The following is a 144,179-nucleotide window of genomic DNA, read 5'->3' as shown; positions in this document are numbered from 1 at the left end:
TAAAAAGCTTTTGCTTTGCAATTCAATTTTAAAGCAACTATATATAAAAAAAATGTTGACATGAAATTAAACACAAGCTTTGTTAGCCCAGCAACAGCCAGTAATAGGTATTTCTGTTGCTAAAGCAAGTTCCTTGTCTTCCTGTGGCCCCAAGAAGATGCATACACAGTGCAAAATGTTTTGTGGTGCATCAGCAATCAGAAACCTATACAGATGCTTCCCAGACTCATTAGCACTTTTGCTTAGTAATGTTAATCATGACAATTAAATTTAATTGTGCATTGGTATATTGTAAAAAGACTATTCAAAATGTTGTTATAAAGGCTGTTGATTGTTTAACAAAGCTTCCTACAAATAGCTTTCTGGCACTTTTCGTAAACACATAGATTCCAAAACTTCAGTATGATGCTCATAGGCCCCCAGAGCATAGCTAAAATGACAACCAATTAGCAAGTACCATCAATGCATCGCCCAAATTTCAATTAGGGACATTTTCATCCCGACTCTAAAAATCATTTCCAAGCTGAGATCAAGTTTAACAAGTGATATTATACAGATTATTTATATGTCATACATTTAAAACAGTAAATAAAGACTTTCAAGAAGAAAAAAAGAAAGGAATAATTGCTATTAGTAGTTCACTCAGACCACGTGTTTCTAGAAAACACACACACTAGCTGCACTGAGATGTTACATCTCTAATATTTCCAGCTATGTGATGGAGGCTGTTAAACAATCAATGAGCTCAGGTACTCCCTTCTTCTCTTTTCTTTTACCTAAACAGTAACTTCCTAGTTTGCTCCAACAGCAGTTCTCTGTGACATCCAAACTAGGAAACCATTGTTTGAGCAATGTCTCCAAGTGAGGATTGCCAATAACTATTTGTAATTTATTTTTCTTCTTACATTTATAACCTATCTTTCTTCAAGTTCTGAGATGGTTTCCATCAAGGAACTACCATTACCCAGAGTTGCTTAACTGCAACATGGTGGTGGGTCTCATGTTCCTTCAGGTTATACCCTGGGGTCCTTTTGATCTTGGTCTTTGCGAACAACTAGGACATACACACTAAAGCTAGTTCCCGTTATCAACCTGGGCACCATATTGTGAATGGGCTGATGTTCTCAAAAGCAGCCCCACATAAAATGTATTGCAGCAGTCAGGCATGGGTATTATTAATGCACAGGTAACTGCAGATAAGGGATGCGGGTGGCGCTGTGGTCTAAACCACTGAGCCTCTTGGGCTTGCCAATCAGAAGGTCAGCGGTTCAAATTCCCGCAATGGGGTGAGCTCCCATTGCTTGGTCCCAGCTCCTGCCAACCTAGCAGTTCGAAAGCACGCCAAAAATGCAAGTACATAAATAGGTACCGCTCCGGAGGGAAGGTAAGCGGCGTTTCCATGCGCTGCTCTGGTTTCGCCAGAAGTGGCTCAGTCATGCTGGCCTCTTGACCCAGGAAAACTGTCTGCGGACAAACGCCAGCTCCCTCGGCCTGTAAAGTGAGATGAGCGCTGCAACCCCAAAGTCATCTGCGACTGGACTTAACTGTTGGGGTCCTTTACCTTTACCCTTTTAAACTGCAGATAAACCTTTCCCAGGGAAGGTTGCAGCTGGCTCACCAAATGAGTTGGTGAAGAACACTTCACCCAGGGTTCACCTGGATAAGATTAAAATAGAAGACGAATAGAGTGTCATGCACCTATCAATGACAACCCACCCCAAATATCTAGGCCACCTAGAGAGTTTTACATGGATTTTTAATACTACTCACTCTATGAGAGCTACCGCATAAGGTTTCATACACCCTAGAAGCCTGTGCAATTGGGTTTTCAGAATGTGTGCTACCTTATGCACTTAAGAGGTCTATGTACATAGGCTTGCCTGCTTCAGACATCTATGCGCAATGTGTGGGTACCACGGTTAGGCTAGGGAAAGCTGCACAACGTTTAAGGTGGGGCCAGTAGCACCGTTCAAAATTCACCAGGCGCTAGGAGCATTTTGTACCTGGCTACTGGCCACTTGCGACCAAGTGATTAAGAATTTAAAATATGTTTCCAGTCCATTCCACAAGACTTTTGTGGATATTCTAAATAATAAATTTATTTATTTATTTATTGGGGGAATTTTAGAAACAGAGATCTAAAAACCTCTTAATGTGCCACAAAATATCCGTAGAGACTCCCCACGCTGGCTCCAGCTGTGGTCAGGAAAGCACAGAGCTATGTTCATGGATATGGCTATTTGTTAGGAGAGGCGATCACTCTCCACATTCATCATTGCCATTCTCGTTTGCATGTCAGCACCCTATGTTGTCTTCTGGGTCATTAGCATTGCAGACAGATGAATTCTGTTAACCCTACCAGAGGTCTTGTGTGCTGAATCTTTCTTCCTTCTGCACTTACTGGTTTTAAGAAGCCCCATGACAGCAAAGCGGTTTCCCCCTGTGTGAGCTGGATATTATTTTTCCTCTTCGTTTTCTAAATGCTCCACTAAGTAGAACCAGATGAAATAAGAACTGAAAGTGGATTCCAGATTTCTCACTGAGTATTTGAATTAATACTTTTGTTAAATAAAGGGCCAAACCAACGTATGCATTTATATATGTATAACTACCTATCTAAACATGTTCAGCTGTAGAAGTAGAGGAATTAACCTTTTTGTGGCCTCTGTACTTATCATTTTTTTTAAAAAAAGAAGCCTGAAGCCTGAGCCAAATCAGGTAAATTGAAGGATTTGGGCATTGGAAAGGTCAGCGCAATCTATGGCTGACGGGGGGCAGGAAGCAGAGGCAGGCAGGGAGGGAAACCATGCAGAAAGTCTGAGAACCGCTTGACTAGTGACTGTGTCTTCCTGGAAGAAAATAAGCCCAATGCTATGGCTCTCTTTTATGCCTGACTGCAGAATCAACACTGAAAAGTGGCATTGATTCTGTGGGGTGCAGACACTGTTTCGCAAGTGGCTTTCTTGCAGGCAAGCCGCTCGCAAAGGAGCACCACACAGGATCGGATCCTCCGCTTACCAGCTGGTAAGCAAGAGGATCCAATCCTGTGTGGTGCCAGTCACTGCATAACCACAATCTGTCTCCCACATTTGGGTGACAGCATCCAGGCAAAAGAAAATAAAAAAATGCTTATGCTTGTTTTTGTTATTCTACATAGGGAACCTTCAACTCAGAATTTATCTTTTCCAGAATTATCTACTGTTAAGACTTCACATGCACGTTATGAATTGCTAAGCACTAGAATCACAGGAAATCAGCCCTGAGTGTTCACTGGAAGGACAGATCGTGAAGCTGAGGCTCCAATACTTTGGCCACCTCATGAGAAGAGAAGACTCCCTGGAAAAGACCCTGATGTTGGGAAAGATGGAGGGCACAAGGAGAAGGGGACGACAGAGGATGAGATGGTTGGATGGTGTTCTTGAAGCTACCAGCATGAGTTTGATCAAACTGCGGGAGGCAGTGGAGGACAGAAGTGCCTGGCGTGCTCTGGTCCATGGGGTCACGAAGAGTCGGACACGACTAAACGACTAAACAACAAAGAATCACAGTCAAAATGGAACACCAGGATCCTCGCATGCAACCCATTCCCCTAAAAAGGAAACCCCACTCCAAAACTTGGGAATAAACTGAGGAGGGACCACAGCTCAGTGGCAGAGAAGATACTTCATATGCAGAAAGCTCCAAGTGTAAGCTGGTACCTCAGTTTCTATGTTTAACCATGAGAATGTTCACAGAAAAACTAAAAAAACTAAATAAATATTACATTGAATAAGTTTTTGAAATTACGAAGGGGATCTCCTCCCTCCCCCCGCCTGCAAATAAATGCGTAGCAAATTCACCTTTCTTTCATTTTACACACATTCTCAACCTCAGACGATATTACTATGAGTATCGTAAAGAGATTTTTTACAGCCAAGTCCTGCGCCTCCTTACACCTAAGTAAATCTTACTGTGTTCAGTTACATGTGCCCAGGATTGTGGACTGGACTTTGTCAAACTGGTGCTTTCCCACCGTTTATACATGGGCCATCTCACCTCCAAATTTACTGTTCAAATACGAATAGTATAAATTAAGTAATCTTGTACATAAGTTCATATAGACATCGATGTGTTGGTAGAATTTATGCTCCGAGGAGCAGAACAGTATGAAATTGAAATAGACCAGTGTTTAATTTATACCTTCTCCCAACAGCACAATTCAATTCATGCTGCAGTACATCTTTGGAAATGTGATACGACACTGTGCTCAGCAGGAAGCTTCATTCAACATCCAGTAATTTCTGTGGCTGTCATTGTGCCAAATTGAAAACTTGAATTTTCTCTCTCATCTCGGCTCAGAGACCATAGCACTACTTGCTGCCAAAGTGGGAGCCTTGCCAGAATTAATGGCGAGAGTCTCTGAGAGTATTGGTATCCTGGCATAATCATCTCATTCACTTTACTTTGATCTCCAACCAGCCAGCTTTCACTTCACTGAGCTCATTTTTAATGAACATTTATTCGACATAACCGAAGCATGATAGTGAGTTTGAATATGAGTTATATTAAGTCCAAGGGTGATTCATGATGGAGAGAAATGTTTAAGCTCACAAAGTCTGACCTCTTAAGCACACTTACTTCCTAAGAGTAAGTTCTATTCAATTAAGTTTACTCTATAGCAAGCCCCAGTTTAATAAAATTGTCTGTGTAAGCGTGTTAGGAGCTCAGGACATCAATTTTTCAGCTGGCCTCTCCAGCTGTATCTCTAACAACAGTGTGATATTAGCTGCTGATTTGCCTGTCTTTAGCTGTAAAAATCACCTTGCCGACAAAGGTCCGTATAGTAAAAGCTATGGTTTTCCCAGTAGTGATGTATGGAAGTGAGAGCTGGACCATAAAGAAGGCTGATCGCTGAAGAATGGATGCTTTTGAGTTATGGTGCTGGAGGAGACTCTTGAGAGTCCCATGGACTGCAAGAAGATCAAACCTATCCATTCTGAAGGAAATCAGCCCTGAGTGCTCACTGGAAGGACAGATCCTGAAGCTGAGGCTCCAGTACTTTGGCCACCTCATGAGAAGAGAAGACTCCCTGGAAAAGACCCTGATGTTGGGAAAGATGGAGGGCACAAGGAGAAGGGGACGACAGAGGACGAGATGGTTGGACAGTGTTCTTGAAGCTACCAGCATGAGTTTGACTAAACTGCGGGAGGCAGTGGAAGACAGGAGTGCCTGGCGTGCTCTGGTCCATGGGGTTACGAAGAGTCGGACAAGACTTAACGACTAAACAACAACAAGCTGTAAATAAATAAATAAATAAATCTGCTGACTACTGTATTGCACTAAGCATACTTGGGATTAGGGTGATATTTTGGTTGGGCCATATTCTGTTAGGTATAGCTGATGCGGGAGCTATAGCTAATGCAAAAAACTGCATCTTGAGGGGTCAGTGGGCACATATCACACCAGTGCTAATTTATTTTATACTTGTACGCAGCTTAGAAGCCATTTTGACATGTAAGAGGTATATTATTAATAATAAAGCATACTTATGCAAAGTTTTGTGTTACTAAAAAAAAAAAAAAAAAAAGAATCCAAAGTCATACCCCAAGGTAGAAAACAGTCAAATGAAAAATACTATCTTCAGCAGTGTTGCAGTTCTTCAGGGCCAACTACAGTGGTACCTCGGGTTAAGTACTTAATTCGTTCCAGAGGTCCATACTTAACCTGAAACTGTTCTTAACCTGAAGCACCACTTTAGCTAATGGGGCCTCCTGCTGCTGCTGCGCCGCTGGAGCACGATTTCTGTTCTCACCCTGAAGCAAAGTTCTTAACCTGAAGCACTATTTCTGGGATAGCGGAGTCTGTAACCTGAAGCGTATGTAACCTGAAGCGTATGTAACCCGAAGTACCACTGTACTTCTGACGCCATGTTGATAGTAACAAGAAGCAAAGCAATATTCTGCTGTGGCAGCCCTCTAGAAAGGAAACTCACCCTGTCAAGTTTTTATAAAGGCAGGGCAGTTCATTTTATTCCACAGGGCTTCTAGAGGTGTTCTGATGCAAGAACATAAGACAAGAAGAGCCGTGCTGGATCAAGCCAAAGTCCAGAATCATGTTCTCATGATGATCAACCAATGGGCAGTCTGCAAGCAAGACCTGAGTGCAATTTCCTCACATGAGATTGCTAGTAACTGGTACTCAAAGGCATATTGCGTCCGACAACAGAGGCACAACACAGCCATTTTGACTAGTAGCCACTGCTAGTCTTATAATCCATGAATTTCATCTGGATGCTCTTGATGCTGTGATGTTGTTGTTGTTGTTTTTATTTGCATCTTTTCTTAGTGTAAAGGTACCCCTGCCCGTACGGGCCAGTCGTGTCCGACTCTAGGGTTGTGCGCCCATCTCACTTAAGAGGCCGGGGGCCAGCGCTATCCGGAGACACTTCCGGGTCACGTGGCCAGCGTGACGAAGCTGCTCTGGCGAGCCAGCACTAGCGCCGCACACGGAAACGCCGTTTACCTTCCCGCTATAAAGCGGTACCTATTTATCTACTTGCACTTAGGGGTGCTTTTGAACTGCTAGGTGGGCAGGAGCTGGGACTGAACGATGGGAGCTCACCCCGCCGCGGGGATTCGAACCGCCGACCATGCGATCGGCAAGCCCTAGGCGCTGAGGTTTACCCACAGCACCACCCGCGTCCCTTTCTTAGTGTAGAGCTGGTTTAATATTTTGTTTGTCTTACATTTATATTGTGAAGTACCTTGAGACTCTTTAAAGTGATAAAAGATATATAAACAAAGATAGCACCAACTGCTATTAGAAGTAATATAAAGAATTTATCATTCTTCCTCCTCCTTCCAATATTGTTTGCCTATAAAACTTTCAGAAGAAAGCACCAGAAAAAAGGGAGAATATGTTGTAAAGGAAAGGAAGAAAAATATTGTCCAGGCTTGAAAAAGTGGCTATCTTGTTAAACTTATAGGTTTAATGTACCTAAAATGCTGTGTTTGAATGCATTTTATTTAAAATCCTGTACAGCCATACCTCAGGTTACAGGCGCTTCAGGTTGTGCGTTTTCGGGATACGGACACGCCGAAACCTGGAAGTACCGGAAGAGGTTACTTCCAGGTTTCAGCGCTCGAACATGCACAGAAGTGCTAAATCGTGCTTTGCGCATGCGCAGAAGCGCTGAATCGCAACCCGCGCGTGCGCGGATGCATCGCTATGCATTGTGAACGTGCCTCCCGCACAGATCGTGGTTGCAACTCGAGCGTCCACTGTAATGGGAAGTTGGGGGGGGGGAGGTTTCACTCTGGCAAAAGCGTCAGGGGAGGCTGGTATTCTTCCATTAGAGAGAGATAAGCTACCTGATGACTCATCTCAGGAAACACAAGCTGCAGAGCTCTCACAGCAGGAAGATGAAACTTGAGGAGCCTCTGTGTGTATTTGGAGATTACTAGTAGCAGCGGCAGGTTGCAGAATAGTTCTGCAATGAGTAACAAGCTTAGGATCTCCCTCTGGGACAAGAGAGAGGAAAGTTTATCGAACTGCATAAAGGACTGTAACTCATTGCTTACTTCCAATGTGTTACTTTGTTCATTTGTAACATTTATCTTAGTATTTAAGACTGTCCTGCAGTAAAGCTTTGAAGTGGAGAGAATTACCGTATTTTTCGCTCTATAACACGCACCCGACCATAACACGCACATAGTTTTTAGAGGAAGAAAATCCGTAGGCATGCCACCCGTAGGCATTTCCTCCATAACACGCACAGACATTTCCCCTTACTTTCTAGGAGGAAAAAAGTGAGTGTTATGGTGCAAAAAATATGGTAATTTCGACACAAGCTCCAGATCAGGGATTCCACTGAACAACTCTAATGTATATTTCAGTTAGAGGCTGGAAAGATTTAGATCTTACACCTGAGGAGAATATAAGTAAGCCCACTCCTGTTTCTACTGCATGTGGTGAACAGGCTGTGGAGAGTGAACGTTCGACTAAATAGGCTCTTCATATTATGGGTTGAATGTGGTTTTATCAATGAAAATTCTATGAAATGTCATTCTATTTAAGACCATCCCCTACTTACTTAGTGCTTTGAAACGCCACCATTGTATATCCCTTTTAAATATCAATGCACTTCTACTATATAAGATTCTGAACTCTTGTCATAAATATACACCTTGCAAGGGTATAAGATAAGATCTTTCCCTTGTTTACGCTTGGCAATTCCCCAAATTACCAGTTGCTGATACACATTCTGCAGGTGATTTACAGCCCACTTTTGCAAGAGGATTCACTAGAGGCTTACTTCAGTTTTATGTGGCAAAACTGGGAAGGGAGAATGCGCAGAGAACAATGAACCAAAACATTTCAAACATTCAAGATCAACATCAGTAGCAGGCCAGATGGCATGTGCAATAAAAAGCCAACCTGCAGGCAGTAGTAAGAGTTATTTTTCACAGATGGCAGCACAGTAACCGAATTCTCTGCTGACAATCAAGAGGGAGATCTAAATTTGGGGACTGCCATTGAATTTATGATTTTATTAGCTATGAATATTGAGGAAGTGGTTACGCAGTTTTCTTAACTACTAAATCTGGGAATCTCATGCTACCTTTTGCAATGGTAATTTTACAATTGGAATTTTACACTACCATCTTGAAATTTTGCCCAAAAGTAGAAGAGCAATAACAGTTATTAATCCCTTCACACTTTGGTGGTTCCAGTGGGAAAGTTTCATGTTGAGAAGATGTAGGGAGATTAGTAAAAGAATGCTACTTTCTGTAAATAGTTCAGTCTATTTGTCCATCAAGTCTACAGACTCTCATTCATATATATATATATATATATATATATATATATATATATATATATCTGTTTTTCAGTTATATACATTTGAATAGTTTTACAGTCATTTTAACATTTCGAAACTTGACTTCCTCCCTCCTCCTTTCTACGGTTCCTTAAATTTGTTTTTATCCTTTCCTACATATTCTAAATTAACTCAACATTCTTTTATTCACCTACTTTAATTATTTACTCTTATGAAACTGCAGGTTATTACAATAATCCTGCCAGTGTCCTCATCTGCTTACAATTTATTTGTACATATTCAATACACCATAAAGGTTTGTTATCTTGATTTCTTATTTTTCCGGTAATTTTCACTCTTCTGACTGTCAGCAACTGTCTAGGAGAGGTCTTGCACACCACCTCCTATTTTATGATATAACCAAAGATGCCAAGCGATTGAACTTTGAACCTTCTGCATGCAAAGCTCAGAGCTACAATTTCTGTATATTCCAGTAGAGCGGCCAATGATGTCCAAGACATTATTAAGCTGTGCTCGCTGCTCGTTATATCCATAATTCTACCCAAGCCCCTGCCCCAAAAGATACGTTAGCTCCATTAGACAGGAACAAAGAAGAAAAGAGTGAAAGAAAAGAGCAAGCAGAAAGCAAATGGCTTTACTTAACTACAGTGTCATCTCATTATGGCCAAAATACAGAAATGATAGGGAATGAATGTCCAGCTCAGTCTCAAGCTAGCACCACTGACATTTCTCCCTTTCCAAAAATCCTACAAAAACTACCTCCAACTGGAACACTAGCTGTACTTAAGATGTTACAATCTCATGAGGTTGCTAGATTGCAAGCCAGAAATCTGGTCTCTCTTCCACAGTTCGGCAACCGTAAAAAAACACACCAATGGAGCTGCAGATTTTTACTAGAGTACACTGCTCTAAATCATCTATTTTATGAAATGTTTTCCATTCCTCTAAATCTAGTTCTGAGGAACAAGAATGTAATAAAATCTCTAGCTTAACATATCTCAGCTACGTCAACCAACACTTTTTTTTTTTGCATTTCTGCATTTTTGTTATGAACCCTGTGACACAACAATTTCCATACCAATAAAGTCTAGCCAATAAACTGTTACCAATGTTCTCTGTGTGCAATAATTTTCACAAAGTTTCTACGAAGACAATAGTGATTTGGAACGAAATGGTATCTGTCACCACTTGCCAAGTAATCTCATTTTTTATTTATAACATCACATTAAACATGACAAATTCCAGGTATAAGCAGGTTCCACAGGGATGATCATGTTAAGACTCTTGCAGCAATAGTCTTTGTTGTACTTTATACATTTTTTAAATCATTGTGGCTAGGTGTGGGGGAGATATTTGACTCAGTTCTAACTTCATTGCCTAATTTGCACTTGCCAGAACAATGCACAAACTGAAACATAAATTTTGTCATGCAATTCCCCAGCCAAATGTGTGCAAGAATGCCTGTTCCCGCCACGCCCTCACTGGGAGTGGCCACTGTGGTTCCAGTATGGCCATGGCGGGACGAGGTTCCCTGCTTTGGCTTTGGTATGACGGGAGAAGGCAGTTCTGCCTTCCTTTGTGACACCAACAGCCCAGGATGCTCCTGAATGACCCTCTGGCCAATCGTGGGTGTGCAAGGGATGGGGCTTGGGAGCGGACCTGAGGGAGAACCTCTTCCCTCTGGTCCGTTCCCTGGCCATATAAAACTGGCCACACCAGGACCTCAGCAGTTAGCCTGCGCTAGATTTTTTGGGACCTTTCCAAAAAATAAAATAAAACACAAACTGACGGAGAACTATGAAGAACTGAATTAGAAAAGATTAGACAAATGAGAAACTGGGGTAGGAGAATGACAGCTTTATCCATTCCTAATTGTGGCAAATAACTTTGCGTGTAATAAAACATTGAGGATAATGTAAGTGAAGCGTGAAGGCTTTACGAAGTGTAATCATCTCAGCGCTCAGGGTTCAACGTCAAGTGCACGGCGTTTTAGGGAAACCTGAATAAAATTGCATTGGTATACCATAAAATATTAACGTTAGCTTGAAAATTCATATTAGTGAGCTTGGTAACATGTGAGACTGGAACATAGCTGCTCCAGCAAAGTAGCACTAGGGCCCCTGTAAGTTCTTGTATTTAATTATTCAAGAGCTACACTGTGGGCAGATCACAAGAGACCAAGAAGCAATGCCACACAAAACGGAAAATGAATCTTTTATTAAAAAATATAAATATTCTGTTTTATGTCATGCTTCATTCGCTAAATAATATGCACCAGCCAACTGCAAAACAAGCAAATGGGGGCGGGGACGCAACTCTTTGGAAGCCCAGAAATGAGGTTAACAAGGAAAAAGTGCAAGGGAAGATGCTGTTTAAAAATGAACCACCGCCCCCAGTGGAACCACCGCCAATGGCAAATGTTGACAGGTCTTCTTACACACCTGATTAGGAACTTACAACTCAGTTTTAGATCTGCTATGTCAGCACACAAGTAAGTTCTTGGTGTCACTCCAAAAGATAGCAATGGATAGATGTACGCTGTTCACAACTTGGGTCCAGTGGTGCCAATAATCATCATCATTATCATCCCTCACAATGAACAGGGAAGAGCCTTGCATTTAGCACCAAGCGGCACTCACTCTGTTGCTTATGAGGATCTGCACACCTACATATCAGACTGTCAAAGCTGTCAGGAGCTGACTATCTTGTAAAGCAGTGGTGGGGAACGTGGAACCCTCCAGATGTTGCTGGGATGCCACTCCCATAATCGCCAATCACTGGTCATGCTGGCTGGGGCTGCTGGCGGTTGAGCCCTGCAGAATTTGGAGAGCATGGCATTCCTTACCGCTGCCATAAAGGGACCCACACAGACCCATTTCACCATGGGCTACCATGCAGCCTAGGAACAATTTTTAACTGTTTAGCATTATTTTGCCTGCACAGGTGCTGAGCTGCAGGTCAATCAACACACTGACGCCTGCAAAGTGTGCAGAGATGAATTCTTGGTGGAATGAGAAAACTGGATCCCTGATACATGGTACTAATGAGATCCTAAGCAACAACATGGCTGCAGTGGACTCAGTACCACAGTGCTATTTCGTGCAGCTGAGTCCTTATGGGCACTGATGTTCACTATTATCTCCTATTTGCAGTTTGTAAGAGTGCTAATCTCATTTCTGCTTTTTATTAGCGAGAGAAAATTAGCACTTCACATGAACAGCTGAAAATTAATGCCGTTATCCTTCCTAAAGGGGTCAGGTATATATATATTTGTGCCCTGCAGATTAATGTTTTATGGAAACAAAAATGAGCCTTCCACATACTCGGAGTCATATAATGTCCTTATGATGTGAAAATAAATCATAACTGTGAAACAGTCGCTCTCTTTTATTCCCTTCCAGGTAACAGTACAGACAGGAAATATGCTCTAGCTTTCACACTGCCAAAGACTGGTCTCTTTCATGTTATGTTGAAGAGGACCAAAGACTTGTGTTACCTGCCTGGGAGGGATCTGTATGAGTTTCAGCCCATCTGAAAGTAGCAGGGTAGGAGGAAGCTGTCCAGACAAGGGAGTTCTTAGTGGTTAACCTTCTGGAACACATTAACTGCTCCAAACTCCCAAATGCCCAGACTAAACAACCCTGCAAAGTCTTGATTTTATTCATGGACCGGAAATTGTTTGGTTAAAATACTGGAAAGATAGCTATGAGAAGCCACTTAAAGACACTCGCTTGACTGTACTTTACTGTAAAATCATCCATGCCTAAAAATTCCACAGCTGTGTAGTGATTTTCCTTTCTTTCCTCCTTCTTTTTTTCTTTTTGCAAATTCTAATAGCACATCACCACTGCTATATATGCTGATGAGGAAAGACTGGAATTATGAGCATGCGAATTCTGTGCATATGCCGTGGCAGCAGAAATGTTCAATGCTAATTCCAGAACATGAAAGGAGTACTTGGGCAGATCAGATAGCTCTGTGGCAGATAGTTCTGTGGCAACAGAGCACACAGTATTTCTTCATGATTACTGGTTTCATGCACAGAAGTCAGAATTTTTAAATCATCATTTTTTAAACTAGTGAAAGTCATTTTGGAGCCCCTGAAAGATATTGACAATGATAATTCCTTTTGTACTGTTCCGTTTTATTGTTAAGTGAATTATGATATTAAAGAGGACAATAAGTAAGTCAAGTTAAAATATTTTTTCTTACCTTGTTACAGGTCTTGCCTTTAACTAGATGTTTAGTAGTCAATGCTGACACACACCTGACCTTTATGCCACAATAAAAGCACCTGAAACTATCAGCAGCTTTCTACATGGTGCCTGTCTTTGGCCAACATACATTTCTCATCCAGATTTGTGTGGAGGGCTGATACATCAAATTAATCATTCTTAAATGTGCTTTTTCTCCAACGAGCTCAAGACACTGCACATTGTTCTCACCTCCATGTTTCATGTTCACAACAACTCTGTAAGGTAGGCTAGGTTGAGATGGCAACTGGTCCAGTGAGCTTCATGGCTGAGTGGGGATTTGAACCCAGAACTCCCCAACCCTACTCTAACACTTAAACTACCACCACACCAGCTCACCGCTCTGTTCATCATATGAGCAGAGCATGTTCAGTGCAATCTACACAGGTGAAGAGAACTTGATGTCAATATGGTAAACTGTGCCCTGGTTTGCATGTCAGATTAAGCCATAGTTTAAAACAAATTATGGTTTAATGTGAAGGAACAGGAGGCTGCTCTATGCTGTGCAAAGAAATCCCACAGTGGTCCTTCCCTGGTCCTGCTGTGCCGCAGACAAAATAAGCCTAGGTGTGGCTTGCCCTGTCAAATGAACTGGGGCTCATGGTTTGTTTCATTCCAAACAAACCATAAGTGGGAACCAAGTTATTAAGGGAAAACAAACCATGATGAGCCCATGTTTGAACGACACAAAAAGTCAGAGTTTGGCTTGTTTCACGTGTGGCACAACAGTAGCAGAGGCAGGGGAGAAGTACATGGGAACTTTTTAATAGCACAATATTCATCTATCCACACCGAGCCACAGTTTGTTTAAAATTATGATTTAGTGTGATGTGAGAACTGGGCCTGTATGTCACAATTTTCCTTCTGTTTTCTGGGATTGACTGAACCTCTTGTTTACCTCTGAAGTGCCAGAAGTATAGGAAGCTCTTGTGGAGAAATACCCTAACTTTCATCCAGCATTTTCCACCTGGTAAGGACAGAACTACATGTTACAATGCATTGTACCTGTATCTTTTCACTAGAAAAAAACTAAAGACTGCTTGGGATTGTCTCCATTCTGCAGACACTGCATGTACATTCAACAGAAAGATGTAATGTATTAATATTGGTCAGCAAATAGCTAATAACAAAGGAGAAATAAGGCAAATTTGAGACAGGCTTCGCCTATCCAATGCAAAGTAAACTTTGAAGCTGAGCATCTGATTGGCAAACAACTGCTGACATGAAAAACAAACTTGTATTCTTTATAGCAATGACAGTCATATCTTACCAACATCTCATGAATATTCTAGAAAGGAATCAATTCACAATTAAACCATGAAACTATTATACATGCTGCTCTCCGCCTCTTTATGCTTGTTCCATGCTTGGTGACAACAGAACAGTAAACCTGAAATTTACCAAGAGTGTTGGAGGAAGACAGGGCACAAGACAGAGCAAAATTTTCCGTACTGAGGAAAATTCCCATAACGGCAGTTATTTGGATGGACAAAGGAGCAAAGTTTGAACTCGCATATTGGATCAATATTGAAAGTATGATGTAAATGAAGAAAAGCTTTGCCCATCAGAATTTCTCCACTAGTGTACTTCTCTTTTTATTTATTGCTCTGTATGGAATTAAGGTTGTATCAGGACTCTTCTTACAGCAGAATCCTATGTATATCTAATCAGAGGTCATTCTCACTGAGTTCAATGGGGCTTGCTCCTAGGTAACTGTGTGCAAAATTGATGATATTGTTGCTCATTTTTTCTCCTCAGTTCCTCTGTTTAACAAACACTGTTCTTGTTTTGCTAGTCACATATATATATTATAGATGCCTCACTCACCCCTGACCACTGAAAATCTTACTCAGCAAGTTCTCTAGCTGCTTCAGCAGGCATGATCCACGTACGCAGCTATACGTGCTTAAAAATCTACTGTTTTTCAATGAAATCTCAGGCAGCTGAATTCAGTGTGGGCACACCCTGCAGTTTATCTGTGCTCCTGTGAAATTTCAGCATACAGACACAGCCCAGAATATGAGGCTGCCCCACATTCAAACTGTGCTTCTTCCACTGCACAGGATATAAGAATGTCCTTGGTTACATACTTCATGATATGAAAAAGACCCCCCTCGCCTCTTATGCTTAATACTTCGATCAATTCAAAGTGTTAGGTTAGCTTTCTTAAGAATAGAACTACTAAGAAACATATTTTTAACGAATTAGTGATATGCGTGAATGTGCAATTTTAGCGAGCGCTTTTGGAAACTGATAACAGGGTGACTTTGTGCTCCCATGCAGAACACTTAAGAAGAAAGGCTGAGACAAGAGGAGGCATATCTTTACCAAATATAGTCTATTTTCATTGCACAATAGGAGCCCTCGGGTAGAGCTGTAATCAAGATTCACAATAGGTCTGCTAATCTGATTTCGAAAATGAGCTTTCATTGTGTTATCTCTGCACTGTGAACAAACAAAAATCAAGCCATGCTTAGCCTCAAAAAATGCCTACAGACAGTCTTGTTCTTGCTTCTATGCTCTTTTACGGCCTGGTGTCACTGTTTCAAGAAAATTCTTAGTGTAAGAGAAACAAGAATTATAAAACTATAGATAGGAAAAGCAGAGGCGAACCATATGTGAGCCCATAAGCTGCTCTGCGTGCTCTGCTTCTAAACGAAGCTCAGCTTTCTGACCTTTTTGTTGTTTGTGTTTTCTTCCCTACAATACCAATTCAGGAATGACTGTTATCTTTGCTGAAGCCTGACAAATTCAATGAAAGACTATCTCACCTATTGAATTACTCCACTCCAGACCCTTATCAAGCCAAAGTTACAATTATACCCAACCACAAGTCCAACTGGCTTCAAAGCAAATTTTCAGGAGAAATGTCCCCCCCGCTCCCCCAAAATAAAGGGAAGCACAGAAGAGGACCATATTAAAATTACATCTGTGATTTTCCAATCCAATATTATTGAATAGCTAAATGTGTGAACCACTTTTGAAAAAAAATGTTTGAGTTTACATCAGATGATACCCTTTCTTTGGTAATTAACCTGTGGTGTTCCTTTACATATCCTAGTAAACACTTGATGCTACAGCCAAGGATAAGCAAGCAGATGTAAACTCTTGCAACAAATATGTAGAATAAAAGAAACAATGGAGACAAAATTAAACTCCCAACACAATCCTACACACGCTTGTTTGGAAGGAAGTCCCACTGTATTCAATGGGTCTTCCTCTCAAGTAAGTGTACATAGGGTTGCAAGTTTACAGTGCGATCCTAACTCCATCTATTCAGAAGTAAATCCTACTGTGTCCAAGTGGACTTATGCAATTACAGTTTGAATAATTTAATTTAGCACTTTTCTACAATTCAGATTGCTGATATAAGACTTTAATTTGTATACAGAACTCCTAAATTGAACTTATTATATGACACCCATTTATACCACCTGATATATGAATTCATATATATTGGAATGCTAATCAGCCTCCGATGCGGCCTTTAAAAACATTCTCAACTGTTAAGTACTGCTATGCAACTACAATTCATTTAAATGAAGCACATATAGGAGTCTCAAGGAAACCCAAATACAATGAACAGACAGATGCTGTGCAGTGGATTGTTCTGTCAAGTAGGAAAGCCGGGTTATAAATATCACCTGCTGTAATTCACATTTGCTGGGGTCTGAAGCAGTACCTATTGAGAAAGATAAGGAAAAGTGAAAGACAAATGGGCAGGGAACAAGCAAACAGTATGGCAGAATTTAGAGCGGATATAAATTCAGGGAAGGTCAGGACAGAGCAAGAAGCAGTTTTGGTAAGGAACAACCAGAGCACTCTGAAAAGGAGATATGACAATCTTGCCAGCAATCTCTTCCTGCTTTCATTTACCAGGGGCTGCTTAGAGACTTGATGCCAAATGGAGCAGAGAGCTCAGTCTTGCCTACCAAGACTGAGGGGTTCAGGAGCAATTCCTGACATGCCTGCACTGAATGTTAGTGCTGTACTGAATTTGCCAGCCTTTACACTGGAATTCTGGGGCAAGCCGGTGGTAGCGAAAGATGTCTATTTATTGCCTTTAGAGGTTTATGTTTGTGTTTTATGCTTCTACCTTTTAAACAAATGTGTTCTTCTTAAACAAGGGGGGAACGTATGTCAACAATTGCTCAGAATTATAAATATTTAGCTGATCAAAACTTAGTGTGGAGAAGAAATCTGGAACATATGCTATTTTGACTTGGCAGGCAGTTCCTCCTTATGCTTCCTGCCCAAAACAATGTGGGCCAGAATCCATGGCAAAAGTGGACAAACCAGGCGGGTGTGGGTGGGGAAAATGAAAATAGTTTATTGTAATTTTTGTGGCAAATTGATAAAGTAAAATACCATAGTTAGTGGAGACTGGTTCATAAGAGTCCACCCACCATCCTCAATTTGCCCTCAGACAACCCCCATCTGCCTGTCTCCCTACTTACAAAACTAGAATTATTTGACTAATTTGTCATTAGATAAAAGGTAAAAAGGTAAAGGACCCCTGGACGGTTAAGTCCAATCAAAGGCGACTATGGCGTACGGTGCTCATCTCGCTTTCAGGCTGAGGGAGCTGGAGTTTGTCCACAGAAAGCTTTCTGGGTCCTGTGGCCAGCATGACTAAACCACTTTTGGTGCAATGGAACACTGTGGGGGAAGCCAGAGCACACAGAAACGCCATTTACTTTCCCGCCACAGCGGTACCTATTTGTCTACTTGCACTTTGACGTGCTTTCGAACTGCTAGGTTAGCAGGAGCAGGGACCAAGCAACGGGGGCTTACCCCGTCGCAGGGATTCGAACCGCCGACCTTCCGATCTGCAAGTCCTAGGCTCTGTGGTTTAACCCACAGCGCCACCCAAGTACTCAGAACTAATTCTTATGAATGTGGCAGCTGGAACATGTGCTGAAACAACAGTGGAAACTATGGGAACTGGAGCTGTAACCTAGCTGGAGCTAGGTTAGCAGGAGCTGGGACTGAACAACGGGAGCTCACTCCGTCACGAGGATTCGAACCGCCAACCTTCCAATGGTCAATCCCAAGAGGCTCAGTGGTCTAGACCACAGCACCACGCGCTCCCCTCTGTCATTGGCCATGGCTGAACCTGCTGTTGTTCTCCCTGCATTCTGCCCCACCCAATGGACAGCAGCCACCAAAGCTAGCCATGTTTTGTATGAAACTATATTTATAAGGCAATCATAAACTCGCTAACATTTCAGTGCTGTACGGTGGCAGGAAGTCCCACCGAAGTCAAGAAAACTTATTTCTGTGTAGACATGCAGAGGGTTGTATTGTACATCATTCACAGTTTAATTTTACCCAGAAACACCTTAACTGTTTTTGGTGTATCACTTTATCCCCTTCTATATATTTACAGATAGCACAGTAAATGGAACAAAGTTTTTTACCCATCTTTCATGAACAAAGCTGTTCAGTCCTTAACAGCGTTACAACACAATCCACAATGCAACAAAGCTGTAATAAACTGACTTCTATGAAGTCAAATCCTTCTCAAACCTAAGTTTAACAAGCTGCAGACCTGGCCCGGTTCTATTTTATAGCAGCAAATGTTTACGTTTTACCCAGCAAACTCGTGTCAGATAATTTTATAGAATTAAATATAAATAAGGAAAAGCATTCAACCAGGATGAAAGGGTTGACCTAGTGTATATTAGTGAAACCTATATAGATGAAGCAATGGGTCTTATGTTTGGCACAGGTGATGCCCATCGGGCCCTCAGTGCTGTATCTGCATATGGCTCCACAAAGGGCTCGCAAAAAACAAATGACTCAGGTTTGTAATCCACCTTCAGATTGAGAAATGGAGTCCTAATGTTAAAAAGAAATGCAATTTATATTCTTAATGCACTCCTTATGGATGATTTGACAGCAGAACTAATAATAATAATAATAATAATAATAATAATAATAATATTTTAATATACTGCCTTTCAGTCAAAAATCACAGGAAGTTGATGATATAAATTCCTCCAACACATTTAAAAGGCCATAGATTGTTTAATTAGCTGAAGACTTGGTTGAAAAGAAACATTTCCACCTGCCGCCTAAATATATGTAATGAAGGCAGCAGGCGAGCACTTATTCAATCTTACATCTCAATCTTATCTCAGTTTTGAAGCTATACAGCAGGGGGGAAATGAATATTATAAAGATCAGATTCATTCAACTAACTAGGAAGAGAGATGGGGGTGGGATGGGAGGACAAAACAAAGCAGGTATTCTCCCTCTTCCTACTCCCTCCCCACAAAATAGATTAATTTTGGGATAACAAGAAAATCCTGGCAAAATTGAACATTTTAAAGAATATATTCCATTGATTCCAGAAGAAGATAATAAAGCATGCTAAATCACATAAACCTCTGGTTAAATGTGCTAAATTGTGGAGTTGCCAATGTGTTTTGGAATTCATATGGATTTCACACTGCAGTTGCAAATGGCTAAGAAACCATTAATAACACACACACACACACACACACACACACACACCTATCTATCCCAGAAGACAGGCTTAAAGTGCTGAGAAGTTCTGGTCCTCTAAGTTGCCTAGAAGAGAGACCACCTTAGAACAATATTTGCTTTATTTTCACATAAAGAGACAATTTTTCAATATAAGTATTTCCAAAGCAGATTATATACTAAAATCACTGGGGGGAGGGGCACCTATAAAGCATTTTGAGCAACCTGAATGGAGAGGGGGGGTGTAAATGCTGATGTATATATCAACAATACACCCAGAAGCGACTTTCCCTTCCAAAGTCTCATCAATGCTGCCCTACATTTTTTATCCTGCTGCTGTCATACTTGCAAAGCATTTAAGCAGGTTGACAGTGGCACCAAAATTCAAGCTTCACCTCATGATCATTTTCTTGTCTTCAAGCTACTTTGCTTACAACTGCTATAGAATATAGCTTAAGGGCATTTTTGTGCTACACTTTCCTAGACACAAGAAAGAATTCTTGAATTCTATTACTAGAAACCTTTATGTATCTTTGACCGCACAGATTCAATGTTGGTAGCTAATGCTGAAACAGAAGATGCCTTTTGTCTTTATTAAGTGAACTTGGTTCTGGAATCCAGAAGAATTGCACTATTCACCTGTGGGTTAATCCTAATGTAGTGAATGTCAATAATGATCCATCTTTGCAGTCTGTTATTAATTGGTGCATTACCTCAAAAAGATTGGGCAGCAACCTATGTCAAAAGAAGCTGAGGGGTTATATCCAACCATAATCTTATTGTGCAATTTATTCTGTTTGTATCAACTTTCATTGGTCTGTGGCTATAATAAAATATTCACTCATAACTAAATATACCTCCATGTAAATATACCAGCAAAGCTATTAAAATAAGGCTCAGTTCAGATGGTCCTCCAAACCACATGAAGACTGGGAACAGTAGCAGAAAGATTGGACTCATCTTCTTTTCCTGCGCATCAGGAAAGGAGATTAGAAGCTTCTATTTCTGCCATTTCATCCCAATGCTACAAACTACAGTTTAGTTTACACAAACCATAGAGTGTGCCCAATCCAGGATTCCAAGCTAAAATATGGTTTGCTGCTTTCTGGAAGTGGAAGCTTCTAATCTCTTCCTTCACACATTAAGGAAGCTGAGGAGGGATGGGACACATGAGCCCAAGGCTCATTGTTGCTTATTCCTGATTCTCCAGACCATATTTTACAGAATCATCTGACTGTAGCGGGCCTCCCCCTATTTTCATCCTAAATCAGCATGACAGATTGGCAGAGATTCTGGAGCTATAGTCTAGCAATAGCTGAAGAACTACATGTTAGCCACCCCTGAGCTATACAATCTCCCCATCAAAATTAGCAGAACAGAAGTTTGTTGGCTAGTCAGTTTAAGAGATCATTTTGTCTGATATTTTAGTGACTTTGCAGAAAATGGTTTCTACAAACAAACAAATTAACATACCATATTATTCTGCAGTTGGCTTATGTGTTTTTCCTCCCAATTCACATTACTGAGATACATATTATTATTATTATTGCACTTTTATCTGCATGTTCCAATCAGCAGGGGGAAGGCCAGCAGTTAAGAGTTTCAACTATAATAAAGAACAAGCAGATAGGCAGAGAAATGTGTTTATGAAAACAAAATATTTGGCTACTTATTATGTAGATCCAGATCGTAACCAACAGGAATAGCTTTAGACAAATTGCTGAGAATATTATCACATCAAACCTCCCCCATTCAAACAACAACAACCTTGATCCCAAACTGATCTCTACCAACCCAGCTTCCTCCTGATTATCAACAACCTCTCCACTATAAACCTAAACACAGAATAGTGTTGCCTAAGGCTGCCACCATTGTTCTTTCTACATAATGATGCAGAAGTATTTTCCAGCTAGTTGCTTCTTGTCCATTTCATAGCCCATAATTTTCTTCACATGAGGTAGAGCATGAGCAAAGCCATATCAGCTATCTACAGAGGGGAGGGAAATGATCGTGATAATTTATTGCCAGCATTGGCTTGTAAATCTTCTAAACCACTTTGGCAACTGCAGACCCATTCCCAGTCAAACTTGGAAAAGTCACCAATTCTGGAGATAATCCTTGCTCCATGCCATGCTCCCTTTGGAACCAATTGCTCCTGCTACAGCTGCTTCTGCTGCTGCAGTTGCTCCCAGCTTCTTCTGGAAACCTTATCATATTTCAGCAGAGAGAAGGGAAAGCAATAGCTTCTCTTCCGAGGGTTAGCGTTGTTGAGGTCCATGATGACAAATGTGTTACAGGGCCAAAATACAGAAAATGTAAAAAGGCAGTCATAGCTGTGTAGGAATGTGCACTGTCTTTCCAATCAGCAACCATTATTGTTATTATATTATTAAATTTCTTTATGGCTAAATGGCAAACAGACCTCTAAGTACGGTAGTTTACAGAAAATAAAAATCGAATGCACGAATTTATTACAACACACAGTTTTAAAAATCCCATTAAAACATTTAAATATAAGCAGGAGAATCTATTGGGGGAGGGGTGTAGCTAGCCAAGGAGCTAAATGGCAGCATAAGTATGCACAGTCGTACCTTGGAAGTCAAACGGAATTCATTTCGGAAGTCCATTTGACTTCCAAAACGTTCACAAACCAAAGTGTGTCTTCCGATTGGCTGCAGGAAGCGCCTGCAGCCAATCAGAAGCCGCAGAAGCCCCATCGGACGTTTGGGTTCCAAAGAATGTTCGCAAACCAAAACACTCACTTCCAGGTTTGTGGCGTTCAGCAGCCAAAATGTTCAACTTGCAAGGCGTTCGGGATCCAAGGTACAACTGTATCTCCAATTAGCATGGGATAATTAACACTTCAAGTGGTTTCAAAAAGACAATTCAACGTCCCACAAATTACACCTTTGGGGAGTACATGGTCCAAAAAGCAAACTTACAAAACGGACATGGTATTCCAGGAACTCCTTCGGAAATCCCTACAATACTATTTTAAAAAGAATGATAGTACCAGACAACCCCCCCCCCATGTTATGGGATGCCATGAAGGCAGTCCTAAGGGGCTACTGTATGCGTGAGAAGGAAGAGATTATATGAGCAAAAATATCACCTAATCAGTAATGGAATTTTAAAAAACGGAAGTGGCACAACAGAAGTAATTAGATTATAATATTGTGGTTATAATTTGACCGATAGAAGATAGGGTGCAGCAGCAGGAGAGAAACAATTACTTAATGGAAAGGGGTGGGTGGGAAGTCAACAAAGATAAGATAAAAGATGAAATTGTGTTTTGATTGTAGAGGTTTAAAATGTTAACCACTCTCTAAGGTGCTGCAAATGTAAAATTATTGAACCCCTTTCTTCCTATTGTTATTCTGCAGAGTACAGTATACATTTATGGTGTAAACAAACAATGAGTAATAATTATATCAGTCTCACCTAAAAACAAATCAGCTGCAACCTCAGTTGGGAGCTGAAGACTCATAGTCTGCCAGGAATCCCTGGATAACATGTACCAGATAACGTTAAAATGAACTTAAAAAAATATTAACGACTAAATAAATAGAGAGACTCCCCCAAAAGCAGCCTTCTACTCCTCTTGTGCCTTGATCTAAACAGCACACAGAATCATCACATAGGTTTCTCTATTCTGACTGAAATTGACAGTCCTGATCAATGGACTAAATGGATTGTGGGATAAGTCTCACAAGATTTACCAGAGCCTCTTAGATTCATCTCACCTGCACACTCTCGGAACTCTTCCATTACAACTCAAAACATCTTGTCTAGCATGATCTGTTGGAAACTCAGCCAACAGTCAGAGCAACTCCAGAAATTACCTGTTAAATCACGATAAAGAGGAGAAATGAAAAGTTTGCCCTGTGGGACTGCACTTGAATCTGGTATTACTGAACACTATTTCAATCTGCCCACAAGCATGTAGAGAACATGTAGTAAGTTGGTATTCCTAAATATTAGCACCCTGGCACCAAAAGAAGTAAAATATGCAGGCTTGCTATCACATCCTCTTGAATTTGTGGCCAACTAAGTTGAAACCTCTCGTCACTTACATATAGCTCACCATACATTCTGATCACTTTTCTATTCTTGTGATATGCGTGGTTTTGATCACTTTTCTGTTCTTGTGATTACAAAAAAAGGAGAGGGGCTATCAAACAGGTGGCAGGTCATACTGCATATCTGCCAGGTTCCATTTTGTTTCGTGGGTCGCCATATTGTTTTGGGAGAAGGAGAAACAGACCTGTTCATACTAGTCCTCTCAATGATCTATGTAAGAGTCTTACAGGTAGGTCAGTCCCATACTGCAGATGGGAAACTGAGCCTGAGAGATATTGACTTGCCTAAGGCCATTTTGTGAGTTCATGGCTGAAGTGAGATGAAAGTTGAAATAAGAATAAATGCTGGGCTTCAAAGAATTGCAAAAACAACACATAGGAATAGCAGCACGCACCTTTGCACGGCACTGCAGGTATATGATGAAGGAAGTCTTTCATCTCCCACACAAAGATCAAAGAAATATCAGTAAAGTAGAGCAATATGGCGGGGAGGAGGGGTGCAAGACTCAATGGACAGAAAGTTAGCAATGTAAGAATGCTCTTCTTGCAGATCTAACAACTTAATGTGTTACACATCTTCCAAGCACACGTCTCCATTTCCCAGTGAACCCTTTAATGAAAATAAATAATAAAAGTGCAAATAAAAGTCCAGGGCTGCTGCTGCTTCTTTTAACGTATTTCATCAGATGAATGCTAAACAAGTCCACCAAACATTTCAAGGTGAAGGAAGGGACGGTTTAGCTCTGTAGCAATATAGATTGCCTGAGCAAGCTTTGGCTTTAGATTCCAATAAAGATTGCTTAAGCAGGTTTGGCTTGTGACACTGGTCAAGTAAAGAATAAGAGGAGCCACGTAGGCTCAAAAGACAGGGAAATGGGTAAGGAACGTGCTTAACGTGATTATCCTCCTAAGGTGTGCCTATAGGTTGGCAATTGGTGATTGGTGGAAGGAAGGTGTACCTATAGGTTGGCAATTGGTGATTGGTGGAAGGGAGGTGTACCTATAGGTTGGCAATTGGTGATTGGTGGAAGGGAGGTGTACCTATAGGTTGGCAATTGGTGATTGGTGGAGAAATGTGTACCTACAGTATAAGAATGCCTGCCAAATGCCATGTATTTACAGCCAGTCTTTCAGAATTTATTCTGCTGGTTGTCTCTGTGCACAGATAATAAACTGCTTTTCTCCAAAGAAGATTTTGCTTTCCTGGTACTTTTGTTCCCTCCAAGGTCCGGGGATGGCGTGGCTGATGGATCCCTAGGTAAATAAGGCTTCATTTCTTTGGGGGCTCGTCCGGGATAAGCCCCCTCCCCAAATACGGACCGGAGGGCCAGGCTCAACCAAGGTGAACAGCTCAGCAGCGTTTGCAGGCTTCAGCGCGCACCCCGCCTGTTTCGTGGGGGAAGCCGGCCACACTGTCCTGTAGTGGAGACATCTTGTTGAGGGAGAAAAACAAAGAGGACGGCGCCGAGGGGACAGGTCCGCAGCGGAAAACGGTAAGCCCAAGGGAAAAGGGCGTGGGCCCAAGGGAAAAGGGCGAGGCCTGATCAGCCTCAACTGGTTGTGCAGTAGAGTGCCGCCAGTAAGGTTTGGTAAAAAGGGAAACAGGGGGAAATTATTTTGGTGTATTTAGTGTGTTACATGTTGAAATTATATTGGTGTGTTTTGTATGTTGTATGTTGCATGTCAGATACTCTAGTGACTGAATTGTCAAGTGTGGGCCAGGGCTTAGTGTCCCCTTTGGCCGAGCGATTGTAGGGCTGTAGTGTGTGGAGTGTGAAAGAATTTACAACCTGTTAGGAGCAGAGTATCTGGAAAAAAAAAAAAAAAATGGGGTCTGGGGCAAGCCAATGTAGTCCTCTGGAATGTTTTTTAAACAACTGGAAAGCAGCCACAAAGCATGATGATTGGGGAATCAAATTGAGAAGACAGAGGATGAGGACATTGTGTGAAGTTGATTGGCCCCAACAAACTAATTGGCCATCGGAGGGCAGTCTTAATTTGCAACTAATCAGCCCACTATATCAAAATAGCTTGAATGTCCACCCAGACCAGATCCCTTATATTTCTACTTGGAAAACCAATGTAGAAAAGAACCCACCGTGGTTGAAAGCCTGCCGAGGCGACGCCCCACAAAGTACAGTTTGTGCAGTTCGACCGGCAGGGAAGTTAGAAAGGCCCCCAGTGATACCAGACCCAGAAGATGAGGAGGGAGGAATTATTAAACCACCTCCACCCTATGCTCCACCAACTGCCCCTCAGGCAATTCCACCAGGCCCAGGTCCCCAGGCACTGGGAGGAGCTGGCCCCCAGCCCAAACCCAAGACTGATGAGTCAGAAGGAGAAGAGGATGATGAGGATGAAGAGTTTGTAGAAAGATTAGTCAAGCTGACAAATAATAACAAGACATGGACAGAGGAGCAGGCAGAACGTTTAAGGAAGTATGTGGAACCTTATGCAAAAGAAGTGGATGTCAGCCACTATTTGTTAAAGGCAGCGGAATGTACAGGGCAACATAAAAGGAAGTGGCAGAGAGAGTGGGGAAGGGCGGCGAAAAGAGTGACCCTCCATAGGGCACATAAAGCACAGAAAAAGGGCGCGGCCAGAGTGATGCCTCTGCGTAGAGTGTATGACCCTCCGGCCCCTGCGGGACCTAACGGGGTGGTGCCCAATAGAACTTATACAGTTCAACATGTCCCCTTCTCTAGTGCAGATGTTTGTAATTGGAGGAACCAAAACCCTTCATTTGAGGAAAACCCAGCAAAAATAATAAAGCTGTTTGAGGGAATTTTCAAAACCTACAATCCGACTTTTGATGATGTGCAATATTTGATGGATGCCCTGCTAACTACAGAAGAGGCTAGGCGAATTCATGCTGAAGCCCGAGCACACATGAGAGCGCAGGGGGCAGGAGATCAAGCTGTTGCAACAGGATATCCTGAAAATACACCGAATTGGGATTATCAGACCACTGAGGGGCAAAACGCCCTCACCACTTATCGCCAGAATGTCTTAAATGGCATGAGAAGGGCAGCCAGGAAGCCTACTAATTTTGCCAAGATCAGGGAGATAATGCAAGGGAGTGAGGAGCCCCCAGGCGCCTATCTGGAAAGACTGAAGGAAGCCTACCGCCAGTATACCCCTGTGGACCCAGATGAGGCTGTCAATGCCCCTATCATAAAAACTGCCTTTGTAGCTCAGGCAGCACCCGATGTCCGCCGAAAAATCCAGAAACACGAGGCTTTCATGGGCCACACCCTTGAGTGGATGCTAGAATTGGCTCAAACCACTTATAATCAGAGGGAGGAAGAGGCACAAAAGAAGAAAGAGAAATATCAAGCAAAAAAGTTGATGGCATTACAGGCTACCACACCCACCCCTCATAAAAGAGGAAGCACCCAGGGAGGAGGACAAGGCCGTCTGGGGAGGAACCAGTGCGCCATCTGCTGGCAGGAAGGGCACTGGAAAAGAGAATGCCCACAGGCTCACTTAGATGGAAGAGGACGAGGAGAACGAGTCCCAGGGCCAAACCCCGTGGGATCTGGACAGGAACTGAGACCCTGGACATTGGCGAATGTTGGCAGGGGTAGAGGACAAGGACAGGGACCCCCCTGGCACCCCCCAACCCAAAGACAGCCCGGCGCAATGAGCCTGAGAGAGAAAGAAGAAGAATATTAGGACAGACCGGGCCCAGCTGATTTAGGTTCCCGTGAGCCCATGGTCAAAATACAAACAGGGAGCCGAACCATCCCCTTCATGGTTGACACCGGAGCCGCCCACTCTGTTTTGCCAGTACCAGTATCCAAGCCCACCAAGCAAACAATTAATATAATAGGAGCTACAGGCAAATCACAAAGAGCCCCATTCCTGCAATCTGTTGCTTGTAGCTTGGGCGGTCAAGTGGTCCAACACAAGTTTTTGTATATACCGGAGTGTCCCATCCCATTATTGGGCCGAGACCTGCTATCAAAATTACAAGCCCAGATTTCTTTCCAACCAACGGGAGAAGTAACAATGACCACAGGGCCAGCAGGGGAATTCTCCTTAGAGGTACCCTTAAGGGAACATTGGCGCTTAATGATGGTAAAAGAAGAGGAGGGGATTATTTCAGAGGACCTCCTGCAAGAAGTTACCCCTGATGTGTGGGCAGAAAGCAACCCGCCCGGAATGGCAAAGAACATCCCACCTATAATAGTCAAGCCCAAGCCATTCGCCAACCCTGTGGCTGTGAACCAATATCCTATCCCCCGAAGAGCTGCGGAGGGAGTATGGGTACATTTGGAACGGTTACTTCGCCATGGCATCCTGAGACAGTGTCAATCTCAGTGGAACACCCCACTCTTGCCGGTGAAGAAGGAAGATGGCACGTACCGTCCAGTCCAAGACCTTCGATTGGTCAACCAGGCCGTGGAAACCCTCCACCCCAATGTGCCCAATCCTTACACGCTGCTGAGTCTAATACCTCCTACTGCATGTTGTTTCACAGTATTGGACTTGAAGGATGCATTTTTCTGCTGCCGCCTGGCAGAGGAAAGTCAGCCCCTGTTTGCATTTCAATGGACAGATCCAGGAACAGGCACCAGGGTGCAATACACGTGGACAAGGCTTCCACAAGGCTTCAAGAATTCTCCAACCCTTTTTGGGGTAGCATTGGCATCGGACTTGTCTAGCTTCCCCACCAGCCCACGCAGAGTCTTGTTGCAGTACGTGGATGATCTTCTTTTGGCTTGTTCAGACAAAGACACGTGTATGGAAGCCACCAAGGACTTGCTGAACCATCTGGGTGAAGCGGGATACCGAGTATCTAAGAAAAAAGCCCAAATATGCCAACCTACCGTGAAATATCTTGGATTTGATATATCTTATCAGCAACGGACCCTAAGGGAAGAGAGGAAGCAAGCCATTACCCAGATTCCAAAACCAAAAAATCGCAGAGAACTTCGTGGCTTTCTGGGATCGGCAGGATTCTGTAGAATATGGATACCAGACTACAGCACAATTGCCAAGCCTCTGCACGAATCAACCAGAGGGACGGAAAAGGACCCCTTTGTGTGGGGAGAAGAGCAGCAACAGGCCTTCCAGGATTTGAAAAGGGCATTGCAACAAGCACCAGCGCTGGGTATCCCAAATCCAGAAAAGCCTTTCTCCCTGTTTGTGGATGAAGACCAGGGAACAGCAAAGGGAGTGCTATGCCAAAAACTGGGAAGCTGGCAACAGCCTGTGGCATACCTATCTGAGCGCCTGACACCTACAGAACAAGGTTTACCGCCATGTATGAGAGCAGTTGTGGCAGTAGCTACCCTACTGAATAAGGCAGACAAATTTACTTTTGGCCAAGACACTGTTTGTGTGACCCCGCATGCAGTCCCAGCTCTGCTCGACATGAAGGGTACCTATTTCCTCTCCCAAGCAAGGATGAGAAAGTGCCAGATGCTGTTGTTGCACCCGCGTTTGAAGTTCCAGGTTACTACCGCCCTCAACCCAGCTACCCTGTTACCGGTAGGAGAAGGTGAGGAGCAGACGCACGATTGCATTGAAGTGATGGATGAAGTATATTCCAGCAGACCTGACCTAAAAGATGAGGCAAACCCCCACTGGCCTTCATGGTTTGTAGATGGAAGCAGCTTTGTTGAGACTGGACAGCGGAAAGCAGGCTATGCAGTGGTAGCCCTGGAAGACCAGGTGATCGAAGCAAAATCACTCCCGCCTGGAACATCGGCCCAGCTGGCAGAGCTAATTGCGCTTACCAGAGCCCTGAACCTGGCAAAGGGACAGGAGATAAACATTTATACAGATTCTAAGTATGCATTCCTGACTTTACATGCCCATGGAGCCTTATGGAAAGAAAGAGGTTTGCTTACCTCCAGAGGAAACCAGGTGGCCCACCCACAAGCTCTATTGAACCTTCTGGATGCTGTATGGGAGCCCGAGGCAGTGGCAGTTATCCATTGCTATGGCCACAAGACTGGACCAGGGGAAGTGGCCAGAGGAAACCGATTGGCAGACAGAGTAGCCAAGGAAGCAGCCCAAGAACTGGCCCCCGCCTCGGTTATTGGAGCACTGGTCCCAGAAGAGATTTTAAGCACCGCTGACAAGCCAGCTTACACAAAGCAGGAAAAGGACACTGCAGACGCCCAGGAACTGACATTGTCCAAAGAAGGATGGTACCTTACCCATGATGACAGGATATGGATTCCAGAGTCTCTTTCTCGGCAGATAATTCAGAGATATCATGGTTCAACCCACATAGGACCCGATGCTACAACCAAGCAGCTGGGGAAGTGCTTCTATATAGCCCACCTCTACCAACTGGCAGCCCAGATCTCCAGGAAATGCCTGCTATGCCAAAAGAATAATCCCAGAGCCGGACCACTGGCTCCCCCAGGGAGTCAGCATAGTGGAACTGCACCTATGGAAGATCTTGTCGTGGACTTTACTGAATTACCCCGTTGTGGACTACACCGCTACCTGCTGGTGGCAGTGTGCACTTACACCGGATGGGTCGAAGCATGGCCAACAAAGACTGAAAAGGCATTTGAAGTAACCAGGTGCCTGCTTAGGGAAATCATCCCTCGCTATGGATTGCCAAGGTCCATAGGATCTGATAATGGACCAGCATTTGTTCACGCAGTCCTACAGGGACTGGTAAAGGCGCTCCAGATCAACTGGAAGCTGCATACTGCTTATAGACCCCAGAGTTCTGGAAAGGTAGAGAGAATGAACAGAACTCTAAAGAATCAGCTGTCCAAGCTGACGCAGGAGACCGGGTCTAATTGGGTGGCCATGTTGCCCTTGGCATTGCTCAGGGTCCGCAGCCTCCCGTCAAAGCGGACCCATTTGTCACCATTTGAGGTTTTGTTTGGGAGACCAGTCCCCTATGTTAGAATGTTAACTCCATATGCTAGCCAAGATATGCAATTGAATAACTATGTACAGTCACTCTCCCAAGTTCTCTCCTGTTTCAACAGGTGGACCCAGGCTCGCACCCCATGTGTGTTAACTGAACCGTTCCATCAGTTCGAGCCAGGTGATGAAGTGTGGGTGAAAGACTGGCAGCGAGCCCCCCTACAGCCTTGCTGGAAGGGACCATACACTGTGCTACTTTCTACACCTACTGCTGTGAAGGTTGCTGGCATCACCCCGTGGGTCCACCATACTCGAGTGAAGAAAGCTATTTCAGACTGGACAGTTACACCAGATCCAGAGAACTCCCTCCGGCTGACTATCGCCAGACGCCTGGCAGACGACCGCTCTGCTGATATCACACCGGAAGCTGATATCTCTACGCACAGCTGAAGAATTGGATGGGAGGGGCGCCCACCGGGAGCGCCTCCAACGTTCCAGCCTTGCAGCCTTTGTCCCCTGATAACGTCCAGAACCCTGAACGAACTTTAGTATGCATTATATGGTATGAGGAGGAAGCAGTGGGGATTTTGACACCAAGCATTTGCAGTTTACAGGCGGCTACCTATTCGTGTGGGTGTGTAGTGGCCCATCCACCGTGGGTACCCTCTCCTTGGGGGGCAAGGTTATCCTCCACCCATCAGGGGTACCATCATCCCCCGGGGATTGAGGAGTTTTATCTCCACACCATAGGGTTTGACGCTTGGAGGTATCCCCGACCTTGTTTCCCTAACCAACTTGAGCGTCCGGATAACCCCAACCCCCTTTTCCAGACCCATACCATGACTGATCTGTGGTGGGGAGAGCCCTGGCATTCTTGGGGTTGGTGGGTGGGAGTTATCTCAACTGCCCTTGTCACGTGGATGTGTCTCTTTTTTTTGCTGGCACGAGCGCCATAGAATTTGCGGGAAGAAGCGTCCCTCCTCCATCCCACTGACAGTTCTCCTTCTCTTCCTAGTTGGGGAACCTGCCTGCGCTCTGGCCCAGGGGGAAGTAGGGTCCTGGATCTCCCAGGTAAACATTACCCGTATCATGGTCACGCGGGGCATCCACAACCCTTACAACCGCTGGCTGCAAACGGCAGAAATGGTAGCTAAGGAGGAGAATAGGACCCGTTGCCTTGTTTGTGCCTTGGGACCTCTGGATGCGGCTGGGGGCATGCCCCTGCTTCCGTTGCCTCTTAATCGGACCCGAATCCAGTATACTGGAAGTAAATTCCAGTGGGGCCCATACTGGAATCATCCCTATCCCCTCCGTGTTTATCGGATTCCCGGATGGTTCTGTGTCAACCAGACCAAAAATGCCACCCTTGGACACAATATAACTTTTACTGGGCGCTCCTCATGCAAGTGTACGTGTAACCCCACTGATACCACTGAGTGTGGCGGAGCCTGCACCAATTTAAATCTTTTAGCTTTTAGTTCTATGGGTGACCATATGGCCACCCAGAACAAGGATCCTGTATATTGGATTTGTGGGACAAAGGCTTTCCACCACCTCCCCAACGGTTGGTGGGGCAATTGTTATCCAGCCTTCCTTTTACCCCCCATGTGGCTGCTCCCTACCACCTTATTTCCCCATCGCAATCACAGATCTGTTGATATCACGAATATAGCCTCAGGGAGCAAGCAGACGTGGGGAAAGGATGAATGGCCACCTGAGCGAATAATTGCCCACTATGATCCGGCCTCCTGGAACCCTGGTGAGTTAGTAGCAGGTGCCAGAGAGCCCATGTACAATCTAAATCGCATAATCCGACTCCAGGCAGTAGTAGAGATTGTGGCCAATGCAACGGCCACCGCCCTTCGCCTTGTTGCTACCCAGCTGGATGAGACCCGCACTGCTGTCCTCCAGCTGCGTTTGGGAATGGACTTTATTCTGGCCAAACAAGGAGGATTTTGTGCTGCCCTCAACCTGACTGGTGGAGCATGCTGCTTCAATATTTCAGATCATGGTGAAGCCATCCGTAATCTAGCCGCAAGTATTGAGAAGGTGGCACACGTCCCTGTACAAGTGTGGGAAGGATGGAATATGTCTTGGCTAGATAAGCTTTTGCCAAATGGGTGGCTCAGAGGAATGTTTTTTATGCTCTTAGGACCAATTTTATTTTTATTGCTTCTTTGCTTCTGTATTCCCTGCTTGGTGCAATGCTTGCAAAATATGGTGCACAAAACAATGTCGCGCATGATGGGTCCCCGAGTGATAGCTTTGATGCGTGAATACCAGCCTATTGCCTTGGACGAGCCAGAAGGCTGTCCAAAAGAAGAGGAGGGAATGAAGGAAGGGACGGTTTAGCTCTGTAGCAATATAGATTGCCTGAGCAAGCTTTGGCTTTAGATTCCAATAAAGATTGCTTAAGCAGGTTTGGCTTGTGACACTGGTCAAGTAAAGAATAAGAGGAGCCACGTAGGCTCAAAAGACAGGGAAATGGGTAAGGAACGTGCTTAACGTGATTATCCTCCTAAGGTGTGCCTATAGGTTGGCAATTGGTGATTGGTGGAAGGAAGGTGTACCTATAGGTTGGCAATTGGTGATTGGTGGAAGGGAGGTGTACCTATAGGTTGGCAATTGGTGATTGGTGGAAGGGAGGTGTACCTATAGGTTGGCAATTGGTGATTGGTGGAGAAATGTGTACCTACAGTATAAGAATGCCTGCCAAATGCCATGTATTTACAGCCAGTCTTTCAGAATTTATTCTGCTGGTTGTCTCTGTGCACAGATAATAAACTGCTTTTCTCCAAAGAAGATTTTGCTTTCCTGGTACTTTTGTTCCCTCCAAGGTCCGGGGATGGCGTGGCTGATGGATCCCTAGGTAAATAAGGCTTCAAAGGTACTTAGAAAAATTTGAAGCTAATACACACATTATCAGGTAGAAAGGAAGGCCTGTTATTGTGGTCTTGGCTAAGTATGCAAAGTTATTGCTTCAGCAAGTACAAAGTAAAAGATTAAAAAGAATGTTTGAATGTTTTGAATTTTTTAAAAACCTACAATATTAGTAGCCCAAGCAAAACAGCAAATTGTTAAGAAACACAAAACCATTTTTATACATCAACTGCAAATCTCAGTGATAAGAATCCGGATTTTCTTAACTACATCAATGATAAATATATGATTCTGCTCTCTGTAAGCTCTAAGACGAACAAAGAAAGAATGAATGAATGACAGACGTGGATGAGCCCAACCCCCAATCTGAAAGAAGCAAAATGCAAAAACAAAACAAAACAAAACAAAAACCAACCCACAAAAAAAACCCCTTTTCTATAGCTGTCATCTGTACAGCAGATGGCTGGCAAATATTCCCAATATTCACAGTAATGCACTGTGCTAGTTTAGAAAGTTTGTCTTGTAGTTAGGAGTCATTTCCTTGCTTTTCATAGATGCATGAAAGTACAGGGCACCATGAAGGGCATTTAGTACAGCTTCCTGCTCTGAGACTCCCAATTTAAACATCCATAACAAATGCTGATTGGATGTGATATAAAACCCTCCAGTGGCTAACTGCCTTCTTCTCCCCTTTTTAACTGTTTCTACACCCAAATACTCCTAAAGACAGGTGGGAATGGTAGGAATTCAAAGGTCAACAAATGGCAAAGAAGGTAAAGGGTCAAAACCATTTGACCTTGGACTTCAATTAAGTGTCATAGTGCAACACCTACAACTCCTATTCATTTTTCCTGTCAAATAAGTGAATGAGCTTTCTTAACTCCATCTTTAAGAAGTGCAATCATTATTTATTTTCTGCAAATTATAAAGAAGAGTGGGGGGGGGGGACTATTTTGAAATACTGGCCAAGATAAAGGCTATGAATTGGCATACATACAGAGATGCTCCATCTAGTTTTCAGAAAAGGTTGCTAACCAGCTGTATTAAAGCAGCTGTAAGGAAGATTACTATCGCCTGCTGATTTCTCCTTTAAAAACACACACCAGATTAGTTCAGATTTCTTTCAGTGTAATGAACCTTGTAAGGATTGAGAACTGCATCAATTTCAAAGATAAAGCTGTGAGGTCATTCCAAAGGCTAAACAAACAGTTCCATGGAACCTTTTGTGTTCATGCACTCATTATCCCAAGCAAGGGAATTAAAATGCAACCATCAATCATGGCAGCCAAGCAGTGACTTTAAAAGCCAGGCAAGATGTTCCATCAAACAAAGCATGGGTTGGTCAGGCAATGATGTATGCACAGCATCACAAAGAGCTTTCTGCAAAACTTTCATTATTATTATTATTATTTTATAAAGCTCTTTACAATATTATTTTAACAATGTGACCGATAAAAAACAGCTCATATGTATATAATATATACACACACAAGATAGAAAACAAACTTCTTCGAAATGTGCACTTTTAGCCAGTATGTCCAAGTATTCCTTCAGTAGCAGCTCTTTTCATCCACCCATGTATATCCAATACCCTTCATCTTTCGATTTGCAGTGATTGTCGCTGCATTCTACAGCCAGGGCAGTCCCACACAAAGTGATTTGGTTATGTCTGTGCGAGTTAATATGGAACCCTACTCAGTGAAGGAAGGAAATTAAGTCTACCTGTGAGAAGTCTGGCACGTGATGTCGCAGTTGTATTGTTGCTTCACAGCAACGTAGGAAGCTGCACACTAGACTATTTGTCTATCCCACCCAGTACTGTCTACTCTGACTGGCAGAGTTCTCCAGGGTCTCGGACAGAAAAAAGGCTTCCCCTGTGTGTACCTGCTGTCTTTTTGTGCATTGCCTGCAGACCCTGCTACCTGAACCTTTCAAGCAGGGGTGTCAGGAACTGAAGCTTCTAGATGCAAAGCACATGCTCTCTACAACAGAGGTACAGTTTTGTCCATCAATTAACAAAGTACAACGCCATCACTCAACATCCTGAATTTTGGCACCCTGATTTTTATTTTAAAAGAACAGGAGAGTAACATGAACTTGTTTCGGCCACCCTCATTTTGAGGGGCAAGCGATGCACAAGATAAACACCTGTTTTTAATCACTCTTAAGGAGAGCGCTTGCCTCAAGTTAACACACTGGAAATGGTGCCACATTCTTGCAGCCCCCACTCCTACACAAATACAAATTAATGTAGGCTTTGGCCACCCATCTTACTGAAACCTGAGGAATATCTCAGTATACCATATTGCAACAAAGGCATAACGTTCCCTCAGGGCTAGTCCACAGAACTGCATACGGACTAGAGCAAAAGAAAAAGGAATATGGGAGAAAGGCAGTAAATTCTGAAAGGGTATGTGATGCAAATTCTGATAGCAATGCTATTTTGCTATATCACTGGCAGAGCAGCATGCAGGCATGCCCTCTGTTATTTGAAAAAGGCCATTGGTAACTAATGCACGATTTGAACAAAGCATCCATAACTAGGCAACGGGCAAGTCGGATGAAGTGGCACGGATACAAGATAGGGCAAGGCTGCTATATATATCATAATTGCGCAGAAAAGAATTTTGTCAAGTGCAGCTTGTCTTGGTTCTGCAGCTCCGTATCGTAATAAATGTAGGTCCTGCTTAAAAAGAAACAACCGCACACAAAATTCACCAAGGCAGCCAAACAGTATCTTTATTCGGACCAAGAGGAGAGTTTACGGAGCTTCTTCAAGTGGCAACGGCAACTCTTAAAAGTGACCAGAGCCAAAGTCTCCCAGTGCATCCACTTGCCCTTTTGCCTAGTGGTAAGGAATTTCGGGACATCATATTTCCCCTACAACCTAGACGCCACAGATGCCCTTGCCCCCTGTGTTGACAAAAACTCAGAGGAGCCAACTTCTAGGGGCCCAGGTCCCTTCGGCCCTCCAGTAAAATATCTGAGGGGGCCACCCACCCCAAAGTTCAAGGGTGCGCATGTGCCACATCATGTAATCAATTATGCGGGGCGGTGCTTACCTGCCCTGCCCCCCCCCCGATATTTTAGTGAAGTTGGCACCCCTGGCACCTCTGAAAGTCATTCATCCCCAGATGTTCAAAGTTCAATAGGAGTGCTAGCTAACCAACATACTAGACCTGCTTTCCAGCTAAGCCAAAGGGGGCAGCCAAACATATATAGTTGGTAGCAGTGCCATTGTTATGTTGTTGTTTCTATTAAGGACACATCAACGTCCTGGACGAAAGGTGTGGAAACAAGGAGCTGTACATATATAAGCCATAGCAGCCAACTCCTAGGGGCTGAGGTCCCTTTTTGCCCCCCCCCAATAAAATATTTGAGCCTGCCCCCCCCCCAGTTGAAAGTCATTGCCATTCAAGTGGCTGTGTGTCTTGGGAACAATTATGCAGGGCGGGGATTACCTCCCCCCAAATATATATATATATATATATTTTCAAGTTGGAACCCCTGGCTGTGTATATACTGTATAAGCACAAGTGAGCCACGTGTGAACAGGCAGCTTGTTGGCTGGCGCGGGGCGGAGACCGAGGAACAAAAAAGGCGGGAAGAGGAAAAGGACCGACTTACCTTCAGCAGGGCGCTCCGGCTAGCGGCGGCCAGTTCCCTCAGGCTGGCGGCGGCTGAGGCTGCGGCTGCAGCGGCGGCACTGCTAGGAGAGCCTGGGGAGGGCGCTGTAGCAGCCGCCGCCACGGGGTGACAGCCGGGGTTAGTGGCGGGAACAGGGTTGTTTCCTCCTGCTGCAGCGGGGTTGCCCGCACAGGGAGCAGCCGCGTTGCCCGGGGCTGTGGTGCTCCCCGGGGCTCCGTTGCCGGCGGCGGCGGCTCGGGGTCTCTGCCGGATGCCGTCGAGCAAGCGGACGAGCAGGATATTGGCGGGCAGCTCGTCGACCCCGCAGCCCACCAGGATGCGGCACTCGGGGCAGCGCAGCTCGTGGCGGGAGCTGACGATGCTCTCGAGGCAGCGGCGGCAGAAAGTGTGCTGGCACGGGAGCACCTTGGCCGTCGTGTCCAGGCGCTCCAGGCACACGGAGCACTCCAGCAAGTCCAGCAGCGAAGACTCGTCCATGGCCCCTCCGCAGGCGGCGGCGGCGGCTGGTGGCCCCTCGCCGTTACTGCCGCCGCCACCACCCCCGCCACCTCCTCCAGCAGCGCGCCGCCTCCGCCTCTCCTCGGCAGCCCGCTTCTCGGCGGCGGCGGCGGCGGCGGCCTTGGAGGAGCACAGCCAGGACGCCCCTAGGAGCATGGAGACCAGCAGCGGAGGCCGCGCGACAGGCGGCAGCCACAACACATGGCAGCTGAGGAGGAGCAAGAAGCGGGCCGGCGGTGAGCCCAAAGCCCAGCCTGCCGGGGGGGGGGCTGTCAGAAGGACCAGAGGGCGGGGACTGGGAGACCTATTTTCTGACCCCTCTCCAAGCAGGCGGGTGGTAATAATAATAATTCCAGGGAGCCACGCGCTGCTCCCTCGCCGTCGTCGCCTCCGTCCTCTGCCGCGACGGGGGCTCCCTTCTCGGGGCGGCGCGGCTGGCGGCACCTGTTCCCTTCAGGGCTCCCGCCTCTCTCCCTTCCAGGCTGGGTCAGAAGCGGCCGGAGGAAGAGGCGCTTTCTGGGCGCTGCTGCTCAGGGCGAAGTGCTGGCGCGCAAAGGCGCTCCTCCCGGGCTCCGGAGAAAAGCTGCTCTCTGCTGCTCCTCCTTCAAGGCTTGGTGCGCTGCCCCCGTCCCGCGGCCCCTTCTCGCCGTCTCCCTTGCAGCCGAGCTCGGCCTCCGTCGCTCTCCCATCATCGCAACCCGATGTCCCTGGCGGCGGCGGCGGCCTCCATCACTCCTCGCGGGCTCGCCTCTTGCCCAAATATCCCGAGTGACAGCAAGGGGAGGCGAGCAAGATCAGCCTTGGGGAGAAACGGGGGGAGGCACCCACCCGTGCTCGCGCGCGCGCCCCTTCTCCGGATCCTCTGCCAACTTCCAGCTCCTCTCGTTTCGCTGCGAGGACGAGGTTCGAGTTGGATCGCACTCCGTCGTGAGGATCAGAAGCAGCGGGCGCGTTCCCCGGCTGCTGCTCCGAGATCCGAGGGCTGCCTGCGCTGCATTGTTGAGAGATCCTGGCGCCTGCTGCTGCAGCTGGCCTGTTGGTAACACTCGCCAGCAGCAGCAGGGCAGCCGCCCAGTCCCCGCCCTCTCCTCCTCCTCCGATGGCCGGTGGTGCTATTATCCCCCAAGGGATGCTGCTGCTGCTGCTGCTAATCGAAGGAGGCTGTGAGCGGTGTGAATCAGCTAAGCGGCTCCTGGAGAAAAGTCTGCTGCTGCTGCTGCTGCTGCTGCTGCGCAATGGGGTTCCGGCACCACCAGAAACGTCTCTCGTCTAGGAAGACGCAGCGCCAACCAGCTACTGCTCTCTGCTGGGTCCCGCTCTCAAACGCCTTCAGCTCCCGCAGGAGGTTTCGGGAACCCGATCCGGAGGAAGTCCGGCAGATGCCAAGCTGTAAAATTCCAACTTCGTGCAGTAACTACAGTGCTGCGCCACTGCATCGTGCTCCCTCGGTCATCGTGATCCGGGGTGTGGGGGGGAGGAGGAGGAGGCGCTTTCCCCCCGCTTCGAGCCCGATCTCAGGCCAAGCGTCAGAGCAACGGAAATACGTACCCCTGAAGCAATCTGAGAAGATGGGGAAGTTTGCAGAAGTTTGTTCAGATCGGACAAGGAAAACAGATTCCTTTCAGTGGGCCTCCCCCTGGTGGAGCTCTGCGTAAACAGCATTTGGTGTTGTTGCTGATGGAAAAGATTTCCCTTCTCTCCACCCCCTCTCGTTTCTTAGCGATCTGCCTGATAACTGCTAACCACCCTTGCAGTATTATTTATTAAAAATTAATGCCGATTTCCACCTAATTAGCTGGCTTCAGCTAAACAGACTGTGGCGTTGCATATCCTTGCAATCTTCAGTGATATACACACAATCAAGTTAATGCAAAAACACTGGCCTTGGCCTGCAAAGTAATTACGTTTGAGAAGTCCTGAAATCTGACTGAAATATTTCTGCAATGTATATAAAATAATAATAATCCAATACTGATTTATTCACTGAATAGTAACATTTAATGCCGCAGACTGTATAAATACAGTCCGTGTTTATTTATTTCTTTTATTAAAAGATATTATAGCAGAGACATCACCTTGCCAACAAAGGTCCGTATAGTTAAAGCTATGGTTTTCCCAGTTGTGATGTATGGAAGTGAGAGCTGGACCATAAAGAAGGCTGATCGCCAAAGAATTGATGCTTTTGAATTATGGTGCTGGAGGAGAAGATCAAACCTATCCATTCTGAAGGAAATCAGCCCTGAGTGCTCACTGGAAGGACAGATCCTGAAGCAGAGACTCCAATACTTTGGCCACCTCATGAGAAGAGAAGACTCCCTGGAAAAGACCCTGATGTTGGGAAAGATGGAGGGCACAAGGAGAAGGGGACGACAGAGGACGAGATGGTTGGATGGTGTCTTCGAAGCTACAAACATGAGTCTGACCAAACTGCGGGAGGCAGTGGAAGACAGGCATGCCTGGCGTGCTCTGGTCCATGGGGTCACGAAGAGTTGGACACAACTAAACGACTAAACAACAACAACATTATAGCCCCACTTTTAAATCCTTTTCTTGTTTAGCACACAAGTCCTTCTGCCAAGAAAAACAGAAGCAAAACACAGTTTGATGCATTTCAATATTCTCATATTTATTTTACATACTATTAACAAGAACCAGACTCGGAAATTATTGGACCTGTCCGAGCAGTGTGTTTCATTCTAACACCACCCAGACCATCTTGTCTGGAAAGGTTGAGGAAGGCTGGTGTGACCCAGAGTTTGTTATCACTGCCAGGAGTTCAGGGAAATCATGAAGACCTTTTTCTATGCAAAAATATATAGAGGAATCAGGGAAGGTGGATGAAGGAGACATGGGATAGACAGAGGACAGCCCTCTCTCGAAACCCATGATTTATTTAGTAGCAAAAATATTATTGGAATAAAGGATATTCCAAAACCACATTTTCAGGTCTTTATCGTCTTGCGAATCACTGCTTTATGTCATCCAATCTTCCTGTGCACAGAAAACATTTGGTGGTTTTTAGTCACCCTTCTACTCCTCCCTTGAGTAGCACTCTTAATAAATCATCCACTAACGACGTCTGCGTGCAATAATGGCCACACACAGTCGCATTGTCTGCTTGTCTCTCATTTAATATCGATAAGCACCCTCCTTGGCATGCAGTGCAATGGTAATCACAGTAAGATATTGTTTCTGAGACGACAAGTACAGAGCTGAAGGAACATGAAACTCTCTGCTCCTCAAACCACATTCGCTGGAGTAGATTTCACTGCCTTCAGGTATGGGATCCAGCTAGCACCAGGGCTGCTTCTCTTTTAACAGTCAGGTGATCCTTTGTTGCTGACTAGTGTTCAGCAATGTCCTTGCAGAAAGAGGCCAAACTATCCAATAAGATAAACTATAAATAATACTGATGTACAGAGAAATGTGAAATACAAGTATCAAGGACTTAGGTGCTATCTCAGTAAAACTGTCAATCTCGGGAACAAAAGCTCTGGAGAACATATAAGGATAATAATACGTGCTGTTTCCAAAAGGGGAGGGAGATTAGAGCGCTAGAGATGAGTGTAACAAAATGTGAGAACTTGCATTTCAGTTCATTTCCCTCAAAGATGCAAATGTTAAAGGTTGTCAAAGTCACTAGACTCCCAGTTCTGCTGTTAATGAAGAGTCTTGTCCTATCCTATCATTGAGTCACGCTGACTGCAGAAGGGCAACGTTGTGACCTACGTTACACTAGCAGAATGAATACAAGATTGCATCATAGAGCAACATTCAACAGGGTTCACTGTTTGCTCAGACAGCTCTTCTCCCCTCCTACAATATCCCATGCCCCCCCCTCCCCGATCTGCTGCAAAGCATTTTGGAAGCATAGATGCTTCAGCGAGGAGGAGAGGAACAGAAAGTTCTTTTGCACAGATAGGAGTCCTGATTATGTGACATTAGACGTCCTCTAGAGCAGATATATAGGATGCCATCATAGCCGATTACATAAACAGGGAAACAAGCATGTAAGGGGAAATGGTAGGGAAACAGCAAATGATTAATTAATTTAGCTAGCGGGCCGTCCTCTCACAGGGCTAGGTAAAATTATGCCCACAAAATGAGCTGTCAAAACCAAATGCCACGCAGATCAATGCAGAGCTCATGACAGTTGCCCTTAACTTTGTGCCGCCCAGGTATACTTGAGGTTAGGATCCCAACTAACGAATCACAGCAGAGCGTCTGGGTTGTCTATGCTCCCCAGGAAGGGAGCATAGCTCAAATGTGAATACTCACGACATGGAACTACATTACTCTGCCCCCGTATCTTTAGAACTATGAATGCACAAGAGCAGGGAGTGAATCTGGTGATGTGGGATTTTGGTGAAAGTGTGCCTTCCACAAACAACCAAGTCCCATAACAAAGTAGGAAGGGCAAGGAATAGCACTTGCTGTTCACCTTAGACGACTTCACAGTGGACATAAAATGGAAGTGTGTTACCCAGCAACTGGGCTAAAGATTGCCCTTCCCAATTGCTAAATGTAAAATGATGCCGCAATCTGAGTTTAAGACTGCCTTTCATGTCAAAGTTGTGACTAAGTGAATGTAAGAATTCTCAGAATTCAAAACTGTCCCAGCAATCACAGCACCAGGGACTAGTGAGTTATAACGTTATGAATGTGTTATAAAAATGTTATTAAAATGTGACACCAGGGGGTGCTGTACAGCTGTCAATGGAAAATTGCCTTGAGAGCTATATAACTACTTTTTTTTTAGTGCTTTTAAAAATCAGTGTAGATCCAGCCCAGATCTAATACAGTGGTGCCCCGCAAGACGAATGCCTTGCAAGACGAAAAACCCGCTAGACGAAAGGGTTTTCCGTTTTTCGATGCGCTTCGCAAGACGAATTTCCCTATGGGCTTGCTTCGCAAGACGAAAACGTCTTGCGAGTCTTGCGATTTTTCCCGCTCCCCCCCTTTTCTAAGCCACTAAGCCGCTAATAGCCTTTTAGCCGCTAAGCCGCTAAGCCTTTAATAGCCGCTAAACTGCTAATAGGGCTAATCCGCTAATAGGGTTGCTTCGCAAGACGAAAAAACCGCTAGACGAAGAGACTCGCGGAACGGATTATTTTCGTCTTGCGAGGCACCACTGTATCGAAGTAGGCATTTTGGAGATAAGTAATATACTGTGTTAGTGCTAATGATGAAATAGTCCTTTGTCAAGGATTGGTTAATACGATCTACTCCATGGATTCTATTGCCAACCTTATGCTGGGGTGGGGGGCAAGTGAACAAACATCTATTTGACCCACCAAGCCTTTAAGCCAAGAAAAAAACTTTACTGTGTTCAGTGAGCAGGATTCAGCAAACACTCCTTGGAACCAGGATTCCCCTCCCCACCTTTAAACCAAGTTATGGTACTGCTTCCCCTCCCCCCCCTTTTTGTTCCACTACAAACTAATATGGAATGTACTTTTAAAGTAAACGTTCCCACTGCTAGCTTTGTGCCAGCTTGTTAGCAATGAAAACTAACAACAAGAGAGGCATATCTGATCCTCTTCAATGCTGCAGATCTGAGCAAGGCTTTTCCTCTTGCATCCTGTGTTATTGCAGGTGCAGGGCAGCTTGTTCAGTAGCAGCAGTTTTCCGGAGCAGGGGTTATAATGGAAAACAAGAAATACATTTCACACCAAAGAGAAAACGAAGGGCATTTTCATCTTCAAAATGGACATTTTGCCTACTCTGATTCATTCACAGTATCCTTCCACTTTCTGTTAGTTTCCCCCTCAAAGTAAAGACGGGTTGCATGATGTAATAAACAAGTTTTGCAGTTTTCCCGCACCCCAATTTAAGACCATATATCAGAGGTAGTCAACATGGTGCCCTCCAATATGTTGTTGGATTCCGGCTCCCATCAGCTCCACCCGGCATGGTAAATAATCAGGGATGATGGAAGTTGGAGTCCAACCATGTTGGCTGCTCCAGCCATAAACGTTTTAATGTGCAAGAAAAACATCCATCACACCACCAGTGTGGTGTAGTGGTCAAGAGCGGAAGACTCGTAATCTGGGGAACCGGGTTCGCGTCTCCGCTCCTCCACATGCAGCTGCTGGGTGACCTTGCGCTAGTCACACTTCTTTGAAGTCTCTCAGCCCCACTCACCTCACAGAGTGTTTGTTGTGGGGGAGGAAGGGAAAGGAGAATGTTAGCCGCTTTGAGATTCCTTCGGGAAGTGATAAAGCGGGATGTCAAATCCAAACTCTTCTAAGTAAATGTGACAAGCTGTGTAGCAGCTCTGAAAACAGCAATATGCACGCATACATGCTATAAGCATGCTGGTACAGTTCAAATTCACACAGAGTAGATGTGATTGTTCACGGGGGCCTTGGAAACAGTCGACACCTGCACCCCCAGTTCCCTTCAGGCGGAGAAGCCTTCTGGGACAAAGTAACGACTGTGTAACTAAGACTGTGGGAAATAAAATCCTTGCAAGGTCCTCTCCTCCCTGGCAAGGCTGACTAAAGCTCTCGTGACTTCAGTTCTTTTGCGGTTTCTCTTTCACCGCCAGCTACCAGCTGCACACAGGCAGGACAAGTTACAGCTGAGTCCCTCCAAAATCGAAACGGATCGCTCACACTATTTTGCAGAGTTGGCATGGGACCTTTACTTTACAGGGGCAAATGGCTGGTTTCAAATACAAAGGGAGTGGGGTTAAAGCAGCAGAGAAAATATCTCTTGTAGTCAAGGTGTCCTGAACTTCTGACCTACCTGGCAGCAGGTCAGTATCTGGTCTGCAGTCCAGAGTTAGTCCACACGTCCAATTTCCGAAGTCCAAACCAAAGCACAGTCCCAGAGAGATCCTGCAGCATCCAGGTTGGAACAAATTGCTGGTGCTAAATTGGAGAGATCCAAAAGGTACAGTAAATTGAAAAGGGAGAGTTGAGTTTCAAATGTTTAGAAAATCTGGCTTAAGGCAAGAAGGCCCAGACGAGCTTAGAGGATGTCAGAAAGAGAAGTAAACAAACTGCTGGTCTCATAATATTTGGAGGATATGGGATTACTGAAAATGCTTATTTTAAATAGGACACTTTCTCTGTCTCAGTTGGCAAAACACCCAGAGTCAAATTACCAAAGTGTTAAGTAATTATTTGCAAACCATTTAAGTAATGTGAGTAACAGGTCCTTGAAAAGAGATGCTCACACGTTTTGAGCATCTTCCCAAATCGGTCCATGCTTCCAAGCTATTTCAAAGGCCTCCAATCATTAACATGTACGCTACACATTCCTTTAATAGAAATATGAATATTCTGGGATTAAAGGTTTAAAGAGAAATTGAGCATACAAAAATGTTAAGCCATATACGGCATTGTTACGACCTACAACGTCCAAAAATGTTGTTTTAATATTATTTGATCTTCATATGTTATTATATTTTATGTTGAAGAAAATGAGTTTTTAAAATAATAGTATTAATTTTTTGCTGCCTTTGGGTGGTGAGCTAGGTTGTTTCTCTGTGCTTAATACAATATATCTGGTACATATTGTTTACTAAAAGCATTATTTCCTGTAAGCCCTTTGGAGACAGAAACCACTGCACACAATTATAAGAAAATGTTATTCTGCAGCCACGATTAACGGCCAATTAAAATTTGTAGAGCACTTCAGAACCTGTAAGCTGCTTTAAATGCACAAATGATGATCATGGCTCCTGAATGAAAAAAAAAAAGCAATTTTATATCAAGTAGTAGAAACAATTGCTGCTTTGAAAGCAAAGCAAAACCCTGCTGTCTTGTTCTTTCATCCCTGTGATGGAATGTTACTAAACAATCACTTAAACCTATGATTAATTCTTAGGTGCTGTTATGAACATCTTGATACTAAGTAGAACCAATCACCTGAACTTTAATTTGGATGTAGAATAGGTATCTCAGTATCAGGTGGTTGGTTCTTCTTAATATTCATATGGTTAAAGTGTATGCTTGCTTCAGAATCTGCTTTCAGGTTGTGGGCATTCTTGGATCAGAAAAACAAAGCCTTGGCTGAGATGGCTAAGCTAACCTGTGTAATTAGAGAAAAATCATTACTAATATTTGTTAAGGACTGGAAATTTCTTACGGACTTTTTGCATGAAAGAGAAAATGAACTTGTAATATCAAGATTTGAATATTGAAAAAATACTGGTTTATAGAAGATAGAATGGTTGGATCTTAAGGAATGAATATCATATGTAACTGCAGAGAGCCGGAAGTCCTTTTATTTTACTCTCTCTCCCTTTAGTTTTTTCTTTCTTTTCCTTTCCTTTTGCTTTCTTCTTTAGATTTCTCCTTTTCTCTTCTTTTGTCTTCTTCCGAGTTCGCTGTTTTTTTAAGATTAAATAGCTGTTTTATCTCAGTATATCATCAAAAGACACTTTCCAATGGGTATGTGTTTCTGTATAACTCTGAGTAAGTGTCAATAAATAAAAATTTAAAGAAAAGAAAAGAAAAAGAAACCTTCCCTGTTACGATTAAAAGTATGGTTTCAGTTATGGAGATGATGGCACTCACCGTATTTTATTTTATGACATTTATATACCACATGATTGTAAAAAAACAAAACACTCATAGACCACATTTTTCATGGACATATTGCCTTCCTCTTGTTGATAACTGTGGTTAAGGCAAATCAATTAAGCCTGCATAGACCATGGTATTGCAAAAAATAGAGAATATTATTCCCATTGGTACTCTCCTAACTAAGGTGGGAGTACCTGAAACAGGGGCTGAGATGCCTTGTCCTAAGATATGCTTGTCCTAAGGAGGGGAAAAAGTAATATTGCACTTAGAACAAACAGTCTGCATTTGGAGGTACTGATACTAAAACAGCTGTACTGTACTATGATACGATACGATGATATGATACTCTTTACTGTCATTGTCCCATATAGAACAATGAAATTGAGAAAAATCTACATCAGACATTAAAAAACCAACCAGCCTGCCATCCCAGCTATCCCAACCTGGTTAGCCCCCTAAAAACTCTGATACCCCATTTTTAAATACAATATACTTCCATAGGGAATCCTTAAAGGTAAAGGTAAAGGTACCCCTGCCCGTACGGGCCAGTCTTGACAGACTCTAGGGTTGTGCGCCCATCTCACTTAAGAGGCCAGGGGCCAGCGCTGTCCGGAGACACTTCCGGGTCACGTGGCCAGCGTGACAAAGCTGCATCTGGCGAGCCAGCGCAGCACACGGAAACGCCGTTTACCTTCCCGCCAGTAAGCGGTCCCTATTTATCTACTTATCTACCTAGGGAATCCTTACACAGCGTTTAAAATCAAAACCACATTTGGATAGAAACTACGGTATTTCTCAGGCGGCTAGTCCTAGTCTTTATAACCCTGTACCTTCTTCCAGAAGGCAGAAGCTGAAAGAGATCATTTCCGGGGTGCGCACTATCCTGCACTATCTCTGCAGCTTTCTTATGGCACCTGGAAGCATAGATTTGATCCAAGGTGGGAAGAGTGCACCCAATTATTCTCTCCGCAGTCTTCACAGCCCTGGACAGAATTGTTTTTTCTCTGACCATGCAGCTCTAAAACCACACACACAGATCGTAAGTCACAGGGTGAGTCTTTTAAAAGAGGCCCCATGGAACATGTGTACTCTGTATCCACGGGCCCCTTTTAAAGAACTCATCTTGTACTATTACTTGTGGACAAGTGATGCCTGCTTAAAGGTTTCCTTCCGATCTGCCAAACCAGAACTTTTGTAAATAAGCACTTTATTGTAAAGGGCACTATACATCTTCAGGATACTCTATGCAGAAAGGAAGTGACCTTGTCAAAGTTGGCCCTGTGATTTGCTCAGGGAACTGGGGAGCATTAAACAGTATGCATACATGGTTGTTTACATGACACCATTTGAAGCAGAGCTATAATCTTAAACTTCCTGATAATCTGTAAATATTCCTGTTTAAACTACATTAGTAAAATGTGATTTGCCATTTTCTGCTCAATTATTCCGAGAGAAAAATAAGGTAATTTCTAGTACACACCGGTTCCGTGTGCAACATTTATGACGCATTAAACATTAAAACCAGAAACGCAGTCATATTTCAATGCCTTAATGCACCCGTTTTTAGCATTCCTGCTGATTATTAATTGAATTGTAGTGGGTGATAAATGTTTTATCGTACAAGCAGTGGAAAGATCAAAATTATCAAGTTTAAGTATGTTTTCTAATTTAAATAATTATCTGTGTTTCCTATAAAGTTGTTGCTGTAATTGGTTTTGACTTAAGTTTTGAAAGCAAAATTAGCCCCATTAATTAAGGCAAGGCAAATTATGGCCTCTGTTTCCTCTACAGGAAAGAAACTTGTTTCTTCATCTAATAAATGACAAAATGTCTAATAAATGACAAAATTATGCCATACAAAACGTTTAAAATTCAAATCAAATCTTTCCGTGACCGACTGACTCATCAAACAAGAGCTACTATAGCCAGTGTTCTGAAATGCATACATTTCTGTAGGGAAATCAGTTATGAGTTTTATTTGAGTCTGGACACAGAGCTTTACCATTCTGAATCTGGTTACCTCCCTCAAGAATTTGCTACGTACAATTTAAAAATCAATTTGCTATGTACCTCAAACATTATGAAGAACGAAGGAAAGCAAGCATAAAATACATTAAATGAAGACACATACAAACCCAGCCAGTTCCTTTTCATGTAATTCAGAACTACCTTTTTACAAATTAATGAATACACTGTTGTATAATTTTCAGGTCTGCAGGATTTCTGAAGATTTTTCTGAAATAAAAGCTTAAAAGTCGAGATCTGCAAAGTGTAAAATGGAGACGGTCCATTACCAGCTTGAGAAAGTTATTTTTGTATGTGCGAGTGGGACTGCGCTTTGTAAATTGCTTTGAGTGCTTTTTAATGGAGTGGCACTTAATAAAATTTATACGTTCATAATAAAGAAAGTGAACACCGGCTTCGAAAGGAAACAAGGGGTACAAAATGTGAAAAAAAGAGAGTGGGAAGTAGGAGGTTTTGCAAACGTTTTCACACACAAACATTTTGCAGCAAAAGAAGAAGAAAAGAACAAGCCCAGCGAATTTGGCACAGCACTACTGGTCATAGCATTACCTGTGAAGAAAGTTCCTGATATTTTTGAAAGCTAGAGTCAGTGAGTAGAAAGTTGGACTCGAGTTCGAATCCGCACACAGCCATGAAACTCATGAGGTGACCTTGGGCCAGACGCAGTCTCGTAGCCTAAGCTACCTCACAAGGTCGTTGTGAAGATAAAATGGGGGGGGGGAGGAAACTGGGCATGCCACCTTGATTCTTGGAGGAAAGCAGGGATATAAATGTAGTAAATAAATGAATAAATAACATAGAAATTCTGCCAGTGCAGCAATGTCGGTTGTGACCTTCATTTTATAAAAGAGAACAGAGCAGCGCAGCATATGCAGGGATCTGCATTCATCCATTCATTAAAAAACTTCTTTTTTTAACGCTGTCTACGCGGGTGGCACTGTGGTTTAAACCACAGAGTCTAGAGCTTGCCGATCAGAAGGTCGGCGGATTGAATCCCCTATCCCCTAGCAGTTCAAAAGCACATCAAAGTGCAAGTAGATAAATAGGTACCGCTCCAGCGGGAAGGTAAATGGCGTTTCTGTGTGCTGCTCTGGTTTGCCCGAAATGGCTTAGTCATGCTGGCCACATGACCCAGAAGCTGTTTGCTGGCTCCCTCGGCCAGTAAAGCGAGATGAGCGCCGCAACCCCCGAGTCTTCCGCGACTGGACCTAATGGTCAGGGGTCCCTTTACCTTTTATCCATTGTCAGGGGTCCTTTACCTTTACCTTTTATCCATTCAAAAACTTTCAGGGCATTCCACAGGAAGGGCAAAGTATCAGCTGAATTATAAATAAGCAACAAACTGAAGGTGCAATGGAAGAAAAGGGTCTTAAAAGCTCATCTAAGCACCAGTAATGAGAAGGCTAATCAGGCCTCCTAGGAAGGAAATTCCACAATATGAGCACCCAGTCAATTGGTACTTTGATGGCAACAAGATATGGAACAAGACCTCTGGTTATGAATCCAGTGGGGGGGGGCAGTTTATGCAGGAGAAGGTGGTTCTGAAAAGAACTTCATCCCAAACCATTTAGGGCATCCCTGACAGATCTTGCAGGTCAACACAATGAGATTCTGACAGACCAGATTATGAGGCACTGAAAAGATGGGAGTACACTTTGGTGAATGTGATTACACTGCGTCCAGCACGCCAAAGGTGGAATGTGAATGGTGTTTTGGGCAGATCTTTATTTTCATTGGGAATGAAAAACTCGGAAGGTAAATTCTTACTGTGAAGAAGATGCCAGGAACATACGATAGCATTATGTACACCAGGGGAATTAAGTGAACTGATTTGCACTTAATTGTCCTGTTAGATTCATTGTAGTATGTGAGCATGAAACATTTATCAGTACACCCACTGGAAGGTGTTTTTTTACTAGTTAGTTTAGAGCCAGGGGCAAAGCATTCATTTGGGCAATTAGTCTGACTACTGTGCAGCTAACAACGGACTCATTAATGTAGGTATAAAGCACAAACAGATCTTTTTATAGCAATTCAATTCATTATCGAAAAGGCAAAAATACAAAACTTAATTCCAGTCAGAAAACAACTAGATGCTTGCGGTTTCATGTTTCATCCACTGATATACCTAGCCATATAACCATGGAAGGCTGCTGTCTACAATTGTTTGTGCTAATTCAGGTGATAGGTAGGACCTCACAGGATTTAATCCTCATTGGAAGCAAAAATAAAATTTAAAAACCCACTCACAAACATCACTGAGAGAAGGGGCCTAGCTTTCTCTCTGATACATAATTCTACATGGATTTTTTTTTTAAAGAAAGAAAGCAGTCACTTGTCTTAATCTCCACCTGCAGTTTGAAGTGGTACAACCTATTGTACCCGAAATGGTACAATCAGGTCCACCACCTCATCTGCTCTTTAGGACAATTAGGTCAAAGCATGCACAAAGCATGTTTATGAACAAAGGTTCATAAAACGACTCAGAATACAGTGGTACCTCAGGTTAAGTACTTAATTCGTTCCGGAGGTCCGTTCTTAACCTGAAACTGTTCTTAACCCGAAGCACCACTTTAGCTAATGGGGCCTCCTGCTGCCGCCGCACCGCTGGAGCCCGATTTCTGTTCTCATCCTGAAGCAAAGTTCTTAACCTGAAGCACTATTTCTGGGTTAGCGGAGTGTGTAACCTGAAGCGTATGTAACCCAAGGTACCACAGTAGTATGATGAGATATCTTTAAGAAAAGTAATTTTCAGGTATGCATGTTTGGAACCGAAGTAATTCAACACAAGGGTGAAGACATATGCAACATTTCACTGCATGCATTAGGAGAAATGGACCCTAAAATGCTGGTGAATTTTTAAAGGACTTTTAAAGTAGTAATAATAACGATTGCAAAGTGATGCAGAAATGTGGAAAACTGAACTTAACACTGGAAAAATGAGAGAGAGAGAGAGAGAGAGAGAGAGAGAGAGAGAGAGAGAGAGAGAGAGATTCTTCCATCCCTGCTACCAGGGAAGTGTGCGCAAAATTGCAATCTTAAAAAAAGACTTCCCTTTTAAAGCCTACTTTTAATATCTTTGGAGAACATCCTGAGAGTTCCTTCGCCATCTGAAATATAAAGGAGGACTCCCTGGGACAGGCCCTTTCCAACATCAGCACCCTCCCAGCAGCAGCTGGTTCTGCCCCTTCCCTTCTAGTGTTTGGATGGCCTTCAAAGGCTATATACTCTTTGAGAGAGCTTATTCTTTGTCTGTTCTCCTCCTGAGTTTTTTCTCAACTATTCTGTATGGTTTTTGATTTGCTTACTCCTTTTAAAATTTAATTCTGTTAATGAGCTGGCGGTTGGTGATTTGGTGCGTCGTTTCCTATCATTATGTTGCGTTTTAATAGGTACTTAGTTGGTGGGCTTCCTTGTGGAGCTTTTTTGGTTTCAAAAGGCAGGATATCTTGAATAAATAAACAAAATGTTGCATGCTATTTCTGTCTGGGAGGAAGACAAATGCATCACTGGAAACAACCTGCAGAGTACAGAACTAAAAGGCACCAGTAATCTCAGCGGGGTTGGCTATGCTTAACTAAATGTGTGGATTTATTCTTCTATTCAAGAAGAAGTGAGTTGTTCTTATGAAGTAAGCTCCTAAGCAGCGCTCCTGCTGGGGTGCTGTTATCCTGGCGTTTTTCCCAAAGTGTGGAGCTTGCCAGTCCTGTTCCCTGTTTGCACTGGGCCCATTCTGAAATTCCTCAAAGCACGGATGTAAGCAGCTGCTAATTTATCACAAGACAGGAGTCCAGTGGCCACATTCTAATTTTTCTTCCTGTTGAATTGCGTTTCATATCACACCCTCCACTTCCCAGAGCTATGCAAAGTTCAAAAATATCTCTTTACAGGGTCAGTTTCTTTTGGAATGAAAGTGCCCTGGAAAGCTCTATTTATTTATTTTTTGTAATTGTTGTTGTTTAGTTGTTTAGTCGTGTCTGACTCTTCGTGACCCTATGGACCAGAGTACACCAGGCACTCCTGTCTTCCACTGCCTCCCGCAGTTTGGTCAGACTCATGTTGGTAGCTTCGAGAACACTGTCCAACCATCTCATCCTCTTCTTCCTTGTGCCCTCAATCTTTCCCAACATCAGGGTCTTTTCCAGGGAGTCTTCTCTTCTCAAGAGGTGGCCAAAGTATTGGAGCCTCAGCTTCAGGATGTGTCCTTCCAGTGAGCACTCAGAGCTGATTTCCTTCAGAATGGATAGGTTTGATCTTCTTGCAGTCTATGGGACTCTCAAGAGTCTCCTCCAGCACCATAATTCAAAAGCATCAATTCTTCAGCGATCAGCCTTCTTTATGGTCCAGCTCTCACTTCCATACATCACTACTGAGAAAACCATAGCTTTCACTATGTGGACCTTTGTCAGCAAGGTGATGTCTCTGCTTTTTAAGATGCTGTCTAGGCTTGTCATTGATTTTCTCCCAAGAAGCAGGCGTCTTTTAATTTCGTGACTGCTGTCACCATCTGCAGTGATCATGGAACCCAAGAAAGTAAAATCTCTCACTGCCTCCATTTCTTCCCCTTCTATTTGTCAGGAGGTGATGGGACCAGTGGCCATGATCTTAGGGTTTTTTTGATGTTGAGCTTCAGACCATATTTAGCGCTCTCCTCTTTCCACCCTCATTAGAGAGCCAGTGTGGTGTAGTGGTTAAGAGCGGTAGTCTCGTAATCTGGGGAACCGGGTTCGCGTCTCCACTCCTCCACATGCAGCTGCTGGGTGACCTTGGGGCAGTCACAGTTCTCTGAAGTCTCTCAGCCCCACTCACCTCACAGAGTGTTTGTTGTGGGGGAGGAGGGGAAAGGAGAATGTTAGCCGCTTTGTGACTCCTTCGGGTAGTGATAAAGCGGGATATCAAATCCAAACTCTTCTTCTTCTTCATTAAAAGGTTCTTTAATTCCTCCTCACTTTCTGCCATCAAGGTTGTGTCATCAGCATATCTGAGGTTGTTGATATTTCTTCCAGCAATCTTAATTCCAGCTTGGGATTCATCCAGTCCAGTGTTTCGCATGATGAATTCTGCATATAGGTTAAATAAGCAGGGAGACAATATACAGCCTTGTCGTACTCCTTTCCCAATTTTGAACCAATCAGTTATTCCATATCCAATTCTAACTGTAGCTTCTTTTCCCACAAAGAGATTTCTCAGAAGGCAGATGAGGTGATCAGGCACTACCATTTCTTTAAGAACTTGCCATAGTTTGCTGTGGCCAACACAGTCAAATGCTTTGCTTTTTTTGTAATAAAGCTATTTAATTAAAACAAAAACAGGTGAAGCAGGTGGCAGATAGGGAAAATTCATTTCAAAGCAAACTTACCTGATTTGCACTTCCTGCAACAATATGTGAACTGACACGCAGCTGACCTTTAACATTTTCAACTTCTCCAAATTATACAACACGGTTATCCAGGAGAAGTGTGCATAAAAATGTATATATTAGTGAAAACACACACACACAAATACATTTTATTAGTGGAAATCACTTGCAAAAATGTTTATGTCACAGAAAATTATGTACAAAAATGGATATATTAGGAAAAACGCAAATTAAACTGACTTATTTTCATGAGGTTTTCCTTTTTTTTGAAACCTAACTTGTGCAGAAATGTGGACAGGGCCAGATTAAGACCTTTAGAGGACCTAAGGCACTTAAAAGAATTTGGGTGCCTTCATATAGGACTTGCCGATCAGAAGGTCGGCAGTTCGAATCCCCACGACGGGGTGAGCTCCCGTTGCTCGTTCCCTGTTCCTGCCAACCTAGCAGTTCAAAAGCACGTCAAAGTGCAAGTAGATAAATAGGTACCGCTTCGGAGGGAAGGTAAACTGCGTTTCCGTGTGCTGCTCTGGTTCGCCAGAAGCGGCTTAGTCATGCTGGCCACATGACCCAGAAGCTGTACGCTGGCTCCCTCGGCCAATAAAGCGAGATGAGCGCCGTAACCCCAGAGTCATCTGCAACTGGACCTAATGGTCAGGGGTCCCTTTACCTTTACCATATATCTCTAATTAAAAATAAAAACAATGATAAACCATAAAATATTTTTTTCAAAATGAAAACAAAACCCACAGTAAGGTGGAAAATAATGTTGTTGTTTTTTGTATATTTGTATAAATAATGCTTGCTTTTGTTCAGCTGCACCACATAGTCCATAGTGAATCTGGCAATGGAAAATTTCTGTGGTGCCCTCCCCTTTCCCTTGATGCCCTAAGCATGTGCTTATTTTGCTTAATGGATAATCCAGCCCTTGAATGTGGAGCACTAAACTGAAAGTTTGAGAAAGCATGAACATGAGAGGAACCCAAACTGTCAGATTTCAGTCTACTTCCCTTATTTTGAAAACACGAGTAGGTCTTTGGGGAACAGCCAGTGTGCTTCTTCATGACAAGCAGAGAAGATTCGGCAGCTATGGTTAAGGTGGGGTCAGCCAGCTGGAGAGCACCAATCGCGTGCTACAGAGCATCAAGCGAAGAAAATACCGTAAAACCAATTCCCTTCTGAAAGGGAGAGGTAAAAATCAGTATACCAGTCCAACATAGTGCAGGATGCAAGAAGAGATTGAATCACTGTAAGCTTTGCGTTGGAAAGCTGTCTAAATGTATGTCTCCCCAGGAGGTGCCGCTATGCATTTGACAACAAGTTCCCTTTTGATGCTATGGAACACTATTATTCACTCTGCATGAGGCAAAGTGGTTTGTCTGCAACTCACTTATCACTGCTATTTTATTTGTCCATCGTCTGTCCTATTTATCAGGGCACACTTCCGTTCCCCATATGTATTATTACCCCAGGCATCATTCATCTCTTAGTTTTGCAATGGTGGTAGACGACTCAGGCAAAATATGATAAAACATGGTTTAGAACTCATTTTAGAGCGTAAGCAACACAGAATGTATATTTTCTCACCAACACTGCATTGGTATAGAGCCAATTGTTTGAACAGCTATGGGCTTGCAACATTTTGACAACCCCAGGAGGTGTTTGAAGAACCCCAAGAGCTGTCTATTGTGATCATCCCACTAGGCACTTTCCTAACTAAATCACTTGGATACCTTCTGCCTCGCAGGCCCCATTAATTGCCCAATTAATTTACAGAGGTTCTTCCTGGAGCTTTGGTGTGATGGCCTGGGATTCAGATTCGGATGCTGAACCTGAAGAATCCCAGCCTGCACAGGATTCCCCGCCTCCAGAACCAGCTGAGCCGGGGCTGGGGCATGAGCCTGAAGGGTCCTCACCTGTGCTGGAACCTCAGGTGCAGGCAACAGCTGAGTCTGCTCTGGCTCCTGAGGGGGTGGAGGACCATTGCCTGCAGGTGCTCCACTCTCAGCCCTGGCATAGGAAGCTGATGTTGCCTCTGGGTCCGGTAACCCTCCAGCCTCTCCTGAGCTGCAGAGGCTCAGGGCAGAGAGGTGGAGGGAACTAAGTTCCTGCAGGAGGAGTGCTCGCCTCCAGGCCAGGAGAGGCGAGTCTCCTGAGGATCGGGGCTGCCCTGTGCCTCAGGGCAGATAAAAGCCAGCCAGCCCCAGGGAGCAACTTCGTTGGTTGACAGTTCCTGCCTGAATTCTGCCCTGCACCCGGCTTCAACTTTTTTGGACTGCCTCCATACTGCACCTTCGACCTTGGACTGGACTCGGACCTCACCTCTCGGTTAGCCCACGGGACCAGCACATTTGGCTTGGAAACTTTTCAGTGTGTGCAGCCTTGGGATGTGGTCAGGATCTTATAAAAGTAAGCCCAAGGCAAACCTCTTCAAGGGGAGAAGTCCACAACCAAATGAGAAAGCCTCTCCTTTTTCAGTGCAATACCTGTCTACTAGGAAGTATGTCCCACTGAGTTCAATGGGGACCTTAGTCCCAGATACATAACTGCAGCCTTAATCTGTGCTAATACTGCTGGTTATTTTAATGGTGATTGAAAAAGAAGAAGGAATCGCCTATTTCCATGTCTGCTGTTCTTGTCCTGTTGGGTTTGGTGGTTCAAGAAAAGAAAAAAGCCCATTGGGTTTAGAATAAATTCCAGGAAACGGGAGGTAATAATGGATAGACCAAGATCCTCTGAACCTTGAATTTAAAAGATTTGGGTTTTTTTTTTTAAAAAAAAAACCCTTCATTCAGATTCTTTAAACTAACTTTCAGAGGCACAAATCAGAAAGCTACAGTATTCCACTTGCATTTTTCATTGGCCTTAGGTGCAACCAGGTTTGGGGGGTACATTGCTACGGCACAAAAGGAGGTCTATCCATGAAATAATTTATTGTAACAATTTTGCCTTAACTAAAAGATTTAGGTTATATTAAAAAGAAAAGGCACTGGGGAGCAGAATTTTTCTCCCCAGTCAGCCTTCTCAAGGAATTCAATTACAAGCATGGAGCTATGACACAGGATCTATTACTTGGATATTCCAAAGGCGTTCAATAAAACATATTAAGAAGGTACCTGCGCTATTTCATCATTGCTATAATGTAGACAAAGCCTCGTTATTCCACATGTTTTGCAGCTCCTCTGACCTAATTTCCAAAGAGTACCATTGTGGAATTATTATCAAAGATTATTAAGTTTTATGTCCCTGGACTTTATAGCTTGTGTCTACAGGAAGAGAATTCAAGCCAATTACGTAACAGCGAAGATCTGATTAGGTTGTAACAGAGGGACGAAATTTATTACCCTAAACTGAAAAGGCCAGAACAGCCACAAAGTGACCTGTACTTTTTACAGCAAAGATTAATGTCCTATATGTAGAAGGGGCAAGTTCACTCATGCACCAGAGCACATATAATCTGCACTGGACAGAAAGGAACAGATGAATTGGTATATAAGAGGTGTACAGGGAACCAGGCAGAGGGCCTTCTCGGTAGTGGCACCTGCCCTGTGGAACGCCCTCCCACCATGTCAAAGAGAAAAATAACTACCAAACTTTTAGAAGACATCTGAAGGCAGCCCTGTTTAGCACAGCTTTTAATATTTAATAGGTTATTGTATTTTAGTGTTTTGTTGGAAGCCACCCAGAGTGGCTGGGGAAACCCAGCCAGATGGGCGGGGTATAAATAAATAAATTAATAATAATAATAATAATAATAATAATAACAACAACAACAACTTGAAAAAAATATTGTGTGGGCCCAGGTAAGCTCCACCCCGCATAATTACATGGTGCAGTGCACACACACAATTTGAATGGGAATGCCCATAAACTTTGTGGGGGCCCGGCCCCCTCAAATATTTTACTGTGGGGGCCGAAGCCCCCCCATGACCCCTAGGAATTGGCTCCTATGTAAACAGGCAAAATAGGACCTTACTGAATCCTTAATACAGGCTTCCTCAACCTCAGCCCTCCAGATGTTTTGAGACTACAATTCCCATCATCCCTGACCACTGGTCCTGCTAGCTAGGGATCATGGGAGTTGTAGGCCAAAAACATCTGGAGGGCCGAGGTTGAGGAAGCCTGTCTTAACATATGGAAGCACTGTTCCCATGTTGTATGTGAATGAAACTGAATCGGCAGATTTAGGACGGGAAACAGGAAGTACTTCTGCACACAGAAATGCAACTATGGAATTTGCTCTCTCCTCAAGAGGTAGTTATAGCCACCATGTTGAGGATTAGACGAATTCACAGTGGGTACGGCAGTCAGTGGCTTTGAACTAGTCTCCGAGTATTACTTGCTAGAAACCGCAGGAGATCAAAGCGCTATGGCATCCTTTAAAATGTGCACTTCTCTGAACTCTGCATTGCAGGTCTCCGATCAAGTAATAGGTACAAAAATGCACACACTAGTGTAAAGCACACACATAAATGGCTATGTTAGTAACAATAACATAAAAGATGTGCTATATGTGGGGAAAATGCTTTGAAAAAAATGTGTATATGATGAGAAATTCAGACTGAAATGCTTGTGAATTTTCATGTGGACATATTTTTGTGAGTGTCATACTGATGTGGTTATGTGGAGAACTGAAGACTGGAAAAATGAAAAATTGGGAGAAAGCAGAATTGACAGATTTCTCCAGCGTGATCTGTAACTATGCCTAAGTGCATGTAACTGACATGATCACAAATTTCCCTCCTGTTGAATCCAGTTCCTCCTCCTTTCCCTTCCTCAGTTCCCCTCCTGATGAAAATATGACACTATAAGCTTTCCAGGGCACTGTTGTCTTCCACTCTGTAATGCACCATGCACATTGAAGGTGTCCTATGACTAAGCAAATACTTAATTTTCTGTTACTGCACAATCAGAGCCTGCTGTTTCTGTAAATGCTCATACTGAACAGCACTACAGAACATTTCAAAAAACTGAGAACTAGTATTCATCTAGTCCAGAGCTTTTTAAATGGTGTGTCGTGACACATTAGTGTGCTGGCTGCAGTGTGTAGGTGTGTCACGTGAACGCTCCCTGCACTCCTCACGGGGTTGAAAAGGGGTTAGTTTAACCTCCAGTTTGCTAGTAAAGCTGATTTATTGTGTCGCTAAATGATGCATATCTAAAAAGTGTGTCACCGACATGCAAAGTTTGGAAAGCTCTGATCTAGACTCAGGATCACACAAAAGTTGTCCCAGTTTTTTTATAATGCTTACACTTAAAATTACTGAATTCACAATACGCAACATTCACCAAAATCAGCCACACCCTCTTTATATTTTAATGGTGAACTTTTCAGATCAAAGATTTGAATCCACGTTTGTAATGTGAACTTTTAGTGCAAACTGAAATCTGTGCACTTTCAGATTATTACCCCCCCAAAGGAAGCTTATTAAGAGATGCCATCAAATATAAATTGCCAAGTGAAAGTATCAGATATTGGGGGGGAAAACCACCTGAAGCCAAATACAGATCTTCAGTATCAAAATTCATGCAGGAGAAGTCTGGAGAGCAATTTTATTTCATTCCTATGTGTACGCAGCACATTTATTTCCGTCTAAGATATGAATGATAACATCTATTATTGTTCCTTATAATTTCTTTCACCCTTCTATCAAGGAATTCTGGGTAGTTTACATGGTCCCCCCTTATATAATCACAAAAGCCATGTAAGTTAAGATAGTTTAAACTGCCAGGTAGACCAAGCTTTGTGGCTTATCAGGTATTTCAGTGTGGGTCTCCAACTTCCTAATTACTAGGTCACACTGGATTGTGTACATATAGTACTGCTAAGCACAAAATGCAAATTTGGAACCAGTGGCAAATGGCACGGTGGACTGTGACTTCTCACCTGACCTCTAGCCTGTTACATCATTGCTGCTTACTGGGAGGTAGAGGAGGAAAGGTGAGGCAGTGGCAAGGTCAGCATGGTGCAAGCTTACTGGCAGAACTAACCCAGTTCTCCTGTCAATGCATTTGCACTACACCAAGCCTCAACCTTCATCTACCCCTAGGTAAAGCAGCAGTGACACGACCAAGCAGAGGTCATGCTCTCCACTTCCATTCAGTATGTGAACTCCATGCAGTATTTTGGGCTAGCCAAGGGACACGGGTGGCACTGTGGGTTAAACCACAGAGCCTAGGACTTGCCGATCAGAAGGTCGGCGGTTCGAATCCCCGCAACGGGGTGAGCTCCTGTTGCTCTGTCCCTGCTCCTGCCAACCTAGCAGTTTGAAAGCATGTAAAGTGCAAGTAGATAAATAGATACCGCTCTGGCGGGAAGGTAAACGGCGTTTCCGTGTGCTGCTCTGGTTCGCCAGAAGCGGCTTAGTCATGCTGGCCACATGACCCAGAAGCTGTACGCCGGCTCCCTCGGCCAACAAAGCGAGATGAGCGCCGCAACCCCAGAGTCGGTCATGACTGGACCTAATGGTCAGGGGTCCCTTTACCTTTTAAGGTTGAACTGTTGATGGCCAGCCATTTCAAGTAATGAAAATTTAAACGGTATTCCTACTGAAGTTAAAGAGTAACACATGTTAAAACAAAACAAAACTCCTTATTGGTTTTATGTCACATATAATTAACACAGGGAGCTAATTGCAATCAGATTCCACTGAAATAACCTGTGCTCACCTAAGCAGTTCTATGGCTGTCAATATTCAATTTGCACTTCACTGAGTATATCAAGATGAGTGCCGCGTCATCAGCACAGGGCAGTATCCAGCCTATTATTTCAAGTAGTACATTTCAATGAGAATTATGCCCAAATCATTGCATACAGGGTCACTATACAGAGGACTGGATCCAATTGCACCTGTCTGTTTGTGGAAGGGTATTTTATGGAGCGAAGAACTCTGCAAACCGAAGAGAAGGGACGGTTGTTTGGTCTCACCAGGGCCATAGCTAGGGGGTGGTGAGGTGGGCCCCCGCCAGGGACACAGGCAATTCGGGGGCACAAAATTGGCTAAAAATATGTCCATAAATAGAAATATCGATTATTGCCTCATAAGAAATGGTTTTAAATAGAGGGTGAATTGAATGGGGGGGGGAGTTGGAGGAGAGGCAGAAAGAAGAGCTAATTTGTCCATGGCTAGGGGGCGCAATCTGGGTGGTTCTGCCAGGGGCACAAGATCACCTAGCTACAGCTCTGGGTCTGGTACCCATTTCCTTGTGACCCTCCACCCCTAATGTGTTGCAGAGAGTTGCTGACTCTCCAAAATAGCATGGAACGCAATATCGTGAGCTACATGGAGAAATTCATGAAAATTGCCACCTCCTCCTCTGTTCCATTTATAGAGGCCTCCATCAATTCAAAGACTTTTCGCAACCAGAATATAAACCAAAGCATTTAAAACATGGATGGAGACAACTTTTTATTCCTTACCATTGGTCACGCTAGTTGGGGGCTGATGAGAGTCCAACAGCATGCGGAGGGCACAACTTCCCCATTCCCTCATTTAAACATGCAAAGTCAGCAGTAGAATCCAGTACAATTATTTGAAAAAGACAATTTTTCAAGTCCAGTATCTTTTTAGTTATCTCCTCTGCATTTGTTATGGAACCATTAAGAGAATAAGCATTACTGACTCACGGTCCACAAAGTCAGGAAATTAGAAGCCTGTGCCTTATTGGGTGTGCCCCATGATCAGCAACGACATATGATGTAATGTCAAAAATGGCACTTGCTTACAACTAGGGATGGGGGAAGAAATGCGATTCAGCTCACCAAATTTGCACTTTCTGAAACAATATTCAAACACAGCCATCCTCCAAAGTTCACACTTCTCTAAATTTTGCAAGCAGTTCTCCAGTCAAGTAGTTTGAGCAAAAAATGCATGACCTTGAGGAAAGCATCCATAAAAATGAATGCTGTATATTAATGAAAATGTCACACAAAATATTAGGGAGAAACGCTCTGCAAAATTGTGCCTATTATGACAAAATTGTAAACAAACAAACAAAAAAGTAAATGCATTAGGAGAAATTTTCAGGATCAGTTTTCAGGAGACCTTTTCTTTGAAAACAGACAAAGTCTAGCCTTTTGTGACAGTTTATAATGTTTCCAATGTGCTGAAGGGCCCCAAAGGTTGACAAGACCCATTTAACCGAAATTTCATGATGAAAGAAATTGCACACAGCACCTGCTAGGTGGCTCCCTCGGCAAATGTTGCAGTACTGGCAGAGTCACTGGCTTCATTTTTGCATTCAGCCATGCACGACAATATTTTTGCCAGTACTTACTTCCCCCAGACTTTATCAGGGAAGGAAAATGTCGCCAACTTTTGAACTGCCGAACGGAACTTCACTGTCCTGAACCCCTGACCTACCTGGCAACAAGCCAGTATGTTAAGTCCAAAGTTCAAAGTCCAGGAAACACAGTCCAGGGTCAATCCAGGTAGCTAAGTCCAGCAGTCAGGAAACAGTCCAGAGTCAAACCCATAGAGGTCCAGGAGCATCCAAGCCAAGGCCCATCAACATGAGCAGTTGAGTAGACACCCCAGCTCTGCTGCCCTTTTGTACTTTGCATGTTGATTGCAATATCTGGGCTTGACGAGGCATGTGTCCCTCACCTATTCCAAGTCTTCTCCAGCTCACCATGTGGTGAGCCCCACTTGGGCCAGTTAGGGAGCTGGGATGTGGGCCCTTGCCTGCCTCAGCCTCCTAGAGCACCTCTCCCACTGCTCCCTACATCTCAGAGCCCGCCATATTTATGGGGACATGGGCCTCTCTGGCTCTGGCGATGTGTCCTGCTGCTCTGGTTCCTCCATCCCCTCGCCATCCTGCATCATCATGTGAGTATTTCCTTTCTCCACCCCTTGTTTCCCCCGGGATGTCCCAGTCCCAGCTACACCCCTCACCAGGATCCTCTTCCTCCTCCCCATTGTCCTGCCAGTTCATGACATTGACCAAATCGATGGTGTGCTCTGCAACCAGCTTGAATAAAATACATCAATGGTTTTCACACAAAAAAGGAAATAAATATATGATATGCTGTCTTAAAAACTGGGGTGTTGGTAGCAGGGAAAGGGTCAGAAAAAGCATTGCTGGTTCCACTGTTTACATGGGAGCCGTGATATTTTTCCTGAGAGTTCCCGAGAGTGACAAGACAAGAGCAGATTTTGCACTTATATTCAAAGTGTGAGGTGACAAGGAGCCTCAAATCCCAGCTGCTCTTGGCTGTGGGCAGCCAAGTGTCTTACACTTAGAAGTTGTTGTTGTTTTAGAAGAATGGAGGCAGCACGCAGCCCTCTCAGACTGCCTGGTATTTTTGAAAAATAAATAATAATTAATAAATCTGTGTTTCTGCATGGATTTTAAAGGATTCCCCATTAAAAATCTGCCTGGATAGGATGGACTTAGACCTATTCACTCAGCGGGAACAGGGGTGGACCCATCCTTAATGGGTCCAACTTTCCCTAGCGGGAACCAGAGAAAGGATGTAGAGCATCACTGCTCAGCTATATGGAGCATGCAACACAGGATATAGTAATTTTAAAATAAGAAACAGAGAAATGAAAATGATTGTTATGACTAAAGGCATCACATAATATATCCAGACTCCGCAAGCAGGTAATCAAATAAGCAAACCATCTTGCAGCGTAAACACATGCCAGAATGCAATAAAAATCTAAATTACAATGCACATAAATTCAAGATCAGCCACTAATATTAAATTGTGATCATTTGGGAGGGAAGGAGGGACTTGAACATTAGGAGAGTTTTCTATCCATTTCTAACACATAATTGTGGTCAAGTCTGCTGCTGCACTGATGCCATGCCACATGTCACATCGCAGTATTACAGAGCAATACTTTGAGCAGGGCATCCAGCAATACTTGAGCAGGGCATCCAGCAAACAATCTGGCTGGCTGAGCATTCTAGTGCAAGGAGTAATGCTGCCTCATCTGATTTATCTTAAGCAAAAAGGCCACTCTGGCAAAAGCGTCAGAGAAGGCTGGTAATTGTCCATTAGAGGGAGATAAACTACCTGATGACTAATCTTTGGAAACACAAGCTGCAGAGCTCTCACAGCAGGAAGCTGAAACTGGAGGACCCTGTGTGTTTGTTTGTTTGTTTGTTTGTTTGTTTGGAGATGGCTAGTAGCAGTGGCAGCAGGTTTCAGAGAAGTTCTGCAATGATGAACAAGCTTAGGATCGCCCTACTGTCCTGCAGTAAAGCTTTGAAGCACATTCTTGCGGTGAAGAGAATTCATTTCTACACAAGCTCCAGATCAGGGATTCCACTGAACAACTCTCTACACTCACCTAGGCCTATCAAGCTCTTTGGTCTCAGCAAATGCTCACCATAAAAAGGAGCAGCCTCCTAGTGCTATGCCTCATCATCTTGCCTGGAACGTAAGCCTCGGCCTATGCCCCTGATATGCCTTCCTGGTGCCTGATCTGCAGTTTAGCTTTGACTATGCCCTTGGCCTCTTGAAACCTGAGCTGCTTCTTCAGTCTCAACCTTGACTATATCCTTCTCTTGGTATCCAATGATCAGGATACGATACAATACAATACGATAATCTTTATTGTCATTGCTCCATACAGAACAACGAAATTGAAAAGAATCTACATCAGACATTCAAAAACCAACACGCCTGCTATCCCAGCTATCCCAGCCTGGTTAACCCCCTAAAAACTCTGATACCCCATAATGAAATACAATATACTCCCATAGAGACTACCTTACACTGCATTTAAAACCAAAATCACATTTGAATAAAAACTGTTTCTCAGGCGGCTAGTCCTAGTCTTTATAACCCTGTACCTTCTTCCAGAAGCTGAAAGAGATCATTTCGGGGGGGCGCACTATCCTGCACTATCTCTGCAGGTTTCTTATGACACCTGGAAGCATAGATTTGATCCAAGGTGGGAAGGGTGCACCCAATTATTCTCTTCACAGTCTTTACAACCCTGGACAGCATTGGTTTTTCCCTAACAGTGCAGCTCCCAAACCACACACACACAGACCATAAGTTAATACACTCTCAACAGTACAATGGTAAAATGCCATCAACAGGTCCTTTGAGAGATTATTTTTCTGGAGGATTCTCAGAAAATATAACCTCTGCTGTGCTCTCTTCATCAGGTCTTTACTGTTTTCTCCCCAGGTTAGGTCATCTCTCAACTCCATCCCCAGGATCAAGCCCTAGGTAAGGTCTGACAGTAATACAGGCACAGAAGGCTGATGTGTCCGTGCAAATTAGTAGAGGGTTCTCCCAAGAGAGGAGTTAAATGACCTCAAATGGCAATAGTAAGTTATGAGAACCTTCTTCCCCCTTCTACATTAGGAAGTTTCATTTACTTAAGCTACATCAACTATAAAGGGATGCTAACCAGTTCCCATGGGCGGTACAATTCAAGAAGTGCCCATCATGCCAATAGTAGCATATAAGGTCAGCTAATAAGCTCTTTCCAGTTTGGTCAGCCATCTCACTGTGCAAATCAACCATGCGGCCCAGCATACTTTGAGACATCGCAAATAATTACTGGCCACATGCTTAGTTTATGTGAGAAGCAGGTCTTGCTAGAAGCAGAGGGAAGCTCCAGACTTGGCCTGTCAGTCAACCACACACCCAGAGCAGTGAAAAATCTCTGGAGGTGGCCTTGCCTATAAGCATGCATATAATTAAATTTTGTGCATGCCAGCATCACGGCATAGTCAAGCACCTATTTTGTTTGTTTGTTTCTGATGTAGAAAGCTCTTCCGTTGTTTGGGAGTAATGTCAAGACCCCATAACACCATCTCTTTTCAGTCTATTGGAGGAAATTCACTAAGTACCTCTTCTATAACAACCCCACTAGAATGAAAGAAAGCCCAAAAGCATTTCATCATCTGGCTTGTTAAAATATCCTGATTAATAGGACTGTATATTTTTTTCATGGCAAGGATAGCTTACAACATTGTTTCCCCATATGAGTAAATACACCAGGCCTGCGTGACTTCCAAGCCAAATGTAGACTACCAGCCATTATGACGACCGACTAATAATTCAATGATCCTCTTTGGTATGGAAATGCGAAAACAGTGACACCCTACTCCATCAAAAGTCATACATGCCTCCGATAACTTTTACACTGAGGCTTTAGTCTCATGAACAGTCATGCACATTAAATCTGATAAAAATGAATGAGGTATAATTATATGTATTTAACTATAAGCAGAATCAAGTACCTACATTTCCCTTTCCTTTTTGCCAGTGGCATATCCACATATTGAACATTAAATAGGCTTATATTTAAAAAAATAAAAGTAGCATTTTAGAGACCAACTACGTTTGTTCTTGGTATGAGCTTTCGTGTGCATGCACACTTCTTCAGATACCTGTGAGGTTGATGGACTTCCCTTTCATGCGGATCAATGTGGTGCCTTCCATGGTTCTAGATTCAGGTAGGTAGCCTCTCTGAAGAAGTATGCATGCACACGAAAGCTCATACCAAGAATAAACTTAGTTGGTCTCTAAGGTGCTACTGGACAATTTTATTTTTTTAAAAAATATTTCTACTGCGTCAGACCAACATGGCTACCTACCTGAATTAAATAGGCTTGCCATACATCCAGAAAATTCCTGACACGTCATGTGTAAAAATGACAGGCAGGGTGGAATATTGTTGAATTAGCCCAAAAGCTTAAAATCACTATTTTGGGGGGTTTCACAAAAAAGCTCAAAATTTTTGGGTTCTTCCTAAAAAAAGCCCAACAGCTTTGTGGCTGTCAGGAATTATACTTTTTGAAATCCCAAATAAGCTACTGATAGTGGGGAGGGCATAAAGAAATACTCTTGGTTCCTCTCCTATAATTTATTTCATTATATCCACAATGCAAAGAATAATTGCTCTGATTCCTGCCGCCCTGTTGCATTAGTGTTTTCTAAGGTAGTCAGACACACGAAAAGGGACAGGGTTCTTGCAACATTTAATAGTTGAATAGAAGCATGACTTTCTGCATAGATTGCATGAAGACTATTAAAGAGGCAGGAGCCCCAATTTCTTCTGCAATCTGGCCACCCTCTATTTGTTCCCAATACAAAATACAGTGGTATCTCAGGTTAAGTACTTAATTCGTTCCGGAGGTCCGTTCTTAACCTGAAGCACCACTTTAGCTAATGGGGCCTCCTCCTGCTGCTGCGCCGCCGGAGCACGATTTCTGTTCTCATCCTGAAGCAAAGTTCTTAACCTGAAGCACTATTTCTGGGTTACCAGAGTCTGTAACCGGAAGCGTATGTAACCCGAGGTACCACTGTAGCTTATTCAGAATCAGAATTTTCTTCAGGGCTTAGCAGGAGAGGGAAGAGTTAGATTCCCTCCCCATGCCTGTCCTGATTCACCCCCCCCCCCGGGATGCAATTTGTGTGAGTGTGCAAAAAACACATTTAACGACACATGCAGTTTGGCCCTTTTCCTGGCCTGCAGAAATGTAATTTCCTGGTTGCCCCTCAGTGGTTCTCTGCTGGCTCCCTTTCCCCAGTGGTGGCGCCTAGCTGCCTCCTCGTGGAGTTGCCTTCAGCTGAAACTCAGCTTGGCAGCTTAAAGGTACCACAAGCCAACTGCCTGGAGCTGAGCAGGTGGAAGGTCAGGTTGCGTTGCCAACACTCTGCAGACGTTCCCAGCACCGGTGCCACCCAGGATAAAAATGTTGGTTCCTATCTCAGCTACGTCTGCATCTTGGAAGGTGATCAAACCACCTGATCCTTCCCTACTCCTAAAAGCCCCTTGTGAAATTAACTTCGCAGAGTCGTCTTGTATTCGTTCAGAACTGTCACGCTGATAAGGCACAGGCAGATAACATGTGCATGTATTGGTGGCACAAACAAATGCGGGAACGTGTAACAACAACAACAACAACAACTTATTATTTATACACCACCCATCTCGCTGGGTTTCCCCAGCCACTCTGGGCGACTCCCAACAGAGTATTAAAAACATGATCAAACATCAAACATTTAAAACTTCCCTAAACGCAATGATTCTATAGACCTGGTGTAGCATAGTAGTTCATAGAATTGCAGAGTTGGAAGGATCATCTAGTCCAATCCTCTGCAATGCAGGATTTGTTTGCCCAACTGGACTGGAACCCATGGCCGTGACATTAAGAGTCTCATGCTCTACTGACTGAGCTATCTCAGTCTGATGAGTGCCTGATGAGTGCAATTCTGTACACATCTACTCAGAAATAAACACAGCTGTGGTCAGTGGGACTTACTCCTGGTCCTGAGTGGGTTTATAAAATCACAGAGATTAACACCGCAATCCCACACAGTACCTTGGAATTAAGTCTCATACTAGGGCTTACTTTGGAGGAGGCATGGACATGCTGCAGTTCCATACACACGCTGAAGTTCTAAGCACAGAGGAACTTATTTCTGAGTAAATAGGCATTGGACAATTCCAGGCTGTGCAAGGGCCAGTCCATTATTGTTTAATGAGCAGAGGCCTATTCATGCAAAATTGTATTGGGCTCTGGCACCTTCAATAGTTGTGTAGAAGGGGAGATTTTGGTGGCCTGTTCCTGCTAACTTCCCCGTTATGCACAACTGTTAAAGGTGCCAGAGTGCTGCAATCTTTTGGATCTGGCTATTAGTTGAACAAATATTGCTGCTCTATAAAGACTGAGACATTATACTTTCCCTCCTAGGTGCTGCTATTGTTATTGTTGTATTATTATTATTATTATTATTATTATTATTATTATTATTATTATTATTATTATTACAGTTTTCCTAGGTGCTGAATAGAGATGAATAGTCTTCCTTTTTTTAACATTGATTTTTGTTTACTATTTTGATGTATACTTCTTTATAATCCACTAAGAGCTTTTATTTACTGTTCAGCAGCATACAGTTTTTAAAATGAATTAAACCAATTGCCCAAGCTTTGGGAGGGTCTACTTTGAAAAATTAAATCTCTCCCATTTGCATTCACAAAAGTTAAAACGCACCATATGGATTTTGGTGAAAATATGTCAAACAACAAAATGGGGAGGGAAGAGGAGGCCAACGTTTAGCCCATCTTCAAGAATTTTTAAACAATGGTTTTTAGATTTATCCCAACCATAGCTTCTCGATGTGCAAAGATTAAATGTACCGTCATCTGTAACTAAGCTGCTTTGGAATGATCTGTATCCTCAAAGACAAGATACAAATAATCATAATAAATAATGTTAACTAAAGCAAGGCTGTATCAGATCTGGCATTAAACTGTAGTGTGAACCCAGGCAAAAGAATTCTGTGAGGGAGGGAGCCTATGTCCTATTCCAGTAGCTTTTCCTATCCTGTGTTAGACCCCTAGGTGGTGCAGGTGAGTTTCCACAGAAGGGAAACCCATTATTTTCAGTTTTCAGATCTATCAAACTCCAAGGAAAGCCACTCAGGGGAAAGTTGCGGGGAAGTCCTCTGAGACTACAAAGTAAGTGTAGGACAAGCGAAGCACAGGGTACATGGTGGCCCTTTATGGACAGCAGTAGGTCTTGGAACACGGATGAGATATGGTCCACCTACCTGCCTTGCAGCATCTGATGGCGTGATGCCCATAGGCAACTGCATAAAGTGCTTCAGTAGCTCGAAACTGGATATTGTCAGCGTTTTAGTGACAGACTGCTTGCTTGGCTGGATTTCGGCTTTGTTCTTTAATTCTGCGCAAGGTAAGATTTCTTTTCCATAAGAAATTTATGTTTGGGGAAGCGAGATACTCTTCGTGGCGGCAATCGGGATACAGCAGTCAGAAAATGTTTTCAAAATACTTGTCATTTTTAATATTTCACAAGAAGCGCCTCTGCTCATGGGATGTGCTGAAAGCCCTGGATTCCACATTTTTATCCCCCCACCCCCATATCTCTTCCAAACAACTATGTGCACATTCTCCATTGAGGATTCAATCAAAGTGTGATGTTTCGTTGTGTTTCTTTGTAGTGCCCATGTAATACAGCATGGAGCATATATCCAAGAAGTTGGGTTTTTGCTACATGGCTATTTGTAACAATGGGCAACAATAAGCTTTGATAGGTGGTTGAGTTTTTGGGGCATTTTAGAGTTTGTACTTGGAGATTGCAGCTTCGTTATTTGAGTTGTACAGAATACCAGCAATATGTTTATAACTTATACGCTGACGGGAACAAAGAATATTACTGCAAGGCACCTCAGCACCCGCCGGGATGAGGTTGATTGAATGTGGGGAATTACATACCTGTAAATACAAGTTTAGGAGCATGTACGGTTTTGTTTCCAGGAGAAAGTTTTCTTAATATTGTAGAGCAACAGGGAACGCAAGCGCTATAAAGAAAATGATTGCATTCTGCTAGATCTTTAAGCATGTTGTTTAGCATTTCTGACCAGCAGTGGAAAGGTACACGGAGACATCCGTGAGTTCCAGGGAATGCTGTTTTTACAGCCATACAGACTGAAACATTTAATGGATCTGTTCCTTGCATGACTATACTGCTCCTCAGCTGTTTTAAAATCTGCAATAATCTCTTGAAACCAAAGCTGATTTGCACTATGCAAGAACATAAGAGATGTACAGACCAACAGCCCATCTAATCATCCTTTGGCCAGCAGTGGTCACTACATTCCTGCAAATGGATAGGACAAGAACAGACAGCAGTTTGCTCTCCATTTCCATCCATTTGCTATATGGCATAGGGGCATCTTTAACATGAGGATCAAGGCCTGAAGGCACAAGACATATCTTCCTCCATTGGGTGGAACACAGTCTTTGCTCACCTAAGTTTTGTGAGCATGCCCCGACCGCTTTGTCAGTTACTGATATTCCTGTGTTTCATTCCTGCTCAGCTATATAAAATTAGCTTTCCTCATTTTTCGTGGCAGTGTGATTCTGCAAGGATCAACTCTTCAAACTGCCTTCTCAAAGGCATCAACTAATGTAATTTCCTGCTAAAAAGCAGGGTGGTCCCTGCCTCTGCTCCAACCTGCTGCCCCCATCAAGCTATGCAGAGAGAAGAGCACACCACATGAAGAGTCAGGTCAAGTGAATAGCTGCTGATGCAAGCTAGCCAGCCATGCCCTGAATGCACTAATCCAGGGGTCAGCAAACTTTTTCAGCACGGGGCCGGTCCACTGTCCCTCAGACCTTGTGGGGGGCCGGACTGTATTTTTTGGGGGGAAATGAATGAATTCCTATGCCCCACAAATAACCCAGAGATGCATTTTAAGTAAAAGGACATATTCTACTCATGTAAAAACATGCTGATTCTTGGACCATTCATGGCCCCCAGGCCTTAGTTTGTTTACCCATTCACTAATCCCTCTGGTCAGTAACCAGTCTAATACAGCAGGCAGTTCCTTCCCCATCCCAGTGCGGTCAGACCCCGACCATTAAGAAAACCCTCTCGTCCTTACTAAGTCATCTAGTCAACATCTTGCCTTTTGGCCAATTAATTTTTCTTACTTTTCATTTTTTTTATTTCTTTCTTTACAAATTAACATCAAATTTGGTGGTGTGACAGTATCTTACATACTCCCAAGGATGATGGGGAGCAACAATTTCACATGTGGGGAAGGAGCCCTTTCTAAATTTTATGGGCGGCTAGATTTTTTCTTCTGTGTTCTCCCGTGCTAATAATTTGATATTTCAGTTCCTGCAGTATACGATACATATTGCAGGGACTAAAATATGAATTATATATCCCCTTAAAGTCCCTTCTCAACCGTTGGATGCTGTGTGAACCCACTGTTGCTGCTGCTAAAACTATCCCAATATTTTATTACCATGCTATGTTTTATTGCTGCTATTATGCATGGCAATAAAACAAAATATGTATCTCTGTCAACATCTATGCAGTTTTTTCTTCCCTCCTTACTTTCATAAGCTGGAGGAGTCTAACTTTCTAGTCTCTCAGTGCAGGCGTGCCAATTCTATGGGGCTGAGGCGTCTACAGCCCCCCGCCCATGTCTGTTTGGACGGGGCTCAGCCCCCTCCTATCTTGAGGGGGCAGAGAAGGCCTGGCAGGATGTTGCCCTGGGTTGCACAGTGTCAGGGGAGATGTGCAGAGCAGTGTGGCCTGGCACACAAATGTTTCATTGGGAAGATGCCTGGTCGGCACTCTCCTGATGCAAGTCGTCATGCATGTGACGTGCGTGACATCATATGAACGAGATGTGCATCGCACGTGTGATGTCAGCCCCCCCCCAAAAAAGTTGGCTGCAACTCTGCACCTATGCCTCAGTGTGTGCCACTCTAGTTATTATTAGTTATTGTACTGTGCCAATGAACACGTGGAAGTAAAGACTTGGATTCTATAAATTGTGTGGTGCTAATTTATACAGTGGCATTATGTACTGTATTTTTCCGTGTATAAGACGACCCCACGTACAAGACGCCCCCTACTATTATGGGGGACTCTGATTTAAGAAAACGGGGGGAGATGTATCTGTGTATAAGACGAGCCCCGATTTTGAACACTATTTTAGAGTAATAAAAAAAAAGATTTATACAAGGAAATATACGGTACTTCTGAGTTTCTGGTGCTTTGATTCTTGGATCTGCTCTGGGCAATATGTTATGAGGCTCACTGCTGAAAATTTATTGAGCGAGGGCCACAGGACTGGGTATAACAGGAGCCCCATGGGGTGTTTCCTGCTGATAGGGGCAGAACTGAGCATGGCCATGAGTCTGAATATGAAGCTGCTGCAGAGTCAGTGAAACTGTACAAGAGCCAAATGAATGCAAGATAATGAAAAAGAAGAAGAAAAGTAGCAATTGGCTCAGGTGGGCAAAAGGAAGTCAGCTAAATGACTCAGATCAGAAGTATTTAATTTAATCCTCCTTGGCTGAGGAATTCTGAAATATTTCATTTAAGAAAGCCACCAAGGAGAAAATAATTATTAAATGTTAATGTTTGTAATTATTCCCCCAAGACATCTTTTTTTTTTCATTCTTGAATACACAGGCAGAAAAAAAGGAAAAACCTAAGCAAAGGAAATAAATTGCCCCTGGCAGCAGCTTTCCTGGCTTCAAACAACATTCCCTGTGCCAAAGTTTGACCTTGCTTAAATTGACACAAATCTGGAGTTATATACTGCTCTTTGATTCCTAGTGAAATCATTTGGAATAGTGATCTATGCAGGAAGCCACAATGGCCCAGAGTCTATGTATCTCACATGGGACCACAGCAAAATGCATGCATGCGCAACCATCACACATGCCAATTTGTGCGTGCAATGCAGAAGTGCAAATAATATGCAGCCCAATCCTATGCATATCTTTCTCAGAAGTTATTAATGCAGTGCTCAAAGGGCCTAGTAAGTGGGCACAGAATTGCAGCTTTAGACCATCAGTTAATTAAACACTACTACTTATAACTGTGAAATAAATGTGAAGACAAATATACTGAGGAGCGGGTGCGGGAGGGCAGAGGTGATGTTAATAGCACTGCTGAAACATTGTGCTTAGAATTATGTCCACTTTGACAAAAAGACATTAAAAATAATTGGAAAGCGTTCAAGATAAGAGTTATGAGAATTTTTAAGGATTGGAAAACAAGCCTAGCAGCTAGCAACTTAACACGATCAAGCTATTTATCATATCAAAAAGAAGTTGAGGAGGTGAGTTGTCCACAGGGTATAAATACTTTAACGAGGAGAAAGTATTTCATAATGAAATGCTCTCTAACCTAGAAGAGGAAGATAAAACATTAAGAAATGCGCAAAGTTCAAATTGATTCAAAATAGGCAGGAAACAAATTTCTAATGCTGAGAAATAAACCACTAAGAAATATTGCTACGGAAGTGCAGTTTTGCATCAGCCATCCTGCAAAACAACCCAAATTGTATTTTAGAATATGGTTTGACCCAATGCAATATGCATGTTATTAAATGCTGCATTTTTAAGGAAATTAAGGTTGCTATCCTATTCTACACTCCCTTTCCTGGGCTTAAGGCCTCTTTTATTCAGTTGGGCTTACTTTTGAGTAGACATGCAGGATTGCCCTGTAAATTATGTTTAATGGTTTCAGCCAGGATCATAGCTGTCAATTTACAGATTTGAAAATAAGGGACCAGCAGCCAAAATAAGGGACCTGCAGCCTCACCTGTTCCAGGCACTCCAGTCTTCCTGTCCTCCTGCAGTCTGGTCAAACTCATGCTGGTAGCTTCAAGAACACTGTCCAACCAACTTTGTAACCAGAGGTTCAACTGAATAGAATCTGAATCACATGCACCACAAGGCCTATGCAGCCTCAACTTAAGATGGCTCCCCGGCCTGGCTTTGCACTGCAAAGTTTGCAGCAGCACGTGCAACAAAATGGCGTCCAGCATTCAAAAACCCCCTCAGCTTGCATTAACTAGCCACACACAAGGCATGCAAGCTCCACCCCCCGTCGTTCTTAGACTTCTTATTGGGTGAGCAACACAGCCAAGCAACACAGTTGGAGCCTCCCTCCTCCCTGGCCGGCAGGGAGGGAGGGAGAGGAGCTGCTTCCTTTGAAATTTAAGGGACATTTAAGGGACATCTATCAATAAGGGACAGCAGCGGGACATGGCGCTGGAATAAGGGACTGTCCCTTCAAATAAGGGACACTTGACAGCTATGGCCAGGATCCCATATGTAAAAATAATAAAAAATGGACTTTGATCTGCTTCAGTCATGCTCTATCTATGCCAATTCCAAGTATAACCTAATGGTCTGGTTGGGATGTTTATGCAGAGATTAATACTATGGAGGAAGCCTTTGCACCAATACAAGCTCTTTGTCTGCATGGGAGGGACCGCAAATACATGGTACCACTAATGTCACAAATAAAGACTTGAAATGTGCTTCCAAGTGAGTCTTCTACAATGCAGTGAAATGTCAACTTAGACTCCTGCTGACCTGCTTCCTGAGCTTGGAGGCCTACAATCTTCTTGACTGGTTGTGGGGCAGATAGTCCCACAGCAAATATGCTATTACTGTCAGGCTCAGAGCATGTATGTGTCACTAGGTGTCACAGCAGGAAGGTGTCTAAACAGACTCTGAGGCGCTCACACCAGCCCTGAAACTTTCCCCTTCCACTTTAAGGCAATCCTATTTCACGTGTTGGACATATATGTACTCACAAGCATTCTCTGCAGGGATGGTTTTGGGACAGGAGAGAGAAGCAGGTCAAATCAAGCTATAGGTGTGACCAATGGACCACCAGTTGGCCATGCCCTATTTTGAAAAAGAAAAATACAAAAAATGAGCCACTGGTGTGTGTTTTGAGATATTTGCCCCCACTGGTAGCTGCTGCCCATCAGGACTGATGGGGTGGAAGGCCAGGAAGCCAAAAGTAGGTGGAGTCAGAGCCAATGGCAGGCAGAACCAACTAATTCTAGTTTTGCTTCCATCCTCCTCGCTATACAACATGAAATCCTGAGACTAAGGAGGAGAAAGCTGACAGGCAGTGCCATCGCTTGGACAGGTGGGGACTGGCAGAGAGCAGACTGGGGTTAGCAGGGCAGTCTCACATTCACCCAAATGAACCAGCTTTAGCTCTCCTCTGGGTCTAAAGCTTTTAGGCCCGATAATACCTGGCCAGCTTGTAAGCAGGGGCCACAGGGTACCCATTTGAAATGATACAGGTTGCCACAAGTCTGAATCATCATGAACAGAAAGATAAAGATAAAAGTTACTTCAGATGTGGTGGGTGTTGTTGTTGTTAACATCAGTGAAGTGGGCATGGACCTTTTCGGTTTCCCTCATTTTTGTTAGAAATGAATCTACACTGGGTTTATTTGTTTTTTTATTGGTGGTAGTTCTTTATCATCAATCTTTCATGCCTGCTCTTTCACATCTGCTGCTACTTAGGAGTAGGAAACTTGCCTCATTTATCATTCTGTAAAGCTTCTTGTGTGCTGATTGTATAACACCAGAACCAACTGCAGAGCTATGGCCTACTTTCAGCCTGAATGCCAGAGCTCCAGGGGTATGCAGCATAGAGTAGGTTTCACTCGTCTGCAGTTTGCAGAAGCCCTTCCTTTTACAAAACACACAGGATAAGATTCCAACACACCATCTACTTCTGCTGTGGGGCATCTCCTTATCTTCTGCCCCAAGCACTGGGGGGGTTGGAGGCGCCTCTAAAGACAATGTCGGTGATTCACAGAGAGAGCAAAGAAACCAAGCATCCCGTTATGCAAAGTAGATTTCTGGGTTCATTTTTTAAGATGTATGTACACATGTGTATCTCCTTTCTGAAACAGGAACCGTTCACACATGTCGATTGGGTATAGCTAAGTGATGAATTGCAGGTGTGAAGGAAAGATTTGTGCACCTCACTCATAATTTTCATTTGGCATCAGCTCACCTCAAAAACAACAACATGCCTTTCAATCAGACAGCCCACACATTTGACTAAAAGTCATCAAGAGATGAATAATCAAGGAACAAGAAATCAAGTTCACATGCAGAATGCTCACAGATACATTAGAAAGGTGGGGTAGTAATGCTTTGACCCATAAGTATTCAATAGCTTAAAGACTTGAGTGTTTTCTTTTTAACCTGGGATGTTATTTTAAAATAAAGTTAAAATAAAGGCAACGGGGGAAAGGAAGAGCACACTTCAAAACACCACAGGATCACTAATTAAGGGGGAAAGGAAACTCACGGATTACAAGCCTTAGTCAGTCTATCGCAGATAGGCCTGTGGGCCAATTAGAGTCAAACTGCCTACAGAGATGCTTCTGAGTCATGAGCTAACACTGTCATAGTGTGATTTTCAAAACATACAAATGTGAAGCAAACTGTGTGTTTACCACAACCTTTTCACTAAAGGGCCTGAGGCAGATAGAGTGATGGTTAATATCTTCACAGGCGCCTTCTGGCTGCAATTCTCCAAACACGTTTTCTGAAATAGTGCCATTGATCCTGGAGAAAAACCCACCAGCCACGAACAACAGCTCGCTAGGGTTTGGAGAGAGCTTCTGCTTTTGACGCCTGCCTGGGACTGCAAACGGCACAAGCTGATGGTGGTGTCCTGCCAGGTGCTTTTGACGTGATTTGCAAGATAACACACAAGAGTAATTAGTCTTTGACAGTTGACATCTTACGAGGTTTCACATTTGAAGAATGCCAGTGAACGGTGCCAACCAGTCTAAAACATTCAAATCTGAAGGTTCAAAATGCAAATGTGAGTTATGTTTTCAAAATCTCGTGCAAAAATCTGATGGGCAAAGTTGCGTGAAACCTCAGGTATTTGTTTCAGTTTTATTGTGGACCAAGCTTGCCATGGAATTCTACGGACTTTATTCTTAACTAATTAATAGCAAACAGATGTTGTGCCATCTTATCTCTGGATGGAGAATAAGATGGCAGATGGAACAATTTTCAGGCTCAATTTAAAGTGTTGCTATCATAAAAGGTAAAGGGTAAAGGGACCCCTGACCGTTAGGTCCAGTCGTGGACAACTCTGGTGTTGCGGCGCTCATCTCGCTTTATTGGCCGAGGGAGCTGGCGTACAGCTTCTGGGTCATGTGGCCAGCATGACTAAGCCGCTTCTGGCGAACCAGAGCAGCACACGGAAACGCCATTTACCTTCCCGCTGGAGCGGTACCTATTTATCTACTTGCACTTGGATGTGCTTTCAAACTGCTAGGTTGGCAGGAGCTGAGACCGAGCAACGAGAGCTCACCCCGTCGCAGGGATTCAAACCGCCGACCTTCTGATTGACAAGTCCTAGGCTCTGTGGATTAACCCACAGCACCACCCGCATCCCGTGTTGCTATCATAGCCCTTGATATTTACGAAATTTATTGGAAGGGTTCTTTACACATGCATGGACATTTCTAGGTGTCCAGAAGCTAGAAAAGAACTTTATTATCTCTCTTAAACAAGAGTATAATGGGAACAGAACTTAAATTGGTCTAGGTCACAGCCACACCATATATCTGAAGCACATATAACTTCTTCCCAAGAATCCTGGGAACTGTAGTTTATCTCTTGCAGATTTACAATTCCCAGTACCCTTAACAACATACAGTTCTGGTGCTTCTTTGTGGGAAACAATGTGCATTTAATGAATGGTGTGGGTGTGACCTTATTCTCTGATCTGCCACTAAGAAATATCAGGGTATGAAGGACGAAGTCTTCTCCACAGTGGTCCCACGTCAGTGGAACTCCTTCGAAAACATTGCTTGGCCACCCTCTCATGGTGTTTAAACTTATCCTGAAATTACTATTTTCCCCCCAGCTTTCACTGCATTATTTACAAAATAAGAAATTGGGATTGCCATATTAAGCTAAATATATATCAAAACTAGCCATTAAGCAACATCAAATTAAAACATGGTGACAACATTTTAATCTGATGTTATATGCTTATATTGCTTTTGGATTAAACCATTAATACAATACATATCTAAACAATTCATACGACGACATCTGAAAAGTAGTGACTATGGATTGTTTTATAAATTGTTTTGACATGTATTGTATTAATGTTTTAATCCTGATTTCTTATATTGTAAACTGTCTTGTGAGGGTTTGGCTCCCAAACGGCAGGATAAAAATGACTTAATGAAAACACTAAATAAACAGGATGGCTGCTCACATCTGTTGCCTGTGAAAACACATCTGATAGGCTTTCTTTTCTACTCATGGTATGTAATTCTATACATAACAGAAGTGTTGTTCCATGCAAATACTGCTACAGTTCGAAAAGCACGTCAAAGCACAAGTAGATAAATAGGTACCGCTCCGGCGGGAAGGTAAACGGCATTTCCGTGTGCTGCTCTGGTTCACCAGAAGTGGCTTAGTCAAACTGGCCACATGACCTGGAAGCTGTATGCCGGCTCCCTCAGCCAGTAAAGCAAGATGAGTGCCGCAACCCCAGAGTCATCTGCGACTGAACCTAATGGTCAGGGGTCCCTTTACCTTAATTTCCCATGGTATATTATCCTGAAACACTCTAGAAGGAGTTAATAATACAGTGGGATTTCAAAAATGTTATAGCTACTGTGACAAATTATAATATACATTAATATCTAATCCTAGATTAGGGCTGCCATACGTCCAGAATTTCCTGGACATAGCTGGGATTCGCCCATCGAAAATGGCGTCCGGGCAGAATTTTCACTAAGCCTATGACAGGTATATATAAAAAAGCTAACAACAACAACAACATTGCCAAAAACGTTCAACAACTTTTGTGTCCGAATTTTCACTTTTTCAAATATGGCAATCCTAGCCTAGATACAGTGGACGCTCGGGTTGCAAATGTGATCCATGCGGGAGGCACATTCGCAACCCACAGTGTTTGCAACCCGCAGCGCCGCGTCTGTGCACGTGCGGGTCGTGATTCGGTGCTTCTGTGCATGCACAAAGCGCAATTGAGCGCTTCTGCACATGTGTGAGCGCTGAAACCCGGAAGTAACCCATTCTGGTACTTCCGGGTTTGGCGTGGTGCACAACCCGAAAATGCATAACCTAAAGTGTCTGTAACCCGGGGTATGTTGTTGGCATCCATCTGTCTCGAAAGGCAATGGAATTCACCTCCAAGTGTGAAATCAAAGTGCTGCAATAGCAGCACCCAAGTGACCTCCTGGGGTGCAAGCCAAAGCAGTGTGCATCCTGAGCTGCCCAGATGACAAGACAACCCCCCTGGCCTTGCTGAAGTGGTCCAAAGGAAAGCAGAGCAATACATTTGGCACCAGCTTGGTTGCAAGGACTTGGCAGTGTGGTGTAGTGGTTAAGAGCGGTAGTCTCGTAATCTGGTGAACCGGGTTCGTGTCTCCGCTTCTCCACATGCAGCTGCTGGGTGACCTTGGGCCAGTCACACTTCTCTGAAGTCTCTCAGCCCCACTCACCTCACAGAGTGTTTGTTGTGGGGGAGGAAGGGAAAGGAGAATGTTTTGAGACTTAGGGTAGTGATAAAGTGGGATACTGTATCAAATCCAAACTACTCCTCCTCCTCCTCCTCCTCTTCTTCTTCTTCTTCTTCTTGCTGGAAGGATACGTACAAGGCAACACCCAACCATCTTATGGACTCCACTCTGCTTTTGTGTAGGGTTTACTCCTTAGCCTGTTCTTCTCCAGAATATAGCCCACAAGGCAGCAGAGAGTTAGGATCAGAGTTTTCCCTCTAGATGGGCTACCTCCCAGGGTGATGAGCCCAATCAGACCCAATCAGAGCCAGTGTGGTGTAGTGGTTAAGAGCAGTGGACTCGTAATCTGGTGAACCGGGTTCGCGTCTCCGCTCCTCCACATGCGGCTGCTGGGTGACCTTGGGCCAGTCACCCTTCTCTGAAGTCTCTCAGCCCCACTCACCTCACAGAGTGTTTGTTGTGGGGGAGGAAGGGAAAGGAGAATGTTAGCCGCTTTGAGACTCCTGAAGGGGAGTGAAAGGCGGGATATCAAATCCAAACTCTTCTTGTTCTTCTTCTTCTTCTTCCCTCTACAGCACATGCAGAAACTGCCTTCTTGAACATTGGACTCTCTAGTGGTCCCATCTGCTCAATCAGCTGAAGCCTGTCTTTGCATGCATGGGGGGTCCCTAAGTAACCGAGGGTTTGAACCCCATTGGCTACTGTCACCTGGCTTAGCCGCTCATTCATTTCCTGGGGGTGTGGCTGCTGTCACATGCTGACAGCTTCTAGGAGCCACAGGTGAGAGCTGAGTGCGGGTGGGGGGGGGGAACCAAAGGTGGACAAACTACCCTAGAAGGAGAACAACGTGTTCCCCCAGAGGTACTACCCTCCCCTAACACCCCACACACCCCAAAAATGAAGGAGTTAATCATACAGTGGGATTTCAAGAGTGTTATAACTACTGTGGAATTTTGTGATATGCATGAATATCTAATCCTATATTGTAATAATCTTTGCCCTTGAAATAAATAGGATCTGTGTTTTCATAGAATTGCACAAGACTGTATTTTGTTGTGTCTTGTGGCTTTGCACCACCACTTGGCTGCAACATTTGGCATTTGGATACAAACTATAATCTTTGGGTTACACTGTGGAGAAAAAACATAAGCATCAAGCTAGCTAATAATCATGGCTGTCCTCTGTTGAGTCTATTGGAGGAGACAGTACTTTTTAAAACCATCCCAGATCCCTGTCCCATTTTGGCATAGATTGTAGACATCTAATCTTTTATACATGTCCAGTGTCCTGGCAACTCTCATGAGATTCCCCTCCCCCCATGCTTGCTGGTTTTGATTTATGATGCTTTCCTAGAATAATCCTGTCAATCACCACCATTTGAGTTCCCCTCTCTCCTGCGAGATGATAAACAGATTTATACTTTCCCCCAGCTGCCTTGAAATTATTAGATCATGTTATATATGCAGAAACCTTTTATAAGACTTCCAGTTAGTAGATAATGCCCCTTTTGGATGACTTGGACTGCCAGCCTATGGCCCCTGAAATGATAATGATGATAGTGCAGATTAGACTACAGACTGAAAATTACCATCCTGGGGCCTCATTCTGGAGGGTAATACAAAAAAGGTAGCATCCAATGAAGTTGCCCTGTTAGCATAAGGACTTTGACTCATACAACAGAACTTCCTCTTCCTTTCTGCTCCCCGAACTTCTGTAGAGAAACCTCAGAACAGGCATGGGAGGCAGCAGAGGAGAGCAGAACCTGTGTTTCCTTGCACACATATACAGTGGTACCTCGGGTTACAGACGCTTCAGGTTACAGACTCCACTAACCCAGAAATAGTACCTCAGGTTAAGAACTTTGTTTCAGGATGAGAACAGAAATTGCACGGCGGCAGTGGGAGCCCCATTAGCTAAAGTAATATCTCAGGTTAAGAACAGTTTCAGGTTAAGAAAGGATCTCCAGGACAAATTAAGTTCTTAACCCGAGGTACCACTGTACCTATTTATGAGAATTTAGCTGATCCTTAGCAATCTAAGGATTGACTCATATTTCTGCGACTGGGGTAAGTGCCTTAAAAGTTCTTCCAAATACAAACTGTAAATGAGCAAGTAGTATATATATATATATATGCACCAAAATATTGCGATGTGGAATGCATTTGCTCAGTGTTCCATTCAATTCCCCTGCCCATCAGTTTTTCCATTCTCTCCCACTTCATCCGTCAATCAGCATTCCGTGCCTACTGAGCATGCTCAGGACACATTGGCCTGGTTTTATTGGTCCCCTGAGGTTGTTGCCTTTCTGCAAACCTCAGGGATTTCCCAAGCATGCTAGTCCCTCCCTCTTGTGAGTGGGTGGCACAGTTTTGGCGACATAAGAACTGGCACTCAAGAGAACCGCGGCCGCTATTATTGATGATGATGATGGTTATTGTGTCCTTCCAAAACAAGCACTGCCATACTTTCGTATGTATTCGTGTTGCTATTTTTATCCTGTTTTCACAACATATAATGCAATGTGGGTGTTTCTCTCTCGAACAAATATTTTTCTTGGCTTATCTAGTGAGGGTTAAAAAGACAGCTGTTAAGATGAAAAGCAATATATTTGAGTTGACTGGCTCTTAGATGTGTTGATCATCATGCGCTGTTTGATTCTTATCTTATTCATTCTGGAACACGATTTAAATATTGGAAAGCTCAAGGCTCAGAAACAAACCAGCTGCAAGCTAGGCAACTGCTGAAGAACATCATGACCTAGTATTCAGTGCTGGTTGGAGGATTAGAGTTGTACATCTGGAAATATTGGAGCCTAGAGGAGAGATGGGGAGCCTTTGCACTTCCATAAATAGTTGGACTACAACTCCCATCATCCAAGACCATGCTGCGTGGAGCTAACGGGAGCTAACATCATCATCAGGGTCTCAGAATCCCCATACATGATCTCAAGGGCCTCTGCTCATTATGAATGAGAATGTCCATTAATTCATTGTGCCCTGGTAACAGCGCTGTTGTTATCGATCCTAAGGTAGCTAGAAGAGAAACAGAAGATCCAATACATGTTCCTGAAGAAACAAGTGGCCAAAGCACTTTATGAGATTATAAGCATTTTGTAGAGGCAAATGGAATTCACATGATGGTGGGAGGGATGGAGATAACTATATTGAAATTACCTGAGTCTATTACAGTGAGACTAGTAGAGCGGACAATAGATAGTTGTTGCAGCTCTCACCTCACAAAAGTCCCCACACCAACCCCTTTTTAAAAAAGAGCTCTAGTTATACAAATAATATGTAGGGTTTAACTTTTCCTTATAAAAAGTGTATGGCAGTGTAGGAGGGTGGTGAGCAGGAGCATATGGATCCATGACCTGCAGAAGTAGCTGTCAGCTAATTTCCACAGCCCTAAAAGAAAGCATGTGTGAACACACTGACAGTTGATGGTGCCCAACATGGAGGCTTGTTTTTGCATTTTAAAGACACAAATAGTTTTTTTTGTGTGCAATCTTATACATGCCTATTCAATGGGACTTACTCTCTTGGTAAGAGTATGTATGATCATAGCCTTGCTGTAATGTTCAGGTGCAAACCAGATGTGAGGTGCAGAACCTTGATGGGTCTCCTGATGTGTCGTTGTTGTTGTTGTTAAAAGCAGCTGTGTGAAGGATTCAGTTTGGATCAAGACCACAACACTGGATTCAAAGACGAGGAGTCAAACTAGGTGTGAAGCCATACCTGCCTTTCCCCCATTGAGCTACAGTAATAAGAGCTTCAGGGGAAAGCTACTGTGAGAATCTCTTCTCTGCAGTTCTTGTTGTTGTGTAAATATTCATTAACAGAGGGTTCATTATGCATATGCTATGCATATTTCCTCAGAAGTACGTCCCACTATGTTTGCTAGGGCTTGTTCCCAGGTAAGTGTTGATAGGCTGCCTAAACCCATTAACCTGGGAGTGGACCCCACTGAGGTAAAGTCGGGCTCAAAGGGACTTACTTTTGAGCAGATATGATTAGGGTCCTTATACTCCCCAATGGACTCTAAGGATAATTTACCAACACAATGGACTACAGCAGGGGTGTGGAACCTGGACTTCAACTCCCATCATTCCTGACCATTAGCCATGCTGGCTGGGGTTGATGGGAGCTGAAGTCTCTCAACATGTGGAGGAGCACAGGACTCCCATCTCTGGACTGAAGGTTTCACATAATACAAAGCTGTATCCCATAGCTTTTATCTTTGCTACTCGGGATTCCATTCCCTATCACCGTGGAGGGGAGCCAAAGGAACGACACTTCTCAAATGAAGAGAGTGTCATTTTGGTTGTAACTGAAATGGAACCAGCTCATTATTCTTTTGTTGTTGATGCTGCCGCTGTTGTTGAAGGATACCTGACTGAAACGCCTAACGATATTTTTGCCCTTCAGGTCATGTTAGCGGAAACTTTGGAGATTAGGTTTTCGGGGTAAAAAACAAAAAACCTTCGTTTTATGAAACAAGATTAAAGCGAAGCAATTAAAGGATAAGGCTCATATTTAATTTTCTCCCTAAAATGTAATTTTTCATGCAGTGACAACCTCAAACCCTTTTCAAGTTTTATAGCTATTTCACATTTGGCACAAAGAACAGGAAACCATCTGTAGCAGACCAAGATCGTCGCAAGGCTATTCACAGATATGGGGAGGGGAAGACCGAGATGAAAAGCAATGAAACCTTAACTTGAAATGAAAGCTTTGAAGGTGTGCAGAGGATGCTGGTTTCTGCCTTGGGCCTTGATCTCTGCAAACAAACAAAAACCCTGAAACAATGAATAACTACTCTTATTCTTAGAATAAAAAGTTGAGTGTTGTAGGACAAGAAACAAGCCAAAGTACAAGGACTGGAGGACATTCATAGTTTTGCAGCTCAAATCCATGTGTTTACTAGAAAGAAAGCCCAGTGAATTCTATGGTGCTCCCGTGTAATTAGGTTTCTCTGTTCTCCTGAGGTCTCCCCTCTCCCACTTGACCCTGTTCTGGGGGCCTATAGTGTCAACGATAATTATGCATTCTCCTAGCTGCCACAGATTTAAACTATGTGTTTTATTATCTTCAAACACAACAAGTTACATGCAGATTAACAATTTAACAATTTAAATAAACGTTTCAAATAATTAAAACCTATTGAACCATTGTAAAACTACTTTTTGTTTCTCTCTCACCTTTTCAAGTTCTACTTTTGCTGAGGCTCCCTAACAATGGCCTGGTTTGGATGTAACACTAAGCCATAGCTTAGGCATTGTTGGAACAAGCTCCCTTAAGACTTGGTGATTGACCATTCCCCCTGCCCACATCATCATCATCATCATTATTATTAAAATTTGTATACCTCCCTATGCCTGCCAAAGGAGGATACTGGAAGAATCTACTTCTAGATTTAAACTAACCATGGTTTGTTATTATGCTTGATAAAGGGAAAGAAACTGTGCTTAAACTATGTTTTATTGAAACAAGCCAGGATCAAACTGTGGTTTCTGATCCTGGTTTATTTTAAAAAAAACAAACCCTCAAAAAACCCATATTTTAAGCTAACCTCAATTTCTGGTGGAAGCAGTGGAGCTTCTCCTCAAGAAAGTTTACATCAGCATTGGGCTTTTAGTAATTTATGTTTTTTTAAAAAATAAGGGGACAATTAAGGGAGCTTTCAGATGGCCTGTTTGCTGAACATTCATCCTGATTTGTTTGCAAAGAGTTTAGGGGATGTTGGGTATTTAATGGACACTTCCTCCGATTTATTTGGTGGGAGATTAGACGAAGTTGCATCAAAGCAAATGTTATCCCACTCTTCCCAGTGCATTTCCCTGCCTCTTTTCTTGTTGGAAAAGTCCACTCTTTCGTTGTACAAGATCTCCCAGTTATCTATATTTGCTGGTATGTGATTGAATCCCACATGAGAATAGTGACAGTCTGGAAGCACCCTAAGAGACGCAAGGTAGAAATGTATAAAACGGATTCAGAGGGGTGTGGAAGGAGTGAACACAGTAACCCGATTCAGAGTATGACCACAACAAACAATTTAGATCTTAAGAAATACATTGTCACTAGATCTTATGACAACCACCAGCATAGACATTCTTTAAAGAAAGCTAATACTTTTTAATAGGGCCATACCTATCAAAGGCTATATTTGGGGATGAGATTTCCGTATTAATAGATAGGAATAACAGCAGGATATTGTGTCTTGCTTAAAAGCTTCCCTCAGGGCGCCCGGTGACTGATGTATGAGACAGAAGGCTGGACGAGGGCTTTTGCTCGTCTTGAGCAACGCCGTTCTCCATTCTTTTGTTCTCATTATTCACCCCAGGATTATAAACTAAGCTATTATTTGGTTCAGCAAGTTTTAGGACTGGGCCATACATTTTATGATTGTAGCACCTCGGTGCAGAAAATTACCTTCCAGAGAATTACTTTCCACATCTAGATAAGAAGTGCAATTAGTTTTAATTGCTTGCAAATGGCAACCAAACAATATTTTAGATGTGTGCCTTTCTCCTACTTTGAGGGAATCAAGGGTTTTTCCAGGCAATTCAGAACAAGCATGCCCTAAACAGCATTTGTAGGTAGCAAGCAATACTTTGCAAGTCCTACACCAGCAGGACATCTAGCCCTCCTGTAAAGAGAATGGTTGCCATACTTTGTGCAACAACATAATCAACAGCAAAAGAAAAGTAATAGTAATGCAATAAGAGGTTGTTGAAATGACATTGTGAGGTTGTCAGACAGGAATGGAATTTGTTATCTCTTAGTGTTTTAAATAAAATGTGTCAAGATTACAAAACTGGGGAGCTCACATCCTTCAATAAGTTTTATTTTATTCTCAAACCCACAACATGGCATGATTTGGGCTGGATCTACACAGATTGCAAAAACGCTTTAAAAAATGTAATAATAGCTCTCAATGCAGTTTCCCATTGATGATGGATTGCTGTTCTACAGAGCCCTCTGCTGTCACATTTTTATAATGCATTTTAACGTTATAACTGACCAGTGTAGATTTGCCCCTAGTGAAGAGAAATGGTGTGTCTTGTATTTGATAAAAATGTTGCATACAATACTTCTAGGTATTTCTGAAACACATACAGCCAGACTACAAAGATGAAAATACCATGATTTCCTCAGATATAAAATATTGAGTGTTGTTTGGGAATTCTGAGAAAGAAAGAAAAATCAAGGCAGTTTTGAAATAAGTGATTAAAATCAGTGCAGTTTTTAAAGGTTCTGGCTTCTTGATTCAAAATGGCATTCAACTGAATCCAAATATAGATGAAAACCTACTCCTTGATCTGAGGAACCACCTTGCAAAATTTTGTTAAAATCAGGGCAGTTTTGAGAGGTTCAGCCCACCATCTTGATTCAAAATGGTGGTGAGTCGTTGCCAACATAGACAAAAACCTACTCTTTGAGCTCCCTAACCATCATGCAAAGTTTGGTTACGACGTCTTAAGTGGTGTCCAAATGGATAACCAACAAATGAACAATTTTCCAAAATATATAGTAGAAAGAAAATATATCACATACAGCATTTGGAAATGGTACTAAGCCTACAATTTGATCCTGATTTGTTTTTAGGGGGTAATTTAATTATTGTTTGATTTTATACCAATGTCATATATTTGATGTTAGCCGCCCTGAGCCCAGTTTCAGCCGGGGAGGGCAGTATACAAATAAAAGTTGTTGTTGTTGTTGTTGTTGTTGTTGTTGTTGTTGTTGTTGTTGTTGTTATTATTATTACTACAATGAAAGAACAAGTGGAGAAGTGCCAGGATAGAACACAACGTTTAGTGCATTAAAAACTAAGGCTGTGCACTGGATTTCTCTGGGGCTGAAATCCTGAGCCAAACTGGGTGTATTCAGAAGGATTTGGACCTCAGGCAAGAAGGAGAGGAAGGTGTGAGTGAGAAGGACAATCTGCAAAATAGGAGAGACCTACCACACAGCTGTGTCTTGACTGGAGAAGGAGGGGAATAGCCTTTCCTTCCACGCCTCTCCTTCTTCCTGCCCCTGAAGCAGCACTGTGCAGGACTTGATGCTCCTTTTTAACAACTGTTGAACAGGAGGATCCAATCCTGTGTGGTCCTGTGTGGTGCTGCTCCTTTGCAATCTGATCCTGTGTGGTGCTGGCACATGCCCTCCCAACTATATTTTTAATACGTTCAAATAGGATTTTTAAAAAACCCTTTAAAACTCCTTTTCTACACCCCTGAATTGATTTAGGGATGAATTTGGTGACCCCCCCCCCTTGGCAGAACAGGATGAATTGGTCTGATCTGGTGGCCACAAATCAAGACCACAGGGTGGATTGGGGGGTCCACACACACCCCTAGTAAAATCTCATTTTGTGGAATGGGCCTATGCCAGTCTTTCAAACGGGGGGGGGGGGGGAGGAAAACAACTATTCAGGGCATCCTGCAGCCAAGATTCAAAGCTGTCATTTGCTAAAATGTTACTTCCCAGCCAGTGTGACTGCAAGGAGAGAAGAATCAAAATGTGCCACAGGCTCAGAAGCTCTTAAGACCGATTAAGATAAGCCAAACATTAAGTGTTGTGCAATTCATAATTCCCAAGTACATTTCGTGACGGCTGAGGCTCTTGATTTGCGACTTTTCGCATTCGGAGTTAATAATTCTGAAATAAAAATGTCACAGAGGAAGGCCTACATGTCTATTAACTGCGTCTTGGCACCCATTGTGTTAATGAAAAAAATATGCAGATTTGATGATTAGCTGTAACTAAAATGTACAGCCCTCCAGCCACAATGTGCTTTTCGATGTGCTCTAAAGTTACACCAAATGAGTTGTCTAACCCTGGGTTAGACTCTAAGGCTTTTGAGCTTGGATGGTTTCCTTTTCAAACTGTTTGGCATAGATCAAAAAGTTGATTTATTTCTTTCCGTCTTGCACTCCCTCCCAAGCTGGGAAGCTGCTCCTCCTTCCCAGGATCAGGCGCGAAGCCTAGGTAAGGTTTTAGACATGGCAAAAGCTTCAGAGAAGTTTTCCCATTGTGATGGAAGAGCGAAATGAAGGAAGCAGAACAATGGTAAGAGACGATATTAGAATTATTGCTTTACAGCTCTCTACCAAAATGGATATTTTGCCAGAGTTACCATAGATTTAATCTTTTGTTTCTTTGTGTGTTTTGCAATCAAAGATAACTAACCCGAAAATAGTGAGCAAGTCATCGTACTAAAATGCAAGTGATAATTAGTATATATTTCTGGTGGAAATGGATTGTTTTAATGGTGAAATAATTGTGTAATAAGCATCAGTGGACAGGTCATTTCAACAGTTTCATCAATCGCAATAAGAAATGAAAGGTGCATTTAGAAAATGATTCACACATGCTAAAATGATATTGCTTTTCTGCCTTCAAGAAAGTTTCTGGGGCTGCAAGACTGTATCTGATGAACTGGCTATCATCCTCATTGAAATCAGTGGGATATACATTTGAATCGACACATATAGAATCATTTTTCTCCCCACCATTTGGGACACATTTAAACACTAAAGAAGAACCTGCATAAAAACTCTAGATTGGTACTGATTTCAGTGACATTTGCACCCTGCCCTTAGTGCTCTGGCTAGTAAGTGCAAATTGTGTCAACTCTTACATTCTTGCAATCTCAATTTATTTTAGGAGCATTTTTAAGGGTTTAGAAGGGCTGTTAGGGATGCTGGGGTCTGGTGCCTAGCTATGCTTTTCAATTTAATGAAACAATAAAGGGGAGCTGGATGAGATAGCATGTACAAATAATGCTTGCATAGCTCATTTCTTTACACTCAAATAAAGAGGTGTATTAAGCTTAGTAAAAGCAGGAAAGTCTGTGCTAGTTCAGTGTTTCTCATACTTTTTGAACATGTGTCCCCCTTCTAAATGAACTCGTCTATTCTCCACCACCCCCTCCAATGACCCACAGCAATAATCTGTTTTGTAGATGAGATGCAGGCAGAGAGAAGGAGACCCTTGCTCACGTGTCACACATACACAGTCATGTGTGAACAGTTGATGTTGCATGCAAAGAGCTATGGGTTGGGGTTCCACTCCTATCACCAGCTCTAGCAGAGAAACGGAGCAGAATTTATTTGACACCCTCTAAAACAATGTACCGGGAAGGATCATAAAAAGAAAACAGCAGGTCTTTCTGAGCAACATTCTTTGCAAGGTTGACACACGGATGATAAGGCAATGAAGGGGCATCTGCTGGGGACATTCAATCTACCCAGCTTTGGACTTGGGGGACAAGGGGACGTGCCACCTACTTCATGATTCCATCCCTCTCTGAAACCCCAGGCCTTCCCTGTAAATCAGGAATGGAGAACTCTGGCTCTCCATATCTTCTTGGCTTCCATTATCCATGGCCATTGGTCATGCAAGTTGGGCCTGATGGGGCTTGGGAATCCAATAACACCCAGAAGGCAACAGGTTCCTCACTCCTTCTAAACCACTCCTCATTTGGGCAACCACAGTATAAGGACAGGATTTGTTACATATTCTAATCCTTTAAAAAAATGTTACTGCGGCCTCGGTCCAGTATATCTGAAGGAGTGTCTCTACCCCCATCGTTCTACCCGAACACTGAGGTCCAGCGCCGAGGGCCTTCTGGCAGTTCCCTCACTGCGAGAAGCCAAGTTACAGGGAACCAGGCAGAGGGCCTTTTCAGGAGTGACACCTGCCCTGTGGAACGCTCTCCCACCAGATGTCAAAGAGAAAAACAACTACCAGACTTTTAGAAGACATCTGAAGGCAGCCATCTTTAGGGAAGCTTTTAATGTTTGATGCATTACTGTATTTTAATATTTTGTTGGAAGCTGCCCAGAGTGGCTGGGGAAGCCCAGCCAGATGGGTGGAGTATAAATAATAAATTTATTATTATTATTATTATTATTATTATTATTATTATTATTATTATTATTGACTTGTTAACGATCCCATCAACTACCTCAATTCTCAGTGTATATAACCTACTTGAGGTCATCTAACAAGGATTAGTTATCTTTTAATACTGGTGGATTTGTGATTACAGTACTAGAGCTTAAAAGGATTTGTTATTTTTCCAGCTTTTCAATGAATCTATATTAATAAAGAAGTAATGCTTTGCCTGCACTGGTTGCAAATATGGAACCAATGTGGATTCTCAGTATCTCGTGAGTCTGGCCATCCTCGTACAGATGTAACACTTGTCTTATTTTTGTGTAAACTCAAACACTTGGCCATAGGAACAGCGCAGGATTAAACTCCGTGGAGGCCCCTAGGCAGCTGAAATATCGGGGGACCCCTTGTGCACTTGCTCTAGTGGAAATAACATTGAACTAAAAAAGCTTGATTGTAATTTTATTTCAAGATGAAATCAATATTATTTTGATCTGTTATCGTGGGGCCACTAAAAGGCTTGGGACCCCTAGGCCTGTGCCTACTCTGTCTATTTGGTAATCCAGCACCGCATAGGAAGAGAAAAGTTGAAAGACTGTGATAATGCATGGTTGCGATTCACTTACTGATTTCAACGTAGCCTTTAAAGGCTTTGGTTTTCATAAAAATGAATGACAAATGTAACATTTTCTTACTTCTGCCGACAGCCTCAGCATGCTTAGAGGCAAAACCTGTTACCTACTAGCAAGTAAATGCATTTAGAAGGAAGGTGGAAACTTGTCAATGTACCATACAGTACATTTAACATGCCACTTACGAACGATTTTTAAGATGCAAGTATTTGCTGGCAAATCTAGAGAAAGAAAAGAAACTTCTGTGCTTATGCGTGCAGAAGTGCAGGTTTCTCTGGAGGGCATGCTTCCTTATATCAAAATGTCCAGATTCACTGAAGTCGCTGCCAAACGCTCGCTGACTTCCGTGGATTCAGGTTACCCCCTTAAGCCCTACATCTCTGTGCTTTTCAATAAGATATGTATTCCTCCAGCGCCTAAGGGTCAAATTACTCAAGCATTACATCATTGTAGCGGAAGACATGCGCCCTGAAGGGGGAAGCCTCATTGATTATAGAGCAGGAGCACTACCTCAAACAATTCTCTTTGAAGGACCCTGAAGGGCAGATATGCCACCAAATATAATCTCTGGGAAGAGGATCCATGTAGGCGGTGACATGATTATGTATGAAAAGTATATATAATAATTATGAAAGCCATTGAATTTGTATGTCAACTAAACTCCATCGGGAATGTATTCTAAATGCTGTACAGAAACAGGCAGTGGGTCGATCAGGTAGCCCTCAGGGTGATTTGCTAAATATCTGAGTCTCCTTTTTATATATAAAAAAATGATGGAATCAGGTTTCTAGGGGTTCTTGGGGGGAAAAGGTAGACAGCAGATGGCCATCCTACCTGAAGGAGCGTCTCCACCTCCATCGTTCTGCCCGGACACTGAGGTCCAGCGCCCGAGGGCCTTTTGGCAGTTCTCTCACTGTGAGAAGCCAAGTTACAGGGAACCAGGCAGAGGACCTTCTCGGTAGTGGCGCCCACCCTGTGGAACTCCCTCCCACTAGATGTCAAAGAGAAAAACAACTACCAGACTTTTAGAAGACATCTGAAGGCAGCCCGGTTTAGGGAAGCTTTTAATGTTTAATAGGTTATTGTATTTTAGTGTTCTGTTGGAAGCTGCCCAGAGTGGCTGGGGAAACCCAGCCAGATGGGTGGGGTAAAAATAAATTATTATTATTATTATTATTATTATTATTATTATTATTACCTCTGTTAAAAACCTCCAATGAAGGGGAGTCGATTTCTACTTCTGAGGTTGTCTATTCCACTGTCAAATAGTTGTGCCCATCAGCAAGTTCTTCCTAAGGTTTAGTTTCAATCTCCTTCCTTGTAATTACAATTCAAGCCAGGGACCCCATCAGGAAGCAGGTTCCTCTGGGAATGTATGTTTGTATAGTTAGTCCCACTGGGGTATGACAAGCCACAGGGATTGAAGAGGAGGTGTGGCCAAACTCGGGAGACCCATGGCACGCTGTGGTATGGGGGCACCATTCCGCTGGGGGCACCCAAGTGCTTCAGGCACATACTGTATTGGCTTGTTCAGTTGGTCCTGGGACAGCCAGCTTGAGAGAGAGACTTTGGATATGAATTATATACCTGAGCACAGAATCATAGAATTGTAGAGTTGGAAGAGGGCCATCTAGCTCAACTCCCTGCAATGCAGGAATCTTTTGTCCACTGTGGGGCTCGAACCCATAGAAGAAGAAGAAGAGTTTGGATTTGATATCCCGCTTTATCACTACCCTAAGGAGTCTCAAAGCAGCTAACAATCTCCTTTCCCTTCCTCCCCCACAACAAATACTCTGTGAGGTGAGTGAGGCTGAGAGACTTCAGAGAAGTGTGACTAGCCCAAGGTCACCCAGCAGCTGCATGTGGAGGAGCGGGGACGCGAACCCGGTTCACCAGATTACGAGTCCACCACTCTTAACCAGTGGCGTAGCGTGGGGGGTGCAGGGGGGCCGGCCGCACCGGGCGCAACATCTGGGGGTTAGGGTTAGGGGGCGCAAATCCATGGGTTAGGGGGCGCAAATCCACGGGTTAGGGGGTTCAAATTACTTGCCTTGCCCCGGGTGCTGACAACCCACGCTACGCCACTGCTCTTAACCACAACACCATGCTGGCTCCCACACCCATGACCCTGAGGTGAAGAGCCTCATGCTCTACCAACTGAGCTGTCCCAGGCACAGAAGCACAAATGAGCCCCACATCTGCAATAATAATGATTTAATAATAGAAAGACATTCATTTTCACTACCACACACAGCAAAGTTGAATGTCAAAAAGAAAAAAGGGGGGAAGGAAGAAGCAAAAAACTTCTCCCACTACATTTCCTGGCACAAAGTGCAAACAACATACCATACAAGATGTTAACATCAGTTAGAACACCCTTTCCTTAGGACACCAGCATCTCTAACGGAGGTGATTACCTGAGGAGAACAATAGCCTGATTGTCAAAATGCTCAATGCAGATGACGGGAAGAACATTAGTATTTATGGATGCAATTAAATGTCACTTGCAGTGTGAGTGAGCTGATACCATGTAATGTTATATTAACTTGGCATCAAGGAATAGATTTCTGGGAATGTTTTAGAAAACAGAAGGAAGTCAGCTGAGCACTAAGCTGTAATGTAGCTGCTGTACACAAATGCAGGAAACCTATTCAAGTTTATGGGGTCATGGGACTTATTTTACAGTGTTTGTCAGCATTTAAAAGATGTACAGGCAGAAATCGAAGCAGGTGGCAGGGTTTGCAGTTGTTGTTGTTGTTGTTGTTGTGTGTGCTGAGGGTCATATGCACAGCATATTGAGCACAGGATGTGTGTGCAAAAGGTCCTTGACTCTTAGAGGGCTTCCAAGTGTTGGGTTTCACACCGCCACCTCCACAAACACACCTGATCCTTAAGTGATGCTATGGCAGGTAGATACTCACAAACCAGGTGTCAATTTCCTTTCTAGTCCTAATGTATCAGCAAGATTAGAATGAGACGAAGAGCAAGCATTTCTCAGTGGTAGTGATCCCATCCCCCCTACCCCAAGAACCACTTATGAAGGTTACTTCTCTGTTGTAAATGTTTCTTCTGTGGGATATTTCCTGTTTCATATTTTGGTTCCACACAGCAGTCATCAGAGTAGTTGAAGTCTGGAAACAGCTCTGGAGAACAAATGCATTCCATGGAGACATTTGACTTATTTCAGCTGATTTATATTTGAGAGATCTTCAGGAACTTGTAGAAAAGTCCCACCCCATGCCAGCAGCACCCGTAGAGTTGCATCCATTGAAAGCACTGGGGATGGAGAGTACCAAAGCAATGAAAATAAAAAGCAATGCCTTAAAAAAGAATAATCTTTTAGTGATGCCATGATACCTTCCAACGTTTCTGGGGATGGGTGGGTCCTATGGGAAATTGGATACAAGTTCCTTGTTGTGTTATTTGTGGATCCAGGTGCAATGGGGGGCATGCACAGACAACAATAACGACAAGGAGTCAGGTGTTAGATTATACGGTAATTAGGCCACAAAATTATTGATTACAGGCTTGGCATAGGCATTGGGCCTATATCTACTGATCCAACTTGCTTGCTGGTTGATATGCTGTCAGTCAACAGATGGGGTTGACCGATGTTGGGGTCCCCCACATAGTGAACTGCTTCTGGTAGACTCCGAAATTCCTTTGGCTTGTGTGTTTCACTGAGTACATTCTTCAACTGACCCAAATGCTTTGTTGGTTCAGCTTGTTATTTCTACCTGGAATATATGCTGTCTCGTATGTAGCTCAGCACCTGAAGGATTTTACGAAACAGATGGTCTCTTTCAGGCTATTGCCATCATGGGATGGCCACCTGTAGGCTTGCCGGAAAGGAAAGTTGCATTTTACAGACTTTATCTTTCTTATGTCGCTCCTATTCATCTTGCTTTTTCAGTGGTTATTCAGGGGAGGCTTTTAGCCACAAGCGACACCCCCTTGATGGCATGTGCTGAGATGAGTGGAAGCCACAAGAACACTAGATAGGCATGGCCACTGTGTGCAGGGTGCAGCTTGATAAGCTGCTCAGGCATACTGTCTCTTCTCTTGCCTTGAGGAAAGAGGTGTGGCATTATGCATGGAGAGACTGTTCTCCAAAGTGTTATCCTCTAGTAAACTCCATTGTGTACAGTGATACTATTATCGGCTCTAATTTGTGCTTAACCAACTTCAGCAGAGCACTAAAACATTGCTTGAGGGTAAGGTGTGGTGTACAGAGAAGAGCACCGGTCGGGTCCCTGTGATGAGGTGTTCTGCTAAGAGCGGGAGAGGCATCCCATAAAGACTTCCATCTTCTGCCTTGCTTGGATCAGTGACTCATATCTAACCATCAGGATTCCCATGGCGTTTTGGCAAAAGAATTTCTGAGTCACTGTGCCACCATCCCCCTTTAGGATGGTTTGCTAAAAACCGAAGTTCTGTTTACCTCTCTGCATCCCCGTGGAAGCGGAAAGGTGACCCCTGGTTTTCATGCTTCAACAGGAATTCCATTGTTTTCTGTGATTGTTTACTGCAACTGAGGGATCCAGGTCATAAAGTATAAAGGATGATTTCCTTAAGATCTGCTGAGGTCCAACACATTTAGTTATTTTTGCAAAAAGGGAAGAAAACTGCTGTTTTTAGCATTTCTATGCAGAATCGTGCTAATTGTTTTAAATGTCACTGTTTGTTTAATTTGATTTATAAACCAGTTTTAAGTGATTAATGTGAACATACCCTGAATGAGAAGGCTGGCAAAATATCTATGTTCTAACTAAGCATCTTGTTGAGAACATAAGAAGAGAGCCTCATGGGTAAGGCCAGTGGAGCAAGTATCTGTTTCATAGTCTGTCTTAGACCTGTGTCATTCATTAGGTTAACCAGAGATGAGGAATCAGTATTGCTTCAGATCTTGTTGGACTCCAACTCCCATCAACCCCATTTAGGATGGTTAAGGGGTTATAAGAGTTGTAGTCCAACAATATCTGGAGAGTCAAAGATTCCTTATCCATGATGCAAACCAATTTATCACTTCACCCTCATTCATTACGGTGTGAAATTATTCAAGTACCAGTGCAATTCTTAAAGGAACATTTTCAGTAGCTGTTAACTTCAAAGCCTTCCACCAAAGGGCCTGTTCAAAATGTAAGCACTAGTTTAAATCCTTGTCGTTTTTCCTGATCAGTGATGAAAGTTAATGTTTGCAACATGGAATGCTCATAGCTTGAGGAATGATCTGTCATCGGAATAAAGTATAGCTGCTCTAGCTGATTGGTTTCTGTCCATAACTATTGGTTGGTTTTCTAATTATTTCTTGTTGGCAGTCATTTCAAATTATATCATCAAGGTCATGTCACTCTGAGGTACCTTTTCAAATGTTACTGAGGGGTGTTTCCTGAAAACTAAAGTACAAAAATAATTTCACTTTATTTGTTCAAGGAAGGCCTTCAGACTGGTACCTTTGAGTAGTTATCCACTAACCTCTTCCTTGGGAAGATGCACCACTGAATTCAGTTGGACTTACTTCTGAGTTTATCTTTATAGGATTATACTGTTAGTAGAAAAATATAGAACTGACAAATGTTGGTCGACAAATATGCATATTTTGAAGTTCCACACCAAATGCAAGAGAGAGAGAGGGAACAATATAGTGATATACTTGACAACATCGAACTTTTCCTCATAGGTAAAAAAGTGGCTGACAGAAATTTGGTAGGTCAACCTGCAGCCACTTGTGGAGTCCATCTTGTGGAGTGCCAGGCGCCATTTTTCAATCAAATAATAAAATATCTAGCTGGCTCTCACTTCATGACAAACAGGGTGGTCAACGTGGAGAAGAGAACAAGGCAATGTTAGATGACCAGGAAGTCAGGTTAGATTATGAACTAATGTGCACTCTTTTATCCATTGATACAGCAAACAACATTGCTTGACACTCTAAGTGCAAAAGGCTTTGCTGTTCACTTACATTGCTGATGTATCATCTGATACATAAGAAGTCCTCCCCTGTCACACTTTTTATATGTGTTTAACAACCCAGCAAAAAAACTTAATATTCACTCGCCTACTTTATACTGACATGTAATGGCCTGCCCAGTTTCTGTCAGATATGGTGCTGTTTCCTAATGATTCAAACTGTAGAAAATTTTCTCCGGGAGATGGCTGAAAATCATTGCTCTGGCTTCTAAATATTTCTGGACCATAACATTAGATGTCAATATGCCCAGAGAATTTGGATCGGCATTCAAATTCTTTCAAGTACGTTTTTAAAAATGAGCAGAAAGGTTAGCGAACTCAAAGCTTGCGTGACTAAAAACATTTTCTGAACTTGAAAAAACAGAAATTCGGGTTTGAAGCATTTTGCAGCACTGGATCCAGAGCATAAGCATATCAATGGAGAGATTTCAACTTATTCCTGTAATCAATCATTGCATTATGTTAGGAGTACTGTGCCTGTCATTGTACAGATGTTGGACTGAATTCCCATCAGCGCCAGCCAGCATGACCAATGGTCAAGGATGCTGGGAGTTGTTGGCTGGGTTAAAGGATGGTTGATCAGTGTAATAGACGAGGGTCAAGTATAAGGGACTCATACTATGCAGCACCAAGTCAAGGCATCAGATCAGCGCAGCATTGCTGTACTGCAATATCCACAACTGCCTGGTGTAGTGTCCTACAATGCTATTGCATTGGGTTGTGTGAAAGTGTATGAAGGAAGCAGGATTTATTTGGTCAACAGTCTAAAAGCATTCTGATGTAATTCCACACAACCAGAATACAGTAGTTGTGCAATGTTACAGTGGACATACAAAACAGAACTGTCTCATTTGTCAAATGTCAGATGGTCGTCCACAAAGTAAGTCACTCTAAAATCCCATTTAAATCAATGGGTTTTAGCACTGACCTTTTTCTGTGCTGTCTTGTGACCATTATACATAGATTCAAGAGCTTAGCATCATAGATATTTTATGTCCTTCATTTGCTTACAGTTGCCAGTTTTAAATGTCAACATCTTTCCTAAACCTGTCCAGTCTGTTTATTTTGTTTCCTGGAATTGCCATTCTGTATTGCTGAAATGAAAAATGGTGTAAGAGACTGTTTTAAAAACAACTGGGTTTAAATGAAAATGTATGTTCGCTGGGTTGAATCCAGACTGACACTGTTATGCTTAGTTTAATGGGTCTGTTCCAAGCATGACTAAATCTGGGTCAAACCCCTTGAGAAGTCACTCAAATGACTTCAGAACATGATGTAGCATCCAGAGGTCCCCTCTAATAGAAGGAGTCCTTCTATCGGAAAAAGCCCTCTTCTGTCAGATTAACCTCTTTCCACCAGAGGAAGGAAATCATTGGAAACCATCTAATCCAGAAGAGATGTATGTTCATTTGTGCTGTTTGTTTTCTGGATGCAAAATTAAGAAGTTGGGTTGAGAAGGGAGTTGATGTGTGAAATTTCTCACAGCTATCAAATCCCTGCTTTGTGTTCCATGCTTTGTGTTGTCTGCCTGAATTAAGCAGTGTCTGGCTGTTCCATCCTTAAATATAGCTGCCAAAATCTGTCATTGTGTTCATAAGAAATCACTGGAAAGTGGCTTTTATATCTGGAGCGCAGTGATGCAGTCCTTTAAACTGGTCCTGGTATGTGATTTCATAAGCAACTCTTCCCTTGGCATGTTCCTAAGGCTGCTATGTGGGGTATTGCAGAAAAGCAAATGTATATATTCCCGTATATAAAATGAAATGAAATGAGATAGCATGATGGTTTAGATAGTTAAGCGTCGCTCTCGGTCCTACAGCATCCGTAATTGTAGCCAGGCTTTCTAACAGAGTTGGCTGAATGGGTAATATCTGCAGCCAAACCCGCTAGATTTCCTTGTAGAACATCTCTCTCTGCTTCCCTCTTTGCTTTTCTGTGACATTTATTTTCCTCTATCTATCCATCTTTACCCCCAAACCCCTTTTGGGCTCATGACGAGCTGCATTAAGGATTTGCTTTATCTTTTCCTTCCTCCGCTTCTCCCACCCCCCCCATGTTCCCCCACACCTTTTCCTAACCTGAAAGCATTATCCATTCCTTGCGCATTTATCTTAGCTTATGTAGTCGCCGTGAGATGAAGAACCTCAAGCAGTCAGTCTGCGGTTGATTTGAAAACAGGCGAGTCTCAACAATGAGCTTAAAGAAAGGTGTCAGGTATAAATCAATTCTTCAAACAACCAGGGTGCATTCCAAACTTCAGAGACACTTCTTTGTGCAAAGTGATTTCTCTCTCCCCCACTACCCGCTCTCCTTTTCTTTTCCCTCTGCCTGGAAGAGGATGAAAGTGGAGGAGTGGGGGCATTCATTTAGTCTAATAACGAGGGTGAAGCTCACAGGCATAATAATTTGGCAGCTGCTTTGCTTCCTGTAACAGTTAAACTTCTATATAGGCTTCTTTTTTTTCTTCTTTTTTTAAGCTGGGGGCTTCTCAAAAGCAAGTGTGTGTGCTTTTTGTTGTTGTTGTTAAACTGCTGGTGGTTCACCTTATGCAGGAGCCTTGCAATTAATCTTGTTTGTATTTAAAAAGACAGGTTCCCTCTATAAGCTTTCCTGACCTATAATTAATGAAGATCAAAACTGTTACTAAGATGTTTAAGGAGGTAGGGTAGACATGGACAGTTCTGTAACAAGCACAGGAAGACTGTTCTTCACTCATATATTTTTTCACGCTGGTTTTTTTTTTAAAGCGTTTCATATTCTTCTTTATATTGTTACCTTTGATTAAAGGGATGTGCAAATGATTATGATGGATAAACATTTGGAAGCGCCTAAAGCGCTAGTTCACACACTGCTTCTTTGTTGCAAGCTCTGATCTCTTATGTGGGGTCTTGGTGCCAGTTTGGTGCTATTATCATCCCTGCTCAATTACTCACTGCTGTCAATTTACAATGGAGACAGATCCATGTTTATTTGAAAATGCCTCAACACGTATTTGTACTATGGGTGCATATTACCGAGTACATATTAAACTCACAGGCAACTCCCGTTTTATATGCGACCTATATGTGCCCACAGGTCCAAATCTGGAAGTGACCCAGAAATATCATGAAGAGGTCACTAAAAGGGTGGAACAGGGGCAGAGTGGGGCGTTTCAATTTCACATGGTTTCACGTAAGCGCGCAATGACCCAGAACACAATCCCCGCGCAAACCGGGGGTTGCCTGTACTGAATTAAGTGTTATCCTGCAATCTGAATATAGATTTTACATTCGAAAGATCACAACATATGGATATTTACCACCCATTAGCAGACTGCAAGAAGATCAAATCTATCCATTCTTAAGGAAATCAGCCCTGAGTGCTCACTGGAAGGACAGGTCGTGAAGCTGAGGCTCCAATACTTTGGCCACCTCATGAGAAGAGAAGACTCCCTGGAAAAGACCCAGATGTTGGGAAAGATGGAGGGCACAAGGAGAAGGGGACGACAGAGGACAAGATGGTTGGACAGTGTTTTCGAAGCTACCAGCATGAGTTTGACCAAACTGCGGGAGGCAGTGGAAGACAGGAGTGCCTGGTGTGCGCTGGTCCATGGGGTCACGAAGAGTCGGACACGACTAAACGACTAAACAACAACAAAGCAGACAGCCATAGCTCTTTCCACGCTTTATTTGTGTGTAGAGCACCCAGTTTAAAGTGGGGTATACTTCTTCCACTGCCCCCAACACCTTGTTGCCATACTAGCTCTGCTCCTTGATGGTCCAGCACTGAGTGTGATTGTGTCTGTAAGGGAAACTCAACCCACAAACAGATGCTTGCTCAGAGATACCCCATGCGACCAGGAACCTGCCCTATTTTGTGTTCTGATCACGTACAGCCCTTAAATGTGAGCAGATACTAATGCATGGGGCTTCTTTTGGAGACAACCACACTCAAATTGTGATAATCAGAGTATGGCACTGATCTTCCACTCTGGCTTGAAGCTGCGAGTGTCCTACACATGGTCAGCACTTATATAAGACTCATCTTGCAATAGGAACCATCAAACTAGGGTAAACTAGGGCCTGGGGCCTCTGCTTGGATTTTCAGAAATTGAAGTGACCAGCTGCTATTCGTCTTTCAACAGAAGTGCATCAGTCTCATAGTTTCGGCTTTCATGTATTGTGGCTCCTCAGAGGGTCCTGACCCCCAGTCCGAAACACAAGGCTTTGAATCAGGGATGGGGAACTTGCAGCCTTCCTGATGTTCTTGGACTTCCAACTCCCAACAGGAATGATGCGAATTGTTGTCCAACTCCATTTGTCTGCCTGAGATGCAGCAGCATATGGTGTTCCTCAAGTCAAAGGCACACAGTCCGAAAGGTTGGTCAAGTTATTTTGGCACCAGAGGCAGAAAATCCCACAGTACCAACAATAATAATTTGCTACCGTTCACATCACCCTAAATCAGCCGCCTGAGGCTGCCTCTTCACTCTGCCTAATGACAGGGCCGGCACTGGTCTTGAGGGCTACAGGTTCTCCATCCCTCTTTTTTAAAAAAACAAGAGGCCTTCTCTAAAGAGAAGCAGGCCTCTGCCTGCTTCATTGCTATGGAAATGAAACACCTATTTTACAACAGCAGTTTAAAAGGTTAGCATCTGTAAGGTGGTGCCGTAACAGATTGGCTTAAGTGGGAACTGAGATCACCCAACATCTTATAAGGCCGAAGCCATAAACAGGTTTATTTCAGGCAAATGTATGCATGGGCCAAAACTTCAAAAGGAAATGCAGAGCAGTTTCATGATTTTACATGTAAATAAATAAATAAGTCCCAAATTGCCTTTGCCACTGGGAATTTGGTAGAGCGGATTACCTTTTCCCTGCGCTGCTTCAAGGAGTTATTGAATTGGCGTCATCAACGGGATATTTGATTATAAAGTAACAATTCGGGAACCTACAAACCCAAACTGCCTCCCAGCTGCACAATCTTCTGCCGGTTGTGTCAGTCCGTGCCTCCATTTTTTATTTTGCGTCACCACAAGAGCATTGGTAACTTTAAAAGAAATCCAAAAGTGGATGTGAAATGAATGAATGAATGAATGATCCATGGTGACATTGATTGATGATGTGTGTCAGTTCAAAGAACGGCAGGAAGAGATTGATTTTTCTGTGAATCAGCGGAGCAAGATATAGGGCCAGCTGCTTCTCAAGCTCAGAACACATAAAAGGTTTTATAATGGGTTGGGTTCAGAGTGTGTTATTCTTTTTCTGCTTCATAGGGGAGGGAGAAGGGGGGAAATGGTTCCCTTGATCCTTTAGACTTTGAAACTGCAATATAATTCACAAAAAATAGCTTACTCCAAAGGCATCCACAGACATCAGTGAGACTACTCTGGTGTAACTGATTTATGGGTTAGAACCATATGGCCTGATCCTATGAAGTTGCTTCCGTTTTATCATTTCAGAGATTGGCTTCTCTTGCCACAGGTAAAGAACCATCCTATATAACTGCAAATGGGGCACAGGTCACATGCTTCGCTCCAATTGCTAAGCAACCCTCCCCTCCAACTGCCCCATGGTAAATAATAATTTTATATTTGAAAAAAGGGAGGGGTAGGAAATCTACAGTTTTGCTTTCACTCAGGCTAAAGGACACCCAGTGTTGTTCCGGTCTTTTAAAAACTACATTTATATTCTCTCTCCTTCCCTGGAGCTTAGACACCACCACCCAGCACTCTCAGTGACAAGGAACAACAACAACAACAACAACAACATTTATACCCTGCGCCATGAAGGAATATCATTCACTAAATGAACAACTTACCCTTACAGCCCATTGTCCTTGTCAATATTTTTGTTGTTAAAATCAGCAAGTGTTTTAGTTTCATAAGGGAAAATAACTTTAATTCCACAAAGCTTTCCACAGACCCTCCAAGTGTCCCTGTTTTCCAAGGACAGTCCTGGATTTACAAAAGCTGTCCTGGGACTCAGCAATTCAGCTGCAAATAAAATGTTTTAAGTGCAATATAGAATGCAACACTAGCCTTCTGGAAAACTCAATGTATTTTTTAAAAATGCTTTTCTTTTTTTAAAAAAAGCATTTTCAGAACGGTTTTTATGTGTGTGTAGATTCCACCCTGGTTTCTTATTTGATCCCAGAATGTCCTGCTTTTCCTTAGGATGTCTCTGTTTTCATTGGAGAAATGTTGGAGTGTATGCTATTGACGCTTACTGGAGGTGAACACATAATACCTGCAAAACAAGGTATTTATTCTTCAAAGAAAAAGAAAGAAGGAACCCATCCATCTTTTCCCCATTCCACTCAACTGTATGAGTTTCTGTTGCCATGAAGTTATTTTAGAATGATTACATTCTAAAAAATAGAACCCAGCAGGCAACGAGCCGCTCTTTACCAACCCAGTTCTCAAATGCTATGAGTTACTTTGCCTTATTTTTCTTCTAGAAACTATTCACAGCAGGGATGCCTGGGAACCGGTTGCCTCATTTTTGGCACAAAGAAAAGAAAGGAAAACAGACACACAGTGTGATTGATGCCGGCTTACAAGACAATGCTAATTTAAAATGTTAATGCCATGTGGCATTAAGGCTGTTTGCAAGTTCGGTTTCTAAAGCAGTGCCAGAAATCCATCCAAAGGCAAAGCACCAGTTGCTAGGGAAAACTATATTTCAGGTGAATTCAGATCAGCCAATTAACACAGTCTGCATACAATGATTTTGAAAGCAGAGATTTGGACATTACCTAGTTGAAAGAGATGCGGGTGGCGCTGTGGGTTAAACCACAGAGCCTAGGACTTACAGATCAGAAGGTCGACAGTTCGAATCCCCGCAACAGGGTGAGCTCCCGTTGCTCGGTCCCTGCTCCTGCCAACCTAGCAGTTTGAAAGCATGTCAAAGTGCAAGTAGATAAATAGGTACCGCTCCAGCGGGAAGGTAAACGGTGTTTCCGTGCGCTGCTCTGGTTCGCCAGAAGCGTCTTAGTCATGCTGGCCACATGACCCGGAAGCTGTACGCTGGCTCCCTCGGCCAATAAAGCAAGATGAGCGCCGCAACCCCAGAGTCAGTCACGACTTTAAGAGAGGATTAGGCAAATTCATGGAGGGCAAGGAAATCAAAGTCTACTAGCTACCGCTGCTTTATCCAAGACAGCATGTCTCTGAATGTCAGATGCTGGGAGACACAAGTGGAAAGAGTTGAACTTAGGTCATCCTTGTGGGCTTCCCACAGGCATCTGGCTGGCCACTGCAAGAGAAGGATGATGGACAAGAGGGACCTTTGCCCTGATCAAGTGGGGTTCTAATCAGATTCAGATGAGCTGGTCCACTTTTATTGTGCAAGGCCATTACAAATAGGTAGAGGCGCCATCTTCTCAAGATGACTGAGAAAGCCTGATGCAACACATGTGACGTCGTGTGACATCCTGACGCTGCACGTGCAACATTGTGAGGAGACAGAGGTGGAGCCAAATGCCCACTGAACATTGAGGGGCCCCGCCCCCTCGTAAAAAGCACTTTAGAGCACCCGAAACTGCCTCAGCCCCTAGGAACTGGTGCTCCTGAAAGTAAGGGACCCCTGAGCAACCAGTGATCAGTGAACTTGAGTGCACATTTTATGGACAAATTACTGTGTGTATACAGAGGCCCTTCTTTCTGAGTAATCAAGACACGGGGTTATTTTTTCAGTTCTGAAAGGTGAAATCTTTGCAAGTTTGTCTGGAACTATAGTAATTTTTATTTTTATTTTTTTGCAAACCAAAGAATTACCTCACTTGGAGAATCAACTTTAGTTAATATTTGCTTCCTCATAGATTAGAATTTGTGTACTTCTGCTTTGTTACATGTCAAATCTGGTGAAGGCAACTTGAGGCGTGCCCACAATTGGGACATGCCAGAGGCTCTGTGTTTTGCCATTCTGTCAGGCTTTTAGGATCTATATACAAATTATCACCAGAGAATGGATGTTGGCACATCTGTTATCCTGGCCAAAACTGACACCTTTTAGCTGTTAAGGGGAGGGACAGATGTTATAGTCTGTGCCAGAACCCAAGTGATAAAAGCTCCTGTTCTATGTTTCCTGAGCTATTCATAAATCATCTGATTTCAATGAGGACATATAAATGGGAAACATGTGGTTAGTAGATCCTACAAGACCAGACATTTTAAATCTTTCAGAACAGGAGAGGGAAAAGGCCCCCGCCCCCACAAGACAAAGAATTGATGCTTTTGAATTATGGTGCTGGAGGAGACTCTTGAGAGTCCCATGGACTGCAAGAAGATCAAACCTCTCCATTCTGAAGGAAATCAGCCCTGAGTGCTCACTGGAAGGACAGATCCTGAAGCTGAGGCTCCAATACTTTGGCCACCTCATGAGAAGAGAAGATTCCCTGGAAAAGACCCTGATGTTGGGAAAGATGGAGGGCACAAGGAGAAGGGGACGACAGAGGACAAGATGGTTGGACAGTGTTGTCGAAGCTACCAGCATGAGTTTGACCAAACTGCGGGAGGCAGTGGAAGACAGGAGTGCCTGGCATGCTCTGGTCCATGGGGTCACAAAGAGTTGGACACGACTAAACGACTAAACAACAACAACAACAGAAGCAATATCTAGGAACCAGGCAGTATCAAAGCTCCACTCAGCTGTTCCCCCTGTTTTTCCCCATGGATGGAGGCATACGATAGACATGATAAGAGTGCAGAGAACAGCATATTACACACACACTCTCATTCATTTGCTCCAAGCCACACATATGAATGGACTTCATATTGTCCAAATGATATTGAATTGTAAATAGGAGCTTTGATAGAGGTGGTCTGTCGCATTTCTCTGTAACCTGCATAACTAGTCCCATTCAGCTGAATGGAACCTACTCTCAGAGGGAAGCCTTGTTCTTGCCCTCTGCTGTACATTGTAAAGGCCCTTGGCTGTGCACAATGATATATCTTTTTTTAAAAAATGGAACCTGCTCCTGAGTAAATGCTTGTAGAACAGCAGCCCATAAAGACAAAACCATACCTGCAGCATGTTTTCATTGCGCTGAGTTAGGGTATGCGCTCTGGGGGAGAAACGAGCAATTGTTTCAGGATTTTTCCAAGATACTGTTACGTTCAGCTAATTATAGGTCTCGCAGACTCAAAGAGTACCCTATGCTAACATATATCACGACTGTAAAGTAAGTGTGTGTGTGTGTGTGTGTGTGTGTGTGTGTGTTTTCTTTGGGATATTGTTCCCAGAGGCTACAACCCTCAATAAACTAAGTTGGCAAAAATTCTATACCAGAATAAATTTCTTATCCAGAGTCTTTGCTCAGTCCTCATCACCAATTGTATTGCCTGCAGCATGTACTGTATAATTCCTCTGTTGGCAAGGTGCAGGATAAATAATGGAAATAATATACATATATACAGAACAAGTCTTGAACTGGAGGAAGGATTGCGTAAGAAATAAGCCGCGACCGTTGAAAATGTGTGCCCTATGGCAGAGAACCTCAGGTCCTAGGCCTGAATGTGGCCCTTCAGTCCTTGGCTGACCCTCAGAATTCTCCCCAGGCCACACCTCTCACTGGCCTGCTTCACACCCCAAATGGTTTTTAGAAATTGTCCCTGAACTCCGATAATGACTTTTGCTTGCCTGGATAAAAGATAAGAGAGAGGCGTGTGAGCGTATGTGGAAACTGCCCTACTGTACAAAGGTAAACTTAACAGGTCTTCTCATTCTCTGGGTGCCACACCCTGATGGACCCCATCAATTTCAGCCAGCTTCCTGGCATCTCCAAGCTCCTGCTGCCTCCTTCTACACTCAAGTACGTTTCTGAGAGAACTAGAGATGCCCCAAACTTTGTGTGTCCTCGCCACACAGTTTGAGTAATTTGTGTGTGTGTGTGTGTGTTAACAAATATTCAGAAGTGCATGCTTCCAATAAAACATCTGTCTGTCACTACTGTATTTATTTAAGAGCATTTCTAAGCTGCTTAGTGTTTTAGAAATGGCTATGTGTTGTGCGCTCTTAAAGGTGGGGTGTGAGGAGGGAGGGTTCGCATCTTGCAAGAGCCACTTGGAGACTTGTGGTACACCTCTGCATGCAAAGAGCCATTTCACTCTCCTGTGGGGTTCCTGACATTGTCAGGGGTCGCTGTGGTGGTAGTGTTGTTGGGGGTGAGCTTTTGCCCTCACTGGAATCTTGTTCCCAAAGTGAGCAGCAACTATTCCATTACTTGGGAGAAAGGGAAGTTTTCAGCCAAGTTTTACTCAGAGAAGACCTATTGAAATAATGAGCATGTCTAAGGCTGTGTACACACTAAGCACTTCAGGCAGCAGTGGGGAATCTGTGGCCCTCCAGAAGTTGTTAGACTCTAATTTCTCTCAGTCCCTGAGGCATATCTGACCTGTGGGCCCACCTGAGGCAAGTACACCTCCTTCATCGAGCCACATTCCCTTACCAGTGGTGGACGTACATTTTGTGGCCCCAAACTGTCATGAGGGGTCCTTTACAACCAGCAACGAGGTCTGCGTAACCACTGTTATCTTTGTCAATGGGGTTGTTCCATGACAGATCACCAGACCTTTGCAACACCTGTGCTACATTCTTAAAATATACACAACAAAAAATGAATCAATTAGAGTTGTGTGCTTCAACTGGATCTATAAGACCCGATTTTTTAAAGCAATGTGGACCAAAATTGCTTCTGGGGGCCCTCTGGGATTAGGGACCCTGAAGCTTCAGCTTCATGTGTTTCATAATAGTTCCGTCCCTGACTGGGACTTGCGTCCTGTTTTGGCTGCCATGTTCCAGTCCCCTCCCTAAGGAAAGAAGAAGAAGAAGAGTTTGGATTTGATATCCCGCTTTATCACTACCCGAAGGAGTCTCAAAGTGGCTAACATTCTCCTTTCCCTTCCTCCCCCACAACAAACACTCTGTGAGGTGAGTGGGGCTGAGAGACTTCAGAGAAGTGTGACTGGCCCAAGGTCACCCAGCAGCTGCATGTGGAGGAGCGGAGACGCGAACCCAGTTCACCAGAATACGAGTCTATCGCTCTTAACCACTACACCACACTGGTGTACGCCTCCCTTGTTCTCGTGTAATGGCAATGGCACCCACTTGAGAGGTGCCAGAACTGAGTTCCGGCGAGTTTTAGCTGAAAAAGAAAAGTATTGGTTTTATCCCTTGTTCTTTGTGTGGGCTCCTTTGGGAGGAAGGACAACATATAATAAATTCAATACAGCAAGGAAAGAAGGGCCTCACCTTGGGGAAGGGGGAGGGGTGGCAGGTGGTTCCCATTAACGCAGGAGAGGCCCTCTCCTTGGCAGCAAATGGCGCACAAAGTCTCTCCCCACTGGGGATCGTGGGGCCTGTCCATATGCACCACGACCCCTGGCAAGCATTGACATCATTTGCAGCCAACGAGAGGCCCTTTGGGGCATGTTCCAGGTTGATGGGAATCCTCCGCCAAGTGCTATTGCCTTCTCCAGCTAAGCTTCAGGAAAGGGACAACCACATTGGAAGGCCAGGCTCACACTGAGTTCTTAAAAAACCTGTTTAATCTCGACTGAGGGCAATCAGGAGGTGTCAGCAGCATCCCCAGTCCCTGAAGGCATGGCTCCACTCCATATCCATGGTGTGATTCCTGAAGGATGTGGAAACGGGATAGTGTCATGCACCTATTGCTTTCCAGCCTTCACATCCTTCAGGATTTATGGATACTGACCTCTACTTCAAACCGTGGACTGGGCATGGAAAGAGCTAGCAATTTGTTTTTAATGGCTCATGGGGCACAGATTAAATGCATTTTTCTCAACGAGGCTATATACGTTGCTGTTGTTGGAATCATTCTCGCCGAGGGGCGTATAATGCACTTATCTTGCAAATTGTTATAATGGGGCCATTTTATAGTTGTTAACTCAAGGCACACAATGTTTTTGATTAAACGAATCGTGTCTATTGAAAGCCGTATCCCTGCTCCAGATGTGAGCATCTGCATGAAGCCACCGTCAGTAAGCAGCTGCCTTGGCTCTTTGAAAGCACCTTAATATTTTCGATTTGCATTTTGCTGGTTACAACTAGGCAACAAGTTCTGTTTGGTTGCTAGAAATGTGCAAAAAAAAAACCAAAAACGCCTAATGGTTTTGCGAAGGTTTTGCACGTTTAAACACAGAAATGCAAACCGTTTCCTATATTTTGGAGGCTGAGGACCATTGCTTACGTAGCTAAAACGCTACCATCTACACACTTCTGTAGGTCTCACTTCTGTTTTCTCAAGCTCAAGATCCTCAGGGCCTGTTGTGCCACAGTGGTGTTTCTAGAGAGCCAGTGTGGTGTAGTGGTCAAGAGAGGTAGTCTCGTAATCTGGTAAACCGGGTTTGCGTCTCCGCTCCTCCACATGCAGCTGCTGGGTGACCTTGGGCTAGTCACACTTCTCTGAAGTCTCTCAGCCCCACTCACCTCACAGAGTGTTTGTTGTGGGGGAGGAAGGGAAAGGAGAATGTTAGCCGCTTTGAGACTCCTTAGGGTAGTGATAAAGCGGGATATCAAATCCAAACTCGCCTTCTAAATCATATATCAGACACACTGAAGCATGTTGGAAAGAAGTGCACATGTATCAAGTACTGCGTGCTCCTTGGTATGGAGAGGTCCCACTCAGCCCTAATTCCTCCAAGACAGGGAGCAAGAACTTCTTCAAAGGTAGCCTGTTTGGAAGCATCACAATGATCTAAAATCCACTGTCCCTTGACTCCTGAGTGACTAAGCAAAGGGGAGGGGAGGATATCAGCAATTCCTATATTAACTGATCTATCTGGCAGCTGCAAGGCAGTTGCCTGCCCTTTGTTCTAGGAGTTGTTTGAGAGACTATATACGTATCTTTCTGCATGTTACTTCTCCAATATTATTCTGGTGGGTGGGTGGGTGGGGGGAACTTTGCCCCAGGTATCAAAACTCTGGGAAGCGTTGCTGTACAGGTAGACACATGAGTCATGGGCAGATGGCCGTTGGCACTACCTGGAGTTTTTTGACTGGGTAATTTGAGGCTGGTTTTCTTATGCATGCCCATCATGATTTCTTAAGCTTACATTTGCTCGACACTTGATGGCTCCTGGCTGAATGCTTGAACTGGATCCAGTGGAAAACATTGCAGCTGAGCTGATGCAAAAGTCCTGCCCATGGCTGTGTTGTGGCAGATTGTTCTCTCATTTAAAACACCAAGGTACATATGCATGAGGGAACCAACCAACCTGGGTCTATCATGATTTCTTCAAACTCAAGAAGATTGAAAATAAATGAATGCCAAAACTCCCTCACTGTTTACACAGCAAGAAAGTGACCTAATTAAATGGTTTAACACAAATAATATTTAGTGATAGAGCTTCAGTAGTCCTAAGCAGTTTGGGGGGGGGGCAACATGGGCATCGACTTGCTTGTACCTTAAGCAGTAGCTTGAAGGCTCTGCCGGAGTGCTCACCTGCAATGGCTATTCGGCCAACAGGCACCCAAAGAAGGGACATTTTGACACTTAACTTCACGGTTGTGGAATTTTAATTCTGCGTGAGCTCAGGCAGGCTCCAGCTTCAATATTTTTAAGAGAGTCTAAATGACCCATCATTTTACATGGCCTCTAGCAGGTAATTATGACCTGAGCTGGAAAAATTGTGCGTGTTCTGGTTTTGAAATGCTTATTGGCCGCTGGGTTGTTGTTATATTTGTTCTGGCTTTTTAACAGAACTGAAATGTATGTTTTAACTCAGGGGTGCCTAACATTTTGCAGACCAAGGAGTTGACTGTTGACCTAGCCTCTTGTGGGGCACATGCCTGCAGAGGGTGTGAACATAACAAAAGTGAGTGTTGCCGAAATTGGCACCCCACTTCTCTGTTCACATGCTTGCACAAACACACAGAAGGAAATATAGCCAGAATATTCTTTGTACTTTTTACTACAACAGACAAGCTCTCCTACCTCTCTGGAAATTGCTGGTATAGGCCCTCTTAAATGTTACTTAGATTTACAAGTTTACTTCATACTTCACTAGGTGTCTTGGCAACATCCTCCAAAAATTCCTGAAATATTATTCTGAAAGAACTTTGAATCAATTAATACCCTTCTGTCTCTTCATAGAAATTAGACAGCCGGATGGCTTTAAAGAAGTTTTTGACAACACATTTATATCTTGAGTTTCAATAGCAGTAATCCTTACTTTTGAAATTAAGACATTAATAAAAGGATTAACTTTGAATCCCAATAATTCCTGCAGGTTTCTTAGCGTCTATTCTTCTGTAAACAGTATCTGAAATGTTTGCCAACTCATAGCCATGGCAAAATGATGTCACTCGGCTTCACACAGTCGTCCTCAAAATCCACAGATAGTTTTGTATTCTCTGAGATTCTTGAGTTAAGAAAGCACTGATAACACTTTTCCTCATGAACCAGTAGAACAGGATATCAGGTCTGACAGAAAAGACTCAAATTTATTCCTTGTTTGATTCATGCTTGAACTCGAATTTTCAGGATGGTTTCTTCATGAGAGGACATCACATGGTTATTTATAACTTCTGAACATCTCAGTCACTTCTATGATCAATCAAATACCATCTGCTGCTGTGACTAACTTAGTTCAGTGTCCAAGCACGCAGAAATAGAAGCTTCCTTAACCGAAGGGTGGGAAAAGACAGCTTCAAAATTAATGTATAAACTTATTTTACAGACCCCTACTACTTTAAAAATACTTCAGATCCTCAAGCTTTTGCCTAAACACAAAGAAGATACATTAAATGTATTGACTGCCGGTACTGAAATACATCACTACTTTATTTTCCAAAATTTCAGGTTGTCAGGGCTAACTCTGTCTATAATGGATTGTCATGGCATGTATTTTCACAGCTTCCCCCCTCCATTATTTGAATGTTCAAGTCATTTGGATAAATTGGTTTGTGCCGCAATGCAAGTTTGCCTGGTGTTTGCCAGTGGGATATGCTATTTAAAAATGATTAGCGACAGAAATGAAATAAACGCTTTTCTTCCCTGGTTTCCAAGGCCTTCTGGACTTTCACTATCAGACACTCTGTTTGTCAGTGGCACCTGCTATTTAAAAACGATTTGCATTCGGAATGAAATAAACATTACATATGTAGTAAGTCACCCAGGCCGACACCACACCAAAAAGCTCTTCCAGCCCAAACACTGCAGTTTGGGCTTCAGGTTAACAATGTAGTGGAAAGAAAGAAAAGGGGGAATACAAACTCTATCGCCGTCTCTAGGCTTTGGAGAGCCTGTGGACACCACACTCCCTCAGTGGGGCAACCTCTTCACTGTCATTGTCACCAGCTACTGCTCCTCTTCTCATCGCTAGCACTTGCTTGCTTGCTTGCCAAGCAAAGAGCCAATGAGCAAGCAGTAAGTGGCACCTACCGCTCCCCCTGTTGTTTGGGCCAAAACCAGAGGTGGGTGTGCAAGTGAGCAGGTTGCAATGCTATAGAGGAAGAGCAGGTTTAGGAGATTCTTCTCAGTGGGGCCCCTGCTGGGGTAGGCGCTTAGTAGATGCCAGACCCTCGAAGTGTCCTTATTTTCCAGGGACAGTCCTGGGTTTACAGAGGCCGTCCCGGTTTCTGTCCTGCTTTTCCTTAGGACAACTCTGTTTTCAACAGAGCCACAAAAAGACCCCATTGAGCACATGGATTGACAATATGGACAGACTAGTTACATACGAAACAACTGCATATCGGCGCAAATTAAGAATGGATAAATATGAAGAAATCTGGAAGGAATACTTAAGCGACAAGGCGGAAAGTGGTGGGAAGTAGGGGGAGGAGAGATGGGGAAATATTGTTAAAAAGGTGTAGTTATAGGTATATCAGTACTCAAATCTGAATTGTTAAATTGTGTTAACAGTGTTATTGTGGTTTTTGTTGTATGTGTTTTTTGTGGTTGCTGTTTTTGTTGAAAAAATGATTAAATTTGAAGGGTACGGTAGGATGTCCCTATTTTTATCAGAGAAAAGTTGGAGGGTATGGAGTTATTCAACCCCCAAGCCATCTGAAGGCAACCCTTTATATGGAAGGGTTTTTTTTAAAAAAAAAAGTTTGATATTTTATTATGTTTTTATGTATGTTGGAAGCTGCACAGAGTGGTTGGGGCAAACCAGTCCACTTTGGAATTCAGGTTTGATGGATTCCTCCCACATCTGTAGTTTTTAGTGTGTGTTTCTGGATGTTGCCCCAGTATATCCCGTTTCAAACCCCGACGGCCAAACTAGCTGTAATGGCCACAGGCCTGTGTGCAGAATGTCAGCTGCCAAATCTGAATGAAGCGTCAGCTTTGTGGCAGATTTAAAGTACAGCATAAGCCAGTCTTCCCCTTATCTAGTCAAGGCTGGTAATCAACGGTGTTGATTTTGAGCTAGGTTGTCCTGCCCGCCTGCCCAAGCTAGCCCAACAGTGTCCTGTTGTCAGTGTTGAACTAACTGTACCTGAAATGGGGGGAGTGGAGAGGTAGGTTCTTGCCCCTTGCTTTAGATAGCAAAATGTCTTTAGTAAGCACTGCTCACATTTTAGTGAGGAAGGGCTGCAACTCAATGATAGCGCATCTGCTTTGCATGCTAAATGTCCGTGGTTCAATCGCTGCAGTCTCCTGGTAGGGTTGGGAAGGGCCACTGTTTGAAACCCAATGCTATTCATTTCCCCCCCAATACAAACCTCCACTGGGAGAAAGAAAGAAAACTTCTATAGAAAGACAGGATGTTTTGAATGGATCATTGTGGATGCGAGTGGTTTTGGCTCCCTACCCCATATATTATAGGAAAATGGCAGGATCCAGCTGGGCTTGGTGGCTATTGTGCTTCCTTGCACACTAAAGGCATGGCAGATCCAGGAAAACCAGAAGAAGAGGCTGCTACCTCTTTTGCAGCAGTGGTCTTACTCCTCGCTAATGTTCAGGTTTAAGAGACACACCCATCTCGCTAATGAGCCAGATTCTTACCATTTACGTTACGGTAAATACATCCCACCAGTTGCAACACGTAAAGCGTTTTAATATTTAGCAAAAAGAGCTATGTTGGGTTTTAAAAACTTATACATGTGTTGTACTGACATTATGTTTCCCACTTTTTATTTAATTATTCTACACAAAATTTGATTGACATACATCTTTAGTTTGCAGACCAAAAAAATAATAATAATATGAAAATCACCGCACTGGAATGCCTTCAAGGAACAACCACCCATGTTGGCAGCCTATTAAATTGCTATTGCAATCTTGACAACCCTCCAGATGAACATCAAACCTTCCTACAGTTCCTCCGGGGCTTGGGAGGGGGGTACACCCCCAAGAACGTAATATTAAGAAGAATAAACCTTGAATGCTCCATTACTCCCTCCAGCTTTGTAGCTAATTTAGAATCTATTGATCCTGGTGCCAATACATCAACTCTACTTAGGGATGTTTTTTTGCTATCAAATTATCCTCTATTTCTTGACTAGCAGATGTGGTTATCACAACTCAGCCTGCAAACATTGTTTAGTGTGGTTGTGTTTCTTCAGTGCCGGAGACTGTATTATGTGACACTGAGGTATCGCTTAAAGGCAATGGGTGGGGGCCGAGAGAGACAGTATTCAAACGACATGGGAGATTTCAGTTTATATTAGCCAGCAAGACAGCATCCACAGCAAACCTTTAAAGCTAGGGTTGCCATATTTCAAGTGCTTTTTTGGATCGATCGTCCAAAGTTGTTGAACTTTTCTTTGGCGGACAGCAGCATGGCGAAGGGGCTTCTGGGAATTCTGGGGGGTTTGTTAAGGGTTGCTGGGAATAATAATTCTGCGGGGGGGAAATGTGTTTAAAAGTTATAGTATGTATGCAGCTCTGTATAGCTTCAAATGCAGAATCTGATTTGGTGGACGTTGTTCCATCTGTGACCCAACTCGCCATATCTGGGAAGAATTAGGTTCTGGGGATCTGGAAGGAATTAATGAAGCAGACCTTGGACTAGATCTTAAGGGTTATATCCATAATGATGGCATTCAAGAGCCCAGTGTTATGACTATTACTGCTATTAATGGCACATGAGCACCCAGGTGTGTGCCTGCTCTCCACGTTTTTTGTTTACCACGTGTATGGTTGATTTTCTCCTCCTGGTCTGTTCTTCCAATGTTTGCCAGCGCTGATTTACAACCTGTTCAACAGGCAGCTTGCATTCGTGGAGAGGGTATTGCCTGACTTGTGCAATTGGGAGGAGCACATGACCGTTCTCAGCACAGCCAAGCGCTTGCAAAGCTCATGGCTTGTATGAATTCTGCCTGCAGCCTGTGTGGCTTCAGATTCCTAGCGATCCTGCTCAGGCCTGTGAGTTGGCACAGGAATGGGAGCAAATGCTACAGTCCTTCCTAAGACTCCTTCTTCCTGCTTCTGCTTCTGCTGCAAACCCTGCTGCTCCCACAACCATAACAAGGAGAAAATAGCTTCTGTACACTTACTGTGGTCAGGGCATGAAGGAGCAAGTCACACTTGTCCTCAGCATCTTCTTCTGACTGCAGATTTTCAGAGGTCCAGGCACCTGTCATTAGAGATGGACAAATGCATCAGTTTCAGTTACTCATTTGCCATATTAATGCATCCATTTGAGAAACTTGGGTGAGTATTCTGGTGCACATTTATCCTGATGTACACATTCTTCTAGGGACGTCGGTGGCGCTGTGGGTTAAACCACAGAGCCTAGGACTTGCCAATCAGAAGGTCGGCGGTTCGAATCCCCGCAACGGGGTGAGCTCCCATTGCTTTGTCCCTGCTCCTGCCAACCTAGCAGTTTGAAAGCATGTCAAAGTGCAAGTAGATAAATAGGTACCGCTCAGGCGGGAAGGTAAACGGCGTTTCTGTGCGCTGCTCTGGTTCGCCAGAAGCGGCTTAGTCATGCTGGCCACATGACCCGGAAGTGTATGCCGGCTCCCTCGGCCAATAAAGCGAGATGAGCGCTGCAACCCCAGAGTCAGTCACGACTGGACCTAATGGTCAGGGGTCCCTTTACCTTTACCTTTACACATTCTTCTATGCAATTTTGCCTAGCATACACATTTTTGCAAGCAAAACTGTTAATTAAATTTCTATACCGTCTTTCATCCAAAGGTCATAGGGCAGTTAACAATATAAAAGCACAAAAATGCATACCATAATAACAAACAAAACAATAACCTCCACACCACACACCAGATTTAAAGACCATAGATTGTTTAATCAGCATATTTTTGCCTGGTGCCGAAAGATATGTAATGAAAGTACCAGGCAAGTCTTGCGAGGGAGAGCATTCCACAAGTGGGCAGAAAAGGCTCCGTTCTCATGTTGCCACCCATATGCAGATGACACAGCTTGGCCCTCTCCTGTTCCTACAAACAATGATTAGCGAATGGGGACTTCCCCTACCTTGAGCCAAAACCAACCTACAGAAAACTGCCTGTCAGCCCTCCTAAGAACATAAGGAGAGTTCTTCTGGACTGGACCAATGGTCCATCTAGTCCGCCATTTTGTTCGATTCCTATGGAAAGCCAGCAAGCAGGACCTGAGCTCAACAGCACTCTGCCCACTTGTGGTTCCTAGCAAGGAGTGCTCAGAGGCACGCAGCCACAATTGGTGAAGGGAGAGCCTTGTCCTCCATTCGTTTTTCTAATCCTCTTTTAAAGCAAATTCCGTAGCCATGCATGGTGTGAAGAAGTACTTTGTCTGTCTAAAGCTTTCCAACGTTGGTTAGGTAGCCGCAGTTCTCGTATTATGAAAGAGGGTGAAAAAACCTCTCCTTATCAGCTTTCTCCATGACATGCAAAATCTGATGTTTATTCTAAACTAAAAAGCCCGAAAGGCTGCAACCTTTCTTCATAGGAAAGTTGCTCCAGTCCCTTGATCACTTTGGTTGCACTTATCTGATCCTCTCCAGCTCTTCCAATGTTTTCCCGGTGGCTTCAAGGAACACTTTAGCCTCAGCCAACCCCCTATCAAGCTTTGAGAGGGAAGGGGAATTTCCAGACAGATACAAGCTCTGTTATACACACATTCTTTTCTTTCCCACTCCCATTCTGTATTGTTGAATGTTTCAAATGTTGTGTCCTTTGTAGTACTTTGCATAGCCTTCTAGGTCTGTATGGCATTACCACCCACCCTTCATCAAGGTCTCTGGGTATGGCTTCAATACGAAAGACATCCCAGAAGCAGCGTGGAAAAAAAAGTTCCTTTCATGAGACGCGTCAGCAATTGGCATTACAACAAGATAAACCACCCTGTGTGAAATTTAAAAGAGGAATCATAATGCGATGCAGGACCACCCAGGACCGGTGCTGCTTCCTGACAATTTAAATGCATATGCCATAATTGCACCAATTTCCAGTGCAGCAGGCTTAGGCTGATTCGCTTCATTCCACCTTTCCTCATGCACTTCAAAATTGCTAAGAGCAGAAATAATAAAATACAACAAAGGCCAACAGAACAAAAAAATAGAGATCAGCAAATAACCCCCAATCCTAGCCGCAATAAAAAAATATTCTAGGTACAGTAAGATTATATGCCAGTTAGAAGCCAAAAGCTGTGGTCTAACACTGGGGTAGAAGGCAGGCATGTGATGTGTGCTATGCAGAGTGTTCAGGTCAAGTGGCCCCTCCTCAGTGCACCCCTGATGGGCAACTAGCTCATGTTTTCCAAAAATCTGCCAGTGCAGCCTCAGAACAGCTGAATGAACCCTTTTGTTCATATTGCACTTTTGATCTGAATGGAAAATAAGGCACCAGAACATACTGGAAACAAAACAAAATATTGTTACGTGGGTAGGGAGCCATGAGTGCAATCACAAGGTATGGATACGTATCTGGTGATAATTTTGCAGAAAGGGCACAATTAAAATGAATTTCCTGGTGGACAATGAAAAGCGAATGAGAAGGGCAAGGAATAAGGGAGGGCGCTATAGGAAAATGAGGACGAGAGAAAGAAAGAACTAAATTTTATAATATTATTTTTAAACTTTAAATATTGAGCGATTTAGAGATGGTTTTAAATAAGCAACTGTCTCAAAATGACAGCCTTGACTAGTGAAGAATGTATTATTATCAAATAATGCACTCTTCACTAGGAGGAAGAGTTGTAGCTCAGTGATAAGGTTCCCGCTTGCATGCGTAAGGTCCCAGGCGCGATCCCTAGTTGTTGTTGACATCCGTCTGTCTCGAGTGACAATGGAGTGTGCCTCCATGGGTGAAGTCTGCTGTAGCGGCACCGAAGTGACCTCGTTGGGGCAAAAGCCTGGGCAATGTGTATGGAGGTCCTGGGCTTCCCAGATGACAAGACTTCGTGGATGTGGTCCAAAAGAAAGCAGAGCAAGACGTTTGGCACCAGCTTGGCTGCAGGACTTGCTGGAAAGAGGCGTACAAGGCGCCATCCAACCATCTTAGGGACTCTGCTCTGGATTTGTGTAGCGTTCACTCCTTAGCCTTTTCTTCTCCCAAAGATATCCCACAAGGCAGCGGAGATTTAGGTTCCGAGTTTCCCTTCTCCTAGATGGGCTACCTTCCCAGGCTGACAAGCCCCATCTGCCCCTCACTTCCTTCTACAGCATGGGCAGGAACGGCCTTCTTGACTCTTGGACCCACTCTTGGTCTCGTCCACTCAATCTGTCAGAGCCTGTCTTCACATGCAGGGAAGTCTCTAACTCACTGAGGGCTTGAGACCCGTCAACTACCCTCACCTAGTTTAGCCAAATCTGAAGGCAGCCCTCTTTAGGGAAGTTTTTAATGTCTGTTATTTATTTATATTATTATTGATTCTGTTGGGATCCACCCAGAGTGGCTGGGGAAATCTGGCCAATGGGCGGGGTATAAATAATAAATTATTATTCTAAACTACAGTTTTCAGGATTCTTTGGAGGGAGTTATTTGCTGTAAATGTTCTTTAAACATATGTTGTGGGTGTGACCTTCAACTCTATATTAGAACAGAGAAGAGATTAGGACACCCAAAGGAATTACCATAAGTGATGAAGGTAAAGGTAAAGGGACCCCTGACTGTTAGGTCCAGTCATGGACGACTCTGGGGTTGCGGCGCTCATCTCGCTTTACTGGCCGAGGGAGCCGGCATACAGCTTCTGGGTCATGTGGCCAGCATGACCAAGCCGCTTCTGGTGAGCTAGAGCAGTGCACGGAAATGCCGTTTACCTTCCCACCAGAGCAGTACCTATTTATCTACTTGCACTTTGACATGCTTTTGAACTGCTAGGCTGGCAGGAGCAGGGACCGAGCAACGGGAGCTCACCCCGTCGCGGGGATTCGAACCACCGACCTTCTGATCGGCAAGCCCTAGGCTCTGTGGTTTAACCCACAGCGCCACCCGCGTCCCTAAGTGATGAAGGTAAAAGTCCTCAAATTCCACATTGACATAGGAGAAACAATCCCATTGTCACCACACATGAAAAATACAGACATTTGTTTGGGGGGGGAGAGGAAAAGGTTAATTTTGAAAAGCCTCTTCTGCACTGATAAACACTTCTTCTCATTTTATGGTTACTTTACCACATCTGCTTCTGATGAAGGTCTTCTTCAGAATCACCTGACTTGCATTGAAAACAGGATACTGGATTAGACCGACAGCTCATTTGAGGCAGGAAAGATGCCGAATGTTTCAACACAAAGAATGGAATAAGGAAAATTGGCCCCCTGTGTTTTGCTGGCTCCATTTTTTTACACTACACATGTACATTACAATCCCTTTTTGATGCTTACCTTGTGATAAAACAACACAGAATTGTGAGAATCTTGGCAAGCGCCTTAAGGCTGTTTTAATTCAAAATCTTTTTGCCAAAACTGGGGGGGGGGGGGAGAGAAAGAGAGAGCGAAATGTGATGTCTATATTTTTTGAAAAAACAAAAGCAAACAAACAACAACAACAACTATGTTTCTGTTATAGACACCAGAATCATGATCCACACATATGATGAGTATACCTTGTGTGTCTGGAATCTGATGATCACTTAGCTTAGAAATTTTTGGCAGTCATCTGCTCCCTAGTGGAGAATTTACCTCATGATACTGTTTTTCCTCCTTCTTTCCGTGACATGTTTTGGCACATCAAGCTTTGTCCATAAACACCTTTGGTCAGTTTACCTGATAGCATAATAAACTAGCTTTTACCTTAGAACAAACTTACCAAGGGAGGAATAGAAGAAATCTGGGGGCGGCGGAACAATTAACCTGTTCCTGTAACGAGGCAAGATACTCTGTACAGGGTTTCCCAGTGCATAGCACTCCTAGGAAGAAGTGTTGTTGTCAAAGGTGGGACCAATCACGTAGGGATGAAGAAACCTTGTGTCCCTACATCATCATCACTATTTGCCATGCTGGCTAGGACTAATAGAAGTTAAAGTCCAACAACATCTGGGGAGTCATGGGTTCCCCATTCCTGGATTAAGGGGGAACCTAAAGCTGGTTGAGTTTCCTAAAGCAGTCAGGAGGAGTGAGGTGGATGGAATGGAAAGATGGAAAGCAGGGAATGACTTTGGTAAGGGGGCAGAAATTGTTGTGTAATGGGGTTCTGGGTGATCCTCCTTTAATATGCAGGCCGTTTAATAGAGAGCGTTTGTTGTTGTTTTAATTAATCTCCATATCACTTCTCTAACCAGAAGTCTGTGCCAAACCCAAGCCGTTCTCATGTGGACCTCATGTACCTTAAGGTACCTACTTAACAGCCAAGGTGCCTACAAATGAAAAATGGAAATAACAGAGGTTCTGTGAGAGTAAATAAAGAGTAAAACTGTAACACCTTAGGCCAAGAAAAACACTCTGTAAATGATACATTAATGAAAATGAGACGTGTGGCGAATTTATGGGCCTCCAACCCGCACCAACCCAAGCCTGCATGGCCATAGTTTGGGACGGTAGGTCAGCAACACCTCACAGGAGGATCAGAAAAGTGATGAGAATCATAGAATTGTTGAGTTGGAAGGGACCCCAAGGATTTAGTCTGACCCCCGGAATGCAAAAATCTCAGCTAGATCATACATGACAGACAGCCATCCAATTTCTGCTTAAAAACCGCCAAGGAAGGAGAGTCCACCTCCTTCTGAGGGAGTCCACTCCATTGTCTAACAACTCTTACCATCAGAAAGTTCTTCCTGATGTTTAGTTGGAATATCCTTTCTTGTAACTTGAAGCCATTGGTTTGAGTCCTAGTATCCAGAGCTGGAGAAAACAACCTTGCTCCATCTTCCATGTGACAGCCCTTTAGATCTTTGAAGATGGCTATCTCCTCTCCTCTCTGTCTCTTATCCAGACTAAACATACCCAACTCCCTCAACCCATAAGGCTTTGCTGCCAAATCCTTGATCATCCTGGTTGCCCTCCTCCACACATGCTCCAGCTTGCCAATATCTAAATTATGGCACCCAGAACTGGACATTAACGCAGAATGGAGCAGGACTATGGCTTTCCTTGATTGGGACAAATACTTCTATTGATGCAGCCTAGAAGAGCATCAGCGTTTTTGCTGCTGCATCCAACTGTTGACCCGTGTTAGATTTGTCATCAGGCAATGGGACACAATCGCCCACCATATCTGATGGGCACCAAGCTAGCCTAGTGAGCAGGCCTCATGTCCTCCAGCTCCTTGCCACTCCACCTTGTGCCTGCTTGCTCAAGCAGATGGTGCAGTTTGTAGCTAATGAGCAGAACAACACATGCAAGAAATGCCTGCAGGAAAGCAGGATCTGAGCTAGCTGCCTCTCAGCCTGCTGACTATGCCTTTCCCAACCTTCCTGCGGTACACATTGGAAGACGATGACAAGCAAGGTAGGCAGCTAAGCAAATGTTGCCGCCTCAGCTCATGAGAATGGGAATAGCCAGAGGCACATGGGGGTGGGTGCTCAGTTGCTGCCGTTCCACGGATTCTGTCACCTGAGGCAGCTGCTTCATTCTGCCCAATGGTAGAGGTGACCCTGAACTCCTGTGACTCCGGAGCAGTGTTAGAAACTGAGGTATGAAAGCTAGGAGCTAAATGGCACCTTAAACTTAGGTTATGGGCGCCACAACAGAATGCCTAGGCACGCTTTTTTATAACAAAAATGCAAAGCTGAAAATGAACGAACTGCAGCTAAAGTCTTATATTAATTTTTCACATGGTCTAGTCCTCACCTGAAGACTGCAAAAAACAAAGCCATACTTCCCCTGTCCACTTCCCTAATATTCTTATGAGGGTCCCTTCTCCCATCCTCAGAGAGTGGCTGGAAGTGGGGAGGCAGAAAAAGGTCCTCCTTTTGTTCCAGCAATGGCAATTTTAATCTGAAATCTTAGGCACTGCTCCCAGAGCTCAGAAACATTAATGAAATTCCCTGTCACAAAACGTGCCTAGAACAATGGGAGTTTCGAACGCTGCTCTGGAGGGAAGGCTATTTCAGGCTCAACAAACTTTTTATCAAAGCTGAGACACAGTGAACACAGCAGCTCCCAACCAGAGCACAGTGGACGTGCTGATGTCCCCATAGAATTTAGGTTACCATCACTAACTTGCTCGCTTTTCAATCAGACAAGCGCGGCTACTTTTTGCTGGAACAGGGCCAACAGGTCTACAGTGACAGTTGCAGAAGCAACCATAACATTATTTATGTGCCAGCTCTCCACACCTGTGCCACAGTTAGGGAACAGATAAATACAGCACAGGGAGGAGTGTGCTCTTGGATTGCATCCAAAGCAATGATGCACAGGTAGCTGGAATGTTTGGCCAATCTAAACACACTAACTGTTCACCTAAGGCAGGGGGCCTTTTTCCTTCCACAATGATAGATATATGGTTCTCTCCTCGAAATGTGTGTAATGTGGGGAAGAAAGAGAAGAAAATAGTAATTATATTGTTTTCTCTAATGGCTGCATGTAGGTAGGTTTGTTGGGGTTTTTTGCTGCGCAACCCAAAGTTGCACAGCTCAAATCACATCGATTTAATGAGAAAGTTCAGCACACGGTTCACTCTCTCCTGTGGAAATCAATAGGACTTTTTAAAAGTGCCCCACGTTGCTTGGATTGTGTTCTAAAGCAATTAGAGAATGAGAGAGAGAGAGAGAGAGAGAGAGAGAGAGAGAGAGAGAGAGAGAGAGAGAATGATCCCTTCCCAGTCCCCATCCCCATACAGTAACTTGTCTCAGCTAGTCTACTTGCTGGAAGGAATATTCAAAGCGAGTTCACTGCTTGCTGGTTAAGAGTTATAATCACTGCTTCAACTATGTCGAATTTAAATGTAAGATACGGGTATGTGATTAAAAAAAAAAGATTTTTTTAGCACATATGCAGCCATAGTTGCCTTGAGATTTAGGGAAAGCTCTTAATTTGACACGGGCTTTTGAAACGAATTTCTAGAAAGGTAGTTAATGTTTTCTGTGAAGACCACACCGCCGTAGCCACACCTCAAAACTTCAGAGATATTTAATTTGTTCAATCCCTGCAGCATATACCATGTTGTAGCAGCAGCAGCATTAATACTGGGCTCCCCCCACCTCTCCGCTATCCTACTTCAGAGCAGGATTTTTAACTCTTTCCTCTCCCAATACATTCTCAAGAGAGAGAGAGAGAGAGAGAGAGAGAAAAGATTAATGAACCTTATCAATTTTCTGTTGTGCCTTAGGTGAGATTCTTAGATGCCAACTTTTTAAATTTTAATATGGGAGACTTAAGGATTTCCCGGAATGTTTTACATATGTAACAACAAAGCCCCCTCCAAAAAACACACAATAGGCTTGAAAAGGACAAAAAGGAACACATAAGAATAAGGCCACCAACTAGACATGGAAACCTAATATTAAGATGCTAAGACTGCACTCATTTTCCTGGAAGTAAGCACCTTGAACCCAGTGGAACACGCTCTTCGGGGCAGACTTGGGGCAGACAGCGCGGTATAAGCCAAGCACGATTACAAAAACTGGCTTTTCGAGATGAACATTTTGTCTTTCTGGAAATCAAAATTTTATACACTGGGAACAGGGAATCTTGGGCAAGACCTCCAAAAGCAAGATACATAGAAAGTCATCTTTATTTCTAGTAGAAAAGGGGCAGGGGGGTAGGGCGGGAGGCAGAATGAAATATCAGCCTGTGCATTCTTCTTCTTCTTCTTCTTCTTCTTCTTCTTCTTCTTCTTCTTCTTCTTCTTCTTCAATAGTGAGCAATTAACAATATTTTAACATAATTTTATGCTCACTTTTTAATGGAGAACCCAGACTACATTGTTGCCAGCGTGTTGTTTTCTGTCACCTGTCATTTTTCAGATCTGATCTCCCCCTTTAAAAACAATTAAGAGGCCATGGACAGGCAGCAACCAAGTAACTACCGAGACTGTTCAGGGCTACTGTGCCTTTAATTAGAAGCTTGCTGCTCTAGAAAGAGCAGCTTCCTCTGCCTCTTATTGCTTCCTGTTCAGCATAGCCTTGGGTTCAATGAACCCTGTAATGAGTTAGATCCTGTTTCCCGTAGGAATGTAGGATGGCTTTAATTACTGGTCTCATCTAATTTTTAGTTTATGCTGACATAGCACTAATTTGTAATAAAAAGGAGGGGAAGGGAAAAATGATAACAGTAGTGAAATCATTTCCAGGAAATAGGAATGCACTACTTACAGGATCATTTCATCAGTAATGCTGGGCTTGCTCGCCTATTAAACAGTGTTGTTCAGCTTCACACAGCCTTAGAAACCATTTAATTAATATGTATTTGCTGGTAGAGAGCCACAGAAAATTAGGCAACCATCCTCTGTACTGATAATGATTCATATGCACAGACAGAATTAATTAGCAGCAGTATCACTTCATCCATTTCCTTCTCCTTGCAAACAACATTTTTACAAATTGATATAGGCTTGATTAATTCATGCCTCCAGAAACCATTATTTTAAACCAAATTTAATGCACTAAATTCTTCCACACACATACTCCCACCCACAAAATGAGAGACTTTCAAAATAAGTTTTATGAAAAGCATTTCTCCATCTGATCTGATGCATGTCTAGCTGATATAAACACCAACATTTTGTTGATTCCCCTTCACTTTTTCTTCTTGCTCATCAGGTAATCAGTGATTGGTTAAGAAGTCTACTGAACTAAACCAGTTGAACAACCCACTTTTAGAACAAAGGAGGAACAGAGTTTATCAGGGCCTAAGAAGGACCTACTCAGAAGTACGTCCTATTGAGTTCAGTGGGACTTATTCCCAGGTAATTGTGTTTAGGATTGCAGCATTAGGTCAATGTACTTGGAACTAAGTTATATTGAAATCAGTAGAACGTACTTCTAAAGTTGAAGCTAAAATCATAACTACAGCGTCTGGAGGGTGGAACTTACTTCAGACTAAACATGAATAGGGATTGTACCGTTAAACGTTTTTCTTGCAATTAACAACTGATGTTTCTTTTTCAGGTAATTTATCAGGATAATATGCTGCACATGGGAGAATGTAAATGGAGTCAAATGTTTCCTTTTATCATGGTAGGTATTTCAAGGACATATGTTTCAGAAAAGTCGCTACAGTTATAAACACTAGAAAATTAACAATAAGAATAATTTTAATTTTGTTAACCTGAGCAAACATTATTTAATATCTGCACAGTTGCTTCAGATGAAGTCCTTATTGACATCATCAGGATTTCTGCCCAAGAAAATATTTTGAAATATGAAATCCAACCACTTTCTTAAAACTGTTGCATCTCAAGGATATCAGCAACAAGAATACCTTGTATTAGGAAAAACTGCAAACATGCAACCATTAGTCAAAATTGCACAGAGAGAAGATCATTAAGCGGAAAGCACACAAAAATGCACAATTTTATGCAGTGTGCTGTTTTTTTTAAAAAAAATTGTGATGTGGAAATTGGAGAAATGAAGACTGGAAAAATGAGAAACCAAAACGGACAGAGTTGTCCATCGCTAGAGAGTGCCAAGACATGGCAATAGCAGAGAGATTAAAAGTCAGAGTGGTTCACCTTCTGATAGTATTGTTTTTAGGCAAATGTGATGCATTGACAACTAGGAAACTGGGCAATGGAATTAACCAGTATTTATCCTTTGGTGACAGGCGTCACTTGTTTATTCTGCTAATGCCGAATATTCCAACTGCGGCGAAAATGAGTACTACAACCAGACTACCGGAATGTGCCACGATTGTCCGCAATGTGAGCCAGGAGAAGAACCTTATATGGTGAGTTCTTCACATACTTGCAATCGTATCCTAGAGGTGGCCATAGGAACATCTGCACTGCACTGCATTATCGATAGTGGTCCTTACACACTTCTGGAAGTCCAGTGTTGTTGTTTTTAATAACCGCTCAGCCTTCCTCCCTTTTCAATACTACCGAAAGGAGATCAGTACTGCTGAATATAGTCGCAGTCCAACACACCACACGCTCCTGCAAGTGCTGTTATTTCTCATGCTCCGTGCTCATTATTCTAAATTCCCCCCGCTGTCAGGAAAATGGTCACCACATGGCTGTTGCGAAGGAAACAGCCACCATGCTTCCAGGAGGAATGTTGAAGCAGTCTGGCACAGGCCAGCAGGGCAGAAACAATCTCTCTCCAAGGCACTTTCAGATAATTACACTGAATCAAGAAATTTTATTTGGCCTGTGTTCTGTTGTCCTTGTCGACGTTTGCTTTTTAATGGGGACCATATTTCAAATGGAGAAGGGCTACACAGCACTGGCTCTGCCCTCTCCTGCCCCAGCTGTGGGGCTCTTTAAGGCCCTCCCTGTAGAAGAAGAAGAGTTTGGATTTGATATCCTGCTTTATCACTACCCGAAGGAGTCTCAAAGCAGCTAACATTCTCCTTTCCCTTCCTCCCCCACAACAAACACTCTGTGAGGTGAGTGGGGCTGAGAGACTTCAGAGAAGTGTGACTGGCCCAAGGTCACCCAGCAGCTGCATGTGGAGGAGCGGGGGAAGCGAACCCGGTTCCCCAGATTACGAGTCTACCGCTCTTTACCACTACACCACACTGGCTCTCACCAGCCACAGAGGTCCTGCCAGAGTCCTGTGCTTTATGTATCTCATCCTCCCCACCTCCTTTGATCAGGGCCTTGGCTCGTGAATGAGAGGAAGCAGTAGAGAGAGCCATAGCCCCCAAGGACTTTGACAGAGACTCTCTGTGGCTAGTGCAACACAGAGAAAGAGAAAACTTAAGGCACCCTTGAGTGAAAGTCGCTGGGGTGTTGTGCCATGTTCATTTCTATGACACCTATGGGGAAAAGGAAAGGAAAAGGAAAAGACCCGCCCCCCAAAGGCAGCTCACAACAGCTAAACTACAAATTTCAAACAAGAAAATAAAATAGAGAAAACATGAAGAGGCAATAAACATATTTTAAAATTTAATTGTTGTTCCTTTTGCAAATCTACAAAAAAACCACAAACCCGCATGCAAACGTTGCAAAAGTGAACGTTATTTAGAAAATAAGAGAAAACCAATGAGATCTAGAACATCAAGGTTAAAAGCAATCAGCTCTGCTGTCGTTAAGTCATGGGTGGCAGTGGGGAGAAGCAAGAATAGAGACACTTCCCCAGGGAGGGGGGGGGCCACTGCCTGGCACTGTGTCAGAGAAGACCTAGATCCCCACCAAACAACCTGGCTTCAGACTGTGATGGGACACCTATCAAGACTCCATGGAAGGGACTGGGAGGGGGGTCATCGCAAGAGAATCAGGGGCTGTGCTTGGGGATGGCTGGGAAAACGTTGAGACTGGTCTTCCAGTTGCTTGCCCATGCTCTGCCCCATCACCCTCAGTCTGCCCCACATGCCTGCCTTCTTTCTCCCAAGCAGCCCAGGAGATGGCCCTGGTTGCCAGCCTCCTCCTCTTTACTCTCAACATTGCCTTTGTTGAACTTGTCAAGAAAGAGGAGAGGGGCTAAACTAGAATGAGTTGGCGATGTTTGTCATTGGTCCTGCCCGTCCTTGTCTCTGGCTCCACTCATCTTTGGCCTATCTGCCTTCTGACCTACCAAATGGGCACCGGGCACCACTGCTGTGTCAAAGCTTACTCAAAGCAGCTTCACACGCTGCTGCAAAGAACATCTCACTGTGGCTGCAAAAATCCTTTTATTCACAACTGAGTTTGGAGAACAGCAGAGCAGAAAGGTCTCTGGGCTTTCCTGCTCCGTTAATATACAGTGCTATTAGGGAGTCAAGAGGACCACCAACTTTGGCCTCAGACACTGCAGGAAACAGTGTGTTACTGGGCTGTTAATGTTCTCTTTTATTTTCTTGAAAGTTGGTTTGAAAAGTGGCTCTTTCAATTCAGAGACTCTGTTAACTCCCCCCACAGACCTGTGGATACGGCACCAGAGACGATGGTTACGGCTGCGTTCCTTGTCCATTGGAGAAGTTTTCTAAAGGCGGGTACCAGATATGTAGGAGGCACAAGGACTGCGAGGGATTCTTTCGGGCAACAGTTATGACACCCGGAGATCAAGAGAATGATGCAGAATGTGGGCCTTGCCTCCCTGGGTAAGGATTTAATTATGAGCCTTTGGTCTCTTAACAAAAACTCCAGTTATGCTGAGCGACATAAGCATATTTGTTGCATTCCTGCTGTTGGCCACACTACTTTCTGCATCCATTTAAGTGCACGATAATTAACTTTATGTAAATAATACAAGCACTTTAAAAAGCATGTTTTAAATCAAGGAAAGTAACAGATGCTATTAGAGCAAATGAAATATAAAACAAGTGCCTTGTAATAAGAACTAGGAGGAAGAATATTTTTTTTTTTTTTATGTTAGAAGGGAGGAAGCTTGCCTATATAAGGATGTCCATGTAACTGTGAACTTTAGACCACCAAATTATTGGAATTTTAAAAACAAACAAAATGAAACCAGTGTTTCTTGGTTACCCTAAAGGAGACTGAAGTATCGCTCTGATAAAATGAAAAATCAACATGGTCAGAATATGATCCTTCATCATTTTATATGGAAAAGTTGATTGCATCACTAGATCTTTACAGTGACATTAAATAACACACCAGATCAGTTAAATTTATTTTTCTTTCCCCAGTAAAAGCAAATCACTACTTTTTATTAATAAAGTATTCGGTTCAACAAAGCCATATTGATTTTAAAGTCACTTTTTTATTATTTTTATGCTTAAAGCACTTTAACATTCATGGCTCACCCCCAATATATATATATATATTCCCACCCCTAACATGATGCATAGGATTCCTGACCACATGTATGGCTGAATGTGCTCAGAGTCCACTCTCACCTTCAGCTGAAGGCATGGAGGCTGAGCAACATGCCTTCAGATGCCTCCATGTTCAGATGTGCTGTCTTTTAAAAATGACAACAGGGTCACATGGAACATAGGGGGCTGCCTTCTACGAAGCCAGACCATTGGTTCATCTATCCCAGCACTGTCTATATAGACTTTCAGTGGCTCTCCAAGGTTTCAGGGAAGAGTCTTTTTTAAATCCCTGCTGGAGCTGGATTGAACCCGGGAGCCTTCTGCATGTGGCTACATGACTAAACTTCAGCACATCCCAAAACACAAATTAAAAACATGTGCTCCTGCTTTTTTTTTAAGTCAAAAGAATTACTAATTACAATTTGGATGCGTTTATATTGCCATTTGCAAAGGTACAAGAGGTTTGGGTCTAGTGCTTCCTCACATCTAAAGCAGGGTTCCCCAAACTAGGGTCTCCAGCTGTTTTTGGACTACACTTCCCATCATCCCTGACCACTGATCCTGCTAGCTGGGGTTGATGGGAGTTGTAGTCCAAAAGAACAGCTGGAGACCTAAGTTTGGGAAACTTCTGATCAAGGTGGAATCTACACACGTTCTGAAAATAAGCATTGAATTTTCTATAAGGCTCACCGCCGCCATCTAGTGCCACACTGTATATTGCACTTATGACACACTTAAAACGTTTTATTTGCAGCTGTATAGCTGAGTCTTTAGAGCCTTGTAGAAGTTTCTGCTCATGATTTACGCAAGCGCATTCCTATATGTCAGAAAGCACACAGGCCATGACAAAGAGCTTCACATTCTCGTCCTGCTTGTCTTCTAAACCTGATGTTGATTAGTAGGTTTTGCATAAGTTGCTTTCTCTCTCAGTCCCCATCTCCCTGCCCAGGAGGATTAGCCTGGAGCTGAATACTCAGCATGCCAGCAAAATCAAGGCAGCTGGTGCTTGTCTGGAACATTGCTTCTTGGGGTGGGGGGGAATCCTTGCACAGAGGACATCTCATTTCAGAGACATGTCTTGAGCTGCATTGCAAACGCAGTGGACAAACGTCTGTTGATTTAGGCAGTGATACCACCTCATGTCATGTACTCGAATGCTTGATTTAATTGCCTTTATGAGGGCAGCGGAGGAGAGACTGTTTCTAGTCAAGCAGGATAAATAGTGGATAATGCCATTAAACGAGTAACACAAAAAATTTAAAGTTAGTGATTTCATCTTGCAAAGAAAGTGATTTACTTCTCAAGCATATCTGAAGGCTACCAACCCAGTTCTGCTGTGTGGTGTGTGTGTTTTTTTCTGCCTTGTCCTTTCATTGCCTTGTCTTTTCATTGCAGTTACTACATGCTAGAAAACAGGCCGCGGAATATCTATGGGATGGTTTGCTACTCCTGCTCCCTGGCACCTCCCAACACTAAAGAGTGTAAGTATTGCCACTCTGATTTCTATTTAGTTGTATTCTGACTTAAGAGACCTCAAAACGCTGCCGGAAGTTTTCCTGAGCAATATGCCAGTTGACAAATTGAGCCTGCCTTAAAATGGAGCACACTTCAGCAGCACAGAATGGAGGAGGGCATATGAGTCAGAATAACTTAGGGACACCTTCCTGAATCTGGTTCCCTCCAGATGTTTCCAGACTACAACTCCTATAAACCTTGATCATTGGCCATGTTGGCTGCGACTGATGGGAGTTGGAGTGCAGCAACATCTGGCAGGTCCTATGGGGAAAGACTGACCTAGAGTTTTCGCATGGTGGTTTTTCATTTTGCTACTATAAAAACCAATAGCTGCAGTTTCCCATCAGCACAAGGATTTCTGTCTTCTTCCCTCCCTTCTCCTGGTGCAAACCTTCCCAAAACCTGCTCCAGATTTAGAGGGGCATGGCGGGAAGTAAATTCCCAAGGTGCAAGCAGAAATCCTAGCGCTTTACTAAGCACCACTTTTGATACAACCTCAAACACCAGCTTGACACCAGCTTCCATGGAGCCTTGTATAAGCAAGACCACATCCACAGAGCTGTCCATCCTTCTTCCTCCTCCTTCACAAAACACGCTTCCCAAGGCTTAATATTGGCAATCCCTATAGCTTTTTCAATTTATTGTATCCCACTGTTCCTCCAAGAAGAAGAAGAAGAAGAGTTTGGATTTGATATCCCGCCTTTCACTCCCCTTCAGGAGTCTCAAAGCGGCTAACAATCTCCTTTCCCTTCCTCCCCCACAACAAACACTCTGTGAGGTGAGTGGGGCTGAGAGACTTCAAAGAAGTGCGACTAGCCCAAGGTCACCCAGCAGCTGCATGTGGAGGAGTGGAGACGCGAACCCGGTTCCCCAGATTACGAGACTACCGCTCTTAACCACTACACCACACTGGCTCTCACGCAAGGAGCTCAAGATGGTGAACGTGGTTCTTCCATGCCCCGTTTTATCCTAACAACCACCCTGTGAGGTAGACTAGGTTGAGAGGCGGTCACTGGCCCAAGGTCACCCAGCGAGCTTTACGGCTGAGCAAGGATTTGAATGCTGGTCCTCATCCAGCACTTTAATTCACATTGGCAATCCTTAAGGAAGAGGAACCTCCTTAATGGATCCAAACCATTCTACATATTTCAGTTTGTCGCTTTCCCAACATGAAAGGCTGACACGAGGTTATCTTCTAGTGTGGCAGCTAAAATGCACAAAGCATTTTAAAGCCTTTTAAAAGAATAATCCTATTTACTTTTTGGCATATGGATCTAAAGGAAGGGACTGTGGTAAATAGAACATGATACACTGGGGGGGAAAACTTTTTAAAGGCCAAATTATGATTTCCCAAATAGCAATGGAGTTTAATGGAAAGGCTGACAGACCTTCCACTGTCGCACTGCTTGTAGGTTTCTTCACAACATTCCTGTTGTATTACGTACAGGTGGTTAAAAGCACACAACCCACATTTGTGTCCTTGAATTTCAGTCACCAGCATTTTGACGCCAAAATGCAGGAATTTCCATGTGTGGCGATTTGTCCTTGAGTTCCCCTGCATAAATCTTTTTAGAAAATGTGTGAGTCATGGCTCCCCAACCTAGCTAAGTGGTCTGGGATGTAAATGATACTTGAACGTTCATAGCTAAGAATGGTGAGAAAGGGAGCTTACACTTGGGTTTGTTTCTCGTTATTTACTCCTCTGAAAGCCGGCATGTTGTAGAAGGAGTTTGTTTTAAAAGGTTCTCTGTTTTATTTAGGGCGAGAATAAAAGGGGGGTGGGGAAAAGCTTCATTAGAAAATGCGATCATGCATCTTGAAAGGCTTGTTTACTGAGTCACGCAGATGTTGTGTTGGCTTTTTTTAAACAATTCAGAACTAAGGTTTTCAGTTACAATAAAAAATTCAAATTCTTAACAATACCTAAACCACAGTCTAGAAAGTCACACCAGTCATGCTATGCTGTGCCTGCCCATCCCAGCAAAGTTTAGGATTTGGGTAGAAAGAACTGTAAACTTTGATTCTCATTTTTCCAATATTTAATTCAGTTCTCCACATTTCTGCAGCAATTTGTGAATTTTCTTTTTTAAAATCTTCTTGAAAATTCCTCAGTACTTCAGTGAATGCTCGTTGTTACATAACAATACCTGCAAATAATCCAGAATTAAAGCTCTGTAAAGACTGTAAACACCCCTCCAGAATGGCAGGTCTTTGTGGGTGTATTCTGCAAAATGCCAAATAGCATCCTGAAATCCTCCCTTGAGCATACAGTGGTACCTCTGGTACCACTTAATTCATTCCGGAGGTCCATTCTTAACCTGAGGTACCACTTTAGCTAATGGGGCCTCTCGCTGCTGCCGCGCTGCCACCGTGCGATTTCTGTTCTCGTCTTGAGGTAAAGTTCTTAACCCGAGGTACTACTTCCGGGTTAGCGGAGTCTGTAACCTGAAGTGTTTGTAACCCGAGGTACCACTGTAAATCCTAATTGATGAAAGACAGACAAAATGGGAAGAAAGCACACAAGAGCTTTCCTAACCAAGCCTCCAGTTCATTTGACCGCCCTAATTCACCATCTTCAAATGTCCAGAACTATCAGGCTTATGTCCACCTAGTTTAAAGTCAGGAGATATATACTGCATGCCTTACTATTTCAACACTGCATAAAAATAACTGTTTTGGTTCAAAATGAAAATGTCTCTTACAAAAGGCACATACGACGTTTAAGAACTAGCCACGCTTGTAAGGTACTTTGCTCTGTTATGGGAAAAACTCATTTGAGATCGCTGAGCTATATGCTTTTTTTGGCCACGTTTCTAGCTCGTATTTGTCTTTGCCATTAGAGCATTTTATATTGTGTAATAGTTCTTCGTTTATTTTGAAAAACGCATCTTTATTTAGAGCATGCACATTTCTTTACTTCATAAGCTGCGAGACGTTTTTCACGCGCTACAAGAGAACTTAATTTCCTGTCACATTTGTCTTGATGGAGCTGGGCCAAGAAAATTCTCAACTTCCTAGAACTGCAGAACAACATCAGTCATTTTTTCATTGGGGCATGAATTTAGCCAAATAAATTCCCCCATCTCATATGCCCAGTGTTGTCTTTGCTAGAGATTCAGTGCCTTAAATGCTGATAATAAAAACCAGTGCCTTTTAAACAATCTTAAAAGCAGGCCGAAAATATATACGGTAATAAGTCTAAGGCTGCAAACCTGAAAGTCCAGTTGAAACCATTCATTTCAATGGGAGCTGCTTCTACAAAAACAAAGGGGGGAAACCAAGTTTAGGACTGCACTGCTGTGCCTCTTGCATTGGTGTTCAGCTGGCACATCCCTAGGTTCAGAAACAAATGCGTGCCAAATGCGTTTTTCACAGCTCAGCACCATAAATCCACATTTAGGTGTTTGACATTTGAATTGTAAGCATTGGCTTTTAAATGGACGGGAAATTCATGCAAGTTAAGTAACTGTGCTGTCAGTTCACAAATGCATCAATTCATGGCCGAGATTTTACAAGCGTCACCAGGAAAATTTATGGCAAATTTGTTTTTTTATTATGATAGGTGCAGGCGTTACCTCTGGTGTTTCAGCCAGTTTCCCAATTACTTCTGGAACAAGTACCCATTCTCCTTTCCAGCATGTGCACAAAGGTAAGAAAAGCAGCCCAGTTTCCCTTTTAGCATTTTCTTGAGTTGGCTTTTGGTATGTACTCCTGGGAGGCAGGAAGACTGAGCAGCCGGGGGAGCAAGGTGCCTTCTTCCCTACAGAGATGTGTGGTTGATGTGCCGTCTCAGAAATCTGAGCTGTTTCTATTTAAACTTTTTTTTTACTCAGCCTATGGGTCTGTCAGGCTTAAAGTATGTGTTTTAATTTCATTTCACGGTTTTCTCATAGATGAAGTATCATTAAAAATATTTCTTCAGCAATCAACATGCTTCAGCAGAGATGAGTTTTACAATGAACTTTGCAAATGAGGTGTATTTATTTAGATGAAAAGTTAATTTAGCTCAGCGGTAGGCAAACTAAGGCCCGGGGGCTGGATCCGGCCCAATCGCCTTCTCAATCCGGCCCATGGACAGTCCGGGAATCAGCGTGTTTTTACATGAGTAGAATGTGCCCTTTTACTTAAAATGCATCTCTGGGTTATTTGTGGGGCATAGGAATTCATTCATTCCCCCCCCCCAAGTATAGTCTGGCCCCCCACAAGGTCTGAGGGACAGTAGACCGGCTCCCTGCTGAAAAAGTTTGCTGACCCCTGATTTAGCTCCTTTATCTCATCAAATGAGGTTTATTTGGATTGTGGGGATTTAGTTCATTTCAGTCATGTGACGATGTACGCAATTTCTTTTGGTGCTAATACAGTCAGATGTGTCATTATGGGGCACAAAGTCAAGGAAATAGGTCACCAGAAAATTGGTTGGGGCGGGTCATCTACTGATCTCGATCCAAAGACTTGGTAATGTGTGTAAGGAATTCACAGTGATCATAACTTTGTTCGCTGCAAAGCAAGAGGCACTTTAGCCAACTTTAAACAGAATTGCTAAGCAGGGCCAATTACAGTGGTGCCTCGCAAGACGAAATTAATTCGTTCCGCGAGTTTTGTCATCTTGCGATTTTTTTCATCTTGTGAAGCACGGTGTCGGGAAAGTTTTTGAAAAGCTTCAAAAATCACCAAAGTCTTTAAAAACCTCAAAAAAGGCTACCACACCGCGTTCTATGAGTTGCTCCTCGAAGTCAAGTCTCAACTGTATTAACGGTGTTAAGAAAAAGGAAACAAACTTGCAAGACGTTTCCATCTTGCGAAGCAAGCCCATAGGGAAAATCGTCTTGCGAAGCAGCTCAAAAAACAAAAAACCCTTTCGTCTAGCGAGTTTTTTGTCTTGCGAGGCATTCGTCTTGCGAGGTACCACTGTACTCTTGAATTGGGAACACATCCATTCAGCAAATCCAGCTCCACAAACAGAAAGATTTAAGACACTAATGAATATTGGCAACTGACTGCAGTGTTTCACCTTAGCCCAGAAACTTGTATCAAGAGCGTTATTTCAAACAAGCAAGTAAACTGCAGAAAAACAAAACAAAACCAGATGATTTCGCTTTTAAATAAATAGGTTATTCACAAAAGCTAAAGAAGTACTTTCTTTATTCATTTCAAAGTAACCGGGGAAGAGAATTTTGCAGCAAATCTGTTTCTATTGAAGGTCCGAGCCTTACCTTTTCTGGAGTGTTCTAACTGGAATACTTAGATGGCTGCAAATGGACTTTACTTGCAATTACTCATCAGTGGTGGCTTGTTTTGTTTTTAAAAAAACCCAACACACCACACTACCACTATGAAAAGGCCTGCATTGGCACATATGAAAAGTGAATTGTTTGTTTGAAAATTTTCATATTCAGTAATTAACGTAACATTTTGATACACTCACAAACAATTTAGGGAAGGGGAATCTAGTAGTGCAAGCTTGCTAACAGTTAAATGACCATTTCCTGAACAGGCAATTTCACCTGCATGAGTGTGATCTGAGAAAGGTGCTCTGTGCCGTGGGGGGCGGGGCAGGAATAGAGGCAGTTTCAGTTTGAGTTTGAGGGCAAGGCAACCTATTTATGGAGCATTTATCCTGATTTCCTTGCACAAAGCTGAAATGGCAGTTAGATGATATTCAGACTTTATCAAGCATTCGTTCTAATTTGTTTACAGGGAGGTTATATGACAACGACCATTCCTCTTGGTTTTGTTCCAGGGCGTTTGCACATTATCTTATTAATCATTCCATTAACCCCACACTTTTCACCATCACTTTCTTAACTGCGAAAGATCCGTTGTTGTTTACATGGATATGTTGTGCTAGGGCAACAGAAAGCTTAAATCCATTTTAACTGTGCAAACCCACATTTGCCAGATGGACTTGAATCCATCCTGCAAAACACTGGCCACTTGGAAGCACAGACATATTGGATACTGACTCTGAATTACAAAGACTACATCTGGCATTCTACTGCAAGTAAAAAACTGCAAGCTAAGTAAATGAAAATACAAGATTAGTGTTCTTCCGAGTCCAGTGGAGTTTATTTGCACATAAATGTGCCTGACATCGTAGCCTTACAGTATAGTCCTGTGCACGCCCTACTCAAAAGTGAGTTCCATGGAGTTCAATGAGACTTACTGCCAGCTGAAGTAGATACAGGACCTCAGCCCTTAATAATGGTAAAAGTGCCCCCCCCCCCCGATTATCGAGGTGGCAGGTATGAAAAGTAAAGGAAGTGTGCTTCCTGTTTCAGAAATATTTTAGAAATATTTGTGTTATCCTGTACAAATGCAATTCATAATTGGTGACTAGAGACAAGCTCATATGGTTAATACAGTGGTACCTCAGGTTACATATGCTTCAGGTTACATACGCTTCGGGTTACAGACTCCGTTAGCCCAGAAATAGTATCTCGGGTTAAGAACTTTGCTTCAGGATGAGAACAGAAATCGTGCTCCGGCGGCGCGGCAGCAGCAGGAGGCCCCATTAGCTAAAGTGATGCTTCAGGTTAAGAACAGTTTCAGGTTAAGAACGGACCTCCGGAACGAATTAAGTACTTAACCCGAGGTACCACTGTACTTTTAAATGCCTTTAATGGGGTTGCAGCTACAGCTCTAATAATCTGTCTCTGTGTTTTCAGGAGACCTTTCCAGTCAAGGACACCTTGCAACTGCTCTTATCATTGCCATGTCAACTATTTTCATAATGGCAATCGCTATTGTCCTGATCATCATGTTTTACATTGTGAAAACGAAAACTTCGGCTCAAGGTAACTGCCCATCACTAAAGAGAATTCTGACTTCTGAGATTCTGTGCATAGGCATCTGCCAAGAATGGGTTTTAACAAGAGGCGTGATTTTAAATTCCAGCTTGCTGCACCAGCCATTCCGTGAAGACTGTAGAAGCCCAGGCCAATATGCAGGGAGAAAAAAAAGAAGTACAAGGTTTGAACAGTTTTTAAATTTCTGCTTTTTACACACATCAGATCCCACACAGCTTAATTTGCCCTGAGGCGATGCCCCATGTTAATTTAAACTTTAAACTGCTCGGACTCAAATTCCATTTAGTAGAAGAATAATTGGGAAGGCATCTATGTAACCTTCTGCCTGCAATCCCTTCCCTGACTAATTTAAGACTCAGCACCACAATTCGGTGATTTGTTCCGAAACACACATACGCAGGTGCCAGCGAGGGAATTTCGTTCACAACTGTGATCCGTTGACCGTTTCAAACCCTTTCCCTCCTTTTTTTTAATTTGCAGAAAATGTGGTGATTTTCTCGGAGAAAGATGAGTTTGGAAAATTAACTGCAACTCCAGCGAAGGTTGTCAAGAGGTATGTGACAGAAAAACAAGCATGCCGATAGCAGGGAAGGAGCATGATTATAGTTGACAGGACATGACACTGAACTCCATACCCTCCAAAATTTCGGCAATGCAAATAGGGACGTCCTAAGGAAAAGCGGAAGGGACGCGGGTGGCGCTGTGGGTTAAACCACAGAACCTAGGACTTGCCAATCAGAAGGTCGGCGGTTCGAATCCCCGCAATGGGGTGAGCTCCCGTTGCTCGGTCCCTGCTCCTGCCAACCTAGCAGTTCAAAAGCACGTCAAAGTGCAAGTAGATAAATAGGTACCGCTCCAGCGGGAAGGTTAAAGGCGTTTCCATGCGCTGCTCTGGTTCGCCAGAAGCGGCTTAGTCATGCTGGCCACATGACCCGGAAGCTGTACGCCAGCTTCCTCAGCCAATAAAGCGAGATGAGTGCTGCAACCCCAGAGCTGATCACGACTGGACCTAATGGTCAGGGGTCCCTTTACCTTTAAGGAAAAGTGGGACATTCCAGGGTCAAATCAGAAACTGGGGTGACTTCTGTAAATCTGGGACTGTCACTTGGAGGGTCTTGCCCGGTTTAGCAAAGAAGTAAAAGCTCAGTGGAAATCAACAGGCAGGTCACCCTGAAGCAGGGAGCTCTCTGGCCTGAGTGCACCAGAGTTTTCCACACCTGGAATAGACAGCTGGTTTGGGGCATGTGACTATAAAAGCCTCTGGAATTAGAAAAGCATAGAGTAGGCAAACTAAAAGATCTTATTGGTCTTTCATTTCCAGATTAGGATGCAATGGAGGGTATGAGAGAAGACGGCTCCCCCCCCCCAAGAAGCCCTGTTGCCTCACGAAATCGCATTAAAACACTTTGCAAGAACTAGGCTGAGCCTATTCAGTAAAGACCATGCATATATATTTAAAAGATGCTGGACTCACTTCTGTTATCGTTTAGAAAAGCAACCCTTCTGTTTTTCCTCCCCCCCCCCCAGTGAAAATGATGCTTCTTCAGAGAATGAGAGGCTTTTAAGTCGTAGTATGGACAGCGACGAAGAAGCTGCGATTGACAAGCAAGGGACGCCGGAACTGTGCTTGTTGTCTCTCGTCCATTTGGCCAGAGATAAATCTTCCACAAACAACAAATCCACTGGCGTAAGTCTCACCTGGAGTTTTAAAAAGGGCATTGGGTCAAGTGCTACTTTCCCCCGTCTGCTTGAGCAGCTAGCTAGTTGCTCTTCCATCAGGCATTGTTGGAAAGAAGAATACATAAAATATCATTAACTGTGCGGCTTAAGTTCTGTGGCATGGCCTCAGCGAGAGCCTCCATTAGATGGTGGAGAAAGACTGTATCCAGTTTTGAATCTTACAGAATTATTGGGATTGAAAATGAAATAGCAAACTTAAGTTCTGACTGAGCTCACATATTTCATTCATATTTTAGGTAGCTATTGAAAGGCAACCCCTGCATCTGTCTAGTCTGTCTAGCTCAGTCATCTCTACATGAATTGGTTGTCCAGGATTTCAGACATGGTTCTCTCCCGACCCTACCTGGAGATGCCAGGTATTTGAACCTGAGATCTTCTGCATAAAAAGCAGGTGTTCTGCCAGTGAACTACAGTCCCTTCCACATTGTCTCCATGTCCCGGAATGGTGCAAGCATAGGCAAACTCCAGGTTTTTGGGACTACAATTCCCATCATCCCTAGCTAACAGGACCAGTGGCCAGGGATGATGGGAATTGTAGTCCCAAACATCTGGAGGGCCGGAGTTTGCCTATGCCTGGGTTACAGCCACTTGGCTCAGGTAAAAGGGTAGCACTAAGATAAAGATAAAGGGACCCCTGACCATTAGGTCCAGTCGTGGCCGACTCTGGGGTTGCAGCACTCATCTCGCTTTATTGGCCGAGGGAGCCGGCATACAGCTTCCGGGTCATGTGGCCAGCATGACTAAGCCGCTTCTGGTGAACCAGAGCAGCACATGGAAACGTCGTTTACCTTCCCGCCGGAGCTGTACCTATTTATCTACTTGCACTTTGATGTGCTTTCAAACTGCTAGGTTGGCACTAAGGACCCTGCTAATACATCTCATATCTATGAGATGTTGCGATCTGTAAGGGCTGTTGTGGGACCTTTATGAGAGAAACTGCAGCTGGCTGTGTTGCTGATACAGCAGTACTGTCTAAAAAAGTTTGCCAAAATGCATTTATGAAACCAGTTTTTGCTCCCAGTTCTCCTAACAAGTTTAATGGCAAAGCAGCCTCTTCACGCGACCACCAACTCTCAGATGATATAACCCTCTTTCAGGAGGTGTAGGTAGAACTGCTTGATTCACCACAGATGTTTGTGCCCTACGAATCACATGGTCTCAGCGCATGATATGCAACCGTGATATTTTATGTATTCTTCCTGCAAACTCTGGACAGTGACTGTTCAAAGAGCAATTAAACGCTGGAACATGTAAGCAGAAACGTCCAGTTGATCCAAGGCAGTGGATGGTCTGGTGTGAGAATAATGCAAACTCTCCTTAAAGGGACAGTGGACACGAACAGACTCTGCAACTGTTAAGACTTTTAACTCTCCTGTCACCTCAGCAGCATACAGCATGAAAGTCTCTAGTCTGGCCATTAATTTCACAGAACTAGCTTTCCTATGGAAACTTCGCAAATATAATTGAAGACAAAAGGGAGATGTTTCTGTAGTTGGCTCCTGTCAAAGGAGGACACACTAAGACAGGATCGAGACTCAAACTTTGTATGCTTTATTATTTCTTTTTCAACGGCCCCTGCCCTCTTCTAAAAAGTACAGTGGTACCTCTGGTTACATACGCTTCAGGTTACATACGCTTCAGGTTACAGACTCCGCTAACCCAGAAATAGTGCTTCAGGTTAAGAACTTTGCTTCAGGATAAGAACAGAAATTGTGCTCTGGCGGCGCGGCGGCAGCAGGAGGCCCCATTAGCTAAAGTGGTGCTTCAGGTTAAGAACAGTTTCAGGTTAAGAACGGACCTCCGGAACAAATTAAGTACTTAACCCGAGGTACCACTGTATGCAGATGTTACAAGCCTCACTAATGAATGCACATGGGGTGTGTGGCAATAGTTGTGAGATTAAGCCTATCGGCCAGGGGTGTACTGCCATTTGCCAGTACCTGGGGCAGATATGCTCCGCATGCGCACCAGCCAGAGGTGGAGTGCACTCATCCAGCACTCACTGCCAACGATGCTGGGCAAGTGCTGGAGGGTGCTCTTTAAGCTCTGCTCCACAGCTCCCATCCCTGCTAGGCAAGCACTCATGCGCTGGGCGGGGGGCAGAGGGTGCGTGATGGGGATCTCTGCAGGTGGTGTCAGTTTCGTGCACGCCCCAGATTGTGTGCCCGGGAAAACGGCCCCCTCTCCCCCACACTACGCCACTGCTACCGGCCTACCAGTGGGATGATCTTTCTTCCCATGGGGGCCACATTATGTGAGCCTTGTGTTCACACACCTTTGGCTCATGTTAAAGATTCAGCAGCCTATTAAACGATTGCAATTATGCTCGTATTAGCTTTTTTTAAAACACAAATTTTGTTATCCTGCTTGTAACGTAACTAGGGAAGCAGCTATATGGGGTTGGCTATGGAAGGCCCACCCTGACTACTTGAAAACTGTATTTACCCACACTTCTGATGTCAGTTTTCACTAGACAATGCCCGGAAAAAATAAGCACGCCTCCACATCTATAAATGCTAAAAGTGGGCTTTACCATTCCTGCAAAGACCCCACCACCGCCACCAATGAAATTCATAGGAATTGGTGTTCTGCACCTAATACCAAATCCCATTCTTTCTAGGGAATCGTAGAATACACACACCTCCTCCCCCTCTGCTCATCAAACATCTGAGGATGAAGGTCCACTTTAAAATAAAAACAATCTTTTATTTTCCTTAGATACAAAGCCGGCGGAAAAAGATACTTGATCTGTATGCCAACGTATGCAGCGTTGCAGAAGGTGAGTGAAAAGAAAACACATTAATTTATAGCCACATTATTTGCTACATAGCTTCAAGATGGCTAATATGTGACAGGCAATAGATTCAGATAAACCCAACTCTGGAGCTGAGGTAGTTTTGGAAGCAATCTGTCTGAACAGCAGAATAAAATATCACCCAGTGCTATAGTTAAGACTAGTGCTTTAGACTGAATACCTATACACTTTTACCTGTGAGAAATCCCACTCAAGTCAATCAAGCTTTGAAAAGACGTATGTAGGTCCCACTGCATGACAAAAAGCGTTGCTCGATTACTACTTTTTTTCTTTTAAAGCCCACTTTGATTGCAAGATTCTTTAAGAACACAAGCCATAGCAAGATATTTATGGTCTGTGAGAATAAACTTACAGCCACATAAGCATTTTTCTCTCCAGAAGCATTTGCATCTGTTCCACCCCCACCCCTGCCTTTCCGTTTTACCTCAGAAGATGTGTTTGGAAAATTCTCTTGTTTTTGACCTCAGGATAAGATGGGGAAAGTGGTAGGCCTCACCAGGAATTTCACCCTTTCCTTGAAATATGTGTTGGCCCTGAGGTGACAATAATTTTTTTTTTTAAAGTTCTCTTTGTTGGGGGTTCCAGTTCTCATCAATGGACACTTTTTGCTTTTAATGAAAACTGGAAGTTTCAACCTCTTCTGTAGGCAGTGCCAGATTTACGTATAAGCTAAACAAGCTATAGCTTAGGGCCCCACTCTCTTTGGGGCCCCGCAAAAAATTAAAGGAAAAAACTATTAATTGTATTTCAGTTCAACAATTATTTTGATAAAATACATATTTTGTTATGCGCAAATGGCTTTAGATACCTATTAGATCCATGAATTACCATATAGCATATATTCAACACAAAAAACAGCGACAATTTGTTGTTGACAAACGACAGCTGGACATATAAAGGGCCCCATTACCTTCTGTAGTTTAGGGCCTCATCAAACCTAAATCTGGCCCAGCCTGTAGACATAAGACCTCCCAATAATTTTTTTCAGTCTCACATGAAGGTTGGCTGTCAGCTTATGCCAGGAAGATGGGGAAAGGAAACAGCAGCAAAACAAGGAAGGGGAATGTTCTGGATTAATTGATCTCTACAATTCTATGATCCGATGAAAAGCATTGCGAGTACACGTTAATGCTAATAAAGTAATATTTTGAATACGGAGAACCTATAGCCCTCTAAATGTTGTTGGGCTACAACTCCCATCATCTCTGACCGTGGGCCAAGCTGGCTGGGGCTGATGGAAGTTGGAGTCCATCACCTTCTGGAAGGCCACAAGTTCCTCAGCCCCGCCCGGAAGAGGCACTACAGGTCAAACATGGAGAAGAGAGCTCAGAAAACGTGACCCTCTAAACTTTCTTTTTAGGCCTCAGTCCCACAGAGCTCCCGTTCGATTGTCTGGAGAAGACCAGCAGGATGCTCAGCTCCACGTACAACACCGAAAAAGCCATTGTGAAGACCTGGCGCCACCTCGCCGAGAGCTTTGGACTGAAGCGTGACGAAATAGGTGGCATGACCGACGGCATGCAGCTCTTTGACCGCATCAGCACAGCAGGCTACAGCATTCCAGAACTGCTAACAAAACTAGTGCAGATTGAGAGGCTAGATGCCGTGGAGTCCCTTTGCGCGGATATCTTGGAGTGGGCCCAAGTGATACCTAAACCAGATCCGGTGGTGGCCTCGTGACATGTGTTTCAGTCGCCTTCATTTCAAAACAATTTATGTGGATACGGATTCCAAGAGCAATGGAACTCATTATGGAATGGAATCTGAAAAAGCATGGACGGCCTTCAGATCTCAGTAGCATTTTCCGTTGTTCCAAGTATAAAACGAGCCAAGGATTGTTACTGGTTCATCATAACAGAAATGAAAGAAGCACAAGCTGAAGACTTCTTGAATGAGGCTGACTTGGCCTGTGAAGAGGATATTGCTGTTCACTTCAGACTCCTTTTACAAGCAGAGATACAGATCAGCCTGCCAGTATCATTGCAGGCTCTGAAGAAATCTGATGTAATCGCTATGGTTTAATTTTGTCTCAGTCTTCCACAATTAGTAACTACTATCAGATATAGTGTTGCCTGATACAGATAATGCGAATGTCAGTTCTATTACATCTAGCGTTTAACCAAATGTCAGTTTCCTCTCAAATAACATTAAGGATTAACCAATTTATTTATTTATTTTTAAAAAATCACATGTGTGAGACTTTATTGACGTAAATTAGTAGGATTATGTGTGTTGAAATTAGACCAAGTAGATGGCAATAGTCCAGTTAATTCAAAATTTCAGCGTATGCTGAAGTCTTAGCGCATGTGGTCCACACAGACATTTCAGAAATATTGTCACATATACTAATGGAAATATATGCCAATTATAAAATTAGCAGAATTTATTTATGAATATGCTCATACACATACATTAAGTACAAAT

The 144,179-nt window shown here is 43.5% G+C and overlaps 2 protein-coding genes and 1 long non-coding RNA gene across 5 annotated transcripts in view; 2 read left to right on the top strand and 1 right to left on the bottom strand.

The window, feature by feature from the left end:
- The window catches only part of SH3RF3 (SH3 domain containing ring finger 3), a 228,674-nt gene extending 190,779 nt beyond the window's left edge, over positions 1-37,895 (bottom strand). For all 3 annotated transcript variants that reach the window (XM_053384306.1, XM_053384308.1, XM_053384307.1), the window contains exon 1: positions 36,990-37,895. In XM_053384306.1, coding sequence (XP_053240281.1) covers positions 36,990-37,664 — 675 coding nt within the window. In that variant the 5' untranslated portion in view covers positions 37,665-37,895. The remainder of the gene's footprint in view (positions 1-36,989) is intronic.
- Positions 24,676-30,769, top strand: LOC128411846 (uncharacterized). The gene is made up of 2 exons (XR_008329930.1): positions 24,676-25,132; positions 30,605-30,769. It is a non-coding gene; the product is annotated as an uncharacterized LOC128411846 (long non-coding RNA).
- A 30,932-nt stretch (positions 37,896-68,827) lies between the features above and the next one.
- Positions 68,828-143,931, top strand: EDAR (ectodysplasin A receptor). Its single transcript, XM_053384303.1, has 12 exons — positions 68,828-69,104; positions 125,132-125,200; positions 125,787-125,909; positions 128,023-128,204; positions 130,275-130,360; positions 133,957-134,043; positions 137,060-137,188; positions 137,289-137,363; positions 137,681-137,753; positions 138,728-138,887; positions 141,659-141,719; positions 143,116-143,931. The coding sequence occupies exons 2-12, from the start codon at positions 125,150-125,152 to the stop codon at positions 143,433-143,435; spliced, it is 1,347 nt and encodes a 448-aa protein (XP_053240278.1). The 5' UTR covers positions 68,828-69,104; positions 125,132-125,149; the 3' UTR covers positions 143,436-143,931.
- Positions 143,932-144,179: the final 248 nt, after the last annotated feature.

This window comes from Podarcis raffonei, chromosome 4 (assembly GCF_027172205.1).
Source record: "Podarcis raffonei isolate rPodRaf1 chromosome 4, rPodRaf1.pri, whole genome shotgun sequence".
Classification (NCBI taxonomy): domain Eukaryota; kingdom Metazoa; phylum Chordata; class Lepidosauria; order Squamata; family Lacertidae; genus Podarcis; species Podarcis raffonei.
This window is presented reverse-complemented; position numbering and strand designations above follow the sequence as displayed.

Bases quoted from the DNA above. Each gene is read 5' to 3' on its own strand.
- EDAR (XM_053384303.1), top strand. From the start codon at position 125,150: ATGCTGCACATGGGAGAATGTAAATGGAGTCAAATGTTTCCTTTTATC. The intron at 130,361-133,956 runs GTAAGTATTGCC...TTATTATGATAG, and splicing joins ACCTCCCAACACTAAAGAGT to GTGCAGGCGTTACCTCTGGT. The intron at 141,720-143,115 runs GTGAGTGAAAAG...CTTTCTTTTTAG, and splicing joins CGTATGCAGCGTTGCAGAAG to GCCTCAGTCCCACAGAGCTC.